This window comes from Budorcas taxicolor, chromosome 5 (genome assembly GCF_023091745.1).
Source record: "Budorcas taxicolor isolate Tak-1 chromosome 5, Takin1.1, whole genome shotgun sequence".
Lineage (NCBI taxonomy): Eukaryota > Metazoa > Chordata > Mammalia > Artiodactyla > Bovidae > Budorcas > Budorcas taxicolor.
The window spans coordinates 43,712,060-43,855,586 of NC_068914.1; the positions used below are offsets into that span (position 1 = coordinate 43,712,060).

At 44.0% G+C, this 143,527-nt stretch overlaps 3 protein-coding genes, 1 non-coding gene and 1 pseudogene across 4 annotated transcripts; 3 read left to right on the top strand and 2 right to left on the bottom strand.

Moving 5' to 3' along the window:
* Nucleotides 1–15,407: 15,407 nt before the first annotated feature.
* Nucleotides 15,408–49,336, top strand: ABCB10 (ATP binding cassette subfamily B member 10). Its single transcript, XM_052640171.1, has 13 exons — nt 15,408–15,891; nt 25,418–25,618; nt 26,571–26,773; nt 31,095–31,229; nt 31,985–32,131; nt 33,186–33,321; nt 35,774–35,869; nt 37,012–37,221; nt 38,939–39,018; nt 40,150–40,330; nt 44,758–44,801; nt 46,783–46,817; nt 47,276–49,336. The coding sequence occupies exons 1-13, from the start codon at nt 15,408–15,410 to the stop codon at nt 47,505–47,507; spliced, it is 2,184 nt and encodes a 727-aa protein (XP_052496131.1). The 3' UTR covers nt 47,508–49,336.
* Nucleotides 19,003–19,075, bottom strand: TRNAF-GAA (transfer RNA phenylalanine (anticodon GAA)). Its single transcript has one exon. It is a non-coding gene; the product is annotated as a tRNA-Phe (tRNA).
* A 5,367-nt stretch (nt 49,337–54,703) lies between the features above and the next one.
* On the top strand, nt 54,704–110,514 carry NUP133 (nucleoporin 133). Its single transcript, XM_052640169.1, has 26 exons — nt 54,704–54,955; nt 56,920–57,038; nt 61,613–61,716; nt 62,837–62,944; nt 64,811–64,945; nt 65,561–65,731; nt 67,527–67,682; nt 67,968–68,038; nt 71,143–71,290; nt 73,216–73,363; nt 74,217–74,374; nt 75,971–76,062; nt 80,082–80,245; nt 81,370–81,464; nt 83,831–84,055; nt 88,514–88,636; nt 89,248–89,347; nt 90,188–90,439; nt 91,085–91,218; nt 93,715–93,873; nt 94,355–94,490; nt 97,188–97,306; nt 98,716–98,796; nt 100,526–100,590; nt 102,243–102,331; nt 109,785–110,514. Exons 1-26 carry the CDS (start codon nt 54,774–54,776, stop codon nt 109,919–109,921), a joined length of 3,471 nt encoding a protein of 1,156 aa, XP_052496129.1. The 5' UTR covers nt 54,704–54,773; the 3' UTR covers nt 109,922–110,514.
* On the bottom strand, nt 58,256–59,079 carry LOC128047793 (sodium/potassium-transporting ATPase subunit beta-3-like; annotated as a pseudogene).
* A 6,636-nt stretch (nt 110,515–117,150) lies between the features above and the next one.
* On the top strand, nt 117,151–119,983 carry ACTA1 (actin alpha 1, skeletal muscle). Its single transcript, XM_052640420.1, has 7 exons — nt 117,151–117,308; nt 118,101–118,241; nt 118,347–118,671; nt 118,774–118,935; nt 119,037–119,228; nt 119,324–119,505; nt 119,591–119,983. The coding sequence occupies exons 2-7, from the start codon at nt 118,113–118,115 to the stop codon at nt 119,732–119,734; spliced, it is 1,134 nt and encodes a 377-aa protein (XP_052496380.1). The 5' UTR covers nt 117,151–117,308; nt 118,101–118,112; the 3' UTR covers nt 119,735–119,983.
* Nucleotides 119,984–143,527: the final 23,544 nt, after the last annotated feature.

The window sequence follows — 143,527 nt, forward strand, 5'->3', positions numbered from 1 at the left end:
GTATGGATGTGAGAGTTGGACTATAAAGAAAGCTGAGTGCCAAAGAATTGATGCTTTTGAACTGTGGTGTTGGAGAAGACTCTTGAGAGTCCCTTGGACAGCAAGGAGATCCAACCAGTCCATCCTAAAGGAGATCAGTCCTGGGTGTTCATTGGAAGGACTGATGCTGAAGCTGAAACTCCAATACTTTGGCCACCTGGTGCAAGGAACTGACTGGGAAAGATTGAGGGCAGGAGGAGAAGGGTATGACAGAGGATGAGATTGTTAGATGGCATCACTGACTCAATGGACATGGGTTTGAGTGGACTCTGGGAGTTGGTGATGGACAGGGAGGCCTGGCGTGCTGCAGTTCATGGGGTTGCAAAGAGTCGGACCCGACTGAGCAACTGAACTGAACTGAAACTGTTGAGTCCTACGCCACAGTACCTCAGAATGTTTGGAGATAGAGTTTTTAAAGAGGTGACAAATTAAAATGAGGTCTTTAGGGTGGGTCCTAATCCAATGTGCCTGGTTTCCGTACAAGAAGAGGAGATTTGGACCCAGACAGGCATACATATGGAAGAAAGGCCAGGCCGTGTATGGACTAAAGGAGAAGGTGGCTGTCTGCAAGGCAAGGAAGGGGCCTCAGAAGAAATCAGACTTGCTGTCCTCCAGGACTGTAAGAAAATAAATTTCTGTTGTATAAGCCACCTAGTCTGTAGTATTTTGTTCAGGCATCCCTAGCAAATAATAAAGTATCTTAGCCTTGATAATCATAAGTGACATCAATCTGTAATTATCTTTGCTATTATTTTAAGCAGAAACCAGTATAAATGCTATACTGGCTTTACAAAAGATTTCCCCAACATCTCTTTGTTGAAGTTAATCCTCTAATAGTCTCCTCAAAAGGAACTCATAAAGTCCATATTTCCCAAGCTTTTGTATACTGAAAACAATATTTCTATAGTTTTAAGACTTGGAGGACAACATAGTGGGTTGAATGGTGTCCCACAAAAAAAGATGTTCAAGTACTAACCTCTGATACCTGTACATCACCTTATTTGGAAAATGGATTTTTGCCAATCCATTGCCAAAAATGTGTGCATACTAAGTCACTTCAGTCGTGTCTGACTCTTTGCAACGCTATGGACTGTAGCCCACCAGGGTCCTCTGTCCATGGGATTCTCCACACAAGAATACTGGAATGGGTTGCCATGCCCTCCTTCAGGGGATCTTCTCAGCCCAGGGATCAAACGCATGATCTTCTGTCTCCTGCACTGGCACGTGGGTTCTTTACCACTAGCGCCACCTGGGAAGCCCTTTTGAAATAAATAAATAAATATCTGCAGCCTTGGGATCAGAGTATCCTGGGTTTAGTATGAACCTGAAATGCAATGACGGATGTCCTTCTAGAAAAAAGAGGGTGAGATTTTAAACACAGAGACACAGAGGGAAAGATGAAGTGAAGCCAGAGACAGACATTGCAGTCACACAGCTACAAGCCAAGAACGTGGAAAGCTGCTGGCACCTGCTGGAAACCAGGAAGGGAGCAGGAGCAGACCGTCCCTCAGGGCCACCGGAAGAAGCCGATGCGGTCACCACTTTGATCTCAGATTTCTGGCCTCCAGCACTCTGAGAGAATAAGTGTCCAGTGTTTTAAGCCATCCAGTTTGTAATTGACTATGACAGCTATAGGCGACTAACACAGACTGAAATCTTCACATTTTTTTCAGTGCTGTTCCACGATGGCCTGCCTTGTATGTTACTCGGGAGAAGTCTGAAGTCCGATGGCTAATTCTCCTGCCCTTGCAAGCTCTTTAACATTTTTGCCTGGAGGCTCTAAGAATTTTTTCTTTAAGGTATAATTTACTAGACTAGGTCTCAGAATTGACCATTCTGTGTCAATTTTCTCAAATAGTTGTGGGTTCTTTCTCATAGAGACTGATGGAGATTAGCATTTCATTTGTTTCTTTTTTGGCTGCATCATGGCCTGCAGGATCTCCATTACCCAACTAGGGACTGAACATGAGCCGCAATAGTGAAGGCCCAGAAACCTAACTGTGAGGTCATCAAGGAACTTCCATGTGGCTTCTTTATATAGTAGATTCAAGTTATTTTTATTTTGGAATTTTTCTTGGATTATAGGTTGAAATATTAGTTCTGGTCTATTGTTTTGATTTGCTTCTTTAATTATAGAAATTTTGGACCTTTATTACCTACCTTCCATTTCAGCCATTTATTCTCTGGCCCTTTATACTTCTTTTTCTCATTTTTACTCTTTGAGGCTTTTTGAACTTTTAATACTTCTCATCAGATTTTTAAAATTTAAACTGTTCTCCCTTGGGCTTGGGCACTTTGGCATTTTTTCTTTAATTTGACATGAGCTTTGAGTTCAATCAACTCATTTCCTACTTTTTGTGTATTTTGTTCTTAGTTCATTAATTTCTTATTCAAGATGTTCTTCATATCCCAAATGCTTATTTGGAGATAATTCATTTGCTTTTGTTTATTGTATTATAATTTTCTTATGTTTTGTGCTCATTTAGAGGGGAAGGAGGGCTTTCCTGGTGGCTCAGACAGTAAGGAATCTGCCTGCAATGTGGGAGACCCATGTTTGATCCCTGGGTCCAGAAGATCCCCTGGAGAAGGGAATGGCAACCCACTCCAGTATTCTGGCCTAGAGAATTCCATGGACAGAAGAGCCTGGCAGGCTATAGTTCATGGGTTCGCAGAATCAGACATGACTGAGCAACTAACAATTTCACTTTCAATTTTTATCAGTTGAAATGCTTTTATTTTCCTTATCTGTTTCCTACTTACAATAATTTTGTATTGATGAAAATTCTCCATTCCATGAATGGTGATTTAGGGTTATATCACAAGATCATTGCTCAGGACTGCCCTCTCTTGTCAGTATAATAAAGTTCAATTTCTTTAATGAATGACTTTCTTTTGGAAAGGAAGAGAAAAAAATTTTATGACCTTTGATTTCAGTTCTTATAATACCAAATTTCCTCCTCTTTCTTTTTTTCTCTCTGTACCACCAAATCTTCAAAGAACACTTTTCCTTTCCTTTTAAACTTTCTTTCCATATTCTCCTTTTCCCTTTTTGAGGCAATTACCTTGGTCCAGCTCACTTTTAGTTTCTTGCTTTGTAGTCAGTGTTTGATCCACTAGAACACTGTCTCTTTTTTGAAAACTTAGTTTCATACTTAGGTTCTCCTTTCTCTTCTGATCTTAGGTTGACTTTTTTTTAAAAAAAGATAGTTGGGAAAAAAAAAAAAAGATAGTTGGTGACCAGAATATTTTTCCACTTGTTTACTTTCATTTTTCGTTGTTCTGGATCACTGTTGCAATGCATGGGTTTAGTTGCCCCGTGGCATGTGTGGTCTTAGTTCCCCAACCAGGGACTGAACCCCAGTTCTCTGCACTGGAAGGTGGACTCACCACAGGATCTGGTACTTATCAAGAGACTAATTACATTCTAGTCATATCATCATTCAGCCTTTGCTTCAGGAAAATTTTTATTTCCTATTTCCTTTGCATCTTCTTGTTTTTCTCTCAGTAAAATTTTATTATCTTCACAATTATCTTGCCTGTTGCTTTTGACTCCTAGGTGTTTTATATTTTTCTTGCAATTCTTAACGATATTTTTTGCAGTGTATTTTTTACCTTCATAAAGGAACACTGTTGTTTTTGTCAATTTTGGATTCAACTGCCTTGTAGAATTCTCTTACTATTTTTTCACTTGACTCCCTTAGTTTTTGAAGGAGACACAACTATCATTTGCATGTAATGATATTTTATCTTTCTCTTGCTGATAATGACACCTCATTGACTGTCGTCTCTTCCAATGGCTGGGACCTCCAGCACACATGTAACAGTAGCAGGAATGACCAGCATCTTCGTCTTCCTTCTGTTTTCGATAAGAAGTGCCTCTAGTAGTTCACTACTAAGCATAACTGAAGCTGATGGTTTGATATGTTGTTGTTTCGTCACTGAGTCACGTCCAATTCTTTGACCCTGTGAACTGCAGCACATCAGGCTTCCTTGTCCTTTACTCTCTCCCTGAGTTTGCTCAAACTCATGTCCATTGAGTCAGTGATGTCATCTAACCATCTCATCCTCTGTCACCCCCTTCTTTTGCCCTTAGTCCTTCCCAGCATCAGGGTCTTTGCCAGTGAGTTGGCTCTTTGCATCAGGTGGCCAAAGTATTGGAGCTTCAGCTTCAGCATCAGTCCTTCCAATGAATACTCAAGACTGATTTCCTTTAGGATTGACTGGTTGGATCCCCTTGCAGTCCAGGGCACTCTCAAGAGTCTTCTCGAATACCACAGTTTGAAAGTATCAATTCTTCAGTGTTTTACCTTCTTTATGGTCCAACTCTCACATCCATCACTACTAAAACCACAGCTTTGACTATACAGACCTTTGTTGGCAAAGTGATGTCTCTGATTTTTAATAAACTGTCTAGGTTGGTCATAGCTTTTCTTCTAAGCAGCAAGCATCTTTTAATTTCATGGCTGCAGTCACCATCTGTAGTGATTTTGGAAACTAAGAAAATGAAATCTGATACTATTTCCACTTTTTCTCCATCTATTTGCCATGAAGTGATAGGACAGGATGCCATGACCTTTGCTTTTTGAATGTTCAATAGATCAACAGACTAGATCCATTGAATGCCAGAGTGCCTGAAGAACTATAGACAGAGGTTTGTAACATTGTACAAGAGGTAGTGACCAAAACCATCCCCAAGAAAAACAAACACAAGAAGACAAAGTGGTTGTCTGAGGAGGCCTTACAAATAGCTGAGAAAAAAAGAGATGCAAAAGGCAAAGGAGAAAGGGAATGATATACCCAACTGAATGCAGAGTTCCAGAGAACAGCAAGGAGAGATAAGAAAGCCTTCTTAAGTGAATAATGCAAAGAACTAGAGGAAAACAATAGAATCGGAAAGACTAGAGATCTCTTTAAGAAAATTGGAGATACCAAAGGAAAGATAGACATGATAAAAGACAAAAATGGCAAGAACCTAACAGAAGCAGAAGATATTAAGAAAAGGTGGCAAGAATACACAGAACTATACAAAAAAGCTCTAATGACCCAGATAACCACAATGGTGTGATCATTCACCTAGAGCCAGACATCCTTGGAGTGTGAACTAAAGCGGGCCTTGGGAAGCATTCAGTTCAGTTCAGTCAGTTCAGTCACTCAGTCGTGTCCAACTCTTTGTGATCCCATGAATTGCAGCATGCCAGGCCTCCCTGTCCATCACCAACTCCCGGAGTTCACTCAGACTCACGTCCATCAAGTCAGTGTTGCCATCCAGCCATCTCATCCTCTGTCGTCCCCCACTACTTTTTAATTTAAATTAAAATAAATAAATAAATAAATAAATTTTAATCATAAGTTGAAAAAATTTAAAAAGGAAGCATTACTATGAACAAAGCTAGTGGAGGTGACGGAATTCAGCTGAGTTATTTCAAATCCTAAAAGACGATGTTATTAAAGTACTGCACTCATGCCAGCAAATTTGGAAAACTCAGCAGTGGCCACAGCACTGGAAAAGGTCAGTTTTCATTCCAATCCCAAAGAAAGGCAATGCCAAAGAATGTTCAAATTACCATACAGTTGCACTCACTTCACATGCTAACAAGATTATGCTCAAAATCCTTTAAGCTAGGCTTCAGTAGTACGTGAACCGAGAACTTCCAGATGTACAAGCTGGATTTAGAAAATGCAGAGGAACCAGAGATCAAATTGCCAACATATACTGGTTTCACATAGTATTTTTTAAATCGGGTGTGTATTGTACAAAGTGGCAGTTCTATTTTTATTGTGCTAGTTTAATACTAATAACATTTTCTTAACATTGTACTGGATTTGATTTGCTGTTAAGAAATTTTCCATTTATATACTGATATTTGTCTGTGTTTTGATTTTGTGGATATCTTTAACAGCAATTATGAATAAAGGCTATTCATAATGGCTAATGTATTTCATAAATTGAATTAAGAAATCTATCTTTTTCTATGATTTGATACAATGAGGATTAATTACTCTCTAAAAATTTGGAAACAACTTGCCACATTGTCTTTTGTTCTTTTTTTTATTTTGCCATGCTGCCCAGCTTTCCGAATCTGTTTCCCAACCAGGGATTAAACCTGGGCCACAGCAATGAAAGCCCTGAATCCTAACCAGTAGACCACCAGGAACTCCTCCACATTTTTCTTTCAGGTAATCCTTAGTATCTTAAAAAATTTCTTCTCCCTTTATCTCTACATAGATTATCTTTAATTGTTTTCTTTGATTTTTGAATAATGGTGAAAAATCCAAAAGTTACAGAAGGACCTTTACCCTTGTATACTATTTACTTCTCCCCAGAAGCAATCACTGTATCTTGCGTATCCTTCCTAACATATTCTGTGAATGTGAGTATAAGTACCTGTCAGTGTATTTATATTTTTATTTTTTACACAAATATACTATACCACACATGCCGTTCTGCACCTTGCTGTTTCCATCGTACAGCTTAGGGTATGGGTTCAAACTGGTCCATGTAGAGCTGTCTCTACATGGTCTTCCATTGCCTGAATGTACCTCAATTTAATTCATTTAATTAATGTCCTGATGCTGGACTGAAATGTACAGTCTTGCTATTGTAAACAATACTGTAATAAATGTTTTTGTACACATCATTATTCTAAGTGACACACCTATTAGAATGGCTAAAATCCAAAACACTGACAATAGCAAATACTGACGAGGGTGTGGAGCAACAGGAACTCTCATTCATTGCTGGTGGGAATGCAAAATGTACAAACACTTTGGCAGGCAGTGTGATGGTTTCTTACAAAACTAAACATACTCTTATGATCCAACAATTGTTCTCCTTTATGTTTACTCCAAGAAGTAGAAAACTATGTGCATACAAAAACCTGCCCACAGACGTCTACAGCAGCTTTATTTATAACTGGCAAAACTGGGAGGCAACCGAGATATCTTTCACTAGGTGAGTGGATAAATAAACTGTGGTACAACCAGGCAATAAAGAGTTAGTGAATAATAAATATCAATGAACTATCAAGCCATGAAAAGACATGAATGAAACTTTAATGCATGTTATAAGTGAAAGAAGCTAATCTGAAAGGCTACATACTACATGGTTTCAGCTGTATTGTATTCTGGAAAAGGCAAAATTATGAAGACAGTAAAAAGATCAGTGGTTGTTGGAAGCTGCAGAGAGGGAGGGATGAATAGGCAAAAAGTAGAGGATTTTTAGGGCAATGAAAATACTCTCCATGATACTATAACAGTGGATACATGTCACTATACATTTGTCAAACTCACAAGATGTACAACACCGAGAATGAACTCCAATGTAAACTATGGGCTTTGGATTATAATGCTGTGTCAGTGCAGATTCATCCTTTGTAACAAATGTCCCATCTGGTGGGAATGTGGTGGTGGGGGAGGTTGGAAATGTATGTGGACAAAGGTGGTATATGGGAAATGTTTGTACTTGCCACTCAATTTTGCTGTGAACCTAAAACTTCTCTAGGAAAGAAAGCCCAATTTTAAAGTCATAGGGGAGATACTTCAGGGTTAAAGGACACATACATTTAAGTTTTTAATATATATAACGAGTTTTTCATAAATAGTGCAACAGTTTTCATCAGCATTGCCTATATTTCCACTCACCCTCATCAATACAATGTAACTGAACTTTCTGATCTTTGCTAAATTGGTAATGGACTAGGGGAACTACTTATCATTTTTTTAAATTTAAATTTACTTATTTTAATTGGAGGCTAATTACTTTACAATATTGTATTGATTTTGCCACACATCAACATGAATCCGCCACGGGTGTACACGTGTTCCCCATCCTGAACCCCCCTCCCACCTCTCTCCCCGTACCATCACTCTGGGTCATCCCAGTGCACCAGCCCCAAGCATCCTGTATCCTGCATCGAACCTGGACTGGCAATTCATTTTTTATATGATATTATACACGTTTCAATGCCATTCTCCCAAATCATCCCACCCTCTCCCTCTCCCACAGAGTCCAAAAGACTGTTCTATACATCTGTGTCTCTTTTGCTGTCTTGCATACAGGGTTATTGTTACCACCTTTCTAAATTCCATATATATGCTTTAGTATACTGTATTGGTGTTTTTGTTTCTGACTTACTTCACTCCGTATAATAGGCTCCAGTTTCATCCACCTCGTTAGAACCGATTCAAGTGTATTCTTTTTAATGGCTTATCATTTTAATTTTCATGTTTATTATAAATCAGATAGAACATCTTTTTTTTTCTTGTATTATGTCTGAGTCACTTGAATTTCCTTTGAGGGTGAAATGTCTGTTCATTTTCTTTCCATATTTTTCAATTAGGTCTGCATCTAATTTTAGAGTTAGAAATCCACAAATCGGAATGGGAGTGATGATATTGAGATCTTACATTTTGGATCAAAAAAATATAGTCATCATATACCCCACAGTCAACTTTGCATCTTTAAGCATGAGATGAAATTAGAACAGAATGAAAAAAGTCATAGGGTATGAGTACTTTTTCTATATATCTGGATACAATATCAGCCTCTTAACATAAGAAAAAATACTGTACCTAAATGTTACAAAGAGTATAGAATCAAGTGCACTGTCTACAGTCCTGACCTTTCCTTAGATCATGCAAGGTTCTTTGTGTAGCCTAAAATCTGGAGAGCTGCTGAACATACTGTTAGTAAAACAAAGTTAAGCACTGTAGCATATGGGATATGCAAACTGATGGTTTAAAGTAGCCTGAATAATTCAGTTGGGTTGTGGGGAGGCCAAAAATGAGGAAGTTGACAAATAGTGAGCATCTACTGCAGTATCAAATGAGACACTGACTTTGGTATTACTTTCCTAGAGCCGCTGCTGCTGCTAAGTCGCTTCAGTCGTCTCCGACTCTGTGCGACCCCACAGACGGCAGCCCATCAGGCTCCTCCATCCCTGGGATTCTCCAGGCAAGAACTCTGGAATGGGTTGCCATTTCCTTCTCCAATGCATGAAAGAGAAAAGTGAAAGTGAAGTTGCTCAATCATGTCCGACTCTTCTAGACCCCATGGACTGCAGCCCACCAGGCTCCTCCATCCATGGGACTTTCCAGGCAAGAGTACTGGAGTGGGTTGCCATTGCCTTCTCCATTCCTAGAGCTACCTTAATACAATTTTTAAAAAAAACAAAAACTTGATAGCTTAAAACAGATTTACTGTCTCATGGTTCTGGAGGCTAGAAGTCTGAAATCAGGTTTTTGAAGAGCTATGCTCCCTCTGAAATTTGTGAAAGAGTCCCTCCTTGCCTCTTGGCAGCGTCTAGTGACTTGCTGGCCATCTCTGGCATTCCCTGGTGTGCCGCCGTATAACTGCCATATCTGCTTTGTCTTCACAGGGCATCTTCCTTGTGGGTCTCTGTCTTTGCAGGGCCATCTTCTTATAAGGATACACCACTCCTAATCCAATATGACCTCATCGTTACATCCGCAACAACTCCATTTCCAAGTAAGCTCCCATTCTGAAGTCCTGGGGTTTAGGATTTCAACATACCTTTTATGAAGGGACACAATTTAATCCATAACAACCTTTCACTAGATTATTTTGGGATAGGTGAGAGAAGGTGAAAGTCAAGATTTTGACACCTTCTTTATCCATAGCATTCAGCCTACCTGAGCCATATGGGCGTTGGCTGTAAGCACACAATGCGGAGGAGTTACCAAAAGTTTAGATTTCAGAGGAACTTACAAAGCATTTCTGCCCCTGGTGGATCCTACCCCTTTCCTCATTTGTGATTCACTGAACTGCATGCTCCTCTTTCAATCATCACCTTGCCACCCTGTCCCTGACAGGATGAGCTGCAAACTGAAGAAAAAAAGAAATGAACTAAGAAAGGTGAAATGACCCCCCCCCCCACCCCCGCCTCCCCGCCGCCCCCACAATCAGATTACAGGTCAGACTGTAGGCCAGGGAGATTTGTCCACTTCCTGGGCTATTGGGCCTTGCGGGGGGCCCCCTCCTACTGTCCCCCTTGCCGCCTTTTTAAAAAGACAAAAACCCACAGGTGGAGCTGTCCCTGAACTAATCTCAACTGATCTCAAGTTTCGACCAAAACACGTCCTTTTTGAATCTGACACCTGTTGGCCACCTAACCTTTCAACATTCTATTCATTGAAGGCCAGATTTTGCTACTTGGTTCAGTTATCTCTCCACCAAGAGTCCTCTGTCTCACTGTGCATAGCATTTGAACTTTTGCTTGTTTTCTCAGAATTAATGTGCAGCCTTTCCTTGTTTTCCTGAGGAATTTTGTACTATTGATCCATTCACATCTAAGTGGTTTGTTTTCTTTTTTCCCGAACACATTTTAGAACATTTCTTGCTCTTTTCAGTGGCCAAGGGATTTTATGCTAATTTCTAAAAAGGTAATGAGAAGTTATTGTTATTTTTAGTTTATTCTGGTTGTGCTAGGTCTCTATTGCTCTGGTTGGGCTCTCTCTAGTTGTGGCTGTAGGCTTCTCATGCTGGCTTCTCTTGTTGTGGCCCATGGGCTCTAGAGTGCACAGGCTCAGTAGTTGTAGCACAAGGGCTCAGCAGTTGTGGTGCCTGGGACTGGCTGCTCTGAGGCATGTGGATTCTTCCAAAACCAAGGATCAAATCCAAGTCCCCAGCATTTGCAGGCAGATTCTCATCCACTAGACCACCAAGGAAGGCCTATCCTTATTTTAAAATGGGAAATGCATTATATATATGTGTGTATATATATATATTATTGTTGCCAATATATTGGATTGACAAAAACATCTGTTCAGGTTTCCTGTAATATCTTATTGAAACACCCAAACATTTTGGCCAAACCAATATATTGGATATATGTGTGTGTGTTTGTCTGTGTGTGTACTTAGAGTTGGCAAATCACTAGACCATTCAGTTCAGTTCAGTTCAGTCGCTCAGTCGTGTCCGACTCTTTGCAACCCCATGAATCGCAGCACGCCAGGCCTCCCTGTCCATCACCAACTCCCGGAGTTCACTCAGATTCATGTCCAGTGATGCCATCCAGCCATCTCATCCTCAGTCGTCCCCTTCTTCTCCTGCCCCCAATCCCTCCCAGCATCAAAATCTTTTCCAATGAGTCAACTCTTCGCATGAGGTGGCCAAAGTGCTGGAGTTTCACCTTTAGCATCATTCCTTCCAAAGAAATTCCAGGGTTGATCTCCTTCAGAATGGACTGGTTGGATCTCCATGCAGTCCAAGTGACTCTGAAGAGTCTTCTCCAACACCACAGTTCAAAAGCATCAATTCTTTGGTGCTCAGCCTGCTTCACAGTTCAACTCTCACATCCATACATGACTACTAGGAAAACCATAGCCTTGACTAGATGGACCCTAGTCAGGTATGACCTAAATCAAATCCCTTACAATTATACAATGGAAGTAAGAAATAGATTCAAGGGATTAGATCTGATAGACAGAGTGTCTGAAGAACTATGGATGGAGGTTAGTGACATCGTACAGGAGGCAGGGATCAAAACCATCCCCAAGAAAAAGAAATGCTAAAAGGCAAAATGGTTGTCTGAGAAGGGCTTACAAGTAGCTGAGAAAAGAACAGAAGTGAAAGCAAAGGAGAAAGGGGAAGATATACCCATTTGAATGCAGAGTTCCAAAGAATAGCAAGGAGAGATAAGAAAGCCTTCTTCAGCGATCAATGCAAAGAAATAGAGGAAAACAATAGAATGTGAAAGACTAGAGATCTCTTCAAGAAAATTAGAGATACCGAGGGAACATTTCATGCAAAGATGGACTCAATAAAGGACAGAAATGGCGGGGACCTAACAGAAGCAGAAGATATTAAGAAGAGGTGGCAAGAATACACAGAATTGTACAAAAGAAATCTTCACGACCCAGACAATGATGGTGTGATCACTCACCTAGAGCCAGACATCCAGGAATGTGAAATCAAGTGGGCCTTAGGAAGCATCATGACAAACAAAGCTAGTGGAGGTGATGGAATTCCAGTTGAGCTATTTCAAATCCTAAAAGATGATGCTGTGAAAGTGCTGCACTCAATATGCCAGCAAATTTGGAAAACTTAGCAGTGGCCACAGGACTGGAAAAGGTCAGTTTTCATTCCAATCCCAAAGAAGGGCAATGCCAAAGAATGCTCAAACTACTGCACAATTGCACTCATCTCACATTTTAGCAATGTTCAAAATTCTCCAAGTCAGGCTTCAACAGTACATGAACCGTGAACTTCCAGATGTTCAGGCTGGATTTAGAAAAGGCAGAGGAACCAGAGATCAAATTGCCAACATCTGTTTGATCACTGATAAAACAACAGAGTTCCAGAAAAACATCTACTTCTGCTTTACTGACTATGCCAAAGCGTTTGCCTGCGTGGATCACAATAAACTGTGGAAAATTCTTAAAGAGATGGGAATACCAGATCAACTGACCTGCCTCCTGAGAAATTTGTATGCAGGTCAAGAAGCAACAGTTAGAACTGGACATGGAACAACAGACTGGTTCCAAATCAGGAAAGGAGCGCATCAAGGCTATATATTGTCACCCTGCTTATTTAACTTATATGCAGAGTACATCATGAGAAATGCTGGGCTGGAAGAAGCACAAGTTGGAATCAAGATTGCCGGGAGAAATATCAATAACCTCAGATATGCAGATGACACCACCGTTATGGCAGAAAGTAAATAACTAAAGAGGCTCTTGATGAAAGTGAAAGAGGAGAGTGAAAAGTTGGCTTAAAGCTCAACATTCAGAAAACTAAGCTCATGGCATCTGGTCCCATCACTTCATGGCAAATAGATGGGGAAACAGTGGAAACAGTGGCAGACTTTATTTTGGGGGGCTCCAAAATCACTGCAGATGGTGATTGCAGCCATGAAATTAAAAGACGCTTACTCCTTGGAAGGAAAGTTATGACCAACTTAGACAGCATTTTAAAAAGCAGAGACATTACTTTGCCGACAAAGGTCCGTCTAGTCAAGGCTATGGTTTTTCCAGTAGTCATGTATGGATGTAAGAGTTGGACTATAAGGAAAGCTGAGCACCAAAGAATTGATGCTTTTGAACTGTGGTGTTGGAGAAGACTCTTGAGAGTCCCTTGGACTGCAAGGAGATTCAACCAGTCCATCCTAAAGGAAATCAGTCTTGAATGTTCATTGGAAAGACTGATGTTGAAGCTGAAACTCCAATACTTTGGCCATCTGATGCGAAGAGTTGACTCCTTGGAAAAGACCCTGATGCTGCGACCCTGGGAAAGATTGAAGGCAGGAGAAGGGGATGACAGAGGATGAGATGGTTGGATGGCATTACTGCCTCAATAGATATGAGTGTGAGTAAACTCCGGGAGTTGGTGATGGACAGGGAGGCGTGGCATGCTGCAGTCCATGGGGTTGCAGAGTGGAACATGACTGAGGGACTGAACACTTTTTTTTCTTTTTCTTTTTTTGGTGTGATGACCATATAAGTCCAGATGATCCTTTAGCCATATTTAGTCCCTGCTTCTTTCCCCCACTGTGTTTTTTTGAAAGAATCGTGGATGTTTTCTCTAGATTCTATGTTAGTAAATAAAAAAAATCTTGCTTGTATATCATATGATAGGTGGGTGGGGGTTTTTTCCAAGCATGACAATTTTGTCAGGGATAATTTTCAGATTATCATCTGACTGATTGTTAGAAGTGCAGGCAACACAGAGAGTTATGGTATCTTCATGAGCTACACTTCAGGTATTTTCTTTTTTGACTCCAGACCCCACAGAGTGCTGGCTGAAAATGTTGGACTTCATTCTGGAGAAGGCAGAAAGAAAAAGCCAGTCTCACCTTTCCCAGACAGTAGGAGCAACAGTTTTCTGGGAAGTAGAAAAGAGAAAAGAAGAGGAAGATTAGACTTGAATTAAAATTGTCACTTTTTCTCCCACTGGGAGGTCATTATTTGACTTGATGTGGGGTATTCGGCACTATATCTCCCTTGCTTTCATAAGTCATCTAACAAAACCTCAGGAGGACTTGCTTACTTATAAATCAGCAGTGTAAGCTTCAGTCACATTACACCTTGCATTCTAGAAGGTAGACGCCAGGGAGAGGCGGTGGGGGTGGAGTGGTGAACTATGGACTCCATGCCCCTCTATGTTCAAGAGGTTGGAATTTAGAGGATAGAATTTAGAGGATTCCTGTTGTCTTCACAGGATTTAGGGCGGGATTTAATCCTACATTACCTCTCCATTATGGGTACTTCATCTCAAAAGTCCTACACTCCTTACCTACCAGGGCCCCAGGTAGGTAAGTGAGGCACTCTCCTGGAGGCAAAATTTAGGGAAACTCTAAATAGCTCCAGTAATCAAGATAAATGGTATTCTAAAGAAAAATAAAATTGAAACAAATTGCAAACAAAGCTGCTAATTTCTTGATTTTGTAAACAAAACTCTGAGGGCTGGGATCAATGTGAGAGAGAGAGGTAGGCTTGCCCAAGTGCAGGGACAGATCCTTCATTTGAAATTTTGATACATTGTTCATTATGGATTTTTGCATTAATTTTGATTTTTTTAAAATTTGAACTAAAATATATTTATCTTGATTATTAACCATTTTTCCCCCCCGAATCCATAAATATTGCAACTGAAGCAATGTTTCACTTTCACTGGCCTCATCCGAGTCCCAGCCTTTAAAATACTGACAGATCAACAAAAAGCTATCCACTTTTCCTAAAACATTATTCTTAGATAAGGACCAGGCCCTAGAGTACGGATGTCAGGCCGTGAAGTCCCTGTGTCCGGGTGGGTTTTGACCCTAATCTGGGCTTTCCGCACTCGGGTATTACACAGCGCGCGTTCTGCCTGGCCTTACCGGGAAGCAGTCAGCCGGCGCACCCGGGCCACCTCCGCTCAATGCACGTCTGTCCACCTTATGAGAGGACCCCTCTCCTCACAGAGCTACCCGAGTTTCACCCTCCGCCAAGCCCGCGAACACCAGTAGCCCGCTGCGGTCAGAAGCCGGGCACGTGCGATCGCTCCTGCGCTCTCCCGCGCGCCGGCGTGACCAGAGGGCCGCGCCGCTCCCAGCTTCTTCCGAGCGGTCCAGGGGCGCGCATTGCGCCCCGCGGGGCAGCGCGCAAGCGCGGCGGTCCAAGGCGCTTTCTTCCGCCTCTTCCACCGCGGGTCGGGCGGCGCGCTGGGCTCTGGGCTGCCCGGTGGGGGGCGCTGCCGACAGGCGCCGGGGACGGGCGGGGGCCCCCGGGGTGGTCGGGGCCGGACTCGGCGCCCCGGGGCGGGGCTGCGCGGGCGGGGATGGGGCGGGCGCGGGGGCGGCTAACCGGGCGGGCGAGCGGCGGCGGCGCACGGAGGGGCCGGCGGAGCGAGGCGCACGGTCGGACGCGGCGCCATGCGCGGGCCCCCGGCTTGGCCGCTGCGACTGCTCCTGAGGCGCGGCGCAGCCGCTCGCTCCCCCGAGACCCGGACGCTGTCGACGTACCCGGCGTTTGCGAGGCCTGGGGGCGTGCACCCGGCCGTGCTCGCGGGGGGCTGGGCCGCGCGAGCCCCGCGGCGGTGGGCGGGCGGGGGTCCCGGCGGCCCCGCGGGCGGCGCGGGCCTGGCGCGGCTCCTGGCGCTCTGGGCGCGGCCCCCCGGGCTGTCTAGGTGCTGGGCGCTCGCCGGGCCCGTCGCCTCCAGGCTCCCGCGCTCAGCGCTCCCTGGCTGCTCGACCTTGGTCGCGCGGGCCGCGGGAGAGGCTTGGCGGCGCGGGCCGGCCTTGCCTGCGGCCGCGGCGACTCCCGGTCACGACCCGCTGCTGCGGCCCGCGGCGGCCAGGCGCTCGGAGGCGCAGAAGCTCCTGAGCCTGGCGCAGCCCGAGCGCCGGAGGCTGGCAGGTAGGGCCCTCCTCTCGGTCACCGGCGACCTTACGTGCGAGGTCCGAGGCCGGCGAGAGGGGCACTGAGGGGGCAGCAGGGGGCCTGGGGCCATTGGAATCGGTGAAGAGGACCTGGGCGTCCTCCCTGGAGGTACGGACGGAGTGCGCCTGCTGTAGCGGTGTGGGTCCGCAGGTGCGCGGACAATCTGTAGCATATTATGCAAGTGGAGAGGCATCTCCTTATTAGAGTCGGCAAGTCCGTTTCGCTTTTACTTTGTCAGCGTTCTCAAGTGACCTGGGTTGTTTGTTTGTTTTTACCCTGTCTGTAAAATTAATCGTAGACTCTAGAAAACCTATTTTGTAATATGCACTTGCACTAAAAAAAAAACACATACACGTTATTTGTTTCAGGTTAATTTCTTAAGCAGCTAACATTATTTTTACTCCGTGAAGCAAAACAATGTAAACCTTTCAGGTTTGTCCCGTTTTTGCCTCACTGTGTGGTAGGCAGGAAGTTATTAAGCTCTTCAGAAGAGTCAGCACTGGCTATGGTCAGTGATTGGTAAACTCTAGAAGGGTTGAGAAACTGCAGATCACAACCCAACTAAATCTTAACTGAGTAATTTTAGAAAGTAAAAATGAATATTTTTAGAAACAAAATTCAGATTTTGTATAGTCTCATTTTTAGCCATAAATGGAGAAATGTTTAAATGCAAAGTCCTTGTAAGATCTAAATGGTTTTGAGGTTTCTCCAAATCTTCATTTCTTTTAATAAACATTGAGTCTTGTGTCCTAGGCCCTTGGGTTTCATTGATGAGCAGAAGAAAACCTGGTTCCTGCTCCTGCTGGGGCTTGCAGTTTAGTCGGGGAGAGGCATTAATGAAAAGATCATGTGACTAGAGATAAAACTGCAGATTTGATGAGGGTTGCGAAAGAGGGTTTGTAATGTTCTTAGACTTGAAGCAGGTAAGAATCCCACATTTTTTGTTACAAATCTGTTGCTTTAGGAAGGATAGTCCTAGAGAACGATTTGTAATATAGGGCAGGCTGGTGTGGTAGAGGAGGGCAACAGAATGGAAACATTTTACCTCTCACTGACTTTTACAGCTTAGTGGGTTCTTGGTATCATGGTATAAAGAGAATAATCTTGTCACTTGGTTGTGTGTGTATTTTTGATGGAATTTTTTTTCCTTGTTTCTCTTTTAAAAGAAAAACTTGAGACTAGGAGTTCTCATTGGCCTATGAGCTTCTTGGGAAAAGAGCTGTGTCTGCTTCATCTTTCTGTGTCTAGTCCTTAGCGTGTGTGTGGCACAGAATAGAGCCTTCAAAGAGTGCCTTCAAAGAAGGAATAAGGGATGGCCCGACCAGGCCCAGGTGGAAACCTGAGTTTAGAAACCCTGAGCACTGCAGGGTGTGTCCATCATCTTCATATGTAATTAAAAATAAGTGTAGGAAACCCAGTTTTGTTTCCGAAATTTTAGATGTCAAGAAAGGTTTTAGGTATCAGGCTCAGGCCCTGTGGCGCCCATGCATCTGGCCATGATAGGTGGCCCAACCCTGCCTCTCCGCATGGTCACACTCCTGTACCTTTGTACCTGTTCCCACATGTCCTGTCTGTGAGCCTGCTCAGAAGACAGCCTTTAAGGAAGCAAGAGCTGTACCTCCTTTTATTTTAAGAAGGGGAGCTAGTTAGATTCGCTGCCTTGAAAAAGTGTGAATGTATAATTTGAGGGAGTAAGTCTTGGTTTGGTACACTAATTTATTCCCACCTTTCAAACAGATAATCTACCTGCAATGCAGGAGACCCCAGTTTGATCCCTGGGATGGGAAGATCCCTTGGAGAAGGGAAAGGCTACCCACTCCAGTATTCTGGCCTGGAGAATTCCAAGGACTGTATAGTCCATGGGGTCACAAAGAATCGGATACAACTGAGTGACTTTCAATTCACTTTTCAAACAAACAATATATACATATTGTATTTAATATGATGAAAGCTCCTTATGAGGACATAGGGTTGCCTCAAAAGACAATGTACTATTGTCTATATACTATGTTGCACCCACTCTGAATGTTGACATTTGTAAGATTAAGAGAATGTTGAGGGGGATCGCCATTAATTTGTAACTTATCCTTGTAGGAGCAGCCTTAGATGTTGGCCCATCTCTTTGTAATGCTGGAAATAACGAGCACGTGTGTGTGTGTACTTTAAATCAAGAGGCTGAAAAAAAAGCTGAATTGAAGAGAAGAAATTCCAATGTTTGTTAATTTTTAGAGAAAGGAATACAAAAATTCTTCTTCAGAAATTTAACTATATGATTGAATAGCAGTGTTTTCATCTGTGTTCAGCAGTTTGCTGAACATGCTGCCTTAACTGTGTGACCAGAAAGCTTTGATCTTACGTGATTTGTATCAGAAACTTTAAAAACAGGGTCTGCCGTCTGAGACGCCTGTGGGTATCTGCTGAAGACTGTCTCTCTTCTGAAGGAACCACAGTCCTTGATGCGCCCCTTGGCCCTTCCTCCTGTGTCTCACTTTGTGTTGGAATTTGTAGATATCTTCCAACAGCTGTGGCCTACAAGGTTGCTCTGCAGTCATCTTTCACTGATAACTTGTCTTATCGTCTTGGTCACAGGAGTCTTAAAAGATGAAGGAGCTCACTGCGGGGCCCCTGTGGCTGATGGGATAAGAGGTGACTGGTCTGAGCTGTGCTCCCGGTCTGGCAGATAGAAGAGGCTGCTGGGGCGTCCAGTGAGTGAGAGGGTGGGAGCACCATGCATGGAGTTGGGAGCTAGGAGTGAGCCCGGGGCCTGAGGGGGCAGTGGGATGACAGTGATAGAGGGTCTTGGTGCAGTGGGCACCATGGGGACTGTCTTGCTCATAATTCCCAGGTGGAAAGAAAGAAAGTGAAAGTCACTCAGTTGTGTCTGACTCTTTGTGACCCCATGGACTGTCCATGGAGTTCTTTTAGGCCAGAATACTGGAGTGGGTAGCCTTTCCCTTCTCCAGGGGATCTTCCCAACCCAGAGATCGAACCCAGGTCTCCCGGATTGCAGGCGGATTCTTTACCAGCTGAGCCACACGGGAAGCCCAAGAATACTGGAGTGGGTAGCCTATCCCTTCGCCAGCAGATCTTCCTGACCCAGGAATCGAACCAGGGTCTCCTGCATTTCAGGCAGATTCTTTACCAACTGAGCTATCAGGGAATATCAATATCCCAGGTGGGTCACTGGTCAAGTGTGGAAGTTGCATGTCCAGCCCTCCACCCTCAAGCTGTTCACTTAAACACAGATAAGGACTTGTGTGGTTTGAGATGAGGACAGTTCTTAGAACCTGATGCCCGCCAGGAGCTTTTGCTACATTCATAGTTGAATATTACAGAGCTAGACCGTTAAGTGACCAGAATGAAGAGACTGATGAAACCAGCGGGTGTAGTAAGCAAGGCGAGGGCAAGGCGTGCTTAGAACGGCTGCATCCTGTAGCTCAGGCCGGGAGTGAAAAGTTCTGACAAGGATAGTGCTGGTGGGGCAATGAGGCTGAACCTCGGAAACAAAATTGTTCCAGAAAGCCTTCAAGTGTAGTTGCTTCGGAAATACCACATTTCAGAGAAAACCTGAACATCCTGTAGCTGTGCTGTGAAACGTGCTAGTCGGAATTGATTCAAAAGTGAAATACCAGTATTGAAGGGACTTAGTATGGGGAAAAAAATGTGAATTTTCTTTATGATTTAATGTTCATTGATGACTAATACTTTGGATATATTGGATCAAATAAAATATGTTATTAAATTAATATTACCTGTTTCTTTTTAATGTGGCAACTAGAAGATTTTAAGTTCTGTGGGCAGCTCGCATGGCGTGTGTGCTGGACAGAAGTGCCAGTCATGGGCAGGCCCATTGTGGTTACTGTGGCACAGATGCCACGTCTGTCGCTTGCACTCTAGCCTTGCCCAGACCTTTGTCTCCAGGTCACTCCGCAGCCTCAGAGGCTTCCTTGGCGCTCCACTTCCTGCTGACTGTCGGCCCTTTCTACCTCTTGCCTTGTCCAGCTTAGCTACTTGCCACGCTGCTTCACTTCAGCCTCTCACCTGCCTGGGCCCTCTACTCCTGTGTTCTCTGTGGACACTGAACACTCCTTTCCTTCTCTGTCCCTCCTCTCGGAGAGTGGGACACAGCTGGCAGGGGCACCAGTCGGTCCTGACTGCTTGCTGTGCCAGCTGTAATATAGAGACTGTGTGTGCGCTCAGTCATGTCTGACTCTTTGCGACTCTATGGACGGTAGCCCACCAGGCTCCTCTGTCCATGGGATTTTCCAGGCAAGAATATTGCAGTGGGTTGCCATTTCCTTTGCCAGGGGATCTTCCAACCCAGGGATCTCCCAGTGGCAGGTAGAGTCATTACCACTAGTGCCAGCTAGAAAGCCCAGTATGTTAATAGTGGATACTTATCATTGATTTAGCTTCCCTGGTGGCTCAGATGGTAAAGCGTCTGCCTGCAATGCGGAAGACCCGGCTTTGATCCCTGGGTCGGGAAGATCCCCTGGAGAAGGAAATGGCAGCCCACTCCAGTACTCTTGCCTGGAAAATTCCATGGACTGAGGAGCCTGGTAGGCTACAATCCATGGGGTTGCAAAGAGTCGGACACGACTGAGCAACTTCACTTCACTTCATCGTTGATACTGACACTGGGCTGGAGACGTCATGTGTGTGTGTCATTTCTCACATTTCCTTGAGGGAAAGGTTATTTTTATTGCCACCTTCTAGATGCATAAACTGAGATGCAGAGAGTTTGAATGACTCAGTCGAGGTCAGACAGCTAGATGACAGAGCTAGGGCACTGATCCTGTCAGTCCCAACTTCAGAACTCCCCAGGTCTCCCCAAATCTCAGGTCCTGTGGAGTCTAGCTCTTAAAAAGGCCTGCATTCCTTGTCACCATCCTATCCCCGCTGCCCCTCCTCTCCACTTTACCTTAGTTCCCCTCTTGCCTGGAGCAGGGCAGCCTCAGGTCCTTTCATTTCATTCTGCAGCCTTTCTGCTCCCTGGCTGGCCTCACCCTCCCCAGCAGAGGTCCCTGGTGTTTTCTCAGCTTGGTTGTGGGAAGATGAAGAAGACAGATTTTTGTCTCGGAATGTGGTTCTGCAGTAGATGAACTGGGTGACCTTGTGCCAGCTCCCTCTAAGTGCTTGAGTTTCCTGTCTGGAAAATGAGGATGGTGAGAGCATTGTTGGAGGAGACAGTGTGTGTGGCAAATGCTTCAGATAGTGGTGGGTAGTTAATGCCTTAGTCAGTGAGTGACATGGGGCTTGCTGCACCTGCCTAGCTCAGTGGGCAGATGAGTCCTTAAAAGCGGTGTCCTGTGTCTAGTGGTGGTAGACAGGCTGTACAACCTTTGCTGCCCCCAGACCTGCCGGTCTAGGACCTGAGTACTGGCCACAGCCCTTCTCCGAGCAGCCTGCCTTTCAGGTTTTCCTTCTTTCTTTTCAAGGAGATTGTTCTCATTCTTTGAATGCCGTGACTGGATAGACTTAGGGTAACAGAAAAATGCTTGAAAATACCTGTCAAGAGACAGTAACAGTCAGGCAAGGAAGAGGAGTAAGCAAATGCTGAATGAACCATGGGAAAAAATGGAGAATATCCAGAAGGATTGTGGTTTACTTGGCTCATCAGGTCTGGGGAGGAATCAGAGAGGATAGTTGCGGTGCAAATACATGATTCATGAATGTCAGAGATGGTGTTGTGTAGTAAAATCTTAACAGAAATCCAGCTAACCCAAAGCATAATTTTTTTCTTTTTTTTACTTTGTATACATTTAACTTGTAGAAGATCCAACAAGTCCATCCTAAAGGAAATCAGTCCTGGGTGTTCATTGGAAGGACTGATGCTGAAGCTGAAACTCCAATACTTTGGCCACCTGATGCACAGAACTGACTCATTTGAAAAGACCCTGATGCTGGGAAAGATTGAAGGTGGGAGGAGAAGGGGATGACCGAGGGTGAGATGGTTGGATGGCATCACTGACTCAATGGACATGAGTTCAAGTAAACTCCACGAGTTGGTGATGGACAGGGAGGCCTGACATGCTGCAGTCCATGGGATTGCAAAGAGTCGGACACGACTTGAGTGACTGAACTAATCTGAACTTGTAGAAGAAAGAGGCAAATGGCAGTAATAATTTTTTTTAATTTAAAGGGGAGATCCTGAAACGATGTTTTTTTAGGATTGATTGTTTTGGCTTTGCTGGCTCTTCGTTACTGCGTGTGGGCTTTCCTAGTTTCAGCAAGTGGGGCTACCCTCTAGCTGTGGTGCGAGGACTTCTCACTGCAGTGGCCGCTTGCTGTGGAACACAGACTCTAGACTTCAGTAGTTGCGGCGCGGGGGTTCAGCTGCCCTGCTGCAAGTGGAGTTAGTGTCCTGACCAGGGGTCAAACCCATGTCAGCCGCATTGGCAGGTGGGTTCCTAACCACTGGACCACCAGGAAGCCCCTGGAACGAAGTTTAATTCAGCCAGATTCCCTTCTCTTTGTAATCATTATCATTAGTATGTAAGAACTAGTGTGTGTTCATGCTGAACAGGTTCTTGTTTTGGAATCATAACTGAATTTGAAGACTAGAGGTGGGAGGGAGATGAGCTCTGGTAGCACTTTGCATATACATTACACTTACGGAAGTATTTGCCGAAGGGAAGAAGCAGACTAGAGAAACTGCCTGCTGATGACAGATGAAACAGGTCTTCTGGGTTAATTCCCGGGTCGCCAGGCCACTGGCTTCCGTGGCCGTGCCCTGCAGAACCTGAGCTACACATGCTCCCAGGACCCTTGGGCTTTCAGTCCTCCTGAGCACAGTTATCAGGAACACAGAGTTTTGAAACAAGATCCTGAGTCTTACAGCAAACTAAAAGGGCACTTGGCCAGGTTTATATGATGCAGTCAGGTACGCGGGTTTCCTGGCTCCTGTAAAGGAGTCATTTCCACACAGACTTTCCGAGCTACCAGATCTTATATTTCTCTTTGGGCTGTTGTTGAACTTTGACATGCTTTTCTCCCTCCTTTGCCTAAGTTCAGTTTGTTCATTCATCCAGCCAGTATTTATTGAGCTTATACTATATGCCTGTCCCTGTAGGCAGTTAGGATATAACAGTGAACAAAATAGAAATCTTTTCTCCTAATGGAGAGAGACAGTAGATAAGTGAAACTTCCCAAAGGCTGGGAAATGCCGGAAAGAGAATGAAAGGTGTGTCGGGGTTTGTATTATAGATGGGGTTGCAGAGCAGGCCCCCTTTGAGGGGAGGTGTTAGAAGACCCCCAGGAGGGAGAGAGTCTGGGCAGTATTCCTGACTTAACAAGCTCATATTTCTCCTAGAGCTGTTTGCCAGCTGAGCTACCGATTGGCAGAGTTTGCTCTTAACTCTTTGTATTAAGGTTTTGTAAAAGTGAAGCCTTTCACTGAAGTGTTAGCTTTAGGCAAGACACAGAGAAGCTATTTGCAGGGTGTTGGGAGCACCCATCCCCCACACTGTGTCCACTTAGGGTCCTTGCCATTGACTGTTTAGTGATGGTGCTAGCAGTGGGGGCGGGGAGGGGGTGGGTCAGGAGGGACAGAGGGAGCCCCAGGAGGACTGAACTTGGAAGGTTCACAGTGGCATACATATGCACCCTGCCCCAGGCACCTGGTGCCACTCTGCAGAAGGAAACTGTTACTCGTTTGTTACTTCCTTGGAGATGTTTTGTGCACGCGTGCATGCTCAGCTGCTTCAGTCATGTCTGACTCTTTGCGACCCTGTGGACCCTAGTCCACTAGGCTCTTCTGCCCGTGGGATTCTGCAGGCAAGAATACTGGAGTGGGTGCCATGCCCTCCACCAGGGGACTTTTCTGATCCAGGGATCGAACCTGCATCTCTTGTCTCCTGCATTGGCAGGCGGATTCTTTACCACTAGTGCTGCCTGGGAAGTTCTTTGACCATGGCCCAGCTGTAAAGGTAAACATATGGATGTGTGTGTTTATTTTTGAAAGATCATTGGGTGTGTCAGTTTAGGGCCTCCAACAAGCACATGTCAGAACAGAATTAGATGTACAAGAGATCTGCTTGGCTGAACACATGTGAGAGATAAGGCCACAGGAAGTAGGAGGAGGTGGGCAGAGCCTTTGGTCACAATGCAGGTCTGAAACCATGATTCTCCTTGAAAGCTTCTATTTACTTTCTTAAACTGTGGATGCCAGTGGAGAGGTACCCGGTGTACATTCCAGACATTTAGACAACATATACAAACTGAGCCATTTGCCTGTTGGGTACACAGCTTCAGGTTGAATTAATTTCTGGGGTTGTTTTGTGCCTACATGAACTTAAGGACCAACTAGCAAAAAAGGCCCACAGACATTTGTGTTCTCGGCTTTTCTTAATAACAGTGTGTCTTAGTGGATTGCCTCATGTTGCTTTCCATAGAGTCACCTCATTGTTTTTAATGACTGCATAATATGTATAAAATACATGTTCCATAATTGATTTAACTTTTCTTCACTAAGAAATGCTTGGAGTATTTTGAATCTTTTGTTGGTATAAGCAATGCCTTAATGAACACACTTGAGTGTACCTTTTTTTGCATACACATATGGGAGTGTATCTACACGTTAGAGATAGAATTGGTGGACGAAAGGGAGTGTGCAGTTACATTTTGACTGGTAGGATCTCATCACCTTCCACTGCGACTGTACCAGTTTGCATAGCTGCTAACAGTGTAAATGCTGCTTCCTTGCAGCTTCCCTAACAGGGTGTTGTCAAACTCTGAGCTTTGCCAAACCAGTAGATGAAAAATGATACATCTTTGTGGTTAAATTTGCATTCCTTATTATGAATGTAGTTATCTGTGACACATGCTGTTCCTAATCAAATTTTCTCAATATTTTCTTTTCTGAAAGGATTCTGTGCCTTCATCTTTTTTTAAGGAGTGTGAACAGTTGTGTTCTTGCATATTTTTATAATTATGGTGATACTCTGGTACTTTATTTCCCAAAGCAGTCATATTAAGAAGGAAGGTATCACATATGTAGTGGATGCCCATACCTGCTTTCCATAGCCTACAGTCTTGTGAAATATTAGACATAATCAAGAGCTTTACCTGTGTAGTTTGATCTTCAAGCTAAGACGCAGTTAGATGCCAAGGAGTAACTACATACAGCATGAATGTAGGGAAAATGTCATTTGAGTTGAACCCCTCGATCAAGAGGCAGGAGGGAGACCAGAGTGGATTTTTGTGGTTAGCTCTCAGTTACTCCTGGGGAAAAAGAGAGGAACAGACCAGGGTGAAGCCAGGTCGTCTGGTCTGGATACTTGGGTAGGATCAGTGCCCCCTACTGACACCCTGCCTGATATGGCCCCAGAACCAGATCTGGCACTCCTCTTTAGTGAGGGGTCCAGGAGCTAAAGGGAGGAGACTCCCAGCATCTGAGCATCACACGCTCTGAAAAGTTTTTTCGGGAAAGAAGCTGATGAACTCAGTGCCCTGTTCCTTGGGCAAAGCACCGAAGAACCGGAGAGTTGCTTGTGTTTTCCAGCTGCAGTTGGGTTTCTGGCGGTGTCCAGTGTCATCACCATGTCCGCCCCCTTCTTCCTGGGGAAGATCATTGACGTCATCTACACAAACCCCTCTGCAGACTGCAGCTCCAGCCTCACCCGCCTCTGCCTGGCACTCGGAGGCGTGTTCCTGTGCGGTGCCGCCGCCAATGCCGTCCGTGTCTACCTCATGCAGACATCAGGTGCCGGGACCCTGCTCCTGGGCGGCCTGGGTGGGGCGGGGCGGGTCTCGTGGGCTCCCTGTGCTCTGGCACCCCCAGGCTGGGGACCGTGGTAGACAAGGGACTCTGTGCTCACCCCTCCTCTCCGGCATTAGAGCTCAGTTGCCTGTGTGTCTCCAGGAGGTTGGGTGGTGGTGCGCAGCCGCTGAGCTGCCCACCGGGGGCAGCCCCTGCAGGTGGCGTCGGGTGATGCTGCCCAGTATCGCTGTGTGTTACACCGTTTCTATCCCTCCCCTCTCCATCCCTGCTGAGCTGCCCACGCCGGTCAGCCCCTGCACGTGGTGTCGGGTGATGCTGCCCAGTATCGCTGTGTGTTCCCTTGACACCCTTTCTATCCCTCCCCTCTCTCCATCCCCCGCTGAGCTGCCCGCGCGGGCAGCCCCTGCATGTGGCCTCGGGTGATGCTGCCCAATATACCTGTGTGTTCCCTGGACACCCTTTCTGTCCCGCCCCTCTCCATCCCCGCTGAGCTGCCCGCGCGGGTCAGCCCCTGCACTTGTTTTTGGGTGATGCTGCTCAGTGTTGCTGTGAGGCCTGTTAGTTGATAGGCAGTGACACCACCATGGTGACGGAGCCTGGGACAGCCGACTCCACGTCGATTGCTGGCCCTTCAGCTGATAAAATGCTCTGTAGATAATTAGCCAGTTCTTGCCATTTGAAAGTTAAATCCAGGAAAGGATTGTGAGAGAGAAGCAGAATTAGCTTGTGAGAAGTCAGTGTGATAAAACTGTAAACTGCACTGCTGATCTCTGTACTCTGTCATCGGCCCCACGGGCTGTGGTCGCTACGGGGAGCCCTGCGCTGGCCAACAGCGCATGTGCGTGGCTGTGTCTGGTGTCCCACCAGGCCATGACCTGGGCAGCTGCGGGTGTACAGCTGAGCCCCCACTGATCCTGCTTCTTTTGCCTTGCAGGTCAGCGCATCGTGAATAGGTTGAGGGCTTCACTCTTCTCCTCAGTGCTGAAGCAGGAGGTGGCTTTCTTTGACAAGACACGCACAGGAGAGCTGATCAACCGTCTGTCCGCAGACGCAGCCCTCCTGGGGCGCTCAGTGACGGAGAACCTCTCAGACGGGCTCAGGGCTGGAGCGCAGGCCTCTGTTGGCATCGGCATGATGGTACGTCCCTCAGCTTCTGTGTCTGTCCGTGCACCCTGGCAGGGTGAGCCGCACTCCGGAGAGCTGTGCTCAGCACTGTGCAGAGGCCTTGGGGACCCAGGGCAGTTGCCTTGTTGTTGGCACCTGAACCTTCACTTCTTATCTGGAGAACAGAGTGTGGCTTTTACAAAAGCCTTGTTGCCTGGGTTCTAAGAACGTGTGAGGGTGGGAATGAGCCCACGTAGGAAGAGCCCTGGTGCCGAGTGCTGGACCGGGGCGGAGCACTAGCCTGTCAGTCTGTCCAGCCATCTGTCCTCAAAGGCAGGAAACTGCTACTGTCAGTCATCTCTACAGGACCTGAGGGTTGTTCCCTGTCCTCCTCCTGTCAGGAGCAGGATGGGCTCCCTCTGCACAGACAGGCAGCTCTGCAATCATTTACCCTCTCCACCCATCACATCTGTTCCTCCTTAGCTGGGGACTGGAGCCCCTCACATCTGCTTGCCTCCATTCATACCAGGTGTCTGAAGACACACCTTCTCCTGTGCTGCTGGCGGGGAGAAATGTAGTGCAGGCCACGTGTGCAACTTGAATTTTCTAGTTATTATTGTTGTTCAGTTGCCAAGCAGTGTCTGACTCTTTGTGACTCCAGTACGTGGACTGCAGTACACCAGGCCTCCCTGTCCCTCACCATCTGGAGTTTGCCCAAGTTCATATCCACTGAATCAGTGATACCATCCAACCATCTCATCCTCTGTCATCCCTTTCCCTCCTGCCTTCAATCTTTCCCAGCACCAGGGTCTTTTCCAGTGAGTTGACTCTTCACATCAGGTGGCCAAAGTATTGCAGCATCAGCTTCAACATCAGTCCTTCCAATGAATACTCAGAGTTGATTTCCTTTAGGATGGTTGGATCTCCTTGCAGTCCACAGGACTCTCAAGAGTCTTCTCCAGCACCACAGTTCGAAAGCATCAATTCTTCAGTGTTCTACCTTCTTTACGGTCCAGCTTTCACATCCATATATGACTACTGGGAGGACCATACATACCCTTGACTATGTGGACCTTTATATATAAAGTGATATCTATGCTTTTTAACATACTGTCTGGGTTTGTCATAACTTTCCTGCCAAGAAGCAGTTGTCTTCTAATTCCATGGCTGCAGCCACCATCCTCAGTGCTTTCAGAGCCCAGGAAGAGGAAATATGTCACTGCTTCCACCTTTCCCCCTTTTATTGGCCATGAAATGATGGGACCGGATGCCATGATCTTAGGGTTTTTTTTAATATGGAGTTTTAAGCCTCCTTTTTCACTCTCTTCTTTCACCCTCATCAAGAGGCTCTTTTAATTCCTCGCTTTCTGCCTTCAAAGTGGTATCATCTGCATATCTGAAGTTGTTGATATTTCTCTAGTAGCCACATTTCAAAAAGGAAACAGAGGAACTTCAATAGCAGTCTAGTGGTTAGGACTTCACCCTTTCACTGCTGAGGGCCTAGGGTCAATCCTGCAAGCTGTGTGGAGGAGCCAAAACAATTTTTTAATAAAACAGAAAGGTGAAATGAGATTAATTTTTGATAATAATTTTACTTAATATAAACAAAGTTTATCAATTCAACATGTATTTAATATAAAAATTATTAAATATTTTTCATATTAGGATTTTAAAATATTCTGTATATTTTATACTTACAGAACATCTAAGTCTGGAGGCTTTCATTGGAAATAATCAATATTTAGATTTTGTAAAATTTGTGGTTGAAAAGCACACACCAGAATCTCCAGACATACTTAAAACTTTATTAGTAACTGAACAGAAATGGAATATCAGCTTTTGAAATTTAATTTTAATTACAGCTAAAATTTAAAGTGTAGTTCCCTAACACACTGACCACCTCTCAGGTGACCAGTAGCCATCAATGCTGTCATCTTGGTGCAGTTCTAGACCCTAGAATGAGGACTGTGGCTGATTTTTTCTCATAGGTGGAAAAGCTGAAGTTTCTGACCAGTGTCCCAGAGAGCATTCAGTCCGGAGCAGAAGGCTATGTTGCCAGAGTGAGCCTGTAAGGTCTACCATACAGAATGGAAGACAGCTTTGAAATCTTGTGTACACTCAGCCAAGAGAGAAGCAAAGCTCTGGGAGAAGGCCCTTCTATACTAAATAAAGCACCGTTTCCAGATATTAATAGTCTGGGGCTCAGGAAGAGTAGCAGTTGAAGGGCAGGGCGTCAGAGGGGGCCTGTCTCAGTGCCTTGAGCAGCATAACAGTACCACGAGTTGGGGCTCAAACAGCAGAAGTGTAATTCCCACAGATCTGGACTCTGGGAGTCCAAGGTCGAGGTGCTGACAGAGTAGGTTCGTTCTGAGGCCTCTTCCCGTGGCTTGCGTGCAGCCACCCTCTCACTGCGAGCTCTGTTCACGTGGCCTTTCGCCTGTGCTTGTGGAGAGAGTTGGCTACTCTCTTAAAAAGACAAGATCAGGGCCCTCACCCTTATAACCACGTTTTACCTTAATTCCTTCCTTAGAGGCTCCATCCACATCCAGCCCCGTGGAGGTGTAAGGCCTGTGAGTTTGAGGGGGACACAGATGCTCAGCTGGAGAAGGCAATGGCAACCCACTCCAGTGTTCTTGCCTGGCAAATCCCATGGACAGAGGAGCCTGGTAGGCTGCAGTCCATGGGGTCGCTAGGAGTCGGACACGACTGAGCAAATTTGCTTTCGCTTTCCACTTTCATGCATTGGAGAAGGAAATGGCAACCCACTCCAGTGTTCTTGCCTGGAGAATCCCAGGGATGGGGGAGCCTGGTGGGCTGCCGTCTGTGGGGTCGCACAGAGTCGGACACGACTGCAGCGACTTAGCAGCAGCAGCAGCAACAGATGCTCAGCTTATAGCGGGGCCTCACGAGGAGGCACGCCCCGGGATCTGGCCTTTTGGTCTGGAGGGACTGACAGATTCATCCTTTCTCACGGGTCCCTGGACCTGACTATGGTAAGCCTGCTTCCAAGAACCTAATGATGTCTGTGCCATACTGTCAGTTTAGTAGTTTACATGTGGGTTCTTCCTCCCACCATTGAGCTGTGTGTTCCTTATTCTGCAGCACTCCTTTCCGTGACAGCACCTGCCTCATCCTTTAGAAGGTTATCTCTAAGCATGGAACTGGAGCACAGGGAGGGAGGGTCCTGAGACCATCCCCAAGCTCAGGGACAGCAAGGGGTGTTCCTGCCCTGCCGTGCAGACAGCTTGCCTGGGCTGTGTTGTGCTCAGACCTACTCGATTGCCTCGCTGCTCCACCTGTGTCCTGCAGGCCACTGATACCCCAGTGCCTGCTTGTCTGTTCAGGGTGGCCCATCCCCAGAGGTCAAGGTACTGAGCTCATTGCTGCCTCAGGGCCCTGCACATTCTCTTCCAAGACCACAGGGCACTCCAGGCTTTCTCTCTCTCTATCTCACCTGTTTTTTTCTCTGACTCCCACCTCACCTCTCCCCTTAGATGGAACTCCCCATGGGTCAGTTACCTCCCAGGTGCCTAGGATAGTGTCTGCTGTCTGTAGGCCTTAGGTACTCAGTTGTTGAATGAGTAAATAAGTGAATAATTGCTTGATCCATCCTTCACTTTACATTTCAGTCTGCAGCTTTCCCCCAGCATTTTAGGAGAGTCTTACACTGATGAGACTATTTGATAATGAATAATGATGCTAACAACATTTAAAATACAATCACCTAATTGCAGGGTTGGCTATAGGAAAACCCTATTGTGTTACTTACTCTTTGGGCAACTCCAGTTGTTAGGAGACTCCTTTTGTTGAGTCCAGATCCATTTGCCTGAGAGTCCAGTCCTCTAAGCCATGAAAACAGCTCTAACTTGGTTGTCACACCTCTGCAAGTCCGCCTTCAACTTTGTCACATGACGTGGGGATTTTTGGTCTTGCTGCCATCTGAGTCATTTCAGGGAGACATTGCTCTGGTTGTTCAGAACCCTTGATGCAGACTTGAATACAGAACTCCTGGTGTGGTCTGGCCGGTGTGGAGCAGAAGGGGTCTCCTTCCTCCATCCCCGCTGCTCTGTTGAGTAGTGTGGTCTGATTTGGATAGCACTGGCCAGCGTCGTGCCGGTAGTGGTACAGCATTGCAGGGCAAAGGGGCTCCACAGCCTCAGAGGCTGTCTGTCACGTTACTCCTGTGTGGCGGCTGAATATTCACGGGGCTTTGTGAAGACCGAGAATGTCTGAAAAGTTCTACCAAACAGCACCTTTAGGCCTACCTATTAATTTAAACATACACATGTTTACAGTGGACAGTGAGAGTATCTTGCTACTCTGTGTAACACGTATGTTTTGGGTTTTTTGACAGTTTTTTGTGTCCCCTAAACTGGCCACTTTTGTTTTGAGTGTGGTGCCTCCAGTGTCCATCATCGCTGTGCTTTATGGCCGGTACCTGCGGAAACTGACCAAAGTCACCCAGGACTCCCTGGCACAGGCCACTCAGGTAAAGGCCCCTCCCTGGTGTGGTCTCCGCTTGGATGAACTCAGAGCCAGGTTATTGGTGGGCAGACCCAAAGTAATGTGTTTAACCTTTCCAAAAAGTACATCCTTTGCCTCGTGTTAGCCCTGCAGATCCTAGAACCCAAAGTATTCTGCCTTCTAGACTCGATTTCTACCCACACCTCAGCACTGATCCCACTTGACCACATCATATGAGCTTAAGTCACTGTTTTATAGGGTGAGAAGGCTAATCATATTCTGAAAATAGTTGTTCTGGATGACACTCTATCCTTTATTAACTAATAAGTGTGGCTTTCTAGTGCTGTCCTTGTAATGCTGTCCAGTTCTGTCTTTTTTTAAAATTAAAAATAATCATTATATTTTCATTATAAAAGCCATGCATATTTATGAAAATAGAATTTTGAGAAATATAGTGAGAAAAAAATGCATAATCCTAGCTCTGAATGAATATTATTAACATTTTGGAGTCTATGATTTTATCTTATCTTTCTCACTGCATAAAAATATATTTATTTATCTACCAACCTTCTCACTTATTTTTCTATCTACCTATATATATGATGTGTGTATGTATAGATACATATTGGTTTCCAGAAGCAGGATTCTTCACATACTCTGCTTTGTAGTCTGTTTTTCACTTAGTTGCATATGACAAGCAGCTTTCTATTGATAGTATCTTAAACGTGAAAACCACATTTTAATTTTGCCTCCTGTGAAATGTTTGTATTATTCTCCCAGCTAGCTGAGGAACGTATTGGAAACATAAGAACTGTTCGAGCTTTTGGGAAAGAAACGACTGAAATAGAGAAATACACCAACAAAGTGGACCATGTGATGCAGTTAGCAAGGAAAGAGGCATTTGCTCGGGCTGGCTTCTTTGGAGCAGTAAGTTGATTATTTTGGAAAGAACGAAAAGTGTAGACGTCATGATCAGGAGAGATTTTTATTCTGTGACTCTTACCATACATAGAAAATACTTCCCTTCTCCCTCAAGACTAAGAATTACCATTCTTAAAAATATTTTTGTGAAGGAAGGGGAAAGCAAGTAAATGTAATTAAAGGAAAGGTGGTGAGACCAAAACTGTGGATCAGGCCCTGACATCCGCTTCACCTGGAAAGTGGTTAGACACACGGATCCTCAGCTCCACGAAACTCTTAGAATGGGGCTGGTGCTCTGTCCTTTAGCCCCAGGTCATTGTGGTGTAGGCAGTTTTAAACCCACTGAGAATTAGCCAGAATAACCTCAGTGTATTCAAGAAGAGGGTATAAGAAAGTTGACCACATTGATCACAGGGAACTCAGGTAGGACACCGAGCTAGAAAATCACCATGATGGCAGAGTCACAATACTTTCAAAGTGGAAAGATGGTAGCGGTGATTCAGTAATGGCCGTAGCTCAACAGACAGGAAGCCCTGAGGAGGCACGCTTACAGAGACGTCGTACCTAATGCACATCAGAGCAGATAGGCCCCATATCTTACCTGGCTTCTCAGTGCAGCCTGCCCAGCCCGCCATGGTAGAATACATCGGGGAGGCATCCTTAATATCATTTTTTTCCCTTTGCAAATAGATTAGATTGAGTAAAATAGGAATCTGATAGGTAGCTTAGTATCTAGGTTTCTATGTTGATGAGATTATTTCCTTCAGTATTATGATATTTCAGAAATATTTTTGAGGGACTTAACCTGACTTTCCAGCAGTTAAGATTTCATGCTTCCATCACAGGAGGCAGAGATTTGATCCCTGGTCAGAGAACTAAAATCCCATATGCTGTGCAGTATAGCTGAAAAAAAAAGAATTTTAAAGTTCAGATTGAAATGTATTTTGGGAAAATCTTGCTTGATGGTTAAATGCATAAAGGAAATTCTGCACAATGTGAATGCTTTTTGCATTTGGGGTCTTTTGTTCTCACTGACTTCGGTGTTTTCTTCCCTTAACAGACTGGGCTCTCTGGGAACCTGATCGTGCTTTCCGTCCTGTACAAAGGAGGGCTGCTGATGGGCAGTGCCCACATGACAGTGGGCGAACTCTCCTCCTTCCTAATGTATGCTTTCTGGGTTGGAGTAAGCGTTGGAGGTATATAATTTAAATAGGCTTGGGGAATTAATGAAAAATCAGGTGATAGTTTCTGAGATGAAAACTTAACTTTCCCATTACTCCACTACTCATCAATTAACTAACTGCAAAAACATTTCCTAGAATGTTACTCCAACCTGACTTTGAAGGACGGAATAAAGACGAGTGTGATCCTCCCTGGGTTGAGAAGTGTTAGATTTTTGCAGGCCCCCTGCCGCCCATAGCTCACAGAGCACAGGGTCTCACTGGATCTGTTCCCAGCCAGCACACAGGACAACCTGTTCCCTTTCACTGTAGCATGGATGTTGGGGAGGAAGGATGGTATGAACAGGCATGTGCAGGAATCTCATCCTCTGATGGTGATGCTTTCATGACGGGCAGGTTGCTGGCGGGGAGAAGCCAACCATGTTCAAAACTAGTGAACAATCCAAAACAGAAGTGATAAAGTACATGAGACACAGTTGCTTGCTTTTGTAAAGAGTCTCTCAGAGCCCAGCTTTCCTTGTCCGCCCCTGAGTGAAGGGAAGCAAGCTCCTTGGAGGCAGAACTGTGTGGAGTCTGCAAAGCCTCAGCCAACCTGGAGCAAACGATTCCCTGCTTTCTGTTTTCCTTCCTTCCTTTGAAAACCAAGACGGAAAGGTTAGAGCAACAGCCTCAGTCTGGCTAAAGGAGCTCAGGTATCCCACAGGGTCACCTCAACTTTTTGTTTTCAAGGTTCCAGAGTTTTCTCCTGGTTAAAAGAGAGGCTTTTCCTTAGACATCCGCAGGCAAATAAGGATATTTTCTGGACTGAGAGTTCCAGAGATCCATTTAAAATAACATTTTAGTTCTGCTGGCTGGTCTTAAAGAAAAATCTGATCCAAGATGTTTCTGGGTGCTGAGTGACTTGCGAGACAAGACCAGTTCAGGATGCTGGAGCGATGATGGTATTGTTTCTTTCTTTCCATCCCTGGGGTTGGGTCTGACGGGCTGTAGGGTCGCACACCGTGTGGTCATGTTCCCCGCTCCGAACAGATCTGCTGGCCACCACCTGCCCTCTCTGTGACCTTTCTGTGCACCTTTCACAGTTAGCCATCGTCAGCTTTCCTCCTGGCCCCCGTCTTGTGCTTTCTGCCACATTTGACTTGATCTTTCTTAGAAGTTTTCCATTTTAATGAACTTTAACTTAACAACATATTCTTTCATGGACTGTGCTTTTAATATACTTAAAAAGTCATCTCTGAACCCACGGTCATGTAAGTTTTTCTCCTATGTTGTCTTCTAGGAGCTTTATAGTTTTGCATTTTATGTTTAGATCATTTTGAGTTAATTTGTGAAAGAAGTAAGGCCTGTGTCCTGATTTGTTTTTTGCACATGGAAGTCTAGTTGTTGCAGCAACACTTGTTGAAAAGTCTACTCTTTCTCCATTGAATTGCGTTTGCTCAACTATTGAAGGTTGATTGACTGTAGTTATGTGGCTCTGTTTCTGCCCGATGCATCCTTAATTTAACCTGAAGGTTTTAGTCCACTCTATCTTCCACAAATATCAGTGTCCCCAGGATATTTGAATTGCATTTTTTCAGCACCCTTACTGAGGGAAAGTGTTACAAAGTATGTGTTCTGGCAGTTGACATGGACCAGTGGACTTGGGATTTTAAGTCATAGTTCAAAGGTGACTTTTAAGCAGAGGTTGTTAGTGTATCTAAAATTGCCAAGTTTCTTTTCAGTTTTTAGCTTAGTAAATGTTGTATTTGTTGAGTCTGAAAGATGGGTTGATTTTGTGGATGCGTCTTTTAAATGAATGTTGGGGTACCTTGTACTCCGTTTTAATATGAGATAAGCATTATATTTTATTTTTATTGCTATGCTTTTGACTAAGCAGACTTTTCTGTAACATTGTGATTTTAATTCAGGGGTTCACTAGTATGACTATATATATTTGTAAACCCCCTGATCAGACTGAAGCCTTATGAGAGATAATGAAATTGCAGGAGGAGAAGCTAAAGGAAAGCAAGGTATGAGACAGAGGGAATTCTGACGGATTTCCAGGAAGCTGCTTCAAACCCTTGTTTGAAAGTAACAGCTGCTGCTGCTAAGTCACTTCAGCCATGTCCGACTCTGTGCGACCCCATAGATGGCAGCCCACCAGGCTCCCCCATCCATGGGATTCTCCAGGCAAGAACACTGGAGTGGGTTGCCATTTCCTTCTCCAGTGCATGAAAGTGAAAAGTAAAAGTGAAGTCGCTCAGTCGTGTCTGACTCTTCACGACCCCATGGACTGCAGCCTACCAGGCTCCTCTGTCCATGGGATTTTCCAGGGAATAGTACTGGAGTGGGTCGCCATTGCCTTCTCCTGAAAGTAACAGATTTTATGTTAAAAGCAGGCTGTTGCCACTGTACCCAGAGGGCTTGGGGTAGCAGAGGGCCATTTATTGGCCGATGATAGATGTGTGCCTTTGCTTCTCATCCTCAGGTCTCAGCTCCTTCTACTCAGAGCTAATGAAGGGACTGGGTGCCGGAAGCCGCCTCTGGGAGCTCCTTGAGAGAGAACCTGAGCTTCCTTTCAATGGTGGGTCGGAACTGGGTTTGCTTTTCTTTACTGAGATTAAACATGTGTGGTTTAGGACAGTGAGACCAGCTTCCTGCCCTACCTGGGAAGGATGAGCATGAACTAGACACTGTCTTTACCACAACAGGGGTGGACGGGGCCATCAGAGGGTGGGCAGTGAGGACAGATTGCTGTTGGGTGCTGCTAGGGGCCCCAGGGCGTCCCTGGAGGTGGGGGCCTGACCACACAATGTGCCCCCACCATTTCCCTCCCTGCAGGTGACGTGTTACCACACACGGCAGGAGGAAGTGCGTGCCGCTCAGGAGTGCAGACAGGAAGGGCCTGGCCAGGCCGCCAGAATTGTCTTCCTCAATGATTTTGACATTTGGGGGCAGGGAGGAAAGGAAGAGGTTCATGCATAGAAAAGCCTCTGAGTTGCTTGGCTTTGGGGATTGAGTGGAGGATGCTGATGCTAATTGGCTTTGAACCATCTCCTTCGTGAGCTGCTTCACTGGAAGCCCGTGCTTGGGGCAGCTGTGGCCTGGGCCCAGCAGTCAGGCTCAGTGGAAGAAGCAGCGATCACTGTCAGCTACTCACTGGCTCCAGGGCAATAGTGAATGCCAGCGTTCTCCACTGTGATAGAGTGGCAGGAATGAGCCCAACTGGGAGAGATGGAGCCACTTCTCCCAGTCAAGAGCAGGGTCACCCCCGGATAGAACCGACCTCTGACCCCCTCGAGCTCTGAGGCTGTTGTGCAGCGCCTGCCTGTTCATCATCCTCTTAAAACAACTCTTTAGAGAAGGTGAGATAAACCCTGGATGGGGGGCCTGCAGAGGCAGCCCACAGGGAGAAGGCCACTGGATTCAGCCGGCAGCTCTTGGGTCGGACGCTTCATCAGCTGCTGCTCATATCAGTAGGACTGGGATGTGGACTTGGGCTTCTGAGGGCTGCGAGGCTCCAGCACAGTGGCCAGTGTGCTGTGCTGCTGGTGCAGAGCAGGCTCGGGAGTGCGGGACTCGGCTTCCTCTTGACTGCCTGAGAAGTGCCCAGACTCCAGAGCTCACTGTGCTGGGCCGAGGCCGTGGTCAGGCTGGTGGGGCCCTGGGCTCAGCTGTGCGCATGTGCTTGGCGCTGAGTGATTCGTGTCCCGTCTTACCTTTCAGAGGGGACTGTTTTGAATGAGAAAAGCTTCCAGGGTGCTTTGGAGTTCAAGAACGTGCATTTCGCCTATCCAGCTCGCCCAGAGGTGCCCATATTCCAGGATTTCAGCCTTTCTATCCCATCAGGATCTGTCACAGCACTGGTTGGCCCAAGTGGTGCTGGCAAATCCACAGTGATTTCCCTCCTGCTGAGATTGTACGACCCTGCTTCTGGTGAGTGGTTCAGCATGTTGTGGGACAGGGGCCTCTCTTGAGCCCTTCTACTCCCGAGCCTTGGGAGAGGGTCTGAGTGTGCAGAGGCTATGCATTGTATGAGTTCTGACTGCCAGAGGGCCTGTTCCCAGGGAGGAAGTCACTTAGACAGCGGTGTCACTTTCCGGGCTGTGAGCTCACCCAGGAGGCCTGTTGGGCATGTCGTATCCTTTGCATCCATCTCCTCGTCTTCTGTGCAGTGTCTTCTGCACCTGGAGTGGGGATCAGAAAGGTGCCTCCGTGGGGCGCTGATTGCAGCACGTGGAGAACACGCTGCCTGCACCGTCTGAGCTTGTGCAGGCGCCCGGGGCTCCTTGAAGCCCACCATCCCTCCCACACGGGGCCGGCGTGCAGACAGGGCACGTGGCTGTCAGTGAGCCACTCCTGTGCAGCTCCACTGACGCTCTCTTGAAGCAGTAGATATTTTCTCATTTTGATGTTTATTTTTAACTGCGTTATAGCATCTTTTAGAGCAAAGAACACATTCTGTTAATTGGTATTTAACAGTTTCAGGTGCACAACATAATGATTCACTATGTGTATATATTGTGAAATGATCACACAATCATTAGTGTGATGTTAGTGTGTCAAGTTAACATCCCTCACCACATGTAGTTGATATCCTTTATATCAGAGTTTAGAGAAGATATTCTGTATGTGTTGGTTTATTTTTGGATTAAGGAAACATTGTTTCTCCACAAGAAAAAAACCGTTGGTAAAATAAAAAATGAGTTTATTTATTTTTGGTCATGTGATTTGTGGGATTTTAGTTCCCCGACAAGGGATTGAACCTGGGCCCTCAGCAGTGAGAGATTGCAGTCCTAATTGCTGGACCACCAGGGAATTCCCTAAAATCATGAATTTAAAGAGTAGGTCTTACAGTCTTTTTGGTTAGAACACCATGAGAGCTGGTTGTATGCCAGGTATTGATCTGATGTGCAAAACCACCAAGTGTGTTAGTGGATGTCATTACACTGTCTGCCTCTGGAATCGCAGCCTGGACTTACCTTCTACTTGCTATAAAATTCTGAGCTTAGGAACTCCTAGCGAGAGGGATGCAAAACATTGAGTCTCTGGTTTCTTCATCACAGTGAACAGATCAGGGAGAAAAGGAACTGTGCTTATATTCCTGCCTTGTGGAGCCTGTACAGAGCGCTTAGGCTTTCCAAGTCAATACCTCGGGTTTTTTGTAGGTGTCTGAAAATTTATTTTGGGCTTGTGTAATTCCATATGCCTAACTGAGAAAGAATCGGATTTCTTGTGTTTACTGTCATCGTAATCAGGAGGCATGATTTCGTTCCCTCAGGGTGTAAAGGAAATTCTGTCAGCTGAGGTCAAAGAGTTACATCTGATGGTGAAACACTCTGCCATCGTGGCAGTCAGACAGCAGACCCTACTGCATCTGCACTAACACCGGAGGGAAGGCAAGCTGGCGGGACGAGTGAGGTGGGCTGGTCATCCCGCCATCGCAGGGAGAGAGTAGGTGCAGTTGATCCGAAGAGTCCCTTCCAGCTCTGAAAGTCACTGAAACCTGCTGGTTTTAGGTTCTGTTTGGAGATTTTGAGTATCTAATCTTGAAAAAACTGAGTCTGGAGTTTTGCCACCAGATCCTGTCTGTGTTTGTATCAGTCACTGGCCCCATGACGCCCACTGACCTCTTTCCCTTCTTCCCTGCAAGGAACAATCAGCCTTGATGGCCATGATATCCGAGAGCTAAACCCAGTCTGGCTGAGATCCAAGATTGGGACAGTGAGTCAGGTAAGAGGAGAAGGGTCTGTTTTTATTACTCTTTCTTTTAAAGTTGCTTTTGTCATTTGCTTTGCTTTTGGTCTTGAACCTTTCAAAAGAAAAGGAATGGATGTTTTCCAGATGTAGTAAACTAACCTCTTTGGGCCGGTTGTTTATGTTTGTAGTGCTGTTTCCTGAAGACCTTAAACATTTTAACCACTTGAAGCATTATCTTTTTCCAAAGGTAGAGACTGTCATTACTTGTAATGCAGGTAGTCTAGAAGATTGGGGAGAAAAAGATACAGCTTTTTAGCTTCTTTTGACTCTTTCTCAGTTCTCATTTTCATTAGTAGCCAGTCTACTGTTTTGCCTGAAGGGTTTCAGAGATAAGCAAGCAAAAACTATGCCAAGAGCCAGGTGCCCTTGCAAAGAGGTAGAGGATTTCAAGAACATTAATGTGGTCTCTTTGATGAAGCTGTTTTCACAAGACCACTTAGTGCAGGGGAATTTTGACAAGCTATTTATATTTCTATTACGAAGTTTTGTGCACAACAGACAAACCCAAGCCTTCCCCCACTCCTGGGCCTCTCTCTCCAGTGAACCTCCCCTCAGCCCCACTCCTCTGGGGACGGCTGGGGGACAGTGATGGGCTTGGCTCGGGAGGGCAAGGGTCACAGCAGTGCCATCCTCATTAAGGAGAGAGGAAGAAGCTGGGAGTTTATTAGCTTTTTAGGACAATTCCACAGACTAGTTCTCTGCAAATGCCACTTTCCCATCTGCTTTGTGTTTCAAGAAGTGACAGAAAGAGATGGATTCTCCCTTCATCCTTGGAAGGCAGGCAGCTGGAGAATGCAGACGGGGTTGAGGTCTTCCTCAGGAAAGGGGACTTGCATTTACAGAGCATCTGCTACGTGCAGGGTGAGGGCAGGATCCTGCAGGATCCTCCATCTTCAGATGGTAAAGTCATCCTACTCCTGCTAACATGTGAACTTGTTAGACACCTTGGGGTAAACGGATGGAGAATGAGAAAATAGAACCTCCCCAAAAAACCCAGTATATATTCTCTGGGAAAAGTTCTTAGATGTAAATATTGTACTAAGCTCCACTGTGTTACTGGCCTTTTGAAATATTCAGTAAGCGTGTTTTGTTTCCAATGTGTAGGAGCCAATTTTGTTTTCTTGCTCAATCGCGGAGAACATCGCATATGGTGCAGACGACCCCGCCTCGGTGACCGCTGAGCAGATAGAGCAGGCAGCCGCTGTAGCCAACGCAGCTGCTTTCGTCCGAAGTTTCCCTCAAGGGTTCAGCACTGTGGTCGGAGAAAAGGGCGTTCTCCTCTCAGGTGCGTTTTTTTACTCTTCGTCGCAAAACATCTCTGCTCCAAAAAACTCTACAAACATTTCCTATCGCAGTGTTATTTTTTAATTAGGCTTTTGTCCTTAGAGTTTATGAAATTAACATTTTTGTTTTCTCAGATCTCTTTTGTATGTGACAATTCCCCAGTTCCCTTCACTTTCCACCCCAGAGGTGTTTCCAGGCTCCCACTGGATGTCCCACTGGTCAGTATTCAGCCACAGCCACTTTTTCTCTTCTGAGAATAGATGTTTTACAATTCAAGATCCTTGCAAATGAGACGGATACTGGATGGCAGGATGACCTGTCCTGGGAGGCAGAGACTGAGTCAGAGCAGGCGCGCAGCTGGAGGAGATTGTGTGTAGACCCCGGGCTCACAGGCTTTTCTATAAAAGGCCAGAGAGTAGATGATTTAGGTTTGCAGGCTACATGTGGTCTCTGTCACATAGTCATCTTTTTTTTTTTAAAACAACTCTTTTAAAATGTAATAACCACAGCGAGGCCCTGGTCCAGACCTGACCCAGGCAGAGTCCGTCATGTCCTGTTCTGGACAGCGGGAGCTCTGGACGGCGGGAGCTCTGGACGGCGGGAGCTCTGGACAGTGGGAGCTCTGGACAGTGGGAGGTCTGGACGGTGGGAGCTCTGGACAGTGGAGGTCTGGACAGTGGGAGCTCTGGATGGTGGGAGTTCTGGACGGTGGGAGCTCTGGACAGTGGGAGCTCTGGACAGTGGGAGCTCGCAGGCCTGTGGCACCATGGGACTCCAGTGGTGGGACTCCCTGTGATGTCAGCTCAGGCAGTGAGTCAGATCGCATTATGGAGGCTGAGTTATGGCAGGGAAACAGAAACAGTTCTGTTGCTTTCAAGTGCAGAAGTGGGACCAATGAATAGAGAAGTAAGTTCAGTTCAGTTCAGTCACTCAGTCATGCCCTACTCTTTGCAGCCCCATGGACTGCAGCCCGCCAGGCCTCCCTGTCCATCACCGACTCCCAGAGCTTGCCCAAACTCATGTCCATAGAGTCAGTGATGCCATCCAACCCTCTCATCCTCTGTTGTCCCCTTATCCTGCCCTCAATCTTTCCCAGCATCAGGGTCTTTCCCAATGAGTCAGCTTTTCGCATCAGGTGGCCAAAGTGTTGGAGTTTCAGCTTCAGCATCAGTCCTTCCAATGAACAGATCTCTTTCAGAATGGACTGGTTGAATCTCTTTCAGAATGGACTGGTTGGATCTCCTTGCAGTCCATGGGACTCTCAAGAGTCTTCCAAATACCACAGTTCAAAAGCATCAATTCTCCAGCACTCAGCTTTCTTTATAGTCCAGCTCTCACATCCATACATGACTACTGGAAAAACCATAGTCTTGACTAGATGGACCTTTGTTGATGAAGTAATGTCTCTGCTTTTTAATATGCTGTCTAGGTTGGTCATAGCTTTTCTTCCAAGGAGCAAGCGTCTTTTAATTTCATGGCTGCAATCACCATCTGCAGTGATTTTGGAGCCCCCCTCAAAAAATAGAGAAGTAAAATTTTGTTTAAACACAGTTCTGTTTTATTTTTATTACAAATATTGAGAAGCGCTTCCTTTCATGATGATCTTTGTCACTGGATCTGCACGAGCAGGTGCAGGAGGCCTCCAAGTCAGAGTGAAGGCTGGAGCAGGAATCCTTTCCAACACTAACCTTTTTGCTTGAACTTAGGCTATGGATAGTTTAACACAAAAACGTTCTAAGATCATTGTGTATGATTTGTTAAAGCTATAGGCAGTAGATGAAAACCTGCTTTTGACGGATGTGGTGAGTTGTGGCCATAGAGCTGTTTCTGAGCCTCTGGGACAGCGTGTGCTCGGGCAGGATGCTGGGAACTGACAGAGACGCAGGCGCAGAACTGGGAGTGCCTGTGCTGTGCCTACTGGTGCATCGCCTGCTCCCTGGGGGCAGAGTCTGTGTGTCCTTCCCTTCACCAGGGTTCCCAGGCTCTGTCTCCCAGGGAAGTAACCGAAGGTTTCAGTCCACTGTGGAGGAAGGCGTGGGCTTCCAGCAACAGACGCCCTGTGTGCTCATTGGCACCTGGGATTTTCAGAGCTGACTAAAGCCCTCAGTGGCCACTCTGCCCACCCACACTGAGCACTGGGATCCCCACCAACCAGAGAGGTTCAGATAGAAAGGGTTTTTCCTCCCTCCCTCATTGTGAGGATGGGATTGCCTGGTTGAGGACAGCTTTCAGCAATACCATTCATTTCAGTTTGAATGATTAAACTCCTTTTAGATGAAATAAGAAGTATATTCAGCCAATAAAATTCATTACCAAGAATGGAACTGAGTCTTCTCACATGATGAACTAAGTTAGAAGGAGTGAGTTGTGTCCTGCTGTGAGACTCCCTCAGCTTTAAGCTAGTGGCCCTGGAGGAGAGGAGAGGGCCAGTGGAACAGAATTGAGGAGGGGAGTCACCACTTCCTGTCCTTCTGCATTTCCCCTGCTCACCCCACCCGCTTTGTTTGGTAGAGTTAGAGCTGACAGACAGAGCAGGGGGTGCTGGAGTGGCTGCTCTCTCTGCCGCCCGCAGTCTCACGCACGCACAGGCTGCCGCACGGGCAAGCTGCTCCCTGGGCTGGGAGAGAGAGCCGGCGAGAGTGGGAGCACAGGGCCAGGCTCCGGGCAAGCAGGAGCGTTACCATTCCAGCTGCCTCAGCTCTCATACAGTCCACGCACTGCTCTGAACCCCAGCTCTCCTGAGTTTCCTCTTCCTTTCCTACTGCAAGAGACACTCTACTGGGGGGAGGGGAGAGCAAACGTGTGTGGTGATAAGCACAGCCTGTGCACAGTCCAGCAATACGTGAACCAGGAACTTCCAGATGTTCAAGCTCGTTTTCGAAAAGGCAGAGGAACCAGAGATCAAATTGCCAGCATCCTCTGGATCATCAAAAAGGCAAGAGAGTTCCAGAAAAATATCTATTTCTGCTTTAATGACTATGTCAAAGCCTTTGACTGTGTGGATCACAATAAACTGTGGAAAATTCTGAAAGAGATGGGAATACCAGACCACCTGACCTGCCTCTTAAGAAACCTGTATGCAGGTCAGGAAGCAACAGTTAGAACTGGACATGGAATAACAGACTGGTTCCAAATAGGAAAAGGAGTCAAGGCTGTATATTGTCACCCTGCTTATTTAACTTATATGCAGAGTACATCATGAGAAACGCTGGGCTGGAAGAAGCACAAGCTGGAATCAAGACTGTCGGGAGAAATATCAATAACCTCAGATATGCAGATGACACCGCCCTTATGGCAGAAAGTGAAGAGGAACTAAAAAGCCTCTTGATGAAAGTGAAAGAGAAGAGTGAGAAAGTTGGCTTAAAGCTCAACATTTAGAAAACGAAGATCATGGCATCCGGTCCCATCACTTCATGGGAAATAGATGGGGAAACAGTGGCTGACTTTCTTTTTGGGGCTCCAAAATCACAGCAGGTAGTGATTGGAGCCATGAAATTAAAAGACGCTTACTCCTTGGAAGGAAAGTTATGACCAACCTAGACAGAATATTGAAAAGCAGAGACATTACTTTGCCAACAAAGGTCCGCCTAGTCAAGGCTATGGTTTTCCCAGTGGTCATGTATGGATGTGAGAGTTGGACTATAAAGAAAGCTGAGCCCCGAAGAATTGATGCTTTTGAACTATGGTGTTTAGAAGACTCTTGAGAGTCCTTTGGACTGCAAGGAGATCCAACCAGTCCATCCTAAAGGAGATCAGTCCTGGGTGTTCATTGGAAGGACTGATGTTTAAGCAGCTGAAACTGCAATACTTTGGCCACCTGATGCGAAGAGGTGACTCATTGGAAAAGACCCTGATGCTGGGAAAGATTGAGGGCAGGAGGAGAAGGGGACGACAGAGGATGAGATGGTTGGATGGCATCACCGACTCAATGGACATGAGTTTGGGTAATTTCCGGGAGTTGGTGATGGACAGGGAGGCCTGGCGTGCTGTGGTTCATGGGGTCGCAAAGAGTGAGACACGACTGAGCGACTGAACTGAACTGAATGCCCAGTGCAGACCTCGGCAGTGCAGTGACCAGCTGTGAGGCCTCCTGCAGAGTGTTCATGGCACAATCTTTCATCTGTGAAAAGGGAATCATTATAGAATCTACCTCACAGGCTTGTTTTTGAGATGAAATGAAATAATATGTGTAATGCATTTAGGAAATGCCTGGCACATAGGAATCCCTCAGTGTTAGCCATGATAATAATTCTTATTATTAATCTTTAGAGTGACGAGGAAATAATATGTTTCAAACATAGGTTTCTGTTCTCTCATCTATCTCAACTTGATACCTTCAAATTGCCACGTGGTGTATCAGTAAAGCCTGTTACCAAGAATTTTTGTTAAGACCGTCAGTTTAAAGTATATGTGTGTTGTCATTGTCAGGTGGGCAGAAGCAGCGAATTGCAATTGCCCGTGCTCTGCTTAAGGTAAGCCTGAAGCCACTTGGTTGGGGGTTTGGGGGATTGTTCTTAACTAGGGACCTTGTAATTAGTAATGCACAATTTTTCTCATTCTTTCTTTTTGGAGGAGGTGGGTAGGTATATTGCTGACAGCTCTGGTGAAAGATGAGTTGGGAATTCCACTGACTGTCTTCAGATTTAACAAGTATTTCTTGGGTATTAGGAGCTCAGTACAGTGCTGGAATTATCAGAGGGAGAAAAGTTTATCACATAGATCTTCCATCAAGTAGCATACTGTGTATTAAAACAGAATGCCTATATGTGTATAACTGAGTCACTTTGCTGTACAGCAGAGATTGAATCAACTATACTTCAATTAAAAAAAATAATCAAATTAAAGAAGCATACAGTCTCTAACTGGAGAAACAGTAATTATATCAAAATACCAAAACAGTACAAGTATACTTACTTTTATAGTGTTTAATAACCTGCTCCACTGAGTCTTGGGCTTCCCTGGTGGCTCAGTGGCAAAGAATCCACCTGCCAGTGCAGAAGATGCAAGAGACGCAGGTTCAGTCCCTGGGTCGGAAAGATGCCCTGGAGGAGGACGTGCTAACCCACTCCAGCATTCTTGCCTGGAGAATCGCAGGGACAGAGGAGCCTGGCGGGCTGCAGTCCATGGGATCACAAAGGACACGACTGAGAATGAGCACAGCAAACTGAGTGGTACAGACCTGAGATGCTTACACAAGACTCCTGAGAGGAACCGGAAAAGCTGACATTCATAGGCATTGGCATACTTTAGGAAATGATGACCTTCTCCTTTGTTAGATAAGTGCTGTCCTCAGATTTAAAAGTGATTAAAAAAAAAACAGCTTTACTGAAGCATGATTTGCATATCATAAAACTGAGTAGTTTTAAATGTACTTTTCAGTGACTTTTAGTAAATTTACAGAGTTGTGCAACCATCATAATCCAGTTTTAGAACATTTCTATCACCTTTATGCGCCTGAGCAACCTTTCTGCATTCCCAGCCCCACCTGCCAATAATCTGCTTTCACTTTGTCTCGATTTGCCTTTCTGGACGTTTCGGGTAAATGAAATCAGACAGTGGTCTTCTGCTTCTAGCCTCCTTTCCTAGTATAGCTTCTAAGAGTCCTCCATGTTGCAGCCATATCAGTGCTTTACTCCTTTCCAGCCCTTCGTATGGACAGACCACAATTTGTCTATCACTCATAGGTTAATGAACACTTGAGTTATTTCTGGTTTAGGGCTGTTAGAAATAGCACTGCTCTGAGTGGTGTACAAGTTTTTGTGTGGTTATGTTTTCATTTCTTGTGGATAGATTCCTAGGCAAGGCTAGAATTTACCTGCTATATACATTGGCCGACTCTTCTTTGTTTTCAGTTTTGTGTGTACTGCTCCCAGCTAAACTCCAAGAGGACCCTGAGAGTTAGACTGTCTGACTCACTTTAGAGCCTCATCTAATACTTTTAGTTGTTTCATCTGCAGAATAAAGCTGCACAGTTCATTGATCACTGTGATAATGGTTTAAAGTCATCTCTAACTCTTCCACTTACAAGCTCATCTCAAGCACATATGAACTATTTTTCATCCTTCGTAGATGCTGTATTGTGATAGAATTCACACGCTATGTAGTTCACTCATGCACAGCATATAGGTCAGTGTCCGTGTATTCAGAGTTGTGCATCCGTCACTGTAATCAATTTCAGAACCTTTTGTTCATTGCCCAAATAACATTCACACATACCCACCCAACTTATTTCCCCATTTACCCCAACCCCAGGTGACCACACATCTGCCCCTACAGATGTGCCTGTTCTGGACATTTCCTGTAAATGGACTTTTATGTCCAGCTTCTTTCGTTAGGGTGTTTTCAGGGGTCATCCATGTTGTATCATGTATCAGTACTTTATTTCTTTTTATTTCTGAGTTATTTTTTTCTAATAAAATTATCTTTCTTATCTTTTTAATGTTTTTCCTTCAGAATCCCAAAATTCTTCTCCTAGATGAAGCAACCAGGTGAGGATATCTTAATGTGTAATTATATTAAATCAAATTCTTTCTTTATCACAAACTTACTTCTGTATTTCAAGTGACGTGGCTGAGAATACCTTACACTTTAAAGGGATGGGATATGAATTAATCATGTCAGTTGGGAGGCAGGGAACAGGATGAATTGTGAGTTGAGGGTTCTAGGTCCAATTCAGACCTTTGTGATGAATCTTTCATCACTTATCAGCAGATGTGAAAAATCCTTTTTAACTTACATGGCAGTTCTCTGGAGATCAAGGCTTCAGAGCTTCTTTTTTTGATAGTAACTTTATAAAAGTTAGACAGTTGACCCAGGGAGTTGCAGTTTTGATCATAGTAGAGGTTAGCTGCTTGTGAGGGGCTCACGTATGTGTACCGGGAAACACACGCATGCACAGTGTACATGGCCCTGACACCTTTGCCTTCCTGTGGGCTCTCCTCTTTAGTGCACTGGATGCTGAGAATGAGCACCTCGTACAGCAAGCTCTAGACCGACTGATGGAAGGAAGGACAGTGTTCATCATTGCCCACCGTCTGTCCACGATTAAGAACGCCAACGTGGTAGCTGTCCTGGACCAGGGGAGAATCATCGAGTGTGGGAAACATGAAGAGCTGCTTTTGAAACCAGATGGGATGTACAGGAAATTAATGAACAAACAGAGTTTTATTTCAGCATAAAGAAGCAGTTACTGCTATGAGAGGTTTTAAAGCGAAGCTGCACTACAAGGGGAAAAAAAACTCAGACTGTATGAAATCTGGAAGTCAGACTTCAAGTCATTTGAAATCTGCCTATTTTTTCCAAAGGTTGTAAAATAGTTTTGAGATGGATCTGTTCTGAAGACCTTTTTATTCAGAATTTTAATAATTATAACTTTCTAAATGGTCTAGAGCACTGACATTATTTTCAGGTTTTGTATTTTCTTTTATCTTAGAATATTTTGATTAATAGAGCATGGCACCTCATTTTCTTTTATCTGCTGTCATAAATTGAAGCTGTTGTCATATGACAACTTTTAAAAGGGAGTTACAAATAAAAAGCCTAATTATTTTAGGCCAGTTCACCAATCACCGTGTAATCTCTTGGTAGTACTCTACCTACTTTGGGTCTCATCTTACCAGGTAGCATGAGAGATGGTGAAAAATCTAACCCTTTATTTTATCCTGCTAATCTCATAAAGCAAACTATATATATTGTTCAATTGCCAAGACTCTTTGCAACCCCATGAACTTCAGCACGCCAGGCTTCCCTGTCTTTCACCGTCTCCTGGAGTTTGCTCAAACTCACGTCCATTGAGTCAGTGATGCCATCCAACCATCTCATCCTCTGTTATCCCCTTCTCCTCCTGCCCTCTATCTTTCCCAGCATCAGGGTCTTTTCCAATGAGTCAGCTCTTCGCATCAGGTGGCCAAAGTATTGGAGCTTCAGCTTCAGCACTAGTCCTTCCAATGAATATTCAGGACTGATTTCTTTTAGGAAATATATATATACAGAAATAGGTAATGTCACATGGCAAGGAGGGGTCATTTATATTCCCTGTCTCCTCTGTCTTCAAAGGGATGAAAGTATAGGAATATGTGTTCCTTTGGGCTGAGACTGCATGTGTGCAGTTTTTCGCATTTTTGGCACTTGAGAGCCTGATGAATTTTAAAAAGGGAAGAAGCCCCATCCTTTGAATATGTGAACTCTGTTTTCATTATTCGTGTATTTGGGAAGTGAGGCATGAACTGCCAGGTATTATCAAAAAAGATGTAATTTTACACTTAGGTTGTCTGTAGGCATGTATCTTGACAATTATCTTTTAAGAGTTTATAATTCCTATTCAAATTTTACAGTGTTTTTTCAGTTAGTTATGAAATTTCATTCAATGAGGCTAAATTCCAAAATTATTAATATAGCTGTAATTTCAATCTTAAAACATTTGAAGGAAGCTTATACATTCTACAAAATGTCAAAAACCTTAAGAGCTTTTCACCCTCTGAAAAGAGGATATAATTAACCATCTTTCTTTTATTTGTTGTTACAGTTAAAGCTAAACTTCTCAAAAATTCCTCCAGCAATGTTTTGAGCATTGCTTTGGATTTGTTGTATTCATATCAGCACTGTTAAAGTTGCCGTTCCCTCAAGAAAAAGTACTTTTTCTGTAATGATAATGTCAGAACCTAAGAAGTAACAACGTTGATATGACTAAAAAGGAAGTTTTCTCACGTCCTAAGTAATGTGATCAGCTTCCTGATTATACTGGGAGAAACCACCATTTCCTGATAAGCATGGAGCATCACCTTTTATTCTACATAAGGGAATTCATTAATGAATTCAGTGAATAAATGAACTCTGCTTTTTGAGTTTAAACAGTACCTCTGTGACAGTCACCTTTAACCAGCTTTACTCATGTTCTTCATGGTTTACCACTGTGGTGGTATTCTCAAAAAGCAGACAAAACACAACTACAAGGTTGGATCTGAAGGAAAGCTCTTTGTGCCATAGAAGTATTTACAAATTGAATGTGATCATTATATTTTATTTTCTAATACAAGGTATTCCCTTTTATATCATGGATTAAAATTTATAGTGAACTTTATCTGTGTTTGTCATTTCTTGTAAAACTTTTTACTACATTCAGTTTCTTACTAGAATATATAAAGATTCAGGACTAAACAAACATTACACACCTAGGAAAGTGAGAGTAATTATAAGTTCCATTCCTTTCGTCCTGATCTTTTTTAAAATTTTTACTTACTTATTTTTGGCTGTGCTGGGCTTTCGTCGCTGTGCATGGGCTTTCTGTAGTTGAGACTAGCTGGGGGCTACTCTCTGGTTTGGCTCTGGGGCTTCTCAAGGGCTGACCCTGTGGGCTCAGTAGTTGTGGTACAGGGGCGTAGTTGCCCCTTGGCCTGTGGAATCTTCCCAGACCAGAGATCAAAAGTGTCCCATGCATTCGCAGGCAGATTCTTTAAGATTTTTAACGTCCTCACTTGTTATTTATAAACATTGGTTAGTTGCTTCAGCACAGTCAGGGAGCATCTCCTGCCATGTGTCAGACAAGGAACTGTGCTGTAGAACTGGTGACAGATGAGTGAGGTGTAGTGTCTGCCCTCTAGAAGCTTCCAGTGTAGAAGGAGCCGTCAGGTATATAAAAAAATTAATTTCGAGAAAACAGTCACAACACCTCTGTGACATTTAGCTAAGATAGAGTTTGGTGCCACTCTTTCTTTCCAGAGTGCACATGTGACCATATTGGTTACTTGGACAGCCCTGTAATTTAAATAAATACCTATCCCTATTCCCAGATGAGGATGGAAGCACAGGCAGGTTGTGCACTGATAACAGCCAGCCTTGCTGCTGCGTACAGGAAGATGCCAGGAAAATGGGCAGGGCTGGCACGGGGACCATCACCACCACATGGGAAACCCTTGTCACTGTGTGTGCACGAGGAGCCACTGGAGGCCATGCAACGCGTGCAGGCAATATAAAGATGAGCAGAAAGCAAGCTTGATCTGTGGGAAAACCTCCATGTGAAGATAAAATCTCACACTAATGAACCGAGTGCTTTGTTGTCCGCTCATCCAGGCTCCTCTCGCCGCAATGTCTCTAACCTTGGACCTTGCTGCTTCCCATGAAATAATCACAAATTAAACCATTATAGGCTATGCCCTATATTTGGACCTTTATAAAGTAGGGCTGTACTTAGGAACTCCACTTAAGCTCCATTTTTCCATAAAGTGCCAAAGCTGTTAGAAAATAAATGAAAACAAATGTAAATGTCACAAAACGTTAAGTATATTAGTGAAGGAAGTTTGTGGAAACTGCACTGTAAATGTTTGTTTGGGGATGTTTTTGTATGTTTTTACATCTGAGGCATCATCGGGCTTAGCTGGTAATCTCCATTCAACTCACTCAATAAACATTTACGGAGCATCTTCTGTTCTGTTAAGCTCTGTGCTAGTGGTGGCTGGGCCTTCCTCAGGAAGTTGGTGCTAGTGGTCTACAGCTGCCACCTCTTACCTGTTTTGTATGGCCTGCGAAGCTAACGAGGGTTTTTACAGTTTTAAATGGTTTTTAAAAGTTCATAACACTTGAAATTTACATGAAATTCAAATTTCAGTGTTCATAAGTTGTTTTATTGGGGCGCAGCCATACTTACTTGGCAAGAGGCTGCAAGCCAGGGACTCTTCCTCTCTGTCCCTTGACAGAAAGAGTTTGCAGCCCCCAGAACTGATGATAACAACACATGTTCTTCACTGCTTGAAGGATGTTTAAACTATGCTGAAATTTAGAGTTATTTCAAAAAATTCCCTTGCCACTAGATGAGACTAAAGGGAAGCGTTGGAAATGATTGCGTGTGTACATGCTCAATTGTGTCCGACTCTTTGTGACCCTATGGTCTGTAGTCCGCCAGGCTTCCGTGGGATTCTCCAGGCAAGAATACCGGGATGGGCTGTCATGTCCTCCTCCAGGGGATCTTTCCCACCCAGCGATCAAACCCATGGCTCTGTGTCTCCTGCATTGCCGGTGATTTTTACCGCTGAGCCCTGGATAATATCCACGATAAGTTCATCACTGTGCCCCTGCCTTCCCAGTTGAAGAGGATCATAATTATTGTGTTGCTGAAAACAGAATTCTGAAGTCATACCACATCTGCAGGAAATGATCCTGACTGCTTTCCTATTGATGGCTGCAGTAATGAGTTCTGCATCAATCAGTTTGGTCCTCATTGAAAGAGCTGCGTTTTAGGAAGCTGGACAGAGGGAGGCACATGTAGGTTGAGCATCTCATACACACACACATACTGCACTTGTGGGGGATTTTTCTTTTTATTTTAATAAAACAAAAAAGGACTTACATTGGACATATTAATTTTTAACCAACCTGTTTTTAAATTTGATGACAATATTTCCCTACATTTTTAAGTATTCATTACACACAGCCACGTGTTCTTTTTAACCTACAGCATTCTATAATGTTAGTATATTATAAATCTATTGTTAGATTTATCTTTCTATATTCTCTGCTGTCCTAAACAATGCTGCCTATATATCTTTGTTATGATTTATTTTTTTCAAATTTCTAAAAGTGTACACTATTTGATTTTGCAGTTTTTTTGACATCTTCAAATGTAGTGATATTTCTATTCTCTAATTCTCACAAGTGGGCACTAATAGCAACTTAACAGAGACTCAAAAAGGTGACACAGATAGTAGAGAGAAAAGGTGGGAATTTGAAACAAGTCTTTTTTAATTCCAGAGTCTATACATTCTCTCAATTACTGTTTTCCTTGTTTAGTCGCTAAACTGTATCCAACTCTTTTGTGACCCCATGGACTGTAGCCGGCCAGGCTCATCTGTCCATGGGATTTCCCAGGCTGGAGTGGGTTGCCATTTACTTCTCCAGGGGATCTTCCCAACCCAGGGATCAACCCAGGGATCAAACCAGAGTCTCCTGCATTGACAGGTAGGTGGATTCTTTACCACTGGGCAACCAGGGAAAGCCCTCTTAATTACCACACAGTAGTTACCCAAATGTCCTAAGACAAAAAAAAAAAAAAAAAAAGTCCCAAGACAGACGTCTCCATAACACCTGGGAATGCAAATGTTAGAAATGCAGATTCTCAGCCCTCAGCCCAGTGAGTCAGACACCGAGGTGGGGCTCAGCTGTCCAGCTTAACCAGCCCTCTAGGTGGTGCTTAGGCTGGAGAGGCCTTTGCACTACACCATTCTTCCTCTGGACTTCTAAAGTGGCTACACTAGATAAAGTTAGGTGAAAAGATAAATAGGGAAATGGCAGCGCTAGGGAGGGAGAAACAAGCACCTCGCTGGCTGCCCCAAGGTATGTGTGCTGCACATCTGTTCCACTCGCCTTCTCCACTATTTCCCCTAGGAGGTGGGCCCTCCCACCAAGATGACTGTCCTAGTGTTCTCCTTCACATTCTGGCCTCCTCACACTGAGGTCAGGGCACTTCCATTCCCAGCTGTTCCCTCCTTCTGGGTGGCCTTGAGTTGGTTGTGTCTCCTGATCCACAGACATGGCCTAGTGACCCCTTCTTTTCTTGGCCCATTTGTTCTTAGCAGCCTCAGGGCTCTATAGAATCTCTAACAATCCTTTATTAAACTCTACCCAGCTTGAGAGTGCTATCTGTTTCCTTTAGGATCCTGTTTGATAGTCTGCAAGGCCCTTCCCGGGCCCTCATTTCTCCAGATACCTCCACTTTTAGTCACTTGTCATTGGTTGGTTTGTCTAAAGACCCTGGAATATACCAGGCTCTTTGCTGCTTCTGGTCCTTTGCCAGAGGATCCAGTGCTTCAAATACTCTTCCTCTTTTTTAGCCTGGCTGAGGGCACGTCTCAGCAGAGATGTCCTTTTCTCCCAGAGGCCTTTGTAGATCTTCCTCTAAAGTCAGATACCCAGTCATTCTCTGTCAAACACCCTCCTCTTTTCTTTCATACACAGTTGTACACATATCAACTCGTGGTTGAGTAAATAAATTTGTGTTCATTTGTTCAGGACCTGTCTTTCTCAATGGCCTGTGATCTCCATGAGGGCAGGGCCCACGTCTGCTTTGTTTACAGTTATAAAACTTAGCATTTAGCATACAGGCTGGCACATGGAAGGCAGTCAATAAGAATGAATGAATAACTGTCTATTCCTCATACTCCAACAGTCATACATCTGGACTCCATGTCAAGTCACATAGTATGGGACAATGCAAAAGCCTGGGCTTTTGTAATTATCGTTCAATATGCACCTCAGCTAGCTGGGGGTCAGTATCCTGTGTTTTCATAGCCTGAGTTTCCTCAGGGCTCACCAGCTCTCATGGTGGCGGCAATCACTGATGACTATGACATCCTTTGTTTACTTATATGGCAGGCAATATTCCACTTAGCAGCCGTAGTGTGGAAGGACAGTGTTGAAGACCATCCAGAGGCGAGAAGACCCAAAAAAAGGTAAAAGGATAAAAAAGAGGGAAGTGTGAGCACTTTAACCAGGGCAAAGGCAATGCAGATGTGGTTTCTACTAGAGATGCTCAGGAGTACAGTATCCCAGGTCCTACAGTGGAGGAAAGTGTGAAGGATGAATCTAGGATAGAGCTCTTTTTGCACTGGCCAACTAACCGATTTTATCTATCGGGCCAGAGGTGGTAGTGAAACAGGAGTCCTAAAGAAAACCTGAATTCAGCTTTTAATGAGTAGATTGTGAGGCATGCGCAGGACATCCAGGTGAAAGCGGTCCACTAGGGCTGTCAGAAGCCTATGGTTTTTTATCAGGACCTGCTAGAGACACAGCCTTGTTATGTCACTAGCATGAAGGAGAAATGACAAATCTAGGGAATAACATCTATAACACTAAATGTGAAACCAGTGTCAGCTTTACAGTTTTTCTCCCTTATTTTGGACAAGGGAATGAACTCTTTTCATTTCCCAAGAGGTTCAGGAAGGACCAGCGTGCCGGGGCTCTGCGTTTCAGCTACTAGAGGGGCAGCCCCGCCCTCCAGACCAGGGAAGAGCCCATGCTTTTCCAGTTTCACTTCCCTGGAAACTCTGGACTCTATCCCCTCCACTGTTCCGCTCCAGGGCTTCTCGCTCAGGTTCCCTCTCAACTTCGAGGGTCCGCAGCTTCCACCACGTCCCACGGCTCGGCGGTCTCCTTTACATCATCAAAGCGCGCCCCATTCCGGTTTCTCCTGCTGGCCCGGCCAAGCCGCGATAGTCAGCGCTGCACCTCCATGTCACCACAGCGCACCCTACCTCTCAATTTTTCCTGAGGTCTCGACCACGCCCCGAGGCTCGCGCAGAGCTGGACGTCATCACAGCGCACCACACAGCCTGGCGCTGCTCTTTGACGTCTTAATCGCGCGCCCTCCCGCCCATCAGGTGTTCGAGCTCCGCGCGCGGGCTGCGCTTTAGCCCCACGGCTTGAACGTGCGCTGTTTGTTGCCTGTCCTTTCGGTCATGTTCCCGACAGTCTCCTCTCCGCGGACCCCGGGGACGGGAACTCGAAGAGGCCCCCTGGGCGGAGTCGGGCCGGGCTCCACGCCCCGGGCGACCAGCAGGAAGGGTCTGACCCTGGCGTCTTCTGTCAGCTCACCCGTGCTCTTCTCTCCGGCCGGCCGTCGGAGCTCCCTGAGCTCGCGGTGAGTGGTCATCCTGGGTTGGGTTTGGCGACTCACAGGCTCACGGGCCTCCAGAAGCCACGGAACCAGGGACGGGGAGGGACGCCAGAGTGTTGGAAAAATAGACATCCGTCACCCTTGCGTGTGATTTATTTCAGCCTCGCTTTGATTAATTCGTCAATTGAGTCTTTGCTTCACACACTTTGCATGGATTTACCTTTGTGTAGAGGTGGAGTAAGCTCCGGGAGTTGGTGATAGTCAGGGAAGCCTGGCGTGCTGCAGTCCATGGGGTGGCAAAGAGTCGGATACGACTGACTGAGCGACTGAACTGAATTGAACTGAGAGGTGGAGAGGGCCTTCCCAGGTGGCTCAGTGGTAGAGAGTCTGCCTGACAAGCAGGAGACGAGAGTTCGATCCCTGAGTCAGGAAGATCCCCTGGAGAAGGAAATGACAACCCACTCCAGTTTTCTTGCCTGGAAAATTCCATGGACCGAGGAGCCTGGGGGGCTACAGTCCGTGGGGTTTCAGAGTCCAGCACGACTTAGCAACTAAACAACAACAGAGGTGTTGAATTAGAATCTGGTGATTAGAATCAGGTGGTTACCTGCCTTGTTCTTATTACCCCTGTGATCTGGTGTAGGTCACACATGATCTCTTCATCTGCGAAATAGCAGTAATGAACCTAATCTGAGCCTGCCAAAGGAGTCGAAATAAAACGCCACAATGCAGATGTAAAGTGATGGTGGCAATGAAGGGCTCAAACCCTGTAGAATCATATTTGCCTAACATACTAACTTCCTGTTAACATCTGCTGATTGGTAATTAAAGGGATTTTAGCTACAGAAGTTAACTCTGCAGCGAAATTAATAGGGGAAAGACTTTCCATAAGCAACGAAATAAGAATAGTTGTTATGTTACCAAATAAAAGTGTGGCGCACCAATGCACATCACTTGTGAGACCATGCTCTGCATCTCCCCTTTCATAGTTAATCTAGAAGCACGTATGTTTCTTGAGTGGTTCCCTTTGAATTCGTCTATCAAAAATGAATTTGCCTCTGTAAGAAAATGGTAATTTTGAGTCTTGAACTAATATTTAAAATTTATGTATAGAAAATTGCAATATTTTAAAGGAGAAATGATTTTTAAAAAATAATACCTTATATTCCTTGACATTTGTAAAGTGCTCTTCAAATTGTTTTCTACTCCTTTTGACAAAAGTCAGTGAATAAAAGTCATACTTTGTTTTCATCTTTTTATTTTAATTTCTTAACTTTTGGTGATCAACTCAAAGAAGAACCATTGTTATATTCAGTCAGAAATAATGCTGTCACCCACTCTGTATGTGAACTCATTTAATGATGAGATCCTACGATAAGAGAATAACTTTTATATTGATATATTTATACTTTTTCTGAATGTTAAGAAGGTGAGAAGGAAATATAATCTCTACTGCTGTATCTGTTATTGAAGAAGAGGTAACAGCAGATAACTCATGACCCCACTTAATTTCTTGATTTTGGTGGTATATCTGGTAAAATCTTATATTTCTAGATTTGATGAGAGCTTAAAGATAATGTAACCCAATGTTTGTAAAACTTTTTTGACCATAGAATATAATAAACTGGACTCTATATTCTATTTTGTTTTTCAGAAATGTTGAATGAAACCCTCAAAATGAGCTATAATTTGAAAAATACTGATTTAGTCCAACTGTCTTATTTCACAATTAAGGAAGCATAATTATAAAGAGTTTAATGCATCTAATTACTGAAGCATGAGAATTGAAGCCAGATTCTGTTAGGTTTTTTTTTTTTTAATGAAAAATACATTTACACAGTATACATGAGCCAGAGTTTTTCACTATTAAGCTTCATCTTCGTTTATCAAAGATTTTCTCTTCATTGTGAAAATATATACATAACATTATAATGAATAATGGAAAAATTTTAAGTTATGAGTAAAATAATATGGTCTCATTTCTTTAGAGGAACACCTACGCGAATATTCCCACACCACTCCATAACTGAGTCTGTGAACTATGATGTGAAAACATTTGGATCTTCTCTCCCTGTTAAAGTCATTGAAGCCTTAACGTTGACTGAAGGTGGGTGTCATTTTCCATTTGTCTCTATTAGCAATTCAAATGAAGCCTAGGTCTGGCATGAAGATAGAAATCTGTGCTTTCTCTGGTCACCTGGTAAAGAGTGACGATGCAGAAGACCCCGGTTCGATTCCTGAGTTGGGAATATCTGCTGGTGAAGGGATAGGCTACCCACTCCAGTATTCTTGGGCTTCCCTTGTGGCTTTGCTGGTAAAGAATCTGCCTGCAATGCAGAAAACATGGGTTCAATCCCTGGGTTGGAAAGATTCCCTGGAGAAATGAATGGCTACCCTCTCCAGTATTCTGGCCTGGAGAATTCCATGCACTGTATAGTCTATGGAGTCACAAAGATTGAGACATGACTGAGCAACTTTCACTTTACTTCACTGGTGTACCTTCACTTCCCTGGGGAGAAATAGGTGACTTATTTGGTTTTTCATTGTGTTTGAGAAATATAACAAATTTGGGTAGCAGAATGAGCTCATTTTAGCACAATCAAAATAAGTATTTATGGTTGTACATACTGTGTATGCAAAACTCAGTCCAATTTCAAAAGTTGTTTGAGTATATGAAGTTTAGCTTTCTAAAAATAGCCAAAAACTACTGTCCTGCTGCCTCCCGTTATTGGGTTTAATAATGCAATAGAATGAAGTCTTACCTCCATTTTGGATCTGTGTAGTACCCCAGAAGCTGTATGCATAATTTTTTTTTTTACCTTTCATGCTCACTTTTATTTTCCTTTTTCCTTCTCACCTAAGAACTTTTCCACCCACCAATTTTCTTATAGCTATAAAGTCATTTGATGTTGGTCAGGTACCATTTTATCCCCTAAAATTTTGGTGGCATCAAAATATGACAGTTAACCAGTGTTAAATCTATAAAATATTTATATAGCACAGAACTTAAAGCATTAGACACTGGGCAATTAAACCACATAAACATTGGACAAGACCCTTGTCCTACATGTTCAGAATCAGGTGTTCACAGCCCCTATCTGGTGGTTGTAACATGATTCAAAAGGCAGCATAGGCAACAGCCAAGTTACTTTGAAGGACATGGAATACTATGATCCAGAAGGACATTATGTTGTTACTCCAGTGTCATGTACCACTCCACCTTTCTCCAAAGGTGGTCTCAATAATTCTGAAATGGCAGGTCTGGCTGATATAGGATAAAGACAACAACACAACATTTACCCTGTGGAGATATCCTCACTCCTACTATGCATGTATGGTGATCTTGAATGCAACTCGTCTTGAAATCTTATCATGATAATTCTGGGTTTTTAGGTTGGGTGATCCATCAATCTTGCACTCAACTGTTAACTTCTTTTATGTCATCCTTATTAACAAAGATGAACTAGAGGTAGCTCACCTAGTGGCTTAGATAGCTCCCATGCAGTTTTTTCCTGTAACGTGAAAAGTATTTTAAATCTCTTTCCACTGGGAAGTTAAGTTGATAGAACTGCTGGGCGTTCATTCTTTGCAATACATTCTATCCTTTAATCCAATCATTCTATTCATTTTCACGAGAATACAAAGGTTTCCTGTGTTGTAGCCAAGCTTGGCATCATCCACACCTCTGCATGCTTCAAGGAAGGCAAGAGGAAACTGACAGGCAGTATAATCTGGACCTTTCTGCTCAGAAGAGTTTCCATTGTTACATTCTGTGAGATTCTGTTCTTCTAAGGCATATGGCTTTAGAAATTTCTTAAGCTCATCAGTGTACCTTTTATAGGACTCTGGATTAGACATGCCAAATGAAAAATCCAATACCATCACTAGTTTTGGAAAAACCATTTAAGTCCTGAACTTGGAATCTGGTCATGATATTTTGGAATCTCATTGTTCAGAGTCTGAAGTATAGCCCACATTGTGAATGAAAAGAGTGCAGCCAGGAACCCATAAAAGAGTAGGTGGAAGAGCAGGATCAAACCCCAGCTCTTAGCAGTGCACCCCAGGAGCTCTCTGGTGGTCACGTTTTAGATGAAGAGCTTCCACTTGGCCAGGCTCTGTTTGAAGGACTTTTTGTCTGTCTTTGTCATGGTGTGTGCTGACCGCATGGGGAGTGGTGGCACGGTGGTACAGGAGGCGAGAAGGGCGGAGGCTTGTCCTGGTTTGAGCAGCAGCAGAAGGCAGTATGTCCAAGGGACCCTCCTCACTATGGTGAGCACTCAAGGCGACTGCTCTGCACCATGCCAGGCTGGGCTGCCACTCTGGCCAAATTTATGTTATCAGTTTTGTGCACCATTAGAAGATTCTCTTGGCAGAAAATTATTATTTTTATTTATTTTTAAATATTTGTTTATTTTTGGCTGTGCTGGGTCTTCATTGCTGCTCCCAGGCTTTCTTTAGCAGCGAGCAGAGGCTACTCTCTAGCTGAAGTGCATGGGCTTCTCATTGCAGTGTCCTCTCTCATTGCAGAGCACAAGCTCTAGGGCATGCCAGCTTCAGTAGGTGTGGGGTATGGGCTCCAGAGTGCAGCCAAAGAGGTGACCCATGGGCTCAGTCACTCTGCAGCATGTGGGATCTTCCAGAACCAGGGGCGGGACCTGTGTCCTTTGCATTGCAAGGCAGATTCTTAACCATTGAACCACCAGAGATGCCCCCCTGGTAGAGAATTAGAGTGGAAGTGTGGAAGGTGTGGTCAACACGAGCTTCAGAAAGAGGCCATTAAGGCTGAGAAGTTGGGGTGACTCTAAGAGCAAAGTGCAGAGCATCCTTTGATTTCTTGGAACAGTGTTTTTCAAACTGCAGGTAGTGACTGAAATCACTTTGGTGGCTCATGACCAGCATTTTTTTTAAAAATGAAGTGGAGTAGATTGCAGAATGTCAGAGTGCATCTCATTTTGTTTTATTTAAATTGTGTATGACTACATCATGCTGTGAGATGTATTTCATACTGTGAATGACAGTCAAAACAGTTTAAAGTACTCCATTCCATAAAAGGGAACATTTCTCATCAACTTGAACTAGCACATCTTACCAATAAGTCCATGGGAGCTTCAGGTACAATTATTTTCAGACAACTAAACTTCTACTAACCTCTGTCATGCATTGTTCCTGGTTTAAATATATATATTTTCTTTTCCCTTCTAAAAATTTCAGCTTAAATTGCATTTAAGCCTTTGACACACTCCTGGTTCATGCCATCAGATCATGTTAATAACAAATAGTACACAGGCTCAGAGGAGAGAGTTTCTAGAAATCAGGATGTGAAAACTGAAGACTATGTAAACTTGAGAAGATCTCATCCTCACATGGAAATTTCCAAGCCCTAGTCAGTTGGTGTACTGAGTCAGGGTTCTCAAGTGTTCACCAGTGGAGGATTTGGAGCTGCCACGGTGCTTTTAGGGAAAGAAAATACCAATCAGGTATCCCAGTTCAGCAAAAAGCCCACACTCAACCTAAGTATGATTTGATATTTATATTTTAGCTTATACCTTATTGGTGCATCCCAGTTCAGCAAAAAGCCCACACTCAACCTAGGTATGATTTGATATTTATATTTTAGCTTGTACCTTATTGGTGCCTTTTATTTTGCTCCTCTACCCTGTCTTCAGATGAAGAGCAAAGCTCACATTGATTAAATTTCTAGGACTGTTAATGCATTTACACAGGTTTAGCACCAGAACTTACAGCAGCAATAGAGAAGTCTTCCCTTAGCCACAGGCATAAGTTCCAAGACCCCCAGGGGTTGCCTGAAACAGAATGGCACTGAACCCTGTATATACTGTGTTTTCCTATACATACATGCCTATGATGAAGTTTAATTTATCAGTTAGGCACAGTAGGAGAATATCCAAATTGCCGCATCACTTCTCTGTGCTTTGTGGCCACGTTTTAGTAAAACACAAAGTTACTTGAACACAAGGACTGCAACACCAAGACGGTGACTCTGATAACAGACTACTCCTAAGTGGCTAATGGATGAGTGGTGGGTACAGCGTCCATCCACTGGACAAAGGAGTGATTCACGACCCCATCAGGACAGCGGGACACTGCAGGATTTCGTCACAAACTTAGAAGTGTTATTTCTAGAATTTTCCATTTAATATCTTAGGCCCCATTTGACTACAAATAACTGAAACAACAGTTGAAACTGAGGAAACCTAACCCCTTTAGGTTAGCATATAACAATCTATCATACATTCAAAGAGCTCTTATTTGAAAATCTTGTTCTTTTGCAGGAACATGATTTTTCCTTGAAATGTTTTATGTATTTAATGAGGGGGTTTATTATTTGTGTTGCTTTATCGAAAGAAAATTATGAATTTTACTAAATATTATAAAAAGTGAGATAAACTTATAACAAAAAAGAAATATTAAACCTAAGACCAGAACATAGTTTTTACCTTTCAATATATTTATAACAGTGGTTGTCAAACCACTCTTACTTTGGATATTAATAACTCTTGAATTATTCAAGAGTATTTTTTGTTGTGAGTTAATCTTGTGTGTGTGGTGGTTACTCTTTTGAGTAAAGAGTATGGCAGTAAGGAAGATTTTGGTATAAGAAATTTTTGCAGTTTTAATTCATACTGTAAGATTAATTACGTACTTTGTTTTTTTCTTCAGTTGATGATCAGCTGACTGTTCACATAGATGAAGGTGGATGGGCTTGTCTGGTCTGCAAAGAGAAACTCATTATTTGGAAGATTGCTCTGTCACCTATCACTAAGGTAATGATTCTTTAAAGAGCTGGAGGGAGAGAGAAGAGAAAATTCCTAATTGGCTCTGAATTTTTACCCTAACTTTTTAGAGTTGTTGGAAATCTGTAATTTGAATCGACTCAAGCATTACAGATTTGCATTTTTATAGTAATATGAAATACCGAGCATGCATACACATTTGTGTATTGGGAAAAAAGTTTCTCTCCTTATCATGATTTTAAACAAGATATATTTTATTTACATTTAATAAAGTTAAAGACATTGACATTTTTAATGAGTGTCATGCTAGTTGCTCTGTGCAGTGAGGTCTAAGACTAAATGCCATCCACAGAAACTAATGAACTGAGCTTCTAAGAGGACAGGAGCGTGTTGCACTGAGTCTACTGAATCACGTGTAAGAAATAGGAAAAAATTGTGCCAGTTTTTATAATGCTATTTAACGCTTCATTGTCTCCTTTTCACACGGGGGCTCTCATTTGTATGTTCACTGCTGGACTCTCAGCAGCCTCTTTCTGTCCACTTCAGATCAGGCATACTCTCTTGCAGTACTCATGCTCATGGGGCCTTTGTTCCACTGGGACTCAGGCTCCAACTTACCTAAACTCTTCATGTCTACTGGTCTCTGTACACCTGCTGTCTAGAAAACCATGTTTGTAGTTAGGAGCATAGGTGAGGGAGAGGTCCTGTGGTGGCATCCTGAGTTAGAGGAAGCCTGATATTGGCTGAATCTCAGAAATATTTTCTAGGCAACTTTGAATACTTACTCTAGTCATGCCAATTTTAAATGTCAACTCAACAAATCAAGATTAGACTGGGAAAATTCCATAGGAATCTACACGGTTCTTTCAACAGTGGACTTTTTTTTGGTCTGGGAAGAGATTGGAGTAGTTTCTGTTAAGGGTCTGGTCTAGCTATTAAGTTTTCTTGACTCTATATCTCTTAAAATATTTTGTTTTAAAATTAGTGAAAATGACGATGGAAGCCTGATCAAAAAGATGTAAGAAGTATTTCTAGAATAGTATTTCTAGCAGTGAATTAGAATCTAACGTATGCAGAGAAAGTGAAGTCAGGTGCATGTTCAAAAATTGGATTTGAAATGAAAAATTTTTTGTTTGGATTTGTTTTATAGTTATCTGTTTGCAAAGAGCTTCAGCTGCCACCTAGTGATTTCCACTGGAGTGCCAACTTGGTGGCTCTCTCTTATTCTGCTGCCTCAGGCGAAGCACATTCTACTCAGGTGGGTGACTTAAATGCTTACTGAAGTAGATTTTTTTTAAGATAAGGGAGTTCTGAAGTTGGGGGAATCACCCAGTTGGGTTTTGAAACATAGCTGTAAAGCCGCAGAAATCAAGACAGAATGGTCATGGCAGAGGTAGACACACGGGGGAATGGACCAGAACAGTGTACACATACGACCCACACAGAGATGGTGCACTGATCTTTGACAGGGGTGCAGAAGAAATTCAGTGAAGTGAGGATGGTCTTCTCAATAAATGGTGTTGGAATCATTGACCATCTTTAGGAAGAAAAAAAAAATTCCTCCTAAACCTCATGTAAAGATGAACCCCAAATGGATCATAAGTCTAAATGTAAATTGTAAAACTAAAAACTTTTAGAAGAAAACAGGAAAAAAATCATCATGACATGGGGTTAGTTGAAGAGTTCTTAGAAATCACCAAAAATGTGACTCATAAAAGAAGAAAAATCGATAAATTGGACTTAATCAAAATTTGAAACTTGGCTTTGCCAAAGACCCTGAGAAGAAAATGAAGAGAGAGCTACAGATTGGTAGGAAATACTATAAATCAAATGTCCAATAAAGGACTTGTACCCAGAACATAAAATGAACTCTCAAAACTTAGTAAGAAAACAAACAACCCAGTTTAAAAAGTAAGGCATAGGACTTGAACACTTTACCAAAGAGAATATAAGGATGTCAAATAAGCGGTGAAGAGACATTCACATCGTTAGCCATTAGGGGAATGCAAATAAAACAAGTGAGATACCAGTTCACTCTTACCACAATGGCTGCAGTTAAAAGCACTGACACTGCCAACGGCTGGTAAGGATGTGGAGCAACTGGAACCTCATACGTTGCTGATAGGCATGCAGAATGGTGCAGCCACTGATTTTCACTTTCTCAGAAAGTTAAAGTGCCCTTGCCATATGACCCAACAGTTCCATTCCTGGCTGTTTATTTTAGAGAAACTAAAGCTTATGTTCACACACACACAAAACAATACACTAATGTCATAGCACCTTTATTTCTGATAGCCAAAGGTGAAAATAATCTGAATATCCTTTAGCAAGTGAATGGATAAATAAACTGATTCTTTCATAGGATGAGATACTGCTCAGCAGTAAAAAAGACATGAGCTGTTGATCCATGAAACAGCATCGGTGAATCTCAGAGGCATTGTGCTAAATGAGATAAACCATTGTCAAAAGGTTCTGTTCTATATGATTTCGTTTGTTTGGCGTTCTCAGAAAGACAGAACTATAATGATGGAAATGGGGATTTCCAGGGGTGAGGGAAGGGGAGGATGTGACCAAAGGGAAAGTGTTATGGAGCTTTGGTGCTGATGGACTCTCCTATATCCTGTTTGTGGTGGAACATACAGGAGTCTAAAAGTGAAAGTTTTAGTCACTTAGTCATGTCTGACTCTCTGTGACCCCATGGACTGTAGCCACCGGGCTCCTCTGTCCGTGGAATTCTCCAAGCAAGAATACTGCAGTGGGTTGCCATTCCCTTCTCCAGGGGATCTTCCCAACCCAGGGATTGAACTTGGGTCTCCCACATTGCAGGGAGATCCTTTACCATCTGACCCACCATGCATTTTAAAATTCATAGGACTGTAAAAAGCGAAACATTTTATACGACCTGAAGAGAAGCCAGAGTATAAAGATTCATAGAATTATAAAACAGGAGGAGAAAATATCAGTTTTACTGTATGATAATTCTTTAAATATGGAAAAAAAGAATTTTTCCCCTGATTTCTGTTCATGAGTAATGCATTGCCCTGGTTTCTTTATGTCAGTGTTGTCAGACTACCGCTCTGGGCTCCTTTTCTTGTGTTTGCTGAGTGTTACGATCTTGTTTCAGGCTGTTACTGTCATGGTTGCCACCAGAGAAGGATCCATCCGCTATTGGCCAAGCCTTGCGAGTGAAGATACCTACACAGAGACGTTCGTAGATCTGGGAGGTGATAAGACCTACAGTTTCCTAACAGCAGTACAGGTATACGATGGATATTCTTTTATATTTATTGGGAAACTGTCATTTGGCTTGGAATTCAGGTTTGGCTGACTAAAAATTTGTGATTTTGAGCAGATCATACAGGTAGGGGTGGGAGAAGATCAAAAAAGAGGCAAGGAAAGAACGTAAGGATCTAGGATTTGAGCACTTAGACCCAGGGAAGCCCTTCTCGTGGGACTCTGACATGTCAGTGGAGCATAGTAGCCAGTGGTATTCGTTTCTGTCAGAAACATCTTTAGAGAGTGACTCAGAAACTCTTAGAGGAAGACTTGTTTGCTAATACATATTCTGCTGGTTTACCAAAGAAATAAAATCTGATTCTTGATTTGTTGAACCTATGTAATGTGAACCTATAACTTAAAAATCAGAATTTAAAAAAAGTAATTAAAAAAATGGCTCTGAAGTTTTTCTGTGTAGTATTAAGTGAATGGATTCATAAATAAATTATTTTTTTAAAATAGCACTGTTCTTTTTTTATTCTTTAGATTTATGTTGAGGTACAGATAATTTCCCTCGAAGCATATCAAAGTGATTTGTGTTCATTTTCTTTTCTTAGCCTTAAATACTTAACTGAACTAATTTCACATTTGTTCACAGGGAGGAAGTTTTATTTTATCCTCATCGGGGGGCCAACTAATCCGCCTGATACCTGAAAGTATAGGAAAAATCCATCAGCATGTCCTGCCTCAAGGACAAGGCGTGCTGTCAGGAATTGGTCGGAAGGTTTCTTCTCTTTTGGGAATTTTATCTCCTAGTAGTGATCTCATTGTAAGTTGGTAAAATAACTTTGTTTTACTAGCTTGTTTCTTAATGAAATCAGTAAGTTGGCAGTCTCCTATGAAGTTAGTGTTGCCACTGTATGAACAGTGGTGTATGTGAGATGAAAACTTTGATCTTTCAGTGAAGCATTTTTATTATGATGATTAGATGAGTTCATACTAACCCTCTTGCATCCTCTGTAACATTAATTATTCTTAAGTTTTATAGATTATCTGATAAGTTCATTTTTTGAATTAAAACTATGATGTAAAGTTATAAATGTGTTTAAGGATTAGTTTTGCTTTCTAGACGTAACCAAAAGTGTGCTTTCCACCCCCGAGCCTCCAGCTGTCTGTGTGGATGATGTCTGCTGGGCTGTGCCTCAGACTCTGGAGTAGTGAGTGAAGATGCTGGGAACTAACATCTTCAACTAACTGCACTAACAGAGCAGTGGGGCATCTGCTCTGCCAGGAGCCCTGTGTGTGTTAACAGAGCAGTGGGGGCATCTGCTCTGCCAGGTGCCCTGTGTGTGTTAACAGAGCAGTGGGGGCATCTGCTCTGCCAGGAGCCCTGTGTGTGTTATCTCCTGTAATTATTGTGATCTGTAATATATAGAGCTTCATGTCCCATTTGTGTTAAATAACTGAGGAAATGGCCTCAGTGAGGCTACCAAAATTGCCCAAAGTTCAAAACTGCTCAGCGACAGATGCGTGCCCACATGTGTGTGAACTAAGAGCACATTCCCCCGCCCCCGACTTTTTTAAACATTTTATTTTATAGGAGTATAGCTGAGTAGCAATGCTGTGGCAGTTTCAGGTGGACACTAAAGGAACTCAGCCATACATACGCATGTAGCCGCTCTCCCCCAGACTCCCCCTGCACCCAGGCTGCCACATAACACTGAGCAGAGTTCCCTGTGCCATGCAGCAGGTTCCTTTGCATTAGCCCTGTTAAATACTGCAGTACCACATCCTTTATTAAATGGTGCTTTTCCCTCTGATTTCAGGTTGCTGTCATTATCTGCTTCCTTAAATGGTCTTTGAACCTAAGCTTTAACATGTCTAGAAAAAAAATTGCTCATGTTCTCTTCTCTCCTATTGACTTACAAAACTCATTTTTCTTTTGACCCCTATTTCTAATGGCACTGTCACCTTTTTCACAGACCCAGGTATAAAATCCTGGTTGTGTGTGTATGTGTGTCTCCCTCTCTTTATGGGGCAGAATATTTACCAGCTTCTCTAGATTTGAGTCATAGTGACAGGAAAAGTGGAGACAAATAGGGTTTTAGTTCAGCAGTCATATATACGCAATTTTTAAGTTGGGTTAGATGTGTTCTTCAGAAGCAAGGAAGATGAAGTAATATAAACGTGTGGAACTACACACACCCCTCCAGATTCCTTCTGCTGTAACACATCTCTTGTGCTCACAAGCTATGGATATTATCTCCTTAGCTTACTTGGTTTACAAACTGACATTCAAGACTGTGCTGTGTGTGAACTTTAGTTTTGCTTCTTTCCTAGCTATAATCCACATTCTAGTTTAGCAGGACTGTGTTTTGTTCTTTAAAGAGCCTCTGACTTTCCTGCCTCCCTACTCTGCTCTTCCTGGGCCTTCTGCCTGTGAAAATCCTCCTTACTTTCAAGGTCTATTTCAGGATCACTTCTTCCCTTGAATCCTAAATGAAGAATTCTGCTAGGATTACTAATCAAATAGCTATAAAATATACGATTTTTTAATTTCAGGAAAATCATCATTGACACTAGAATTTAATAATCTATAAACTTTTTTTCTCCTCTCCATACAGCTTTCAAGCGTCCTCTGGGATAGAGAGCGAGCGAGCTTTTATAGCCTGACAAGTTCAAACATCAGTAAATGGGAATTAGATGATTCTTCAGAAAAACAAGCACATAGTTGGGATATAAATAGAGTCCTGAAGGAAAACATTATTGATGCTATCTGGGTAAGGAACAGTAACATTCATCTCTGTCATTTTTATTTATATAAAATTGCTAGATCCTTTAGTTGTATTTAGTAGAACACATTTCAGTCATCAGATAAGCAGAGTATTCAATCTTTAGAAGTATTGGGACTCACTGGTTTACTTAATTTTTTAAATGCATACATTATTCATTCAATAAGTTTGACTTACTGTGGATGAGGCAGTTTAGTAGGTGCTGGGGATATAAAGGTGAAAAGAAATGATTTCTATACTGAAGGAGCTTACATTGTTGATATTTTCATGTAGGGATCTGAAAGTAACTATGAAGCTATTAAAGAAGGGGTCAACATTCGGTATTTGGATTTGAAGCAAAACTGGTAAGCAATTCATTTGTCATGCAGAACATAGGTAGTTGTTTGGAAAAACAGATTGGTGTTTGTTATAGAATAATAAGCACCCTTGCTGTCTGTTCTTCTGATGTGTCTAACCCTAATCTTATATTATTCCACCTTATTGAATCGCTTTGTTCTGTCTGGCAGTGCTAATTCGTTTCAGAAGTGTCGGCAGTTTTCGGCCTTCCACTGAGTGTCCCATTAGCTGTCTGCCCTTGTTAGGGATCATCTGTTGTGCTCGAATAGCTGGAGCTTCTGAGAGCTGCCTGCCCCGCTGCTGGTTGTGTTCCATGCTGTCGTCTTTGCTGACTCAGTGGAGATTCTGGGGGCTCTTCTCCAGTCCTTTTTTTGTTGCTGAAGGAGCTTTAGCCTGAGTTTGTGGCTGTATTGAATAAAGGAAGGATGGATGAGGTTTTGTCCTGGCGGTACAAGTCAGAACTCAGTCATGGTTTATAACTGAGTCACTCAGAGTGAATTTCCTCTGAGAACCAATGCTCTTGATGGTGCTTAAGATCTCAAGTTAGTCTGATAAAACTACTTAATCCCATGTTGTTGTTTAGCTTTAATATTATGGTCATATAGAACTGAAAAGCCATTTACAATAGAGCTTCTGGGATATAGTTTATAATGAGTGCAAACATATGATTTGTAATTCTTTAAAACACAGCTTACTGGAAGTTAGGATAATTTTTATGTGTTTTAGAGTAATTTAGTAGAACAAATTCTGCTTGTTTCTTGGCTTACAGTTCTGCTGTTTAATTTTTCTCTCATGGGCTGTTGAGACTTGTCAGGATCCTTCTTTCTAATTTCTGAAAAACTTATGTGTAAACTATTATGTGTAAACTATCAAAGAAGTAAAAATAATGTATATGCTTAATTTCCAAAAACATTTTAATTAAATACAGTTTATCTTGTTTTAATTTATCTTTACTGGACCTCCATCATAAGTTTAGAACTGGTGCCAGGATGCAGCCAACTGTGGGGAAGAGGATGTGAACATTTTTTCACATGTAATTTTCAGAATGGAAACATAGGTTGAGCACAGAGAAGCATGCTTAGGACTTGCTGTGCTGAGGCAGCCACAGAATGCTGCCGTGCCGGCGTGACTTGATTCTTGTGCGGCCTGGGAGATGCAGTTCTCATTCTCCTCCTTGGCCCCTCCCACCGTTGCTCCAAGAGATCCAGTCGTCACCCTCTGTATCCTCAGTTCCACTGATGCTTGTAGACTGTTCCACGTCTGAGTAGGTGTCTTCTGTGTAAGAAGCATGTGTCTCCCTGATGCTTGTTGCTCTTCCTTGATCAGTTGTTGAAGTTTTTACTGATTTGCAAATTAATTATCTTTCTATCATCTTTACTACCCAAAATAGCTTCATGTTATTTTAATCATGAAGATTTTTTTTTTTTGGTAAAGATGTGAAATGAAGCTGATCTAAGCACCACTTCCCGAGGAATTCTTTATTAGCCGTGTCTCTGGGCCTCATTGGCACCTCTCACCAGAGGGAGCAGAGGATGGCTCTCAGGACTGAGTTCTCTGTGGCCTTGCTCACCACCCTCATCCAGGAGCTGTTTAGGTCACTGCCAGTATGTTTCAGTTTGGACCAGTGTCCTTGAAGTTTTTGAGGGAATTCAGGTAGAAATGATAAGAGTTGGGGAGCTGGGAAAAGGGAACAGTGGAGAAGGAAAATGAAGCTGTGTCGGGACTGCTTGATTTGAAGTGCATGTCATCTAGTCAGTAGCTTGCTTTGTTATTTTTAGTTGTCAGTAGAGAGTGCTTGCCATCCTGTTAATATTTCTGAAACTTGAATGAAAGTTGTTAAAAATGCTCCTAAATGTTTTAGGAGTTGAGATTAGAGACCATTTGATTTTTTTTATGTTGGTGGCAACAATTTTGCTAGACTTAAGAGGACCACATACATTTTTAAGATGGAAAAAAGTTTGTTTTCACCTATACAGCAGCTTGAATATACAGTAGCAGTTCTATGATTGGTTATTAAAGGTAAAACCAAAATGCTTTTCTTCTGTACAAAAGTAAACTTTAAAAAGCAGGTTAGATCGGGGTTGGCAACCTTTTCTGTAAAGGGTCCAAAACTATATTCTTAGGCTGTAGGGACCATGTGGTCTTCGTTGCAGCTATTCCACTCTACCAGTGGTAGCAGTAGAGCATCCGTAGACAGCACACAGGCAAGTGGGCATAGCCGTCTTGCAGGACAGACTCACAGAAACTCACCTGCGCAGTTTGACTTGAGAGCTGCACTCTGCTGATCCCTGTGTTTGGTGATTTGTTGGTCTTTTTTAGTCAGATTTATTGAGTTACATTTCACATACAGTAAATATTTTGTACCCTTTTAAAAAAAAAAGTGTATAATTTGGTGAGTTTTGAGCAGTGCATAGTCAGTTAACGACAACCATAATCAAGATACACAACAATTCTATCACTCCAAAAATTACTTTGTACTCCTTTGTCAGGGGCTTTCTGGGTGGCTCAGTGGTTAAAAAAAAAAAAAACAACCTGCCTGCCAGTGCAGGAGATGCAGGAGACACGAGTTTGATCCCTGAGTTGGGAAGATCTCCTAGAGGAGGAAATGGCAACCCACTGCAGTATTCTTGCCTGGAAAATCCCGTGAACAGAGGAACCTGATGGGCTATAGTCTGAGTATGCATGCACACACTCCTTTTTCAACCCCTTCCTTCACTTCCAGCTCCTGGCAGCCATTGATGTCTTTTCTGTCCCTATAGTGTAGATGGCATCATACAGTATAAAGCCTTTGGAGTCTGGTTTCTTTCACTTAGCATGATGAATTTGGTATTCATTCAGTGTTTCCTTCCTTTTTACTGCTGAGTAGCTTTACCAGGATTTGTTTATTCAGCAGTTAAAGGATATTGAGTTGTTTTCATTTTTAGCAATTATGAGTAAAGTCACTATAAACATTTGTACACAGGTTTTTGTGTGAAGATAAGTTTTTATTTCTCTTAGGTAAATATCTAGGACTGGGCTTGCTAGGTCATATGGTAAATGCATGTTTATCTCTTTAAGAAATTGCCAAACTGTTTTCCAAAGAGACAGTATATCTTTCTTTTTCATTGATTAGCGATGGGCTCCTAATTTTGGCAGCAGCATGGCACCTGGCAGACAGCCCCTGCCTTGTCTATTACTCTCTGATAACAGTAGAAGATAATGGCTACCAAATGTCAGATTCAGTGACTGTGGAAGTCACTCAGTATAACCCACCTTTTCAGGTAAGATTTCTGTTAACAAGCTAAATGACCAAGTGGCAGTAACTTGCTGAGTTTTTTCTCCCTAACCGTTGCAAGGTCAGATTCTTTGAGATATTCACCTGTAAGGCTTAGAAATATGTTTAATTTTTTAAAAAATCTCTTTATTGGGGGACTTTCCTGGTGGTGCAGTGGCTAAGACTCTGTGCTCCCAATGCAGGGGGCCCAGGTTCAATCCCTGGTCAGGGAACTAGATCCCTCATCCCGCAACTAAGAGTTTGCACGCTGTAATAAAAGATCCCACACGCCCCAACTAAAACCTGGTGCAGTCACATGTAAATACATTTTTTAAAGTAAAATCCCTTTGTTTATTTATTGTCGTTAGCCACGCCGTGCAGCTTGCAGGGTTTTAATCCCCTGACCGTAGATTGAACTCAGGCCCTCAGCAGCTAAAGCAGAGTCCTAGTCCACATTGGACCACCAGGGAATTCCCAGAAATACATTTTAAGTAGCTAGTGTTTAGGCACTGCATTCGGTTTGCCATCTCATACTCACCCTCTTTTCAGCCTCAGCTAAAGAGAAGTGAGAGTGGGAGCCCTGGAGTGAGCAGTGTGCTTCTCCTGCAGCTCTGTGAAGGGATTTTCATTTCTGTGTTACTGAGTAGAAAGAAAATATTGACGATGAACTGGAGAGTGAAAAATAGGAAGAAACTTGATGGGAATTGGACTGTGGTTTCGAGTGCTATATATTACAGAAAAATCCTCTTTTTGCTCAAATAGGATTATATTTGTAGGTAACTGTATTATATATTTATTAAAATTCATGTGAATAGTTAAAAGGCAAGAGTTGTGGACGTGAGGGGATGGGGCGGGCGGGGAGGGGGAGTAATGAATTGAAAGAATAGCATTAAAGCATATACATTACCATATGTAAAATCAGGTAGTCAGTGGGAATTTGCTGTATGACACCGAGGACGCAAATGCTCTGAGACAGCCTAGAGGGCTGGGATTGGCTGAGAGGTGGGAGGGAGGTTCAGGAGGGAGGGGGCATATGTACACCTGTGGCTGATTCATGTTGCTGTATGGCAGAATCCAATACAATATCATAAAGCGTTTATCCTCCAATTAAAGATAAGTAAATTTTTAAAAAAGACAAGCTGTATAATTTTAAGTTTCTTGATGGCAATTTAACATTGTTTAATAACTGCTGCTATTTAGGAGAGGCCCACACAAGTAGTATCTAATTCTATTGAACTTATTCTTAATACAATTTGCATAACTGACTACTGTAAGGAAATCTTAATTTGATCTTTTATTTCAAACAGAAATAAACCTTAATGTGTTCTGATTATACAAGAAAAATACATTCAGTGTTAAAATTTTTCACAGACAATGCAAAAGGGATAAAGAAGACAATTTGAGAATTAAAAAATTATGGGATTCCACTTTTACGTTTTAAAATTCTTTTAATAAACAAAGTATCCTTTTGAGCTTTTGCTAATTTTATGACTTACTAAGCCTTATTTCTATTTGTCTAATTTCATATATGAACAAATTAACTCAGTTTTCTTATGCTTGATATCTGGACAGTGAAGAAAGAAACAGTATTTATCAGGGGTTGTTTTAAAAGTATATCTAAATTCTAAAATACTGAACTAATTTTGTCTTCTTTCTCACGTTTGTTAATAGGCTTTTTAGTTGAAATCTTACCACCATGGAAATATTTTCAAACTTTGCTAATTATTTGCAACTCAGGAAATGATTTCTCTGATTGATGTTTATAAACTTATTTCTGTCATGTTTTGTAAATCATCTCAGGTAATTTTAACAAGGATAATCAGTGAATTATTTTGTCATTTTTATGAGGTAGTGTACAAAAGTGTGAATTATGAAGTCATACAAAGGTATTTTTTGTTTCAATTCTTATTAAATATAATCTTTAATTTTCAGTCTGAAGACTTGACTGTGTGTCGGCTGATGGTCCCAAACTTTTCAAGCCAGACTGCCTGTCTGTACACTGAAAGTGCTGTCTACATGTGCTCCACAGGGACTGGGAAGCTTTCTCTTCCTCAGGAGAAAATTGTTTTTAATACACAAGGTGGGTAATCGGTTTTGGAAAGCAGGATCAGGAACTCATTAGTCATTCTGAGAAGTTTTTGTTCTCTTTGCAGAAGCTTGGCTTCAAGTGTGCTACCTGTGATAACTCAGTGCCATACCTATAGTTGCCGAGAAACTGGGAGGGTGGGAGAGCCCAGTTTTACTATAGACAGAAAATAGTAACATCTTCCCCAGAAGAGGCCAAGAAAGAAAGAACTGATGCTCAGAGAAGTAATTGTTTGTTCCTGGTCAGTAAGAATGACTTATTCTGAGTTGATATTCTTTAAACAAGTTTGTTCAGACCCCTGGGTGAGAAGAGTCCCAGGCACTGGACTCATGCAAGGGGGCTGTGGTGGGGGCGGGGGTGGTGGTGTTGGGGGAAGCCAACCAGGAGTAGGAAAAACAAGCAGATAGTATTTATCTGTAGGGGCAAAGGGCAAAATCCAGGTGAGCAGCAGCATGGCACCTTGATTGTCTGGTCCCAGCCCCAGAGCCTTGACTGGTTGGGTGAGATGCTGTTAAGGCTGCAGGCAAGCTTAGACCTTTTCCTTGCCCTCCCGTTGGCTTACTCAGTAAGTCAGAGTAGGATTGACGAGCTGTTGCTCTGCGTCTTGCAGAAGGGACGATTTTCTTGTTTGGTTCACTGTACTCACTGCTTTTGCACACCACCATGGAGGACTCAGCCTGCCTCTGCAGATAGCGAGGAGCCTTGACTTGATGCAGGGCTATAACTGGGTTCAGAGTAGGAGTAACACAGTAAAGGGCTGTCAGCAGGATCGTCTGCTTAGGGAAGTAGATTTAGGAGGGTATTGTTTGGTAATATGTATTTGATTGCGTATTTTTCTTTCTCTTAGGAGACAGTATTTTAGGAGCTGGTTCCTGCGGGGGTATACCTATCCTTTTCTCTAGAAACAGTGGATTGGTGTCTATTACTTCAAGAGAAAATGTGTCCATATTAGCAGAAGATCTTGAAGATTCCCTAGCATCTTCAGTTGCTGGACCAGGCAATGAGGTAACATGGTTTCATAATTTGTTTTTTTTAAATACAATTGATTTTGTTGTAGTTGTGTAGTTGCTAAGTCATGTCAGACTCTTTGCGACCCTATGAACTGTAACCTTCCAGGCTCCTCTGTTCATGGGATTTCCTAGGCAAGAATACTGGAGTGGGTTGCCATTTCCTTCTCCAGAGGATCTTCTCCACCCAGGGATCAAACCCACGTCTCCCACATTGCAGGCAGATTCTTTACCACTGAGCTACCACGGAAACCTGTTAACAAAGGATTTAAACATTTTTATTGGACTATTTCCCACAAATGTTTGAAAGTCATACAGTTTTAAAAGAGTTATGATGAAGATGTTAGTTCTTTTCTCTCTCTCATTTCCTTTGTCCTCTTATTCAGAAGCAACTACTTTTAAGTCTCAGGTGTTTTTTTATTTTTTTGGTGTTTTCCTCCATATTTCTAAGTAATAGGTGTATATTGCTGTCTCTCATTCATTATTTTTCATCATCTGTAGACCTCCTGTTATTGAAGACGAGGACTTGGGGTAACTTACACTCCTCTGCCTTGCCTTTATCATTCCAATATACATTTTTTCCAATCTAATGGCAATGTGAATGTTGTTTTACAGTCCAGAGTGAAGCAGTATGCTGATTATATTTCTTTAATGTAGTGTACAACTTCATGTGATGCTTGGAGTGGACCAACTGTATATTTGCTTACTTTTGTCTGATACCGGGTTTAATCTCCCATCATGTTCCAGCAGCTCTGTAGATGTCTTTCTCTCTAGCTTTGCCCAGTCACATGTAGAAACCCTGTGCCTGCTGTCTGCTCCTTGTCCTCGGGATCTGTCACCACACCACTCGAGTTTGCCTGGTCTCCTCCCCACTCTTTCCTCTGCTTTCCATCTTTGTGTAGCTGGAACCACAGATGTGTGGGGGGTTGAGTCTCTTTTTCTTCTTGGTATTCCGGGATGATTTTTGAGGGGAAAGTGGGGTAAAAACTGTCATTTTTTTCGCTGTCATCTTGAAGCTCATAATCTATGAGATTTTTATCGTTCTTTTAAGCATTACCACTTTTGAGTAATTTCTGTTTGAAGAATATGTAAAGTATATAGACTTTTTGTGCAATTCAAAATGAAAATGATTTAGTAACAGTTTCAACAGAAAGTAACTTTTTAAAAAACTTTCATTCTTTTGTAATCATGTAGTTTTCACAATCCTGCTATATGTTCTGAAGCTATCTTAATAGTATTCCATTTCTTTTAAATTTCTCTGAGGTTTTTCTTTAAGCTTGAAATCAACCATTATGATTAGAAATATACTCTCTGATGTAAGGGTAAGCCTATCCAAAGGCTGTGTTGTGATGAAATCCCCAGATAATTTTACTCACAATATAATTCCTGAATTACATGTACATTTTCTGTAGGACTTTAATTAATCATTTGATGTTCCCATAAATGTCTTAAGTATATAAGTCACTGATATAGAGAGTATGGCAAACAGCTTGTATGTCTGTGTTGTTTTCCTCATAGCTTGGTCTAATTTTTTTGCAGTAACTAAGAATATTCTTATACCTTCAACTCTAAACTATAGTTTATTATTTTACAGAGTGTGGTTTTTGATACTTCTACCAAGAATGAAACTATTCCCCAGGAAGATAAAACCAAATTGCTCAAAGCTGCTTTTCTGCAATTCTGCAGGTATAACAAGTTTTTAAGATTATGGCTCTCTTGATGTCCAAGGACACTTTACTGACATTTGCTCCTTATCTGTTGACTAGTGGGAGTGAGTTGAAGGAATGATGCCATCACGGAGGTGTTTTTCTGAGCTTAGTACTTTAGCAACCTCTTGTTCTGATTTTGGCAGCTGGGGGAGGGTTCCAGCCAGGCTGGGAAGAGCATGGTGTGACACAGCCCTTGCCCTTGTTGCGACACTGTAGCACTAGAAATGGCAGTTGTAGAGGTAGCTTGTGAGCGTCTCTTATGTAGGATGTGAAGGCAGTGAGATTCCATACCAAGGTTATCCTAGCTGTTGTAAAGTGTTGGCCTGGTGGTTGAGTTTTGTACTGTTGCAGTCACCACAGAACTCTCTGGCTTACTTAATACAGCTCCTGGTCCTGCAGTTCAGCTGTTCGGGGTTACGCTGGGGGTGGCAGTTTTCCTGGTCCTGCCTGAGCTCGTGCGTGGTCTGAGGTCAGTAGCCAGCTGTCTGGCTACACTTGCCCGCGTTGGGCCCTAGCTGGTCGGTTCCGTCTGCCTCACATGGTGTCTCTTCATCTAGCAGGCTGCCCTGGCCTCTCTCAAGCCTCAGGGTTCCGGGAGCAGGAGAGAGCAAGCGTTGCTACATGAGCGCTCCTCAAGTCTCTATCTGGTCATGGTTACTAATATCCCAGGGACCCTGGTGAGGTCCGGGGGGGGGACGCTCACAAGAGGGTGTGCACAGGGTGGAGCAGACAGCTGCACTCGCTCCGTCACACTTGCTGACTGGGTACAGTCATCTCTGCTTGTCCCCCACACACATTCTGCATAGTATGTGCCTGGTACCTTCCTTAAATGTTGTGCATTCCATTTATGTTGGAATTAACACTCAGGAAAATTGTGATCCAGCCTTTGCTCTGCCCCTAGTTAGCTGTGTGAGACTGGACAGACCGCTTATCGTTTCTGGAGTTCTGGTTCAGCAGATCTTTGTTTTTAAGAGACATTCATACTGTACCGCCTCCATTCCCCTCACTCTCAGCTCATGGTCCCGTAACTCCACTCCTCGTGGTCTGGTGCACGGAGGCGCCCTCTCAGCTTGAAAGGGGAGGTGCGCTCATGTCTGGAAAGTTCTGGGCTGTTGTAGTGATGGTCTGTTAAGCTTAGTTTCTTGTCCAGAGGAGGGCACCATCAGGTCAGTTTTTGGTTTCTGTTTTTATATAATATTCTTTTAATCTTGTTTTATTGCATAGTGTTCAATCTGACTGCCAAGATTTGGATTAATACTATGAGTTTATCTTGTATAATTTTATCCTTTGTACAGCTCTGACAGTCTTGTCTCATCTCAACGTTTATCTGGTCATAGAGTCATTGTACTAGTTTCCTATGCCTGCTGTAATAAGTTGCCACAAACTGGGTGGCTTAAAGCAATAGAAATGTATTCTGTCACAGATCTGGAGGCCTGGTGTCCAAGATGGAGGTGCCAGCAGGGCCAGCTCCCTCTGAGACTCTGGGCCAGGACCACTGCTTGCCCCTCGCTGGCTCCTGTGGCTGCGGCCACTGGCTCTCTGGGCCACATCTGCACCCCTCGGTTGTCTCCACTGTCACCCGTGGCTGTCTTCCCTGAGCACCTGTCCTCACACATCCTGGTAGTGACACCAGTCATTGGATTTAGGGCCCACCCCAGTCCAGGACAACCTCATCGTAACTCAGCTGATCATATCTTCGGAAACCTCATATCCCAGTAAGGTTACATGCGGAGTTTCTGAGTGTACTTGGTTTTGGGGGAAACACCATTCAGCCCAGCATAGTCATTTCTAAATGTTTTACTGGAGAAGATGATTAAGTACAAAAGGGGTCCCTGACTTTAAGTGCTGATAAGTATAGTAACCTTAGGACTGGTGTTATTGGGCTTCTAACACAACTGTGCCTTCTACTTATACTGTTTAGCATGAAGTACCATGAGATTAACAAGTAATCATTTCTGGGATGGTATCAGCCAATAGTCTTTAAAAAATTAAGACTTTTCACAAATGGAATTATACCTTTAAAGCAGCATTTCTCAGTCTTCTCACTGCTGACCTTTGAGGCCAGATAGTTTTTGCTGGGGGGCTGTCCTGTGAATTGTAGAGCGTTTAGCAGCATCTCTGGCCTCTTCCCTTTTGATGCTGGTAGCATCCTTTTTCCCCCAGCCTGTGACAACCGGGATTATTTCCATGGGGCCCAAACTGGTGGGTAGTTTAAATATTTAGTGTTTTGTAAAGCTAACATTACTGTTTTTTAGTATGGTTTCTTTGAAATTAATTTTCTTTTGATTTTCATTTTGCTGAACTCAGTATAAATATAAAATCTTGTTCGTGAGAATTTTGAGAAACTTCGTCTTTTGAGTAAAATAGTTCATTATCGAGCGCTCTTGCCGTAGTATACTTTGTATTCCCATAACCTCTAGCACAACTAGGTTTCCAGCTTCAGCCTTGCCTTTAACACTTTTTGGCAGTTCCTCTGTGTGTCTCTGATCAGCTCTGTCTCCTGTACTGCCCAGAGACCATTTCAACCCTCTCTTCACGTCCTGTGTCCCCATTTCTCCTCTACCCTTCCACCCCCGCGCCCCCCAGCAGTTGATTCAGTCCCCTGTTCCACAGAGAGAACAGAAGCCATGAGGCCAGCTCCCTGTACTCACCACGCACAGGCTTACCTGCATCCCGGCTCCTCTTTCTCCTTACCTCCCTGGAGAGCAGGAAGAAGAGTTCTTCCCGAGACCCGTCTCTGTCTTTGTTCCGAGTGCCACTGGGTCCTGCTTCCCTTGAGACTGCACTTTGTTAGTTACCCTGTCCTAGATCTCTGACATGCCGTTCTTAAAAAAGACCAGTCTTTGTGTCCCCTTTGAGCTAGAATCTCTTTTGCTTGTTCCTGGTCATAGCTAAACTGCCTGGAAAGTGGTCTCCAGTTGTTACTGTCTTCCAGATTTTCCTCTCTCTACTCCCAATCTCTTCTCCTTCCCAGGCTTCACTTGCTGAAGAAATACAAATCTACCTTGCCCTGGGCCAGTACGTATGACGACCAATGTCCAAAAGCAGTTGTGTGTTCCACAGGCAGCTGATTGTAACACATCTGAAACTGGGCTTGTCTTCTCCAAATATTATTCTTTCTTTCCTAGCCTATGTTCCAGCCACATTCAGTTGTTTAGACTCGTCTTTACATATCAGATCCAACCAATGGCCAGAATTTCCCTCTTGTATCTCTTTCTCTAGTATCTCTTTATCTACTTGTCTCCTTCTCTGCTGCAGCTACTGCTAGTGGAAACTCTATCCTCTCTTGCCTGGATAAATTTCTGCAGGAACTTCCTCACTGTATTTTTATCCCTCATGTCTGATCTCCCATCTCCATAGCATAGTTAGAATGATCTTTTAAAACTAGAACAAATCACGTTTCCTTCTAGGCTCACACTCTGTCACATGTTCTCTGAGACCTTCTGCACGCTGTCCTTCAGTTGCTGGTGTTGCTGAGAGGTCTGCCCTGGACCCTTCTTCCCTCTCTCCTCTCTGGGTGATCGCCATCCCCCAGGCCTTCCCTTCTCTTGACGCAGGGGTGCCGGGTCCTGTCTCTGCCGCTGTGTCTCCCTCCTGCAGTCACCCCAGCCTTCCTGCACCTTCTCCTCCAGGAAGGCTCCCTGCCCCGCCGGTGGCTTGCTTTTCTCCTCCGCGTGCCCTGTGGCCCTCTGTTAGTTTCCGAGTGTGTGTGTGCCACCGCCGGTTTGCCTTATTCCTCCTTTCTCCTGTAGACTTTGTGAAGTCTTGCCGGTGTTCTGATGTTTTGTTTATTGTTCTGTCTCCAGAGCCTGCATATCGTAAATGTTTAGCATATATTTGTTGAATTAAGGAATGGATAATTGTCTCCATTTTAAGTAAATGTTATTAAAAGTGATAAACTTTGGGCTAACATATGGGATTTTAACTTCACGATTAACTTTCATGGTGAATTTAGTACTTTGAGTTGTAATACTTTTTTTTCTAATTTTATTTCAGAAAAGATTTAGGTCATGCTCAAATGATAGTTGATGAGCTGTTTTCCTCTCACTCTGATTTGGACTCCGATTGTGAGCTAGACAAAGCTGTCACCCAAATCAGCGTGGACCTGCTGGACGACTACCCAGCTTCTGACCCGCGCTGGGCTGAGTCTGTGCCTGAGGGTAAGAGCATCTGAAGAGTAATGTTGCAGGGAGGTCTGTTTCGAGAAGAATATTCTGGTTCTTTTGTTCAGGCATTTCTTGGTGCATATTTTTTTTTTTTTATTTTCTGAAATAACTTAGTATTAATTCAGTATTTTGTAAAAGTTTGTAACTTTCCTTATAGCAGATTTTAAAAAGGGCTCAGTGCAGGTAGTTCCCTGGTGGTCTAGTGGTTAGGATTCAAGAGTGTTCACTGCCATGGCCTCATTCAGTCCCTGGTCAGGGAACTGAGATCCTGCCAGCCATGCAGCACACCCAAAGTAAGGAACAGCAACAACAGAAACCCTGCCTCATCTATTTTACTTACACACACACACACACACGCACGCACGCACACACACAGGCATGCATGCACACGCACACACACACACAGAAAGGGCTCAGAATAGATCTGCCTAGTAGAACAGAAACGGAGGAAACATTGGAGCAAATCCTACATGTTGTCTGAAGTAGATTAATTAGCTCTACTTAGCTTTGTCAGCATTTTATTTCTAAAAGGAAATTGGTGGCATAGGTAAACATTTGGCACTTACCGGCCCCAAATTAAATGATAATTTTAGCATAACTCCTGAATTTGGCCAATAGAAATTACATGTTTTTCTAACAGCAGCAGTGATCAAACCTTGGCCTGTAGAAGTGGGCACATGTTCTGCCCTGGGTCTTCTCCAGATTGTTCCTCTTACCCTCCAGGCAGCATTGGGCTACCTGGTGGTTCCCAAGGACCATGGAACGGTCTCAAGAATCCTTTCTCTCCCTAATTTCCTACCTAGTAAGTAGCAATAGGCTCCTTGGAGACTTGGGAAGGAAACAGCAGTGCTCACCTTCTTTGTTTTGAACTGTCAGGCTTAGAATAATACAAAGTGATGAAGCTAATAGTAATATATTTGTGTTTTGAATAACTGTGGTATGAATTTTATCAAAGCCCCAAAGGTTTCCTATAAATTTTAAACCTCTTGGGTAATGTAATTAATAATTGCATTGAAAGGTCATTTCTTTCCTTTTGTATAGATTTTTCTCAACCTTTAGTAGCAGTAGTTGTTGTCAAGCCAGCGTGTCATGTGTTTGTCTTGTTATTGTTTCACCAGAAGCACCTGGGTTCAGCAACACATCCTTGATTATTCTCCACCAGCTAGAAGACAAGATGAAAGCCCACTCTTTCCTTATGGACTTCATCCACCAAGTAAGCACCCCGTTGCTGTGAGCCCCGAATGGCTGGACTCCTGACTTTGCTGTGCCTTCTGTGGCTCTCCCATGACAGCAGGAGACCCTTTCTTGCTGATTCTGGGATGTTTCACTGGGTGGGACGTGACTGCTGTTGTCCATTTTCTTTGCTGACTTACGTAAACAATTCCAGGGCTGGTAGGGACCTGTTACTGCAAGAATCAAAGCTGCATTGAAAATAAGATGAAAAGGAGAAAAATAGTATACTTCAGCAAAAATGTTATTTTAACTTTTCTTGTTACATTTTATGACACCTTGCTTTTCATTCAGATGTACTGTGTACTTTTATGTAAAGTTTAGGTTTTCCTGAGTTGATTTTGTATCATTAGACAGTGAAGAATCTGAAGGTGATGACAGGTTTTTCTAATACATAGATGTTTAATTTAGAGGTGCCATTAGCATCAAGTACTCATTTAAAGTATTCCTCTTTTTTTAAGGGAGAGGGAAATTGCCATTTATATTGTGCCCAAAATTAGACAATGTTTTTGTTGCTAGACAGAGTTGTTACATAAAATCACCTATCCTTGCCTTGTTGATCAATTGTGTCTCCCAGGCATAATCCAGAAAAGTTAGATTATTCCCATTTTTCTGTGTTTTTCTCCCACATTAGAAATGTCTCTGTTGAAAAAACTGCAGTCAGCTCCGTAACAGAGCACTCTGTAGCGGTGGGCTGGCCTGAGTCTGGCCCAGCATGGCAGCCTCAGTCCCCAGCAACTGCTGAGTAATCAGAATTGCTGCTGCAGCTGAGGAACTGAAGGGTTTTTTTTTGTAATTGACTAACATTTCAGTCACTACTTTGTTGGATAATGGCTACCTTATTGGACAGCGTGGTTCTAGAGGATTCCAGAAATGTCTTGGTTGTTTCTAATCCTGCATACCGCTTCACTTTTAATACACGGTTTGGCTCCTGTGTACTCTTCTTGTCGTGACAAGACAACTTTATTTATTCATTGAGTTCTTCCTTTTCTTAGTATTTTAGGTGGGCTACAGATCAATGGGGAAAAAACACATTTTCTCCTGATGTAATTGTCAAGTGTATCAGTTAACTATTAATACATAACAAACACCCCAGGATGTACTCAGTTGAAACAACTCAGTGGGTTTGACAGGTAGTCCTGCTGACTTCCCATGGGCCCCCTCCTTGAACCACATTTGGGGTTGACTGAGCTGGCACATCCCCAGGTATCTTACCTGACGGGCAGGCGGTGCTATTCAATCTGCTGGGGCCTCTTGGTTCCTACCTACCTAGTCTCATCCTCCTCTAGACTGGACTGGCCTCCTATGCCAGTGCTCTCCTCCAGGGAGCACTCTGAGGAGGTGAACTTAAGGCTGTAGGCTTCAGGCATCACATATTGTCATTTCCACCAAAGTGTCATTGGTCAAAATAAGTCACAAGGCTAGGCCAGATCAAAGGGATTGAGAAATTGATTCTGCTTTTAGATGGGAGAAGTGGCAAGGTCACATTGCCAGAGGGTGGGCTTGTTGGCATGGGAGGAGTCCGTGGCCCTAACATGCCACACTAAGGGAACGCTTAGTTCTTGGAGGGCAGGAGCAGTGGAGCTGGAGCTGGTGCGGCATCTCTTGTCACAGTCTCCCTGGGCTCAGACCCTCGTGGAGTCGCACAGCTGCTGGCAGCAGTGTCTGTTGCAAAGGAATGTCTGTCCAGATCTAAAAATCCCACTTTGCCTGCGCCTTTATATTTCCTTTAATATTTAGAGCTTATTTCATTGAAAGATTTGCATTAATAATCAGGGAAAATGTGCAACTACATACTTGTATCTACAGAAATAGTTTTAAATATAAACTCTCCTTCTTGAGGCAGAAATAGGCATCAAGTAAAGAGGCAGCTGATGCAGAGGGTTAGAGACCCCATCCTACCCCTGGCTTTAGGGTTCTGGAACAGGAAGACTGCTGAGTTTCTAGTTCCAAAGGTCTGGAGTTGAGAGGAGTTGATTAATGTAGGTAGAAAAGAACGATTTTACAATTCTTTGATAACCATAAGCAATAATTTGAGGAGTAAGGTAGGGAGAGACAACAGTAGTTGACAGAATCTCTGGGGTCACTGTAATCTTAGAAAAGAAACACCTGTACTTTCTTATAGGTGTAAATTGCCCTGGCTGGGTGCGTGGGTGCGTGCGTGCATGCGTGCGTGTGTGTGTGTGTGTGTGTGTGTAACAGCCCCAAAGACAGACAGTGGGAGATCTTTCTGGGGGAGACTGGGGCCAGCCTCTCTGTGCCCACTGTGCTTCTGGTGGAATTACGACCACATCCTCCTGTGTTTTACTTTGAATGCTCTCTAAGAACACATGTTGGTTTTTCCACAAGGTCGGCCTTTTTAGACGTCTCGGCACTTTTCCAGTGAGAGGGATGCCGATGGCCACACGGCTACTGCTCTGTGAGCATGCCGAGAAGCTGGCTGCTGCCATCATCCTTAAGAACCACCACTCAAGGCTTCCTGACCTCATGAACACAGTGATCCTGATGGCTTTGAACAAGAGGGACTGTGATGTCCCGTCCAACCTGACGCCTGCAGATGTCTTCTTCAGAGAGGTGAGATGAGCCCCCTCCTCCCCTTAGCACGACTCTGGAGCACTGCCATTTACTGAATGGACCCCCAGCAAGGAGAGGGTTGAGGACAGAAGATCTCATTGAGTTTTGAATTGAACTCCATGTTTTCTGGTTAAATTATCGCTCAGAAGCATCACTCACGGATCACTTTCCCTGTAAATGAGAGCTTGGGAAGTTGACGACAAAGTCCTCTCTGTCATGTCTGATGTTTTCTCTGTGCTTCCCCACACCCCTCTTGACTCTGCCCTGGAGGGCATCTCCACAGTGGGCTCTCCTGCCCCTGCATTGCTGTTGGCTTTGATGGAGCGGCAGCGCCGTCGGGTCAGAGCTTGGAGCATCGTCCCCACCTTCTTTCCCTGCTGCTTCTGCCTGTTGGCTGCGCCTGCTGTTGGACCAGCCTCCTCTTCGGCTGCCCTCTTTGTGTGTCCAGCAACTGCTCCATCCCCGTGCCCCTTCAGGCCTGGAGCGAGTCGTGTCTCCCTGCCTCTTGTAGCCCAAGGCTACACTGTCCTGTCTGAGTGCCCTTACTCTTACCCGTTGCTTTGTAGATAGTCCCTTCTCTAAACTCTTCTCAGCTGCCTGCTAGGATCCTGCTCTGCATCTTTTTTTTTTTTTTGACTGTGCTGAGTCTTCACTGCTGTGTGTGAGCTTTTTCTTGTTGTGGAGCACAGGTGCTACTTGCAAGGGCTTCAGTAGTTGCCCTATGGCAGGTAGAATCCTCCCGGACCAGGGGTCAACCTTGTCCCTTCCATTGGCAGGCGAATACTTAACCACTGGACCACCTGGGAATTCCTTCCACTTCACTTTTAAAGTCAGATTTATTTTCAGAGAAAAGGAAAACCTCCTGTAAACTTGGGAGGGAGAAGAGATGAAGGTGCTGGAAGTCAGCCCACAGCTCTGGTACCTGAGTGAGTGCTCCCAGCCTTGTGAAGGACAGGGCTGCCTCCCGTCTCCATGAGTGAGCACTGATACCACGGCCCAGGGCCACTGTCTCAGTGGGGACCACAGGGCCTGCTCTGAGCCACCTGCAGCAGTGTTTTGGGCACGCTGATAGGCTGCTTCTGGAGTTCATAGTCCTTCCTGGAATTCTCCCTCCTACCTTTGTGGCATTATCTGAATTTAGAAACAGTGCTAGCCTTCCCTCAATTCTGTGGAATCGTTTTTTGCATTTGGGAAACTTCTCTGTTTGGTGCCTCTAATTTTGTTTCCTTCCTCCTACAATTTAGCTATAATCTAGCAACTAGTAGCCTCTGCCAAGAGTCTCTTTTATTCTGAGTATTTCATGTACTGTAACCTGAAAATAATTTGACACTGAACTATGTTCAGATCTGTTGACTCCATAAATGTATCTAGTTTGACAAAGACATCATTTTTATACGTTTGGGTTTGTTTTCTAGGGAATGTAAGGCAAAACATTTTTCTGTTTTATTTTCTTTTTTAATCAAGGAAGTATGCCTGAAATCTGAATTAAAGAAAGACACTCACCTCAGGTTTTTTTATCTAACCAAACTATTGTCATTCTTTTGTTTCCCTTTTTGTCTTTTTTTCCCCATGTTCACCTTTTTATTTGAATATTGGATTTAATAAGGAAAAAGATGCACTGAAAATACGTTGTAGAAAAAAATACACAAAACAGGATCACTTTTTAGAAGTATAATCACCATAAAGAGAAGGGTAGTTCAGGTCCTGTGGCATCACAGGACATCACATGTCCCATAACTGTTCCTCATACCCCACTGAGGATGGGACAGGAGAAGGTTGATTTGTCCTCCAGATACAATGTCTTAATTGTCCTTTCCTGCCTTAGCCACGTGGCAGGGTTGGTGCATTTGCACAGATCTCCAGTTGTGAGTGGAGGGAGAGTGGATCGTGAGCACAGTTCAGCTCAGGTCAGGCAGAAACTGTGCTCCTGACCAGTTTCTTTTTTATTGGGAAGGTGCACTCAGTAATTTAACAAATTACCACATCACTTATGTTCACAGTACTCTGCAGGGACAGCACTATTTAGGTGCACTTGGATAAGATAAGATAACAGTGGTAAATTAGCCAGAATTGTGCGTTGTCCTGTTTAAGGCATGACGGAATTGTCACCAGAGAAAGTAAACAGAAATAAGATAATTTAATTACTCATCCCCTGGATTTTAAGATTTTGAGCTATGGAAAACGGAAATTAAGTTTTGGTAATCAGTGCTAGCATCTAGGATGTGCTATGTGTTAAGTTGCTTCAGTCATGTCCGACCCACCAGGTCATGTCCGACCCACCCACTGTAGCCCACCAGGTTCCTCTGTCCATGGGATTCTCCAGGCAAGAATACTAGAGTGGGTTGCCATTTCCTTCTCCACCTTTTTGTCTTTATTCATACATAATTTTACATGATAAAGGTTTTTTTTTTTAATTATTGATGACAGATTGAATTGAGCAAGAGCCTGATTCCTTTTTTTGACTTTTAGATCAAAGTACTAAGCATATAGGTTAATTGAGTATGTGTACATTTTCTAGTTAACTGGGGAAAAAAAGGAAGAGTCTGAAACTTATCAGTTAGAAGGATACATAATTGATGAGTAGTACCATAGGATATGACAGGAGAAAAAAATTTAAACTATGATTGGTTCCTCAAAAGAACACTCCATATAGAAAATGATAATGTTTAAGATTGTTTACATCACCATTTATCTTCACTTCTTTTTACATTTACTGGTCTTTGGGTAAAGTTCTAAAGGTCCTTCCATATAGCATAATCATAATAAAAAAAGAGAATTCAAGAAAAACGAAATCAAGAGAACTGAAGAAGGAATACATAAGTTTAATATGGATCAATTTTTTTTCTTTTTACCTATCCATCCACTTGGAAGTAGTAAATTACATTATAAACAGGTATTAGCATTTTAAGAGATGAATTGGTTAACCAAAGTTAGGCTCTGATTGCTGGGCAAGGTGATCTTGCAGTCCAGGTAAAAGATAAAGTAATACAGGCTCTGCTTGAAGGGGCACCCTCCGCCTTGCCTCCAGTCTGGGAAGGGGCCCCACAGCTGCTGGGGCTTTAAAAAGCAAGTTCACAGCTTCAGAACTGTGTTGGTTCAGCTTCCAACTGTGTTGGTACAGCTTATGAGCCATGTTTGAAACCACTGAACACGTAACATATGTGATAGCAAATGTTTGTATTTAGCAAATGTTTTGGCATTTTATTTGCTCTTATGTTATTTTCTGCCTCTATGTCACATTTGCTTTCGTTATCTTTTTCACATTAACAGTGTAAAAAACTTACAAATTCCATGTGCCAGAGGTTTCTTGCTCGGGCTGTTAGGATGCCTTTGAGGGACACCAGAAATACTAAAGGAAGAACAAGATTTGAAAGACAGTTGACTTTATTTGGGCTGCATTGTGTGTGTGTTTATGTCTTGTTCCTTCAGCTGGTTTGTAAGCTCCTTGAGGGCAGCAAATCTGATTTCCATTTCTTTTTATCTTTGCGTGCCCAATGCTATGCCAACTCTAACTACCAAGTAAATATCCACCTGATAAGTTAAGGGGGGTGAAAGCTTAACTGTGAGCTGAAACTGGAAGCAAATGTTTCAGTGCTTAACATTTTTCCTCACTTACCTTTATGTGTTAATAATTAATGATAAAAGAACAGTTATAAGTTATATATTTAGTTTCTATGTAGCTACTGTTGCTGCTGCTAAGTCACTTCAGTCGTGTCCGACTCTGTGCGACCCTATAGACAGCAGCCTACCAGGCTCCCCCGTCCCTGGGATTCTCCAGGCAAGAACACTGGAGTGGGTTGCCATTTCCTTCTCCAATGCATGAAAGTGAAAAGTGAAAGTGAATTCGCTCACCCGTGTCTCTTAGCGACCCCATGGTCTGCAGCCCACCAGGCTCCTCCGTCCATGGGATTTTCCAGGCAAGAGTACTGGAGTGGGTTGCCACCGCCCTCTCCAATGTAGCTACTACTGTTCTACAAACATTTCTATTATGTCTAAAGAAAATAAATTCCTCAAAGAAAGAAATTAGCCTGTTCATTAGCCAGTTGAATCACTATTTTTATCCATTGCTTCATTTGTTTAATTCATTAGTTTAGGGTCTTACATTGTAATGTGACATTATTTGTAACCTAATACTATTTAAAGGTGGCATTGAGCCTTTATAACTCTAATAAACAAATATTTCAGTTACTTGATATTTAAATAAAAACTCTACCTGCTAACAGTTCAGAATTTGTTTATTTATCAGACTGTTATTTGGGCTCGCTACCTTTTAAAAGTTAGGAGATTCTAGCTTTCCTTGGTTTTTAAATTTGTTTTTGTCACTAACTATCCCCCTGACTACTAAGCAGAGGATGTAACTTAGTGAGAAAAGCCTGCTGGGTCGATTCTAGGCAGTTGTGATTGTCACCTGTCAGCATGGTTCCTCTTACTAGTGGGTGCTGTCTCTGTCCTCCGCAGGCATCCCAGGTAGATACCATCTGTGAATGTTTACTGGAGCACGAGGAACAAGTCTTGAAGGACACGTCCATGGAATCAGTTGAATGGGCGGAGGTGGTGATCAATGTGAACAGTATTCTCAAGGTACAAGCATATGAAGATTCTAGCAAATCAAAGCCCAGACCGTGGACAGAAGAGAAAGTGGTTTCCGTATTCCTAGTCTGCATCACCAGCAATCCATAATGGGTTAGCCATTTGTTAATTCCAAAAAGTTAGGAAAGCATCAGTAATTTTATCAGTCAGTTAGCAGACATTTTGAGTGTGTGCCTTATGCATATTAAAAGTTTCTGCTTGGTAGAATAAACCTTTTATTTTGGAGAAGGACATATATATCATTGTAAATGTATTAATTTTATTGTAATTATCTAAATAATTGTCAGACACCACTTAGCAACTGAGAAACAACAAATAAGTTTCTCTTTTTTAATTACTCAAAAGCTCACTTAAAACATTCCATTTAATTTTACCTCATGGATATTATAGTGATGATTTTCCTACTTCGGTTACCGTAATTTTATAAAATTGAAGTTAGATTATGGGGTAAAACAAATTTCAAATGCAGAAAGAATCAAAAAGTAGTCCTACAGGCCTGTGCTGAGTAATTTTTTGTAATAATAGAACTTGATGTTTCAGATAGTCTCAGAGATCCTGGGATCCCTAATTCCCGGCATGTGATAACACATTTCATTTTCCAGGACATGCTGCAAGCTGCTAGTCACTATCGACAAAATAGGAACTCCTTGTATAGAAGAGAAGAGCCAGGAGAAAAAGAACCTGAGTATATTCCATGGACAGGTGAGACTGCAGGCACTGATCCCAATTTTCGGATCGTTAGCAATTCCTCAAATTATATATATTTTTCTTTTTTTTGGTTGTGCTGGTTCTTTGTTGTGCACAAGGCCACAAGGGCTTTTCTCTGGTTGTGGCTAGCAGGGTTTGCTCTCCACTGCCATTGACTGGCTTCTCATTGCAGTGGCTTCTCTGTTGTGGAGCACGGGCTCTAGGCACACAAGCTCCAGTAGCTGCGGCACATGGGCTATTGCTCTGTGGCATGTGGAATCTTCCTAGACCAGGGAGTGAACCTGTGTCCCTGCGTTAGCAGGTGAATTCTTAACCACTAGGATGTCCCAAAATGTGTTTCTAATGGTCTGTTATTTTGGGGAGTCATATTATTCTGCTAGTACAAGTTTGTAAATGAAATAAAAAATGATATAAGTGACATCTCCAAGATGAGCAGATCTTATGAAAAATCACTTTATTCCCTTGAAATAATTTGCAGCTGTCTCTATAGCTTAATTTTTTAACTGATATTTGTGCATCTACTAGGTTTTAGTATGTATGCATAGAAGCAGGCCCTGAAAGTAGCGACTATATTTTATGTTGATTTAACACACAGAAGTAAGTGGAATAGCATTAAAGGAATTTAGAAGGAAGAAGAGTCAGGTTTACTTGACTTTGCCAAGGCCATCTCCATAGAGAAGATGCTTTTGAGCAGTACATAGACAAGTTTCTACTGACCCCTTGTTTGATTTCTTTTTCCATCAAAGGTGACAGGATGTAATTTTTAGGCAGTTGGTCTTCCCTGTAGCCATTATGGAACCCTTACTTGTGCTGTTATTTTGTGTGATTTCACAGCAACCAGCGGTCCTGCTGGCATCCGAACAGCAATAGTGCGCCAGCATAGGACTGTCCTGAAGATGGTTTATCCTCAGGCAGACAGCAATCTCCGAAACGTTCTAACGGAGCAACTAGTAGCACTGATTGATGGCTTCTTGGATGGTTATGTTTCTCAGCTCAAGTCTGTGGACAAATCCAATGATCAAGAAAGATATAGCAATCTGGAAATGGAATACCTACAGAAAAGATCAGATCTCTTATCTCCGCTTCGTAAGTACATATTTAATAGTGAGGGCTATGGGTCTTTGAGTCTACAGAACAAATGGAGGAGTCAGATCATTCAGGCAGAAGTATTCAGTACAACATTGTTAACCCAGTTGTAGTTCAGAACTTAAGCAACGCTTCATATGTATGTCTTTCTGTGTTCATCTGTTCGGCCTTATTGTCATTACTTAACCTGGTATCCTAGAGAATGCTGAAGATGATTTACAAAGGAATAAATTATCAGCGTGTGGAGACGACCCTCAAAGAACTTGAGACCGTCTGAGACCTTCATAGGAATGGCTAGCCCACTGGCAGAGCAGATAAGGGCCATTCGAGGGTGTGGATGGGTGATGAGACTGCAGCAGAGGACATAGCCAGACGGTCATAGCCAAGACTGAGAAGGAGCTTGTCTTGCTACGTGAAGGAGGGGAGTAGCATCTTAGGTGGGCAGTGATGAAGGAAGGGCTGAATATACATCTTTAATGAGTTTATATGGATTATGAAACTAAATGCCAATAAATAGAAAGTTTTCCATTAATTACTTTTAGTATGTAATAGGAATAAAGACAGATTTTCAAGTAATATTATTTTTTATTATGTATTAAGTTTTCACTAATAGGATTTTTTTCTCATCTGTTCTCATTCCCACAGTCACACTAGGCCAGTACCCATGGGCTGCTTCATTGGCAGAAAAATACTGTGACTTTGATATCTTGGTACAAATGTGCGAGCAGACTGACAACCAGACCAGACTACAGCGCTACATGACCCAGTTTGCTGATCAGGTAATGAACACAGGGCTGTAGGCAGTGGATCCTGTAAGAAGGCTTTACCATTTTACATCTTACGTATGTTTTTTTTAATGTGTGTAATTTTATTTATTTATTTATTTTTGGTTGCACTGGGTCTTCGTTGCTGCATGCAGGCTTTCTCCAGCTGCAGTGAGTGGGAGCTACTCTTGGTTGCAGGCTGTGGTGTCTCCTTGCAGTGGCTTCTCTTGTAGCAGAGCGTAGACCCTAGGCACCTGCGCTTCAGGAGTTGCAGGTTTTGGGCCTAGAGCACAGGCTCAGTTGTGACGCTTGGGCTTAGTTGATTCATGGCATGTGGAATCTTCTCAAGTGCGGGATCGAACCCACATCCCCTGTATTGGCAGGCAGATTCTCATCCATAGTACCATCAGGGAAGTTCCTACTTGGAGTTTTAGGAAGACAGTGCAGTCTTTTTGCAATTTACTGGATATTATTCTGTACATTATGTTTCTTTGTAAATTGTCAGACAATTTTTTATATATAAATATTACAGAAGGATTCTTTGCCCTTTGAAAAATATGTCAAGACTTTTATTTATATTTTTATATTTTCAAAGTACTTAGATGTAGTAATATTGGTAGAGTTCCACAGTTTGAATGGAAGATCTTGGGAGCATAGAATGCTAATGTTAAGAGAGCTCAGATTCCCATTTACCTAAGAGTCTTGTTTTCCTTCTTTGATATCATGCTTCCTTTTTTTTTTAATGCCTAATTTTTTTTTTAAGTTCCCATTATGACACTATCTATGTAAATTTAAATTGTTCCTTAAAGCCAGTTTATTTAGCCAGTTGATCTTTATATAAAATCTGATTTTTTATAAACATAACATTGTATAAAATTCAGGAGACCACCATAAAAAAACAGATTAAAAAATCATTCATAATTCTACCACCAGAGAGAATTCTTTTTTAAACATTTGGTTTAGTCTTTTTAATCTATGAAGCATGTTTTATTAACTGCTTATTTCACTTAATACATGACAGACATTTGTCCATATCATTGAATGTCACACAACCACATTTTTAATGGTGTTATGGTATTTCATGGACTGGATATAACTTATTTGATCAGTACCTGATTTCTGGACCTGACTTATCTTGTATTTCATAATAGTGCTAAAATAAGTACTTTGTGCTTATTGTAATTTTTATTCTTTTTAAGGATTCTTATTCTCTGTTGACCTTTTCCATGCATTCTACTTTGTTTCTTTTACTTAAAAAAAAAAATTTGTTTATTAGTTGAAGTTCTTTTGTGCTAATTCCAAAATGATCGTTCTTAAGTCTGCTTCTGTTATCTACATATTCATAGTTTTCTGCTTCCTAAGTTGTGTTTTGGACTTTGTGTGTGTTAACCATAAAGATGGAAATCAGCACTGGTTTTTCTCCCCTGCTGCTGCTGCTGCTAAGTTGCTTCAGTCGTGTCTGACTCTGTGCGACCCCATAGACGGCAGCCCACCAGGCTCCTCCGTCCCTGGGATTCTCCAGGCAAGAACACTGAAGTGGGTTGCCATTGCCTTCTCCAATGCATGAAAGTGAAAAGTGAAAGTGACGTCTCTCAGTCGTGTCCGACTCTTAGCAACCCCATGGACTGCAGCCTACCAGGCTCCTCTGTCCATGGATTTTCCAGGCAAGAGTACTGAAGTGGGGTGCCATTGCCTTCTCCCCTGGAAGGCAGATAAAATGAAAGGCAGATCACTCAATTCATCAAGAATAGAGGTAGGCCAGGGCTTGATTGCTGCTTCTGTTACATTCATTCATTCCAATGAACATTCCATTGGAACAAAGGTTCCAATGAATTAATTGGTTTCAAATATCTAATGGGACTAGTGGTTCTTTGCAGAATTCCCCTTTTTGTGGAAACATCTGGTAAGTAATGTGTGAGCCTGCAGGACGCTTGTCTTCCTTCCAGCCCAACCTCTTACTCTACTGCAGGATCCAGCAAATGTCCTGGACATTTGGAGCCTCGGTAAATTCTGATTTATCATGCCAGCCACATGAATGCATGGCACACGGTTCTACCCTGAAATCTTTCACCCTGGAAGGATGGAGTCCCAGTAGTGTCCAGTAGACCTTCCTGTAATGAGATCTTGCTCATATGTGCTGTCCAAAATGGGAGTCTCCAGCCACAGATGGCCTTTTGAGTACTTGAAATGTGACTGATGTCTCTGAGGAATTGATTTTTACATTTTAGATTGTTTAAACAGCTACATGTGAGCAGTGATGACCATATTGGACAGAGCACATCCAGATTCCGGGTGACATTGAGCAAGATCCCCATTCTGAATCTGAAGGTCCTCCTTTGTCAAATGAAGTCATATGAGGACCCTACGATTAGGAACTTGGTGTTTAAAAACAGGATTTCCTTGCTGGAGTCTAAGACCTTTGGAAAAAATACATAATGCTTTTTCATCAGAAATGTATTTTTTGAAACTGTATTACTAAATATTATTGGATTCTTGCTTTGTTCTTTACAGAATTTTTCAGACTTTCTCTTTCGTTGGTATCTGGAGAAAGGAAAGCGAGGCAAATTATTATCTCAGCCCATTTCTCAGCATGGACAGTTGGCGAACTTTTTACAAGCTCATGAACATCTCAGCTGGTTACATGAAATTAACAGCCAAGAATTAGAAAAGGTAAGGTTTCAGCTGTATGGATCAGATTTAGGCAGTTTTCAATTTAGTTTTTAGCTAGTTTGTTTTTTTATAGTTAAATATTACAGATTTTTAAAAAATGTCTATCTTTCTCTCACATAATTTGAGCAGTCATTGGCCATTTTTTGTAATGAGTATTTTCTTAAAATAGAAATGTTCAAATTATCAGTAGAAACATTAAATAAACAAGTTTCTCCTTGACAAGGTGTTGTAGTGAATATTATAGAGCAAACGTTTTATACATGTCTCTTCTCCCAGTGACTAGTGTGAGTGGCTGATATTTTATTGTGTGATTACTCTCAAAGTATGCTGCTGATCTGTTTTAAGTTTTCCTGATAGTGACTTGATCTTTCATTGATAGAGCTTGAGGAGAGGAAAGCAGGTTTGGGTTTTATTTAATCATTATTTTAACTTGACTTAATACTGAGAATTTTACCACAGCTTTCATATTTTGTTATTTTAGGCTCATGCAACACTTCTGGGTTTGGCAAATAGGGAAACTCGTTACTTTGCAAAGAAAAAAACCCTTCTTGGCTTGAGTAAATTGGCTGCATTAGCATCAGACTTTTCAGAAGATACACTGCAAGAAAAAATTGAAGGTAAAAGGCAGTATTTGAACAAGAAGATGTATAAGTCAGTCATGCTGTCAGTGTAATCTTAGAATGCATTCCTGTTATCAGTTAATGGGATCCTTTAGAGACAGGAGCCATCCCCTTTCTATTCGGTGTTCTTAGACAATTACTCAGTTATATAATCAGGGTTCTCTTTTTATAGAAAAGTAATTTGTGCTTTAAATAAGAATTCCTAAAGAATAAATTCAAATGATTTGGACAGAGTACTCTGATTACACCCTTAGCAAATCATATGCTAAGAACAAACTGCCATGCCAAGAAACATGACATTTATTCAGTGGGTTTGCTGTAGGTGGTGGTAATTCTGAAGCTCTTGATTTCAGAATTCAAAAATTGTTGTTGTCATAGTAGTGAAACTGTTCTGTTTCACATTCTGTATATTGTAGACTGAGAAAATGAGAATATTATTTTTGAGAACCAAAGGGAATGGAGGTGTAAATATAGAAGGAAGGTGAGGAAGAACCCTATATTATTGCATTTGAATTGCATGTATCACATGGAGTCATGGTTGTTTTCTTAAATGTATTTCTTGGCTGTCTTCCTGAAAAGTCCTAAGAGCAGTGTCACCCCTGATAGCATGAATATACCTAATCCCATACTTTGGGGAGGTGTCTCAGCCATGTGGTTCAGGGTGAAGTATATGTAAATAGGGGTATTGGCGACAGGAGTAGTCTATCTGGGGTCTAGATTCACATTCCACTGCTGTCGCTTTCTTCCTCCAAGGCGTAGATGTAGTGGAAGGAATCCGGACAGAAATTAGACCAATCTTGTTTCACGTGTTTTTTTCCAACTGACTAGCTTTGTGACCCAGAAAGGAAATGAAAGTTGCTAAGTTGTGTCAACTCTTTGTGACCCCATGGACTATACAGTCCATGGAATTCACCAGGCCAGAATACTGGAGTGGATTCCCTTCTCCAGGGGATCTTCCCAACCCAGGGATTGAACCCAGGTCTCCCGCATTGCAGGGAGATTCTTTACCAACTGAGCTATGAAGGAAGCCCATAGTAGTGACCCAGGGTACACTACAAAATGCATAGTTCTAACAATCAGAGACACTGGGTGTTCCTTGAGAAAAATGTTTTACTTTTTGTAAAACTGAGTACTCAAATCATAGGATTAATATTTAACTTTTATTATTGAAATTATTTTTCACTGTGGGAAGAAATTATTTTTCACTGTGGGAAGAAATTATTTTTCACTCTTTTATTTTTAAATGCTTATGGTGCCTGTTGTTCTAGAGAAGTGTGTATATGTTTTGCAAGGCTGGTTGGCAGTCTGCAGGGGGGGCCATATTCTTACCTGGCCGTCAGGGAGAGAGCATATTAATAAAAATATTTTAAAAAAATTTTTTTAATTTATTTTTATTATTTTTGGCTGTGCTGGGTCTTTGTTGCTGCATGCAAGCTTCCTCTAGTTGCAGTGAGTGGGAGCTACTCTCTTAATTGCAGTGCCCAGGCTCCTCACTATGGAAGCTTCTTTTGTTGTGGAGCACGGACTCGAGGGTATGCACGTTCTAGCAGTCATGGTGCATGGGCCCAGCTGCCCTGCAGCATGTGGAATCCTGGACCAAGGGTCAAACCCATGTCCCCTGCATTAACAGGTGGACTCCCAACCCTTGGACCAGCAGGGAAGTCCCCAGTCAAAACGTTTTAACACGAGGTTTTGCTTCTAGTTTTCCCCCTTACATCTGGTTATTGTTTTGCATTTGATCAGTTCTTCTTAGTTTTCGCTTTCTTAGTACAATGAGAATATTTTCAGGCGTCAGTAATTTCCTACAATTACCACATTATGTCTAATTGAAGGGAATAGATATTTAAAAGGTAACTTTATATTGGTTATATAAAAATTTCCTTATGGAAATCTGTAAAGTATAGAAAAATACCAATAAGAAAATAATATAATCCCACTACCCTAGAGATGACGACTGTTACTTTTTTCTGTATCCTTCCAGTGTGTTTTCTTAGGTATGGAAATTGCACAAAACAATTCCATTTAGTTTTTACAAGATTGGGATCATGTGGAATGATGCCAATATTTAAATGAGCATATCTGTGCTTTAGTCATTCCATTTTGCTGTAACTGCTGTTAGCAAACAGTTCTCAGCCCTTTTTCCCTGCAACCCAGCTTGTTCTCATGGGTGAAGCCAGGTCATGATGGTTTATGCAGACCCAGAGCCTCTGTCAGCTCATCATATGGAGATAAATAACCATTGCTGGGTAATAGAATTGGTGCACAGTCCTCTGGGTGTTGTTCTCCTGGAAAGTTCTCATCGTGTCCTTTAGTGAACGAGATTATATGAGACACTCCCATAAGGTAAAAAGAAGTACTTTACAGAGTAACCTTAAAACAGACTGAGACACTTCAGATTTGGGGGACTTCTGCCTCTGAAATTGCCATCTGCTCTACAGTCGCTTCCATCAGGTTTGTTTTCTTAGCTCTTCTCTCCCTGATATTTCTGGTTGCTGGGACAATCCATATGACGGATAAGACCATGAGTATTTGTAACATAGTTAGGAATCAAGAATAGGCAGAATTAATAACATTCTCAGATCACTGAATAGTGATGGGATTACCTTCAGAGCTGTTCCTTTCCCTTCTAAATTTATATTTGTTGATGACAGAGCAAAAGTGAATGTTCATACTGCTCCCTGCGTTGTCTTCTAGAAATGGCTGAGCAAGAGCGCTTTCTGCTGCACCAGGAGACCCTGCCTGAACAGCTGCTCGCTGAGAAACAGCTGAGTCTCAGTGCCATGCCTGTACTGACAGCATCGCAACTCATTGGTGTATGTGCTTTTCACATCCCTACACCGTCTTAGTCTCAGAACAACCTGTGTTTCCTTGGCCCCTTAGTGCAGTTTCTCAGAGTAGACATCTTTCCATTTCCTATTTTCCTGGTCACTATCCTCGGGAGTCAGGTGTCAGAGCTGCTTAGGAGCAGGATGCCAGTTAGCAGAAAGTGGAGGATCAGCCTCTGCCCCAGTAACTCTCTGTCTGTTCCTCAAGATGCTTATCCAGGTGACCAGAAGAAATTACTTCCATTGTGCTTTTCTAGTACAAGACAGATATGTATGAAGAGATAGAGTTCAGGTTCTTTAAAAAGAAAGATGGTTTTAGGAACTGGATTTGCACAGCCTGTAAGTGCCATCCTCCTCATTCCTCTGCAACAGAGCAGGTTCCTGAGGACATAGCTAGATTAGGAGCTGCAGCCCAGAATAAGGCAGTTTTGTTGCGTACAGTTACACCCTTAATTCTGCTGCTCTCTTTTCCTTTCAAGAAGGTATTTCAAATATAAGAGCAATGTCTTACAGGCACCTTGAGTTTACCCTAATTATGTTACTAAGAAAGCAAGCAATTCAAAAACTTTGGTATTTTAGCCATTATTAGTATTAATAACAGATTGCCTATTGAGCTCACATTGAGCTCACAGCAGCTTCTCCTGATAGAGCATATCTAATTTAAAAACCTGAGGAACTGTTGCCTGTAAGACCATTGTTTTATATACTGGTAAGATGGAAAAAGTTTCACCAACTTTACTCTGATACATTATCAATTTTAATACTGCATTCCCATTTCAAAGATGTTGACATTGGGGAAGAAAGGTTCAGAGACAAATAAAATATTGTTGTCAAGTGTTGTAACACAGTGACAACAAGTGGATAGCTTTTTTTCTGAAATGGTTTGAATATTGTCTTTGCTGTTAAAGGATTTTATGCAGTATTTTAAAAAGAGGTGTTATTAATAGGACATTTATGATGTATTATGGGACATTTATGATTATATAGTTAGCCGTGATCTAACCAACCAGGGATAACCGTTGGTAACATACTGGTGTGTTTTCTTGTCTTTTAAGTAAACTGTAGACCAACTGCATGCTTTCTCATCAGTCTCAATGTTTAAAAAACTATTGAATGAGAACATTTCAAAAGCATTATAGCCAAGTTTAAAAATGTAAGAGCCATTTACTGATATTTTAAAGCTATATATACACAACTTATAAGAGTTAATTACTGAATGAACATAGGTGTAGTTTAAAAGACAGTTTGTTGTGAGGTAGATGGAGTTTAATTTCCAAATGTGCCACTGTTCTTTGCTATAAAGATACCTCTAAATGTGGTAACTTCTCTGTAAATCTCTCTAGTCTTGTTTATAGGATGACTTACAATAATTCTCCCTTTGTTTTAACTTGCTACAGCTGTATATCTGTGAAGAAAACAGAAGAGCTAATGAGTATGATTTCAAGAAGGCTTTGGACTTGTTGGAATATATTGATGAGGTATGTAAAGTCACTTGATAATCTCAGGTGAGGATCACAATTTGTGTATAGTTTTCTGAAGAACTGAGTACATCGTGAAAATGTCTTAATTTTAAAAGACTACCTGGTTCAGCTACCTGTAACTCTTGGAGTATATAACAGTCTTTAGAAAAGCTGTCAAAAGAGCTCACCTCCTGATAATTCTCACACATTTCCAAGTATCTTTTTGTCTGCAAAAATAAAAATTGCTTTTAAAGGTCCTGACATAGTTTTTCTCTTTCATTTAATGAGTCATTGTTAGTTTGTCAGACTGATAGGCTGCTTTGTCAATTTATTCTTCATGGTGCTCACCCTAAGAGAAGCTGTTTCTCAGCCTGCTTTGAAAAAAAAGATTGTATTGATAATTGTGTAGGGTAAATAGTCAACCCTGCAACTGAGAGTAGTTTGGAAGATTATAAAGACATAATATGTTAATTTTTATGTTCAGTTCAGTTGCTCAGTTGTGTCCGACTCTTTGCGACGCCATGAATTGCACCATGCCAGGCCTCCCTGTCCATCACCAACTCCTGGAGTTCACCCAAACTCATGTCCTATGAGTTGGCGATGCCATCCAGCCATCTCATCCTCTGTCATCTCCTTCTCCTCCTGCCCCCAATCCCTCACAGCATCAGAGTCTTTTACAATGAGTCATCTCTTCACATGAGTTGGCCAAAGTATTGGAGTTTCAGCTTCACCATCAGTCCTTCCAAAGAACACCCAGAACTGATCTCCTTTAGAATGGACTGGTTGGATCTCCTTGTAGTCCAAGGGACTCTCAAGAGTCTTCTCCAACACCACAGTTCAAAAGCATCAATTCTTCAGCACTCAGCTTTCTTCACAGTCCAACTTTCACATCCATACATGACCACTGGAAAAACCATAGCCTTGACTGGATGTACCTTTGTTGGCAAAGTAATGTCTCTGCTTTTGAATATGCTGTCTAGGTTGGTCATAACTTTTCCTCCAAGGAGTAAGCGTCTTTTAATTTCATGGCTGCAATAACCAGCTGCAGTGATTTTGGAGCCCCAAAAAATAAAGTCTGCCCCTGTTTCCACTGTTTCCCCATCTACTTCCCATCACTATGAAGTGATGGGACCAGATGCCATAATCTTCGTTTTCTGAGTGTTGAACTTTAAGCCAACTTTTTCACTCTCCCCTTTGACTCATCAAGAGGCTTTTTAGTTCCTTCTCACTTTCTGCCATAAGGGTGGTGTCATCTGCATATCTGAGGTTCTTGATATTTCTCCCGGCAATCTTGATTCCAGCTTGTGCTTCTTCCATTTCTCTGTTTAAAATCTTGACTCTCTCGTGCTTCCTGATAAAATCAGGTTATCAGAATAATCGGATACAATTTCACATGAAATTATTGATAGTCTTACTCTCCTGAGTCAACTTTAACATCTTACAGAAAGGGAAATTTGCCAGGCTCCTCTGTCCATGAAATTTTTCAGGCAAGAATAGTGGAGTGAGTAGTCGTTCCCTTCTCCCAGGAATCTTCCTGACCCAGGAATCTTCCTGACCCAGGAATCAAACTGGGGTCTCCTGAATTACAGGTAATTCTTTACCAGCTGAGCTACCAGGGAAACTCTTAAAATTTTAAAATAAAGCTTAATAATATTTATATAATATTAGGAGCTGACATAAATAAAATTTAAACATGTATTTTTTAAAATCAGGACTTAATGAAGATTTTTTTTGTTTTGCTGTGAAGGAGGAAGATGTAAATATAAATGATCTAAAACTGGAAATCCTTTGCAAAGCTCTTCAGAGAGATAAGTAAGTTCCCATAGAGTGAATCTAAGACATGATTTGGGGAAAGGATTGTTAGGAAGATTATGAGATCATGCATCAATTCATTTTGTAACCTAATTGTATTGTAATATATATTATAAAAATGTTAATAGTTTCATTAGCAATCCTAATTTTTTTATTCAGTAATTAAGGAATTGTTTAAGGACTTAGGACCACTGGAGTAATGATTCTCTACTTTTGATTTTAAATTTTGTATTGTCAATTTGCACAGAAATATATATGTTCCTTATTTTCTCAGAAGTTGAGCTAGTTTTTCATAGGAAGACTTGAGGCTACTTTTCTTTTTTAATAAGAAATTAGTACAGTTTGAGAATCAGTATTGTCTCCTAAGTTACTGAGACCTCTTTTTAACTGTAATCTCCCTGCAGAGAAGGATTTCTGTCCACTGGAATGGTGGTGTTAAGATTCATTGGCCAAGAGAGACTGAGAATAATCAGTTGTAGAGATGGATTTTTCCCAGGGAAAGAATTTTTTTTTTAATTCTGGCTGGACTGCATAGGATACAGCATGTTAGTTCCCCAAGCAGGACTCAAACCCATGCTCCCTGCAGTGAAAGTGCGGAATTTTACTATTGGACAGCCAGGGGAAGTCCATACTTTTTAAAAAAAAATTTTGGCCCAGAAAATAGTTTTGAAGAGAACATGACTTGAGTGCTAAAGGCCTTCTCTACTCAATTTTCCTTAATGTGGCTTTGAGAAATTGCAGTGAAACTATTTTTACTAAAGCATTTCTTCCAGTGATCACTCATAGATAGTTTAAATTGTTGTCAGATATGGTCTTGGAGGTCATCCTCTGAAGTATCTAGCTCTGCCTGTTGGGTTCTCCATAGTATGTAAGAAGCATACTATGTCATTTGACTGGAATTCCTTGTCTTGGCTTCAAAGTATGAGGGATGTAGCCACTGATTACTACAGAGCATGGTTCTGTGGGTTTGTATTTCAGTAGCAGATAATCTCAACCAGATAAAGAAAATTTAGGTTACATCAGACACTGGTTGCCATTTTATGAAAAACAGAATATATTATAATATATTTAAACTATGTTTAAACTATTGTCTGTGCTCTGAAAGGTCATAGTTTAGGGTCATTACTAGTTTTGTTACTTATTTAGAAAATTTTCTTAGGAAAAATACCTTACTACTTGATTTAGACATTAAATACATGCTACCTGGCTGTAGCATCTTATATCTAATATAGAGACTCTGGGTATATCTAGAGACTCTGGGTATATCTAATTTGAAGCTCTTTTATTTAAGCAATTTTCAATAGTGTCACAAAATTCAAGATTCTTTACCCCCTGTTGTTACTGTTGTTGTTTAGTCGCTAAGTTGTGTCTGACTCTTTTGCAACCCCATGGACTGTAGCTCACCAAGCTCCTCTGTCCATGGGATTTCCCAAGCAAGAATACTAGAGTGGGTAGCCATTTCCTTCTCCAGGGCATCTTACCAACCCAGGGACTGAACCAAAGTATCCTGCACTAGAGGCAGATTCTTTACCTCTAAGCCACCAGGGAAGCACACTACAAACATCCAAACAAATCCACAACAGAAAACAAGTCATTTATTTCAGATTATGGCCATGGTTTCATTTTCTGCTCACGGTGATTTTGTTTTTCAGCTGGTCCAGTTCAGATGGTAAGGATGATCCAATTGAAGTATCTAAAGACAGTATATTTGTGAAAATCTTACAGAAACTTTTAAAAGATGGTAAGTGGTTGGTTAATATTGGAAATTACAGTGTCACTTCTAGGTTTGAAGTCTTAGAATAATGAGATTTGCCTAGGTATCAAATACCAGAAGGTTAAAATTAAATGGTATTGTACTTAGATTTGTTTAAAATAAAGGGAGGGAGCTGTGTCATGGTGGAGTTGCCATCTGCTTGGCCAGTTAACTCTTGTGAAGGTTGAAAATCTGAAATGCAGTTTTTTTGGTGTGTCCCATACTAAACTGGCCATACCATGCTTGAGAACAAACCGCAAAATATTCTACCAGTTCATTTTTGATATTAAAATTAGTTTTAATGACAAAATAAAAGGAAACAAGGGAGTATGTTTTGTACCTGAGACAGAAAACAAACTTCTGTTTCCTGATCAAGATCCAAATAAGTAAAGAGGCTTTTATGGTTAAATGTTTGTTATGAAGGGAGATGAGGTAGAGGATACTTAACTTTTACTTCCTTTCATATAACTAATATATGGAGAATGTTAGACTAGAGGTGAGAGATTTTATGCATTTTATACACGAAGTTGTGATCACTCACACTCACCTAGAGTTGGACATCCTGGAGTGTGAAGTCAGATGGGCCTTAGGAAGCATCACTACAAACAAAGCTAGTGGAGGCAATGGAATTCCAGTTGAGCTGTTTCAAATCCTGAAAGATGATGCTGTGAAAGTGCTGCATTCAATATGTCAGCAAATTTGGCAAACTCAGCAGTGGCCACAGGACTAGAAAAGGTCAGTTTTCATTCCAATACCAAAGAAAGATAATGCCAAAGATTGTTCAAACTACCACACAATTGCACTCATCTCACACGCTAGTAAAGTAATGCTCAAAATCCTCAAGCTAGGCTTCAGCAATAACCAGACCGCCTGACCTGCCTCTTGAGAAACCTGTATACAGGTCAGGAAGCAACAGTTACAACTGGACATGGAACAACAGACTGGTTCAAATAGGAAAAGGAGTACATCAAGGCTGTATATTGTCACCCTGCTTATTTAACTTCTATGCAGAGTACATCATGAGAAACGCTGGGCTGAAGGAAGCACCAGCTGGAATCAAGATTGCTGGAAGATATATCAATAACCTCAGATAGCAGATGACACCACCCTTATGGCAGAAAGTGAAGAAGAACTAAAGAGCCTCTTGATGAAAGTGAAAGAAGAGAGTGAAAAAGTGGGCTTAAAGCTCAACATTCAGAAAACGAAGATCATGGCATCTGGTCCCATCACTTCACGGGAAATAGATGGGGAAACAGTGTCAGACTTTATTTTTGGGGGCTCCAAAATCACTGCAGATGGTGATTGCAGCCATGAAATTAAAAGACGCTTGCTCCATGGAAGGAAAGTTGTGACCAACCTAGACAGCATATTAAAAAGTAGAGACATTACTTTGTCAAGAAAGGTCTGTCTAGCCAAGGCTATGGTTTTTCCAGTAGTCATGTATGGATGTGAGAGTTGGACTATAAAGAAAGCTAAGCGCCAAAGAATTGATGCTTTTGAACTGTGGTGTTGGAGAAAACTCTTGAGAGTCCTTTGGACTGCAAGGAGATCCAACCAGTCCATCCTAAAGGAGATCCGTCCTGGGTATTCATTGGAGGGACTGATGCTGAAGCTAAAACTCCAATACTCTGGCCACCTGATGCAAAGAGCTGACTCATTTGAAACGACCCTGATGCTGGGAAAGATTGACGACAGGAGGAGAAGGGGACAACAGAGGATGAGATGGTTAAATGGCATCACTGACTCAATGGACATGGGTTTTGGTGGACTCCGGGAGTTGGTGATGGACAGGGAGGTCTGGTGTGCTGCAGTTCATGGGGTCGCAAAGAGTCAGACACGACTGAGTGACTGAACTGAACTGAATACACGAAGACAAGTATAGCTCATTTATTATAGAATTATTAAAACAGATGATGTTAAATCCAGGCAGTGTGCAAAATAGGCTAACCTAGTATTTACCAATCTTTTAAGATATAAGGACACTCTCTTTAAAACTACCTGGAATAAAGTACACAATGACAGAAACTGTTGTAAACTCAGCAGCCCTTCTAGATGGATGTGGATTTTATTCATGATGCTGACATTTCCATACAGTTGGAAATGTTCCATACCTACATCTGCAGGACACATTATTTGATCTGTATAAGACATGCCCAGCCCAGTGCCTGGTACATAGTAGTCACTCATTAACTTTTGTTCTTTGAAAGGCTAGAATTATTTTACAGATTCACATTCACAGTTCTTCTGTAGTAGATTCCACTCTGCGGTCCTCTGCTTGAGAATCCCTGAAATGACAAGGGCCTCAGAGGAGAACCATGGAGCTCACCATACCAGCCAACATGTGAGTGAGGTGAAAGAGCAGCGACCTCTTGGTGCTTACATGCCACAAGTTTCACCCTGGACAGAACTGTTGACCTCAGTACTGACCTGGAGGTTTATTTATGACAAATAGACTCTTGATTACCCCACATTGACAGTAGGTTTAGTGAACACTTTTATTTTCAATGGAGAAGGAAATGGCAATCCACTCCAGCACTCTTGCCTGGAAAATCCCATGGATGGAGGAGCCTGATAAGCTACAGTCCATGGGGTCGCAAAGAGTCGGACATGACTGAGCGACTTCACTTTCACTTCACTTTATTTTCAAAGATGAATAAAGAACACAAAGGCAGGTAAGCCATTTCATTGTCAAAATATAAAAATTTTAAATTAAATAATGGAGATAACAAAAGAAATTATCTTTTGCTTAAAAATCCTTGAAATTCAGACAGTTAAAATATATCTCCTAGGCTTTCTGTTTTCTATATTTGGAATTGAAGAAATAACTGGATATGGTTGATTTCTTTGTGCTGTTGAAGAGATTCATTTGGATCCAAATCTGATGCTTTCCATGAAGTTAGTTCTTGTAAAGGTGCCGCTGAACTGAATTGTGGCTAATTAAGTATATGGTACTATTTAAAGTTCACCTTGCAGTTTTTGCTATCTTTAGATTATATATCGTAGATGGAAAATGAATAGAAACCTATAATTTTCCAAAAACGATTATTAAGGTTTGACTGAAGGACAAAAACAAGTGGAAACATATGTATTATATAATGATATATATCAATAATATATATTTATAATGTTATATATATATAAAACAATACCAAGCCAAAGGCATTTATCTTTGGAATCTTTTTAATAATATGACTTCCATATTGTTTACATTTACAAGAGTAAATGTTTTTAAACGGCAGATTCTGGAGGTAAATATAGATAGCTTCCATTATATTTCATAGACTTGGGCAGCCTAACAATTACTTCAGCTTGTGGGATAAATTTAGCCTGTAGATATATTTAAGTTACCCACCTGGAGCTTTTCAGTTTTTATGTTTTGTTTTTAATATTTATATGCTTCTTTAATATGCTTTTCAGTTTTAAAGTATATTATAATGAGTGAAGTCACTCAGTCGTGTCCAACTCTTTGCCACCCCATTGACCCTGCCAGGCTGTTCCGTCCATGGGATTTTCCAGGCAAGAGTACTGGAGTAGGTTGCCATAGAGGGAAAAAAAATTGTGTATCATTGCATGGAATTTAACATTTTTCCTAATTAGTCTCTGGAATTTAATAATTGAGAAGAGCTCTTACAAAAGTCTTGTTTTCTATGAGAGAACAGAAAGAGAAATTAAGGAAACATTTCCATTCACCATTGCAACAAAAAGAATAAAATACTTAAGAATAAATCTACCTAAAAAAACAAAAGACCTATATATAGAAAACTATAAAACACTGATGAAAGAAATCAAAGATGATACAAATAGATGGAGAAATATACCATTTCATGGATTAGAAGAATCAATATAGTGAAAATGAGTATACTACCCAAAGCAATCTATAGATTCACTGCAACCCCTATCAAGCTACCAACGGTATTTTTCAGAGAACTAGAACAAATAATTTCACAATTTGTATAGAAATACAAAAAACCTTGAACAGTCAAAGCAGTCTTGAGAAAGAGGAGTGGAACTGGAGGAATCAACCTACCTGACTGCAGGCTATACTACAAAGCTACAGTCATCAAGACAGTATGGTACTGACACAAAGACAGAAAAATAGATCAATGGAACAAAATAGAAAGCCCAGAGATAAAACCATGCACCTCTGGACCCTTTGTCTTTGACAAAGGAGGCAAGAATATACAATGGAGAAAAGACAATCTCTTTAACAAGTGGTGCTGGGAAAACTGGTCAACCACTTGTAAAACAATGAAACTAGAACACTTTCTAACACCATACACAAAAATAAACTCTAAATGGATTAAAAATCTAAATGTAAGACCAGAAACTATAAAACTCCTAGAGGAAAACATAGGCAAAACACTCTCCAACATACATCACAGCAGGATCCTCTATGTTCCACCTCCCAGAGTAATGGAAATAAAAGCAAAAATAAACAAATGGGACCTAATCAAAATTAAAAGCTTCTGCACAACAAAGGAAACTATAAGCAAGGGGAAAAGACAGCCTTCAGAATGGGAGAAGATAATAGCAAACAAAGCAATGGACAAAGAATTAATCTCAAAAATATATAAGCAACTCCTGCAGCTCAATACCAGAAAAATAAATGATCCAATCAAAAAACGGGCCAAAGAACCAAGACGTTTCTCCAAAGACATACAGATGTTTAACAAACACATGAAAAGATGCTCAACATCACTCATTATCAGAGAAACGCAAATCAAAACCACAATGAGTGGTACCATTTCACATCAGTCAGAATGGCTGCTATCCAAAAGTCTACAAACAATAAATGCTGGAGAGGGTGTGGAGAAAAGGGAACCCTCTTACACTGTTGGTGGGAATGCAAACTAGTACAACCACTATGGAGAACAGTGTGGAGATTCCTTAAAAAACTGGAAATAGAACTGCCATATGACCCAGCAGTCCCACTGCTGGGCATACACACTGAGGAAACCAGAATTGAAAGAGACATGTGTACCCCAATGTTCATTGCAGCACTGTTTATAATAGCCAGGACATGGAAGCAACCTAGATGTCCATCAGCAGACGAATGGATAAGAAAGCTGTGGTACATACACACAATGGAGTATTACTCAGCCATTAAAAAGAACACATTTGAATCAGTTCTAATGAGGTGGATGAAACTGGAGCCTATTATACAGAGTGAAGTAAGCCAGAAAGAAAAACACCAGTACAGTATATTAATGCGTATATATGGAATTTAGAGAGATGGTAACAGTGACCCTATTGCAAGACAGCAAAAGAGACACAGATGTAAAGAGCAGAGTTTTGGACTTTGGGAGAAGGCAAGGGTGGGACGATTTGTGAGAATAGCAGTGAAACATGTATATTATCATATGTGAAATAGATCGCCAGTCCAGTTCAGTGCATGAGACAGGGTGCTCAGGGCTGGTGCCCTGGGATGACCCTGAGGGATAGGATGGGGAGGGAGGTGGGAAAGAGTTTCAGGATGGGGAACACATGTACACCCATGGCTGATTCATATCAATGTATGGCAAAAACCACTACAGTATTGTGAAGTATTTCAGTTCAGTTCAGTCGCTCAGTCATGTCCGACTCTTTGTGACCCCATGAATTGCAGCACGCCAGGGCTCCCTGTCCATCACCAACTTCCGGAGTTCACTCAAACTCAGGTCTGTCGAGTCTGTGATGCCATCCAGCCATCTCATCCTCTGTCGTCCCCTTCTCCTCCTGCCCCCAGTCCCTCCCAGCATCAGAGTCTTTTTCCAATGAGTCAACTCTTCGCACGAGGTGGCCAGAGTACTGGAGTTTCGGCTTTAGCATCAGTCCTTCCAGGGAAATCCCAGGACTGATCTCCTTTAGAATGGACTGGTTGGATCTCCTTGCAGTCCAAGGGACTCTCAAGGGTCTTCTCCAACACCACAATTGAAAAGCATCAATTCTTCGGCGCTCAGCTTTCTTCACAGTCCAATTAGCCTCCAATTAAACAAATTTTAAAAAATGTTTTCTGACTTCTCTTAAAAATTGAAAGATTTGCTACACTAGACTGAACTATTAACCTGGTGGCCATCACCTAGAGCCAATGAACACTGCCCGCTTAGAATGGGGTCGTAAGTTTTTAAGAGAATTGATGTTTAGGAAATTGATATTTTCACAAGTGTAATACTGTTTCGCAGATAAAAAGTCTTTATTGAAAGTGTGTTGATTGTAATGAATGATATATAAATATTGCAGATTAATTCTCATAGCATTTATTATAAGATTTTTATTGTATAGTAACTAAGTACCAACAGTGGTGCTAGGCACTTAGATGATGTTAAAAATAAACAGTATTTGATTTTGAGAAGCTTGTGGTAATGTGACAGGTTATAAAATGTTACCTTATTAATTTAAAATGTTTCTTCCAATTTTCTTTATTTATCAAATGAGAAAATTGTATATGCTGTTCTGTAACTACACAGATGCTTATTGGCTTTCCAGGTCCATAGGGGACTGACAAAGGCATGGTTTCCCTCCTTCTAGTCTCAGAGAGAAACTGCCAGTATGTTAGATACTGCAGATAGCTTTCATGGCAGTGTTCCACTAAATTATTTCCTGAATAGGAGAATATAGAATTGTTGGAAATACTTGTTTTCTTTTTAATTTTTAAAGAATTGTATATGTCTTTTCAAAAATAAACTTGAAATACAAAAGAAAGTTGATCAAAATCAAGGAAAATATATATTACCAAAGTTGGCTCTGGAAATTAATTTTTAAAAAATTAAGCGAACCAATTACCCTAGGAAAAAAACATTAAAAACCAGTTCTCAAATAAGCACCTCTGCAGTCAGGCATTTCTGGAGTGTGGGGAGACCACCCATCCAGGTGAAACAGTGGCTCTTTGATCTGGGGGACAGATAAATGTCTGAAAGTCTTTTAAGAAGGTATAGTATAACTTTGTCTTCCTTGATAACTCAGGATTCCTGTTTTAACAGATTTTACAACTGGTTTATAAGCAATCTTTCACTGATACCTTCTACTTCTTTTACTGTATAGCTGCTTAGAATGCTGTTTGGTTGGCCTTGAAATACTTGTTTTCAAGTGATTATTAACTTAAAACTTCCACACAGAAGGAATGGCTTGAGCTATGGAGAAAAAGGAAAATGTTGCAGATTGTTTTAAAGACTTTAAATGGAATGGCTGTTTTGACGGCTCTTTTGACCACTAGAGTCAAACACGTAGCCCAGATATATAGAACAGTCATGTAGCCCCTACTAAGTGAAGAATGTCATATTGTCAGGCCTGTAAGTATGCTTGGCAGATGGAAGGAATTTAGAACAGAGTATTTTCCAATAGCAGAGTGATGTTATATTTTAAATAGAAGCACAGGTGTTTCTATCATCTGTCATCTTAATTCATTTGAGAATTATGTGAAAATTAAAAAAAAAAAAACAACTTTCTGTGTTTGTATTTTTAGGCATTCAGCTCAGTGAGTACCTACCCGAGGTGAAGGAGCTGCTGCAGGCCGACCAGCTGGGAAGTTTGAAGTCCAACCCTTACTTTGAGTTTGTTTTGAAAGCCAATTATGAATACTATGTCCAGGGACAAATGTGACTTTTTCTAAAAATGATTATTTTTCCTGAAAATTTGTATAAGTGTGTCCTTCTAAAAACTTTAGACCTTAAACATCTAGGAGTTTGTACAGTTTTATAACATATATTTCTGAGTTTTTTATACTTTATTTGTAAGCTACTACAAAATAGTTGTATGACTGTAGTTTTGGTTTTCAGTTACATGATATTGTTTTTTCTTCCTCTTTTCCACTGAAGTTTATCAGTTGTTTTCATATCTACTACTGTTCCTTTTTCTGTCACTCCATCCAGAGTCCTGGTTCCAGCTTCTTGTATACAAAGACCACTTCTAGGCTTTAGCTTCTATAACTCTAAAAACAGCAAGATTTCACTAAGTCGTCTCTGAAATTGCTGTGACTCTTAGATGTTATGTACTGCAAAGTGTCTGGAATATTTGTTTTGATTTTGATTAGGGCTGGGAGCAGAATATCTAGTGGGATAACTGTCACAATTTGCTAACTTATAAAATAGACAAAACAAAAAGTGGGGCAATTCAGTGTGAGCTTGATAACTGTTTACTTCATTGGGAAAGATGTCAAATTTTTCTACATAAATAATAGTATTAATAAAAATATCTTGGTGAATAAAGCATATTTATGTTTTCTAGTATTCTTGCCTGGGAAATCCCATGGACAGAGGAGCCTGGCGGGCTACAGTCCATAAGGTCGCAAAGCATCCGACATGGCTTAGCAATTAAACCACCACCACCACAACCTATTCAGTCAGCGTCATGCATTTCAGAATGATTTACACTGAATTCCAGCTTCTCCTCAGTCTGTCTGGCTAATGTAAGGTGTGAAACCTTTATAGAAACCTTTATCGGTTTTCTTAGTATGGCAACTGATTTAACTGAAAAGTAGTTGTTCTCAAAGCTTCTTTGTCTTGGCCAATGTCATTGTGCAGTTTTTAATCTGTCTTTAAATAAAGACGGAGTTGCTGGCATATTCAGGCTTTGGCCCAGTTGAATACTCACTAAACAACTTGCTTCCAACAGCCGAAAAGGTCAGGAGTTAAATGTGGTGAAGAGTCCGGTTCCTGGCTTCGCAGAGCTCAGCCCTCGTGCCGGCTCCACTGCAGGCTGCAGATGCTGCCTCTGATCTGCTCCCAGTGGTAACCAGAGGGCAAGAAGGGGCCGCCCGGCCTCTGGCCTCTGTCTGCATTGCCATGGAGAGGCAGCGTGAGATCAGGGTGAGGAGTGTCCTAACGCTTCTAGGGGAGTTAGGGAGAGAGAGTTGTCAGATGGCATAAGAAATGGTTGGATTCTTGTGTTAAAGGATGTCAGTTTTAGAGGGACTTTGTTCTTATCCATACGATCCTGTCCTGTGACGCTGTGCTCTAGGGACACAGGGCCATGCCGCCTCCTTGAGTGCCACAAGCCCGGTTACCCCCTGTGAGGAGAGGCGGTGACGGTGGCCCAGGCCCGCTGACCACAGGGGCAAAGTGCTGCTCTCAGCACAATGGCTGATGTCTCATTTTGACAGAGAAAAAGGCTCTGCTACCTCTGTCTGTTAAGGATGGCCATAGCTCTAAGATGGTTGGGGCTTTTAAAAGAGAAACATTTTAATGGTAATAGTGTAATTAAAGCCTAAAGATATTGAGTACTTTTTTTCTTCTAAATTTTAAAACTTTCCACAACATAGTCTTCATCAAAAAATAACCGGTTCTTTTACAAACTAAATAGTTGATAAATTACAAAGGTACTATAAAGGTGAGCATGTATATTAAGGAGACAGAAATGGTTCTGACTTGGAAAAGGTTTTCTTTGCTCCTGTCTTTGAACGCTGCTCAGAAAGTCACAGCTTTTGGCCCCAGTCAAACAATAAGGTTGTGGGTTTGATTGTGAGGAGTGGTCCTTGTGTGCTCTCCTGTTTTAGGGATTTGTGACTGTTGTCAAGGATTGAGGCAGAATCTGAGAATCACAGCAAGAGATGTGCTGGAGTTCTTGGTGAGGGAGAAGGCAACTGACACTGATGCCCTTTGTTTTGGCATTTTGTTTTTGAAGAAAATTTTTTAGAAATTGAATTTTGCTTCTTTTTATCTTTGGGGTCTGAATGATACTTTTCTTGAAGCATCCATCACCCTCCACGTACTGGGGGACTGTCTGGGGGAATCAGGGTGTGTGGCATAGTCCTCCACGTAACTAGACCTGGAGGAGAGCCACACTGATGACCTTAGCTTCTCCCCATGCATGGGTGTATTTGATAACTACAGAAGTATCAGTGTAGTCCACCTACCTTTTCCTGGACAGTTTATTCAAGGAATCCTTCGAGAGAAAACAGCTGTCTATATTCTTATGTAAAGTTAACTCATTGAATACCAAAGTGTATTTTTTACATAGAATCTTATGTAATTCTATAAGTTAAAAAATACTGTAGGAAATGTGAAACCTCTCAAAAATATATGGAGGAAAATAAACCCCTGTAATCCCACTAGCCAGAAATAGCTTCAGTTACCATTTTGAAATATATCCTAGATTGTGCATGTATCACATTTTATAACCTGTGTATTTTGATGTGAGGTATTATGAGCAACCTAGACAGCATATTAAAAAGCAGAGACATTACTCTGCCAACAAAGGTCTGTCTCATCAAAGCTATGGTTTTTCCAGTAGTCATGCATGGATGTGAGAGTTGGACTATAAAGAAAGCTGAGTGCCAAAAAATTGATGCTTTTGAACTGTGGTGTTGGAGAAGACTCTTCAGAGTCCCTTGGACTGCAAGGAGATCCAACCAGTCCATTCTAAAGGAAATCAGTCCTAAGTATTCATTGGAAGGACTGATGGTGAAGCTGAAACTCCAATACTTTGGCCACCTGATGCAAAGAGCTGACAAATTTGGAAAAGACTCTGATGCTGGGAAAGATTGAAGGCAGGAGAAGAAGTGGGTGACAGAGGATGAGATGGTTGGATGGCATCACCAACTCCATGGAGATGAGTTTGAGTAAACTCTGGGAGTTGGTGATGGACAGGGAGGCCTGGCGTGCTGTGGTCCATGGGGTTGCAGAGTCAGACCCGACTGAGCGACTAAACTGACTGACTGATTATGAGCATTTCTATGTATCTTTAGTCCAGTATTTCCCAACCTTCTTTTTCATTATCATTCCTCCTAAGGAGACTTTTTAAGACAATATTCTTTAGTCACTCTGTTCCCTTCACCCCCACCTCCATGAAAATTTATACCACAGGTATATTGTATATCTTTTTTATGTACCACAGCCTTTGGAGACACAAATCATTGTAATATCTAAGATTCTTTTAACCTCCTAAGAACTAACTTTCCCCCCTTCAAGAATGTATGTCTTCAATATTCCTCAAGATACATTTTTTTTTAATGACTGCCTGACACTTTACCATATGGCTGTATTATAATTTATTTAACAGATCTCTGTCTCTCTTCTCAACAGTCTTAGAACACTTGGGTTATTGGTCTTGGGTTGGGTTGGGTTGGTTTATTTATTTTTCACCATGTTAAATAAATACTGGAATAAATCTCTGTACAAAAATCTTTGTGCACTCCAGATATATTTAAAATACATACATTGACTTTTTCTGTCCAAGTGCTCAGTGAGCAGTTGTAATGGTTTTTAGTGTCCTTTGCTCACCCTTACCACCTCATCCCTCTCACCGCCTCCAAACCCTTTTAGAAGAAAGATAGTGTATTCCATGCACTTGCCTAGTTTCAACCTTCAAATCAGTCTTAAAGAGTGGCAGCCTCAGTTAAGAAGCCTGATTGCCTCTGGAAGCCACCTGCCCGAGGTCACATAGCCCATCAGAGGGACAGGTACACTCAAATGAGCTTTACTGAAGGGCAACCTTTTAACTGATTCACTACGGCTGGCAAGTGGGAAGCGCAAGCGGAGATGCAGTAGCGGGAAAGGGGAGGAAAGGCTCCAGTGGAGTCTTCAGTCCCTTAGAGATGACAAAGCAGAGCAAGTCTCGGCCTGAGAAAACCATCAGTAGAAGATCGAAGTCCTCTCTTCCTGATTGCCACAGTTGACTGCACATTTTTAGATGTGTGGCTTAGGAGGACAGCGAATTTGGGTGTTTTCCTTTACCCACTTGGTTGCTGGACTGTTTCTGACTGTGTTGCCAGGCAGCCCCCCTCACTATTTTTATTTTTATTTTTTTCTGAGATGACAGAGGATGGCCGCATGTGAAGCTGTGACTTCAAGATGTCTTTGGCCCTTCATTGGAGAAGATCCCTTGAGGATCTGTTAAAGTTCCAGAACATACCAAGTGTTGGACAAGTTTAGAGGGAGACAGAAGGTAGCCCAACCACTCCTAGGGAAGGGAGAGTCTTCCAAGTGCCTGCGTGTCCCCAGCAGTATGGTACCCAGGACATGTCTGGCTCTTTGGACCTTGGTTTTCTTATGTTTAAAGCTAGTGTAACTAGTACCTGTCTCATGTACCTCCAGATAGTTACAGGATTAACGGAACAATATGAAAACAAGCCTTTTAAAAGTTCACGTCTAAATAGGTCAGAAACCGACAGCACAAGGCTGGGATCCACAAACGGGAGGAGGTGAGGGACGTGGCTGAGGGCATGGGAGGGAGCACATGGGCTGGGCTGTGGCAGATGGGCCTGCCAGATGATCAAGCTGCAGCTGCCCCTGCAAACCTGGAAGCAGGAGTTCTCCTCCGAGCATAGCTTGCATGGCTGACCTTTCCAGGGTCACTCTCAAAAGGCTGTGCAGGCAGTGACCTGCTTACTCAGACGCAAGGCACTGGGTTGATCCCCAGAGCATACATGTATGGAGACTGCCTTCCACCTGCTCCTCGGGCCATTCCTCAGCCAATGAGAGTTCAACCACCCCACAGTGGCCCTCCAGGACTATTTCAACCAGCCTGACCCAGGGCGGAGAACAGACATGCCAACTGGTGTTCTTAGGGCCCACCTCCCCAGGGTTTGCTGTACCATCAGGTCTCTGCTAGCTTGTGAGTGCTTGATTCATAGCTTTTCATGTGTGTTCAAATCTAACAGACCCTGAGCTTACAAAAGCCTGATTCATAGCTTTGCATGTGTGTTTGAATCTAATAGAGCCTGAGCTTACAAAAACTTGCACTGAGAAGAGTTGCACTGAGCAAGAATTTTGAAAAATACAACCTCCTTGCCCTTTAAGAGGTCAACAAGTTCTTAGGTATTCAGTGAATGACAGCATACTTCTACCTTCAAGACCAGAATTGAAGCTATTTCCCCTACACTGTACACAGAGTGCGTTTGCCACGTTATTTTTCCCTAGTGTCTCCATGTCACACTGCCACAGCAGAACACAAGGTGTTGAAATGTAGTTCTGTCCATTATTCATTCATTCTCTAATTTAAGAAGCTGCATATGAAGGCACAATGGCTTTATACATACTAAAGAGGCCCTGTACTAACTCCCTAGTTTGTTATTGACTTTGGTCATTTTTAGGAAGGCCTGCAGTAGTGTGCCAGAGAAGGCAATGGCAACCCACTCAGTACTCTTGCTGGGAAAATCCCATGGACGGTGGAGGCTGGTAGGCTGCAGTCCGTGGGGTTGCTAAGAGTTGGACACGACCAAGCAACTTCACTTTCACTTTTCACTTTCATGCATTGGAGAAGGAAATGGCAACCCACTCCAGTGTTCTTGCCTGGAGAATCCCTGGGATGGGGGAGCCTGGTGGGCTGCCATCTATGGGGTCGCACAGAGTCAGACACGACTGAAGCGACTTAGCAGCAGCAGCAGCAGCAGTAGTGTGTGGCTGGGGACGAGGGTTTTGCATGTGTTTTTATATCCCTCTTCGAGGACCCACACCTGTCCCAGTTGCTGAGTTCCACCACCGAGTTCCTATTCTGGGAACACTTGAGCACGTCAGAAAAATGAGTGGTTCCATTCTGGCTCACACCACATCACTGATGTACCCCTTAAAGCATGTCCCTGAGTTCATTGCAGAAAATTGTTCCTCCTTGTACCTTCCACAGCAAGGTTAGAACTGTTCCCCCCAGAGGAAAAAACAGTGAGGAGCACCAACTTAATAACCTCCTCTGACCCCTACTCCACCTTTACCATAAGTAGATCCAAATCCTTCTAGAAAATCAGAAAGACAGATCCCCCGTGTATCAGCGGTATAAATAGAATCGCTCAGCAGGCTCTGGTGGACGGTGACTCTCCAAGGTGGATTGGGAATCAGCTGGCCTTGGCTGGGCATCACCCTCTAAATATAACGATGAGTTTGTTCAGCCTTTGCAGAAGGGAAAGGTTTTGCCCATCCTAGAGCGCGATGCCCTTGTCCTCTTTACAGGGAGGAGAGACGGGTGAGGCTTCATCTAGTAAGAGCACCTCTCAGTTCCCACCCTAGGGCTGTGACACTTGCCTTTCCTCCCCAGGACTGGGGCGTCGGTGAGCCCCGCCAAGGATGCGGGAGTGGGGTGCTCAGCTCAGCCTGCCATACTCCGGAGCCGGGCAGTTAGTCACTCAACTTCACTCCCTTCATGAGCTCCCGAGCCCACAGCGCGTCCCCGAGGCGGGCAGCGCTGGGGGTCCTGGCTCAGTGCCAGAGACTGCGAGAGCCCAGAGCCGCTGCGGGGCCTGTGCCGGGAGCCCAGCGCCTCCTCCCTGACTCTCCACAGTTGTCCTCGCGACAGCTGCGCGCCCGCCGGCCGCTGGTGGCCCTCTCCGGTGGGGGTGGGGGCCGACGGCGTCAGCCCTCTGGACTGGGGAGCTCGGGGTTGGGGGAGAGACCGAGTTCGCTGGGAATCTGGGGGAAGGGATCGCCTGCCTCCCCTGCCTGGGACTCCGGGATTGACTGCATCTCCGGTCCTCTTGGCCCCACCACTAGGATATAGGGTCCTCCTCGGTGGAGTCACACTTGAGTTGGGGGGTAAAGAACCCGAACGAAGAAGAGGTGAAATGTGGGCGCACCTTCCCGAGGCTCCGAGAGCACCGAATGGCCGGGGGCGGGGCGGCTGCGGACAGGTGCAGCCCGGGCGCAGGCTCACGGCGCACCCCGCAAACTCGGTGACCCTCGCCGCACCCCAGCCCCTCCGCCAGGCAACGGGGCGGGGTCGGGAGGGGCCGACCGGCGGGCAGACACTCCATATACGGCCCGGCCCGTGTTACCTGGGCTCAGGCCAGACCTCTCCTTCTTTGGTCAGCGCAGGGGACCCGGGCGGGGACCCAGGCCTTGAACTGGTCGGGGGAGGGGGCTCTAGTGCCCGACACCCAAATATGGCTTGAGAAGGGGAGAGACATTCCTGCGGGGCGGCGCGAGGGGAGCGCCCGAGGGCTATATAAAACCTGAGCAGGGGGACGAGCGGCCACCGCAGCGGACAGCGCCGAGAGAAGTCTCGCTTCCTTCCCACGGTGACCGGGACCGGAGCCGGAGAGCCGCAGGTGTAGCCACCCGCCCAGGTAGGCAGGGGCGGGGTGGGGACAGGAGGACAGGCCCCACCGCGGCAGCCTGGAGAACTCCGGGTAGAGTGCGGCCCACTCACTGCATCAGCCCCAGCCCCGCGTCCTGTGAGCCGCGCCTCTGGCCCCAGAGTCACGTGTGCTTTAAAGAAGAGACAGGAGGCCGGGTCCTTTGGAAAGATCTCCAAATTTATTCCCAGCCCTTTGGGGGCAGCTCTCCTTGACACTTCGTGCGTGCCGAGGCAGATGAAAGGTTTTGCTGTAGTCCTCCCCAGGGCAGTTCCTTCCCAACAGAACCAAAGGACAGTAGAAGAGACAGTATCCCCTGGCTCGCCATCAGTCCCAAGGGCGTTTCGGCTGTGAGTCTGAAGTGCCATGGAGGTCCAAAATAAGCCATTCGTGCCCTGGTGGAGTACCCACGCCCTTTCCACGGCGTCTCCTTCCACCCTCACAGTGGCCCAGCAATCAGGGTTCGCGGACCTTGACCCCCATGCGACGCCAGGGATGGGGGGAGAGGGCGGTGCCTGCAGCGAAGGCAGAGAGCTCTCGGGTCCGGGTCCGTGTGTCCTGAGTTCCCAGGTGGAGAAACGCTCTCTGCGGTCTCCTCGCAGTAGAGCTCCCAGCAGCGAAGCTCCGCCCGCGCGGCTGTGACTGCTTCCCCGGCAGGATGGCGCCGGGCTGGGGGCTGGAGGCTGGAGGTGTCCATAGGTCCCCCGGGAGGGAGGGCGCTCCAGCCAGCGGGGCCTCGTGCCTGAAACACTGAGCATCTCCATGGCATTCCTGTCCTTGCAGAAACCAGACACCATGTGTGACGAAGACGAGACCACCGCCCTCGTGTGCGACAATGGCTCTGGCCTGGTGAAAGCCGGCTTCGCCGGCGACGACGCCCCTAGGGCCGTGTTCCCGTCCATCGTGGGCCGCCCTCGTCACCAGGTCAGGCTGCCGGTTCCCGGAGGGAGCCAGGCCGGGTCCCCACGCGGCCTAGCCCCGCTCCACTGGGAACCTCGGTAATGAGAGCTTGGTATATCCGCTCCGCAGGGCGTCATGGTGGGCATGGGGCAGAAAGATTCCTACGTGGGAGACGAGGCGCAGAGCAAGAGGGGTATCTTGACTCTCAAGTACCCCATTGAGCACGGCATCATCACCAACTGGGACGACATGGAGAAGATCTGGCACCACACCTTCTACAACGAGCTCCGCGTGGCCCCCGAGGAGCACCCCACCCTGCTCACCGAGGCCCCCCTCAACCCCAAGGCTAACCGCGAGAAGATGACCCAGATCATGTTTGAGACCTTCAACGTTCCGGCCATGTACGTGGCCATCCAGGCAGTGCTGTCCCTTTACGCCTCCGGCCGTACCACCGGTGAGAGCCCGGGAGCCCCCGCCCCCTCTTCCCGAGCGCCTCGCCCCTCCCCGAGCGCCTAGCAGAGCGCAGCCGCTCATCTCCGACTCTACCCTCGCGCAGGTATTGTGCTCGACTCCGGCGACGGCGTCACCCACAATGTGCCCATCTATGAGGGCTACGCGCTGCCGCACGCCATCATGCGTCTGGACCTGGCTGGCCGCGATCTCACCGACTACCTTATGAAGATCCTCACCGAGCGTGGCTACTCCTTCGTGACCACAGGTGCGCGGCGCCCCGGGCTCCTCAGGCGGGTGGGCCGGCAGACTGTGCGCTGTCCCCGGGACCCCGCGCTGAGGGCTCCTCTCCCGCCCCGCTCCCCGCAGCTGAGCGCGAGATCGTGCGCGACATCAAGGAGAAGCTGTGCTACGTGGCCTTGGACTTTGAGAACGAAATGGCCACCGCCGCCTCCTCCTCCTCCCTGGAGAAGAGCTACGAGTTGCCCGACGGTCAGGTCATCACCATCGGCAACGAGCGCTTCCGCTGCCCGGAGACGCTCTTCCAGCCCTCATTCATTGGTGAGCCCCGCGCAGCCGCCATCCGGCCCGTGCCAGCCCCGCGGGCCCCCCGGGCCTCCCGCCCTCTGTCTCACGTTCCCCTTCGTGGCCCCCAGGCATGGAATCGGCGGGCATCCACGAGACCACCTACAACAGCATCATGAAGTGCGACATCGACATCCGGAAGGACCTGTACGCCAACAACGTCATGTCTGGGGGCACCACCATGTACCCGGGCATCGCCGACCGCATGCAGAAGGAGATCACCGCCCTGGCCCCCAGCACCATGAAGATCAAGGTGGGTGGCGCCCTCGCCCAAGCCGCGGCCTGTGAGGGGCCCCCGGCCGCGACCGCGCACCTGACAGGTCCTCACTGTCTTACAGATCATCGCCCCACCTGAGCGCAAGTATTCCGTGTGGATCGGTGGCTCCATCCTGGCTTCGCTGTCCACCTTCCAGCAGATGTGGATCACCAAGCAGGAGTACGACGAGGCCGGCCCCTCCATCGTCCACCGCAAATGCTTCTAGACGCCTCTCCGACAGCCGCGACTTCTCCCCAGGACGACGAATCTGCTCGCGGCGCAGGCGGCTGACCTCGAGCCACCGCACGGCAGCTGCTCTCCAACCATCAGCGTTGCCGCTGCCGCAAACTGACACACTGTTTATAATGTGTACATACATTGTTTACCTCATTTTGTTATTTTTAAAACGAAGCCCTGTGGAAGGAAATGGAAAACTTGAAGCATTAAACTCAGCCGTTCTGTTTTGCTGCGTAAAGTTGTCTGTTGTGTTTATTTGCGGGGGCGGGGAGCTGTGGGGGTAGGGGAGTAAAAGGGACTCCGTCTTCCTCCGTCACTTTTCACAATACTCTAAATGAGTGCAGGCCTTACAAGGCCTTGAGTTAAGTCTTCCGCAGCTCACGGCCCGCCCCTCTGGCTCAGATCTATTCCTCAGACTGGCACCCGCGCCGTGGCCCGACTTGACCTCCGGCGTGTCCCCTGTGCAGGGCTATCTGCCGGAGGCGCCGGGGCGGCGCTCGGGTGGCCAGGGCGCGCCTCAGGCAGGGCGCTGACCGTGGTGCTGGCCCGGGGTCCCGAGCGAAAAGCGCACTCCCGCTCCACCCGCGGCGGGCGTGGCCTTACTGAAGCCGGGTTCCCTCCTGCATCTGAGATCTAAACTGAAAGGTGTGCGTTCTGCATTTGAGGAACCAGTTCTCCTTTGTTAAGCGAAGATAATCACTTCTCGGGAAGGCCTTTGCTTCGTCTGGGTGACGAAGCGCCCTTCCCAGAGTGGGGAGGGGAAGGAGCCGCGCCCATAGGTGGGAGGAGGCGAGAAAGGACCAAGTGAACGCTCCAAAAGAAGGACAGCGCGGCCTCGGCGGGGACAGGCGCTGGGGGCGGGCCAGCGAGGAAATGCCTTCAGGGAAGGGAGCGGAGACAGTGCTGAGCAAAGGCGAGCAACGGAGAGGAAGCAACCCTACTCCCCTCCGGCAAAGTCTGAAAGACACAACACAAAGGACCAGCTTGTATTTCTATGAGAGAACAGAGCATCTCTACATTTTAAAGTAGTCTAATGTTTCCTAGTCAAAATTCCCGGGAAAAGTGTTTCCTAAATGAAATAGATTTTGACTCAAAGAAGGTGATACACTCATTCAGAAATATGTTTATAAGAATTAACAATACAGCTATATCATATGCCACCTTTCCACGTTTATTCTCTCCTTTTATGGCCCACTGAGAAGCTTCAGGAATCACTGAAGCTTCCAAGGTAGGAATACTGCCAAACCCAGATATCAAGAGAACCAGTCATTCAGTAGAACTTAGGATTTTAATAAAACAAGTATATGATACCAAATCCATTGAAAACCATCTATCTACCCGGGGTGGACAAAGGTTTAAAAATGGGCTAAATTCTAGTCTTTCATTGGAAACCAACTTGTACTGAAAAATATCAGAATTACATGAGTCAGCTAACTGGCAGTTTAAATCTTTTTTTTTTTTTTAAAGCCAAAACCCAGGTCTCTTAATTAGAATTTTAGTAAGAAATTTAAGGCAGTAATGACCCATTTCTGCTCTGATCATAATCATCAAGCGACTGACAGAAGTTTTCCTCCTGCCTCATCTTTGACAGTTTTCTTCTGAAATGATGTACAAAATTTAGAAATTGTGTGGTTTCACTGGAAGTGTGCCAGATGACCTTTCCTTTTCTGGTACTTCTTTAAAAAGAAATAAGCATCACATATTTCATTAGTGTTCTGTATCTTTCCTTCTCTCAAGTAGTTCGTGATTATAGTTATTTGGTAAATTGTGTTACCTATATTAGACCTGAGCGAAGATTTCTGGTGTGGAGTAGTAAATACTTTATATATATGCCCTGGGTGGGATAGCCTTCCCTTGTGGTTCAGGAGTAAAGAATCTGCCTGTAATTCAGGAGACAAGGGTTGGCGCCCTGGGTCAAGAAGAAGATCCCCTGGAGAAGGAAATGACAACCCACCCCAGTATTCTTGCCTGGAAAATACTATGGACAGAGTTGCCTGGCGGGCTACAGTCCCGTGGGGCCCCAGAAAGAGTCAGACACAACTTATCCACTAAACATCTATATATATATATATGTATAACACTACACATGTGAAATGCACATGCCTACTGTGAATAGAACACATACACATCTCTGTGCTGGGAGAGGAGAGAAATAACTATTTCCAGCAGCACGAAGTGTGTTTGCAGTAGGAAGCGGGGAGAAGCCGCTGTGCAGCAACAGTGTACTCAGACTAGAGAAAATAGTGTTGTGGCTGATTTCCCACTGAGAAGCCATCTCAGAGCTCCAAGTTTTGGACCTGTGAGAGAATTGAAAGCAACAAAAAAACTTTCCGATGATCACGTATGGTGTGTCTCCTTAGACTTGGTAAGTCTTATCAGGGATCTAACTGCAGTCATTTTCCTCTATCAAAATAAATTGCCACAATTTTTATTCACACCAAATCTATTTTACTGGCGCTCAGTTGAAGAAACAAGAGACAAAGAAGAAAATGCGAAGAGAGGGTCAGGATTGAAAAGAAGAATTAGACTGAGTGGGAAAAAATAGAAGAATCTGGGATTGGAGTACACCTAGGCTTCATAACTTAAACCATTGGAAGTGATTAATATAACTAGACCGTGGACTGTCAGGGTACCTCCTAGATGCATTAATTCCTGAATTGCCCCCAGATATGACAGAACCCATAAGGGGATTCATGCAATATTTTATTGCCCATCTACTATGTGCAAGGTGTGGTTCCCTCCTGCTAAGATGTGGTTCCCTCCTGGAGTTTGCTGTCACTGCCGCACCACCACAGGGCACCGATGCCTTGCCTTGGATCACCGTAAGACTTGCTGGAGGAGCTGGCAGGAAACAGGGAGGCTACCCTGGAGCATGACCACTGGACGCGGTGGACTTCTGACTGCTTTGCTCTCACCACCAGCAGGCTGGCTTCCCTCCCATGCAGCACTGTCCTCTGACAGGCAGGATGGTTCCAAATATAGATTCTTGTGGGGAAACATCACTCATTGTACTGGAGAAGGACATAGAGTACGGCCACCTCTCAACCAGCAGTACCTCTGCCCTGAGGACAGAAGGCAGAGAGGGCTCAGGCCATAGACCAGCCCTGCCTCTGAGGGCACTCATGTGGCCAGCCCACCTGCATGCTTTTCTCCTTTTCTGTCTTGCCTCATTTGTCATTTCTATTTTCTCTCTGCCTGGTACTGTCCTTGGAAGTTATCCCCTTTAGCACTGTTGATATGTCACTGTTCATTTGGGGAGTTTCCACAAGCCGATGCTCTGTGTCTGGGCTGCAACTCAGAGAGAAGCTGAAAAGATTTGCTTTGCTGGCACTCTGTTGAGGTGAGCAGCATGGTGATTCCCAGGGCTCTGGGTCCACTTGCATCCTTGTCACCTGCAATCAGAGCCACTCCTCCAAACAGGCCCAGGGCTGCAACTCTGGAATTGGCATAGGGTGGCAAAAGCAGCTAGAGGTTAGCCAACATGAATGGGCAGCAAAGGCCCCTCATTTCGGGTGGCTCTGTTGCTGGGTGCAGAGTCCTGAGTCTCTTGCTTGACCCAGCCTCTGCTGGTCAGTTTCTTAATGGCTTATCCTGATGAAACATAGCAGGACCCTATGGAGTCTTCCTAGAACAGACACCGCCCTCTCCACCACATGTTATCTGCCTGCCTCTTGTCTGTAGAAAAAACTTCAGCCAAAGAATAAATTTAATCAGAGAAGTGAGAAATTGCAGAAGCAAAGAAGGTAGTGAAACAGGATGGTATAATAATAATCATTCAGATCAGTTCGGTCACTCAGTTGTGTCCGACTCTTTGCGACCCCATGAATTGCAGCACACCAGGCCTCTCTGTCCATCACCAACTCCTGGAATTCACTCAAACTCATGTCCATTGAGTCAGTGATGCCATCCAGCCATCTCATCCTCTTTCGTCCCCTTCTCTGCCTGCCCCCAATCCCTCACAACATCAGAGTCTTTTCCAATGAGTCAACTCTTCACATGAGGTGGCCAAAGTACTGGAGCTTCAGCTTTAGCATCATTCCTTCCAATGAACACCCAGGACTGATCTCCTTTAGGATGAACTGGTTGGATCTCCTTGCAGTCCAAAGAACTCTCAAGAGTCTTCTCTAACACCATAGTTCAAAAGCATCAATTCTTCGGCACTCAGCTTTCTTCATAGTCCAACTCTCACATCCATACATGACCACTGGAAAAACCATAGCCTTGACTAGATGGACGTTTGTTGGCAAAGTAATGTCTCTGCTTTTGAATATGCTGTCTAGGTTGCTCATAACTTTCCTTCCAAGGAGTAAGCATCTTAATTTCATGGCTGCAGTCACCATCTGCAGTGATTTTGGAGCCCCAAAAAATAAAGTCTGACACTGTTTCCACTGTTTCCCCATCTATTTCCCATGAAGTGATGGGACCTGATGCCATGATCTTCGTTTTCTGAATGCTGAGCTTTAAGCCAACTTTTTTACTCTCCTCTTTCACTTTCATCAGGAGGCTTTTTAGTTCCTCTTCACTTTCTGTCATAAGGGTGGTGTCATCTGCATATCTGAGGTTACTGATATTTCTCCTGGCAATCTTGATTCCAGCTTGTGTTTCTTCCAGCCCAGCATTTCTCACGATGTACTCTGCATATAAGTTAAATAAAGCAGGGTGACAATATACAGCCTTGATGTACTCCTTTCCCTATTTGGAACCAGTCTGTTGTTCCATGTCCAGTTCTAACTGTTGCTTCCTGACCTGCATATAGGTTTCTCAAGAAGCAGGTCAGGTGGTCTGGTATTCCCATCTCTTTAGGAATTTTCCACAGTTTATTGTGATCCTCACAGTCAAGGGCTTTAGTCAATAAAGCAGAAATAGATGTTTTTCTGGAATCATTAAACAAAGTCAAAGACTGTAGGTCCTCCTTAGGATTATAGGTAATATTCTGACCCATGTTCTGTGAGCTGTCTTATAGATACTGAAACTCCCAGAAGGTGGAAGAAGTTAACTACGTGATGACCAGACTGTAGCTATGACATAAGCTGCCACAATTCCAAGAATCGGGTACAAATCGACCCTGGAACCAAAGATGAACTGTACTGAAAACAAGATGACACTGATCAGACCACTGCGTGACTGATTTCAAGATGACTATCTGACCCTGTCGCGCTGTTTCTGCATGTATTAGATTGGTGCAAAAGTAATTGCAGTTTGGCATTGTTGAAATTGGCTATCTAATATTGGAATACATCCTTAAATAAATGCAGTTATGTTACATACCATCTTAATGTGCATTTCTTGCTCTACGTTTTTTGCTAACGACTTACTACTTTCTCTTATCTTATATGTATTTTAGACTATGGAAGTGATGTTAGACAAAAAGAAAATTTGAATGATTTTCTTATTTGAGTTCAAAATGGATCATAAAGCAGGAGAGCTGACTTGCAATATCAACAGTGTGTTTGGCCCAGGAACTACTAACAAATGTACAGTGGTTCAAGAAGTTTTGCAAGGATGAGAGCCTTGAAGATGAGCACAATGGCCAGCCATTGGAAGTTGACAAACAACAGTTGAGAGCCATCGTTGAAGCTGATCCTCTAACAATGACATGAGAAGGTGCCAAAAAACTCAACATTGACCATTTGACCATTTGGCATTTGAAGCAAATTGGAAAGGTGAAAAAGTTCAATAAGTGGGTGCCTCAGGAGCTGATTATAAATTAAAAAAAAAAAAACCATCATTTTGAAGTGTCATCTTCTCTTATCCTGCACAACAACAATGAACCATTTCTCAATTGGACTGTGATGTGCAATGAAAAGTGGATTTTATATGACAACCAGCAATGGCTAGCTCAGTGACTGGACTGAGAAGAAGTTTCAAAGCACTTCCCAAAGCCAAACCCTTTTTGCACCATAAAAGTGATCATTATCACTGTTTGGTTATCTGCTGATCCACTAGAGCTGACCCACTGTGACACTGGATCAGCAGACCAGTATCAGTAGCGGATCAGCTGGTCTACTACTGCTGATCTGACCCACTACAGCTTTCTGAATCCCGGTGAAACCACTACAGCTGAGAAGTATGCTCAGGAAATCAATGAGATGCACTGAAAACTGCAATGCCTGCAGCCAGCATTGTTAAACAGAAAGGGCCCGATTCTTTTCCACCCAACCGTACATTTTACAACCAACGCTTCAAAAGTTGAACAAATTGGGCTAAAAAGTCTTGCCTCATCTGCCATATTCACTGACTTCTCACCAGCCAACTACTTACGTCTTCAAGCATCTCAGAAACTTTTTGCAGGGAAAACACTTCCACAACCAGAAGGAGGCAGAAAATGCTTTCTAAGAGTTCATGGAATCCCAAGGCTCAGATTTTTATGCTACAGGAATAAACAAATGTTTCTTGTTGGAAAAAATGTGTTGATTGTAATGGTTTTGATTAATAAAGATGTGTTTGAGCCTAGTTATAATGATTTAAAATTCAAGGTCCAAAACTGCAATTGCTTTTGCACCAACCTAATAACCTCTCTCTCTGCCTGTGCATCCCTGAAGCTCCCCTTTCAAAGCTCTTGCCATCTGATTGGCAGGGGGGAACTGGCCTTTGGATATGAGTGTGCTTTCTCTGCAGGTCGCAGGCCTCCAGGATAAAGCAAGCTTTCCTTTCTACTAACACTTGCCTCTGAAATATTAGCTTTCGATGATGAGCGTCAGACTGCAGTTCAGTAGCACTGATACTAAACAGTTTCTGGGGGTGGTGACCACGTGAAAGAAAGACTGTGAAATGTGCCAAAGAGATGTATTTCTCAGAGGTGCCCGTGGAATCAGGATTGCCTTTCGCATGACAATCACTGGGGTTTCCTGAGCATTATTCCCATGTAGAGAGTTCTGGTCCCTGAACCAGAGGAGCTGGGGGGCCACAGTAACCCTGGATCCTTGTCCACCCCATCCTTCCTAATTTCCTTTACAGGACCTGTACTAAGTTACCAAACACTAGGTGGTTTAAAACAACAGGAATTATTATGCTTTCCCCAGAGTTCTGAGTGCTAGAACCCCAAATCTAAGCCGAGCTTTCTCCTTTTGAGGTCTCTCTCCTTGGCTTCCAGAAGCCTCTTCCCTCTCACCATGGGGGTGTCCACACTTCCTCATAATATAAGATTCTGAAAAAACTAAAATACCCTGTCTCCAAATACAGTCACATTCTGAGATCCTGGGGGTTAGGACTTCAGCATATGAATTTGGGGTGGTGATGACACAGTCCAGCCCACAATAGGGGCAACACTATAGACGAGGTTACCATTAACATTTCATTTCATTAGTCTATGCGTCACTTATGTTAATATTGTATCTGGTGCTGCATGAAGAACTTTCAAACACATTAGCTCATTTTATCTTTTAAGGTAGCTAGGACAGGGATTATTATTCTTCTTTTATAAATGGCAACAGTAAGGTTTCAAGACTCAGTGACTTGCCCAAATTTATAAGCAGTTTATAAATTAAGTTTATAGATTAGTAAAAGTAGCAGAGCAAAGACTTTTGTAACTCCCGACTCTATTATTTTCTTTTTTAAAACTATTCATTTTCAATTTTGATGTACCCTCATATTTTATTATCCTTTTATTTTATATATATTTCTTATAAATAGCATAAGGTTGAATAGTTTTTCTAGACTGCAATTTTGTCTTTTAATTCAGACACTTTGTTCATTTATCTTTAATGTGATTACTGGCATATTTAGGGTTAAAGCTATCATTTTACATTAGCCCACCCTGTTAAAAATCTAAAAATTAATCAATATCTTTACCCTCTTTGTGAGGGTGAGAAAGTTGCTCAGTCATGTCTGACTCTTTGCAACCCCATGGGATAGTCCATGGAATTTTCTAGGACAGAATTCTGGAGTGAGTAGCCATTCCCTTCTCCAGCAGATCTTCCCAACCCAGGGATTGAACCAAGGTGTCCCGTATTGCAGGCAGATTCTTTACCAGCTGAGCCACCAGGGAAGCCCAAGAATACTGGAGTGGGTAGCCTATCCCTTTTCCAGGGGATTTTCCTAACTTAGGAATCGAACCAGAGTCTCCTTGATTGAAGGTGGATTCTTTACCAGCTGAACTACCAGAGAAGCCACACAGGGCTGCTAATTCATCTATTTGCTTTCTTTCTGACTTGTCACATATTTTATTCTATGTTTATAAACCCCTATGTATGATTATTTATCATACATCAGTCATGGTTTTAACCTTCTCAAAGACTGTAATTGTTTTATAAAGTTGAGGTTCCCTTGTATATCAATGATTTTTTCTACTCATTTCTTCTTCCTATGGGTCCCTCCCAAGGGAGATTATTTCCCTTATGACTGAAACACAGTCTTTGGAATTTCCTTTCATGATAAAGTGTTGGTTGCAAAATATTTCAGTTTTTGTTTGCTTGTTTACTTATGTTCTTATTTCACCCTCATTTTTAAAAGACACTTTTTTCCTAATATAGAATTTCAGGATAATGGTTGTGTCTTTGTTGTAATGAAGATGACATTTCTCTGCCCTCCAAGTGCCATCATTTTGGTGAAAAGTCAGCAGTTAGTCTAGACCTTCCTTGAGGGAATCTGCATTTCCCTTGCCTCACATTCCAGCTTAATTTTTTTTCTCTTTGTCTTTGATATTCTGCAGTTTCTCTATGTTGTACCTAAAGGCAGGTTTCTTTTTACTTATCCTGAGCTTTTGAATATGTGGATTCCTGTCTTTCAACAGGTTTGGGAAATTATCAGCCTGTGTTTCTTCAAATATTGCCTCAATTCCATTTTTTCTCTCCTCTCACTCTGAAGAATTGACAGATTGGGCTTCACCAAAATTAAAATAGTTATTCACCAAATAACACCACTAAGAAAATGAACATTCAAACCACTCACTAGGAAAACATGTATCTGACAAAGGATTGGTGTCCAGCCTATATAAAAATCTAAAATTCAATAACAAAGACTAAAATGCAGTAAAACGGGCAAAATATTTTTAACAGACACTTCACAAAAGAACATATAAATGGATGATAAAATAAGCATATAATCATGCTCATTACAATGGCTATTGTAACAAATAGAACAAAATAACAAGTACTGGCAAGAATATGGAGAAATTAGAATTCTCATGCATTGCTAATGATAATGTAAAATGGTATGGCCACTATGGAAAATGTTATAGCAATTTTTAAAAAAATTAATGTTAGAATTACCATCAGACATGGCAATTCTACTTCTGAATATATACTCCAAAGAAATAAAAGCCAGGGATTCAGAGTTATTTACACACCCATATTCATTGCAGCATTATTCCCAATAGGCAAAAGGTAGAAGTGGCCCGTGTCTGTTAACAGAAGACTAGGTGAACAAAATGTGGTGTATATGTACAATGGGATATTGTTTACTCTTAAAAGGGAAAGAGATTCTGACCCTACAGCATGGATGAGCCTGAAGACATTATGTTAAGAGCAGTAGGCCAGTCACAAAAGAACAAATACTGTACTATTCTGCTTATAGGATGTCCCTAGAGGAGTCAAACTCATAGAATGTAGAATGGTCACTGTCCGGGACTGGGGAGAGGGGAATGGAGAATTATCATTTAATAGGAACAGAATTTCAGCTTGGGGAGATGATAAGTTTCTGTGGATGGATGGTGGTGATGGTTACACAACAATGTGAATGTATATAATGTGCAGAACTGTACACTTACAGATATTTAAAACACTAAATTTAATGTTATATGTTTTTACCACAATTGGAAAAAATGATAAGCATATGAAAAAGTGCTCAATGTTTTTAGTCATTGGATAGATGCAAAATAAAAGAACAATCAGATACTACTCTATACTCATCATTGTGGCTAAAATGAAAACGATTGGCACTAAAATTTTGTCAAGTATGTGGAGCAACTGGAATTCATACTCTAGGAATTGTAAACTGGTACAGCCATTTGGGGGAACATTTGGTAATTTCCTATAAAACTAAACATGCTGCTGCTGCTGCTGAGTTGCTTCAGTCCTGTCCGACTCTGTGACCCCGTAGATGGCAGCCCACCAGGCTCCCCCATCCCTGGGATTCTCCAGGCAAGAACACTGGAGTGGGTTGCCATTTCCTTCTCCAATGCATGAAAGTGAAAAGTGAAAGTGAAGTCGCTCAGTCGTGTCCAACCCTCAGTGACCCCAAGGACTGCAGCCCACCAGGCTCCTCCATCCGTGGGATTTGCCAGGCAAGAGTACTAAACATACACCTGCTCTATACCTGATAGTGCTATTCCTAAGAATTTACTCAGTAAGATTGAAAATATAGTCACAAAAGGACTTGTACAAGAATGCTATTAGCAACTTGATTCATAGCAATAAAATCTGGAAATAGACCAGGTGTCCATCAGTAGACATATGGATAAACAATCATGTACAGCTATATAATGGAATATTATTTAGCAATAAAGAGGAACAGACTACAGACGCATGTAACAACATGAATGGGTTTCTAAAACGTCCTAAGTGAAAAAGAAATTTACACAGAAACATGTGTACTGTTGAACATAACTTAGCAACTGCACATTAAATATGTACTGTGATATTCCACTTATATAATATTCTAGAAAAGGTAAAGCTAGTCTATGGTATAGCAAAATATCAGAGCAATGGTTGCCTCTGGGAGTGGCATGGAAATTGAAAAGTGGCATGAGGAGATTTTTTGGAATAATGGAAATGTTCTATATCTTGATACAGGTTGGGATTACCAAGGTCAAATACAGTGACTGTATGATTAAGATCCGTCCATTTCATTTTATGTACATTTTAACCAAAAAGAACAATTGCAAGCAAAAAATAGAATGTCAGAAATTCTGATACTTTCTACATTAATTTTCTTTTGTATTTTTCTTTTTAGGATGTATATCTGAATTACATCTGAGTTACATAGGATAATTTCCTCTTATTGATCTTTCCATCTTCTTCTCACTTACTTAATCTATTGTTAAATCCTTTTGTTCAGTTTTAAATTTCTGGTATTGAATTTTTAACTTTTAGAAAAATTTTTTAAAATTTATATATTTTTAATTAAATGACACTTGCTTTATAATATTGTGTTGGCTTCTGCCATATGTCATCATGAATCAGCCATAGAACTTTTAGAAAATGTTAAAAATGACTTTACTACTTTTCAAATTAACTAAGTCATATTTTCACAGTTTTCTGCTTCCTGTGGATATTTGTTACCTCTCTTCTTACTTCTCTAATAGAGCAAGCATGTGAATCTACCAGTCCCAGTGGCTGAAGTCTTGGAGTCTGTCTGCTACTTACTGTTTTGGTTCTTACCCATACTACCCTTTTCTGTGTATACTTGACAGTGCTGTGTTCAGTGTCTTTGAAGAAACCCAGAACAAAGATGATTGTCTTCGGGAAGGATTGTATTTGCTTCTGCCAGGGATCTCCTCAGTTCAGTTCAGTTCAGTCGCTCAGTTGTGTCCGACTCTTTGCGACCCCATGAATCACAGCACGCCAGGCCTCCCTGTCCATCACCAACTCCCGGAGTTCACTCAGACTCACGTCCATTGAGTCAGTGATGCCATCCAGCCATCTCATCCTCTGTCGTCCCCTTCTCCTCCTGCCCCCAATCCCTCCCAGAATCAGAGTCTTCTCCAATGAGTCAACTCTTCACATGAGGTGCCCGAAGTATTGGAGTTTCAGCTTTAGCATCATTCCTTCCAAAGAAATCCCAGGGCTGATCTCCTTCAGAATGGACTGATTGGATCTCCTTGTAGTCCAAGGGACTCTCAAGAGTCTTCTCCAACACCACAGTTCAAAAGCATCAATTCTTCGGCACTTGGCTTTCTTCACAGTCCAACTCTCATATCCATACATGACCAGTGGAAAAACCATAGCCTTAACTAGACGGACCTTAGTCGGCAAAGTAATGTCTCTGCTCCTAGGATACTACTAATCTGAGATGATGTGAAACTAAATCCATAGGTCTCTTGGCCCCTGTAGACGACATGGGCTGCAAATATATGAGACAGCTCAGCCTGATATCACAGTTTCCCAGGAATCTGCCCCCATGCCACTAGCATGCACTCAGCACTAAGGCCACTGGCTTTTCAGATCCTTGAGTTCCATATGGGTAGGGCTTACTCCTGGCTTACTCCATCACGCTTACCCATGGTGTAGGCTTCAGGGTCCCAGCTTCATGAGGGAGGTACCAAGTTTTGGCAAACTTTTAGCCCTCAAGTGCAAAGTAAATGAGATAAGCAAACATTCTTGGGGCAAGAGCTCTCTCTAGAATCACTGGCCTTGCTGGCTCCTGTCAGATTCTGGACTAATTTTTTGCTTCCTTGTCAACTCTTCAGTGCCTGTAAGATGTTCAAAATACTTGATCTGACTTTTTAGTTGCTTTCCACAGGAGCGTTGCTCTAAGAACTCAGCCTGTAATATTCCCTAAAAATAGAACTTAACATCTCTCACTGCGCAAGCCTGGCTTTGGCCACCCCTGAAATACAGCTCAAATCTCACACATAGGCTTAAGAAATTTTGCCCCAAATTCTGTTGCCTTATTTTTAAAGCTGTTATTTATTTTTCCCCTGGCCTAAAAATGCACTGGGTCTGAAAACTGCCAAGGATGACAGGGCACCAACTGGGAGGCAGAGCTGCCTGGAGCCCTGAACCCCAGCACTAATGTGCCATGTGTCAGCAGGGACCCACGGGGCCAGGGGAAAATGAAGGGCAAAGGATCAAAGCAACTCGCTCAAAGTGATAAATCACCATGATGCTTTCTGTAGAGGGGATGACAGGTGATTTTTTCCTGCTTTTTATACTTCATTATTTTTTAAACTTTTTTTCAAAATATATGTGCTATGTTAATATTAAACATACGTAAGTGAAAAATGAAAAAAATTAATAGAGAAAAGGCCCTTCCATACTCACAGCCCTGAATGGTATTTCCAGCAGCAGATATAGGTTTGGGCAGATCCATTTGCAGCCAAAGGAGTGATGGGAAGCAGAGAAACTGAGCCCAATGGAGGAGCTTAGGACTTTGGGCTGGGCCAGGAGTCAGAGGATGGCTGTGTCCAGCCGGATCCCAAGGCAGCCTCTGCTAAAGGGACTAAACCTGTTTCCTCCATGTCTTCGGTCTAAGCTCCTGAGTGAGCCAGGCAGATAGCACTGGGAAAAGCGTCTCTGAGTTCCAGCCCCGGCTCAGTGGATGACTCTGGTTTCCATGGGTCACAGCAGTGGGGAGCTCTGCTCAAGGTGGTCCCCATTCCTCTGATAGCCTGCAATCCTGCTCCCTTCCAACTCCTCCTGCCTGGGACCCCTGGGACAGGAAGGGAAGGCTGTTCTGAAGCCCTCAGGATGAAGGAGAAGGGGATGAACCAAGAAGATGAGACTCCAGTGCTCTAAAGAGTTTCTTCACCTCCAAGTTCTCTGTGAAGTTCTGAAAAGTCTCCATTTGCACTTTGCCCTTCTGAAGCCAGAGCACTCACAATTCTGCTCCCTCATCTCCATTCATCCACACATATTTATTGAGTGTCTCTTCTATTGAGTCACTGAGAGGTACTGTGTGGGGTAACTACATTGCACTTGAACTTCTCCAGTAAATGCTTTAAAAGGATGCCTTAGATGCTTCCCAGCTCTGAAAGGTTCTCTGGAGTCTAGGTTTTCCTCTGAGCTTTGTTTCTGGCCTCTAGTGTGGGTGCAGGGCAGGCAGGTGGAAAGCTAGACCCCAGGGAGCCCACATGCTGGGATCACCAGGGGCGCCCAGAACTTGCCTCCTCCCAGAGAAACTATTTATTTCTTCCTACACTGCCCTGATAGCATTTTGAAAAGCAGAGACATCACTTTGCCAAAAAAGGTCCATCTAGTCAAGGCTATGGTTTTTCCAGTGGTCATGTATGGATGTGAGAGTTGGACTGTGAAGAAAGCTGAGCATTGAAGAATTGATGCTTTTGAACTGTGGTGTTGGAGAAGACTCTTGAGAGTCCCTTGGACTGCAAGGAGATCCAATCAGTCCATTCTGAAGGAGATCAGCCCTGGGATTTCTTTGGAAGGAATGATGCTAAAGCTGAAACTCCAATACTTCGGGCACCTCATGTGAAGAGTTGACTCATTGGAGAAGACTCTGATTCTGGGAGGGATTGGGGGCAGGAGGAGAAGGAGATGACAGAGGATGAGATGGCTGGATGGCATCACTGACTCAATGGACATGAGTTTGAGTGAACTCCGGGAGTTGGTGATGGACAGGGAGGCCTGGCGTGCTGTGATTCATGGGGTCGCAAAGAGTCAGACATGACTGAGCGACTGAACTGAACTGAACTGACACTGCCCTGGCTGTGGAGGCCAGGAATTTGAAAGCTGGGGATCTAGCAGCCCTGAAATTATAGGGCATATCTTGCTGCCAAGGGAGGACACACAGTGCTCCAGCGGGGCTGGAGGTGCCCTCACAGCCGAACCTCCTCGAGTCTCTGTGCCCCCTCCCCAGCACCTCCCTGGCTGCTTCCTAGTCCCAGCCCTCCACTGGGTGGTCAGATTTTTTCCAAAGGGCAATCCAGGCACTGTGAGGCAAACAGATTTGTTCCCGGCCACAGGAGAGCACAGGATCACGGTTCATTCATAGCCAGGGAAGTGTCCTTTTTCTCCACTTGTCTTACTGGTTATCCAAGGACAAAGGCGTGGGGCTGTTGGTCCCTCAGCTGGGGGAGCTAAGACATCTAACATCAAGTCTTGATTATTCTTTAGCTCATTTTCCAAAAGCACTCTGTCACTCCCCTCTGGCACACCCTGCAGCTATCAATCAATTTGCTGGTTTACTCAGCAAACATTTGCTGAACTTCTACTATGTGCAAGCACTGTGCTGGGAGACAAGGAGGCCAACTGGACAGTCTTGGCCTTAGCTTCAGGGAGCCCGTGTAGGAGACCAAATTTATCAGTTGTTCAGTCGCTCAGTCATGTCTGACTCTTTTCTACCCCAAGGACTGCAGCACATCAGGCTTCCCTGTCCTTTAATATCTTCTGGAGCTTGCTCAAACTCATGTCCATAGAGTTGGTGATGCTATCCAACCATTTCAGTCTCTGTCGCCCCCTTCTCCTCTTGCCTTCAGTCTTTCCCAGCATCAGGGTCTTTTCCAGAGAGTTGGCTCTTCGCATCAGGGGGCCAAAGTATTGGAGTTTCAGCTTCAGCATCAGTCCTTCCAATGAATATTCAGGGTTGATTCCCAGGTCAGAATTCATCAGACTATGATACAAATGGATATGAGTCTGTCCGTGTGGCACAGGCTACAAGAGGCATGGCATGTGACGATGTAGACGCCAAGGGGATGGGTTCTTGAGCAAGCATCTGTGAGGCACTTTGTTTGTTTGTTTGTTTGTTTTAATTTTATTTTTGTACTTTACAATACTGTATTGGTTTTGCCATACATTGACATGAATCCACCACAGGTGTACATGACTTCCCAACCCTGAACCCGCCTCCCATCACCCTCGCCATATCATCTCTCTGGGTCTGTGAGGCACTTTGAAGGTGAGGAGGAGGTGGCAGGTGAACTGGGGAGGCTGGAGATTCTCCACCAGCAGAGAGGTGGCTGTGGCTGGGGTAGGGGTGGGGAAGAGTGGTGGGCAGCAAGGATACAGAGGAAGTAGACACAGCTTGAAGATCCACCATCTCTGAGTGTATATTTTCTCTTTATTCTAAGAATGATGGAAAACCATGAAACTGTTTCAAGCAGAGAGAGAAGGGGAAGCTGCATTGCTAGGGCAGAAAGGGGTTCCAGGACGCCTCTTGGGCCTCTGACTTACCCGTGGATGCCCACTGAAGCAATGGCTCCTGGAGTTTGTGAGCTGTGGCTCGTGTGGGAGCCACGTAGATTGGTGGTCCCAGGCAGGAGGGGTCCTGGCCTTGAGGGGATGCAGCCTAGACCCTGAGGGGAGGTGCAGCCCCGGCCTTGAGACGGGGTACACGCTGGGTCCCAGGATGGGGTTGCAGCCTGGACCTTGAGAAGGGGGTATATAGTCTGAGTCCTGAGGCGGGAGTGTGCTATGGGCTGCCCCTTCGCACTTTCTCTCATTCCATTCTGAAACGTTCTCTATAGAAAATTCAGAAAAACCACAGAATGAGGGTTTGTGCTGTTTTCCTCCCATCGCCAGGCACTGAAGCAAGGAAATTGTAAATGATAAATGAGCCTCGGAGAAACCTGCCTCAAATAGCTTTATCCAGGGTTTGTTCAGAGGGGCCTGGGGGGCGGGGTGGAGGAGGGAAGGAGGGGGAGGGGAGGGACGGCAGCTGTCCGCCCTGCCCGCCGGCCGCAAGGAACCAACCCCCACCACCTGCCTCTAGTTTTATATCAGTGCCTGTTCGTATCTAGTGGGTTGAAACAGCTTCCCAGTGGTGGAGGGAATTATGAAGCCATCCCTCTCTCTTGCGAGATCTTCATCTTTTCCCTGGTCTGCGGTGACCCTGCCAGGCCATCAGAGCTGTGGGGACAGAACGGAGAGTCACCCCGGACACCAGCCTGGGTTTGGCAGCGAACGAATCCAGCACGGTGGCAGCTGCACGGGGGCTGGGTGGAAATTGTGCCGCCCGGCGGCGTGACAGCGTCAGTAAACAGCGGTGGATAACAAACTCTAGCCTGGGTCGGCAGTCAGATGCCCGAGGAGCCTCCCTCCTCTGGGCAGTGCCACCTCCTTCAAACCCAGGGTGTCTGTGAACCCCCTTCTGGTCTGTGCGAGGGAGCAGCGAGCCCAGCCCTGCAGGGTGGGAGGATCTCAGCAAATCACTAGTTCTTCCTCTTTGCTGTGTCTTGAGAAGAGCTCTGCACACTAGCCTAGCTCTGTGACGGGTACAGGAGCCTTTCTGAGGTCACTGGCAGGGGTCAAGGGCTAAAGGTGCTCTGCCATGTCCCTTTGGGCCCCTCTGGGGCTCAAGCCTCGGAGAAGGCAATGGCACCCCACTCCAGTACTCTTGCCAGGAAAATCCCATGGATGGAGGAGCCTGGTGGTCTGCAGTCCATGGAGTCGCTAAGAGTCGGACACGACCTGGCAACTTCACTTTCACTTTTCACTTTCATGCATTGGAGAAGGAAATGGCAACCCACTCCAGTGTTCTCGGCTGGAGAATCCCAGGGACGGGAGAGCCTGGTGGGCTGCCGTCTATGGGATTGCACAGAGTCGGACACGACTGAAGCGACTTAGCAGCAGCAGCAGGGGCTCAGCCTGCACTCAGGTAGAACAAGATCATCTCTTCGAGGTCATAGCTTCTGTGAGGCCCTGTACTTTCAATCTCTTGTTTATTTGGTGCATCCAATCAGAGGCTGCTGCTGGTTCCTGGCTCCTGAAGTTAGGTGTTTGCATCAAATCACGGGATGAATATTGCTAGCCTGGGGTCTAGAGGCCCTTGGAAGATGGAGTCAGGGTTGACTCTCATTGGCAGCGAAGGGGTGGGCTGGGAACGATGCTCCCTCTCGCTTGCTCTGTGGGCTGGGCGCCAGCCCCACCAGCCCCCCAGCTTCCAGGCCTGGTGAACAGCCATGAGTCTCTGGTCTCCCCTCTGATGTTCCAAGTGCGAACCTGGTGGCCCAGGCCCTGGGCCTGCCTGTGCCCTGAGGCTGGGGCTAGCCAGGCCGACCCTGACCGGGAGCAGCACAGAGCCCTAAAGGTCACGGCCGCAGAGCAGGCACCTGGCCACTGGCACAGCCTCACCTTTTGGGGACTCTGGGGCAGGCAGCTGTCCTCCCCTTCACACACTCCACCTGACCCTAGAAGGAAGCAGAGGGACAGCGACAAGTGGCCAGTTTTTTTCCCTTTCTCCTTGGGCACTGTGTGCCCTCCCCTTCCTGTTGGGTGTCTGGAAAGCTTGTTCTGTCCATGGCCCCAGTCAGTGGGCAAGGCATGGCCCCCAGGGAGAGGCGGTCAGGTCTTGAGCTCCTTGGAGGCTGTCCTTGGCTTCAGATGCCTGGCCACGGTCTCGTTAATCTCAGGCACTCCTCGGGAGTGGGGGCCAAGCCCTCAGAGCCCTGCCACTCCTCCTAGGGGGCTGGCTCTGGGGGCGCCGCTGGCCCGGAGCTGGGTCTCTTCCCATGGTGACCTGGGGTTGGGAGGTCTTCCCTGCCCCCTGCCCCTGTGTCAAGGAGCTGCCAGCCCCAGAGGAAAGCTAGAAGTTTTCCCATTTTGCAGATTGGAAAGTCAAGGCCAAGAGGTGATGATACAGTCCCAGGCTGCTGTTGTGTATAGAAGCTGGTTATTTCTCCTAGGATGCATGGGGGAATGTGGTGGTGAGGATGGTGGGCAAGCCTGGGGCAGCCCTGGAAACAGTCAGGGTCCTTATGCGGAAAGACTAAAGGGGCACGACCCTCCTGCATCCCCTCAGTCAGAGTTAGCTTTGAGGACAAAGCTACCACCTCCTTTAATGGGTTTGCTGTTTTTCCCTCTTCTAAGTGGCCTCTCTGCACTCTGTGCTCCTGCTTTGCCATTTCACAGGTTCATTACCGTTCAGTCTGGGCCACAGACTGGGGACAGGAAGGAGGGTGTCAGGGAAGCTGGCTTTCTGGGCCGCCTCAGCGACAGCTGGGCCGCATGCCTGCCATTCCCCTCGGCGGGCTCATTCTCTCGATATAGGGGCTGCTGGCACAGCCGGGGGCCTGCTTCCAAGGCTGGGCGCCCTGCTGCTTTAGGGCAAGGCCAGCGGGCCGGGCTGGGCGTCAGCTTTCCCTCTGTCCTTGCATGGCCAGGGCCCGCAGCCCGTGTTCTGATTTGTGTGTATTATTAGGTCTCAGGACTCCTGCAGTCCTGAGCGATCCTCAGAGGGTGGGGCCCAGCCTGTCTGTGAAGGGAATGTGTCGCGGAACTTGGACTTTGTCGGGGGTCCTCCAGCCCACTTGAGAGGACAGGCAGACCAGCTCCTGCTGGCAGATTGAGAAGGGGCCTCGGGAGCTATCAATGCCTTTTCTTGCTGTTCTGCCACCTGTCTCTGAGCTCCCGATGCTCAGCCATCCCCACCTGCACCCACTGCCTCCCAGAGGCCGGTTTCTGTTCTATAAACTAGTTCATGGCTGATGGAGGCTTCACTGTTTTCTTTCCCTGGTAACACTGGGGCATGTTTATGTTTACTGGGGCAATTGATGTCGTGACTCTACAAGGAGAGTTAGTTTTGGAAATTGGGACCACACTGCCCTGGTGGGCACGGAGGCACCCCCGTGCCCAGGCCTGGCCTGGCTGCTGAGTCCTGAGAAGGGACGGGTGCCTGGACACTATTCCACAGTGACTATGAGAGGGGAGAAGCTGAGCAGCTTTGCCATCAAGGGGATGGAGTGACAGGCCCCTCACTCTTTGCTTTCAACAAGGAAAACTCACTGCCTGCTGCCTTGGGGGCTCAGAGCCAACCAAGGCCAGGCCTAGTGGGCAAGTTTAGTTTGATTTGATTATCATTATTATTATTAATCTTTTGTTTACAGGCAAAGAACTTCATTAACATTTGTTTCAAGGTTTATTCCCAGGCTTCTTCAGCTTAGTGAGCTGTGGAGAATGAATTGTTTAAGCAAAGGGTGAAAAGAACTGCAGTGTCCAGGAGGCTTGGACTTAAAACTACCAGAGATCTAGATTTTATCAGATTCATGAACAAAAGTTTTAAAAGCGGCCGTAACAGAATGGCAGCTCCCAGTTACATCCTCAGGTTTTGTCTCCTTCTGATGTTGACTCAGTTCAGTTTGCTTGGCTCTTGGAATTCTCCAGGAGATCTGATCCTCATCTTCACTCCTCACCTGGGTTTGAGCGCAGCTGAGAAGCTGGTCCGGGGAGGCCGGGCTTGAGGCGGGAGCTGCAGAAGGAGCCACGGCTCAGGGGGGGCGCCTCACGCCCATGCCTTGCCTGAGCCCGTGGTGAGACCCCTTCCCAGGGGGTGGCTCGGGGTGAGAACTGCAGTCTTTCTTCAGAGGCACCTCCCCCACAGCAGGCAGCTCAGGGGCCAGTCTCCCCTGGGGAGAGACGCATGGCCCCGGAGGCCCCACCTCCTCCAAGGACCCTCCACCGCAGATGTGGCCACTGGCCCCAGGGAGGCCTGGACACATAAGTGGGCTCTGCCCCTTGCTCCTGGGGACAGTCCCTCCTGACTCTGAGCCCCTGAGTCTTATCTTCAGGGTCTGTAAACAAGGGGCACCGCAGTCACTCCCTGGGGCCTCTCAGCCCAGCCCTGAAATCCTGCCTGCTCTTCGACTCCAAGCCCAGGACTGGGTGGGCTCCTGAGGCCCTCTCGACTATGGCAGTCCTGGTGGGCCCTCTGCCCTTAAGGAGGAGATCTTCCCCGCTCCCTGCTCGCAGCACCAGGGCCAGGGGCCTTTTTGTGTCCTCTGTCCTCTGCCTGCCAGCGTGGGCCACCATGGCCACCACGTGTCAGAGGGAGAGGTGGTGTTTGGGCCGCCCAGAGAAAAGCATCCTGGAGGGGGTAAGTGCAACATACATCGTTGCTGAATGCATTAGGGATTTATCAATTAGAGACTTTTCAAAAAGGAACTTCTATTCTGGAAACAGTTTAGCTCTGAAGGGAAGTTTCCCTGGGAGGACATAGACTCCCATGCATCATGTCTCCCTCCTCCCCCCGGTTACGGTTCTGTTTCCTGGAACATTTGTCAGTCTTGGCAACCAGCGTTAGTGCGACACTGTCACCCTCTCCAGGCTTTCTTTGGGTTTCTCCTGTTCTCCTCTTGCTGCCCTCATTTTGCTCCAGGACGGACAGTGCGTTGCACAGGGTTGTCACACTCATTTCCTCTGGTCTGTTTACGGTTCCTCTGTCTTTTCTTGTTTCTTGTGACCTCAACAGTTTTGAGGAGTTGTGGTCAAGTGTTTGGTAGAAGGTGCTTCAATTTGGGTTATGCCGGTGTTTTCCTCATGATTAGGCTTGGGTTATGGGTTTAGGAAAAAGCGTAGCACATGGCTGAGGGCTGCCCGACAGCGTTCTCCACCCCGGGGACTGTTCCAAATGTCCCCACAATATTCCTTGGCTCCCAGGCGTAAAGGAGAGGGGTGAAGCACCAGCCCCTTGGAGTGGGCACTGTATCCATATACTGTAAGAAACCCTTTGTAAAGAGAAGCGGCCCCTTCTCACCCATTTATATACTTATTCAATCATGATTTTCATTAGTATGGGTTTTATATATATATATATATATATATATATATATATATATATATATGTATATATAGTTATTTTGTACTTTGGGTTATAATCTAATACTATATTTTTTATTCTGTTGTTCAAATCCTTCTGGATTTGGCAATAGAAACTCTTTCAGGTTGGATAAGATAGTAGGAAATACATGTATTTTTGGTCCCTGCCATAGGTTCCTGGCACAGAGCTCCTAAGATCCTTGTGATTTCCTGAGTGATAGGAGTGTCTTCTGTTCTAGTGAGGTGACTTTGGGTCCTGGGTAAGGGCGAGTCACCAGCAAGATCCAGGCAGGATGAGAATCCTGGGATTGTCAGCCCCATCCCCCACTGAGAAGAGCTGAAAGTGGAGTTGATGACCCATCAGAAATGGCAGCCTGCTCCAGTGTTCTTGCCTGGAGAATCCCATGGACTGAGGAGCCTGGCAGGCTATAGTCCACAGGGTCAGAAAGAGTCGGCCATGACTGAAGCGACTTAGCACATAGACACATGACTTGTGATGAAGTTTCCATAAATCTCAGGAGGCTGGGTCATTAGAGGGCACAGGGAGGGGCCCACAAGGTGCTGTCTTGACCCCAGGATCCTAAAAAGTGTGGTCTTCACTTCTGTAGGAGAAGCCTAGCCCAGGCTCTCGCCCAGCACAGTCCTGTCCATCTCTGCCATTGTAGTGGACCTGTGCCTTCACCTCTTGGGACATTGGCAATGCCCAGTCACCAGCCACATGGCCAGTCTGCTGCCAGCCCCCTCCTCTGCATGGGCACAGAAGGGCTGCACCGCCTGGGCCTGAGGTCCCCTCTGTAAGTCGGGACAGAGGGCCCATCTGAAGTTTACGCGGGATGCAGAGATCTTGGGAGCACCAAGACTGAAGGGAGAGCAAGCAACACGGCTGTTGTACAATGGATTGTAACTCCCTCTGCTTCAGACCTGCTGCAGGTGGGGCTGGCGGAAGGCACTCCCGGCTGGGGCTGCATCAGTGCTGATCCCAGAGGGAACAGAGCTCCCAGGGAGGGAACCAGGATGTGAATCAGATGCAGGCAAGGCAAGGTGGAAGACACTTATTGGGCACCCACTGTGTACCTGGCACTGTGACCAGGTGGGGAGACGGCAGAGGGAGAAGAGACATCCTTCCTGCCCAAAGAGCCCACTGTTTCTGAAAGAAAGAGGCGCAGGAAACCACTGTGTTAGTAGGGGTGCTGGCCAGGGACATCTCCATGGGCCCACCTCCTAGAGACCGAGTCCAAGGTCCCCTGCCTGCCACTCTCATTGCAAGCTCCCAGGGAATCTTCAGAGAGGCATGAAGGGAGGAGCACATGCCCTGTGCTGGGCCCTCCTGCTTTTGCCTCAAATAGCGGCAGGCCAGGCAAATGGGACTCCTTACCTGTTCCCTTGGAAGCAGAAAAGCCTACAGTAGGGTGATACTGAGGACAAATTGCCCCCAAAGATGTGCTAATCCCCAGGACCTGTGATCCTGGTACTGTATACGTCCAAGGAGACCACAGTTGTGACTAAGGAAAGGGCCTTGAGAAGGGAAAGTTATCCTGGATTGTCTGACTGGGCCCAGTGTAGTCATAGGAGTACTTATGGGAGGGAGGCAGGGATTCAGAGTCAGACGAGTGAAAATGGGGGTGATGCAATTCCAGCAGGGGACCAGGACCCAAGGAAGACAGGCAGCCTCTAGGGAAACGGCCGGTCCTGCCAGGAGGAGCGCAGCCCTGCTGACAGCCTTCTCAGACTTCTGGCCTCCAGAAATGCCAAACGGTATTTGTTACAGCAGTGATAGGAAACTAACATAAGTGCTTTATGAAAAATGACCCTTTCTAGGGCTGACTTCCTTCTCAGCCTGGACCACAGGTTGTACAGAAGTGATGGAGATGGTGTTGTGAAGCGGACTGATTTCTTTGGGGTCTGTGTTAGGGATTGACACTGAGCTCCCACCACCTCCACATCAAAAGCACATTGATAATGTGCATCCACTTTACTCAGATGGAAGCAGACTTGCTTTCTGTTCTCTTTTTGAAGGTAGTAATTATCTGCCTTTGCTATTTAGAGCCTCTTCGTTTCCTGACTATCAGGATGACAACAATACCCCGCAGGCAGAGCCTCTGCTGCCTGAGGATTTATTTTCACACATTGCTTTTCCCTTCTCAATAACGAAGTGTCTCAAGGGAGTATGGCTCGCTGGAGCCGGGCACGCAGAATGGTGACATTTCTGTGTGCACGTGTATGTGAGGATGTGGGTGTCATATGCTCTTACCTCTCCAGAAATAGATGGACTGAATTTCCCACGAGATTTGAGGAAGCCTTGAAACAACAAATCCACTACTCTCTGTGTACTCTAGCTGATTTCACACTTAACGAAGAGTACATCCCTTTGGGGAGGGCTCCCTGCAGGCAGAACCTTCCACAGATGGAGGACCCTGGGCATGTCACAGACAAGCCATGAGGAAACCAGCAAAGCCCATGCCCCATGCCCTGCCATTCATGATGGCGCTCAGACAGCAGCCCTGCACATCATACAGCATCTTAAACCTATTCTCAGTTCACAACTGAGAGCTGCTTCTTCATCTCTGAGAGATATGGCAGGGACTGAACTGGGCTCCTTGTCTAATGTGGTGGTGAGGCAGGTTTCTGGTCGAAAGCCA

Coding starts and splice junctions, on each gene's coding strand:
- ABCB10 (XM_052640171.1), top strand. CDS start 15,408: ATGCGCGGGCCCCCGGCTTGGCCGCTGCGACTGCTCCTGAGGCGCGGC. Junction 31,230..31,984: donor CCCTGGCACAGGCCACTCAG/GTAAAGGCCCCT, acceptor TTATTCTCCCAG/CTAGCTGAGGAACGTATTGG. Junction 46,818..47,275: donor CTCCTAGATGAAGCAACCAG/GTGAGGATATCT, acceptor TCTCCTCTTTAG/TGCACTGGATGCTGAGAATG.
- NUP133 (XM_052640169.1), top strand. CDS start 54,774: ATGTTCCCGACAGTCTCCTCTCCGCGGACCCCGGGGACGGGAACTCGA. Junction 80,246..81,369: donor GGCTGAGTCTGTGCCTGAGG/GTAAGAGCATCT, acceptor TTGTTTCACCAG/AAGCACCTGGGTTCAGCAAC. Junction 102,332..109,784: donor ACAGAAACTTTTAAAAGATG/GTAAGTGGTTGG, acceptor TTGTATTTTTAG/GCATTCAGCTCAGTGAGTAC.
- ACTA1 (XM_052640420.1), top strand. CDS start 118,113: ATGTGTGACGAAGACGAGACCACCGCCCTCGTGTGCGACAATGGCTCT. Junction 118,242..118,346: donor TGGGCCGCCCTCGTCACCAG/GTCAGGCTGCCG, acceptor TCCGCTCCGCAG/GGCGTCATGGTGGGCATGGG. Junction 119,229..119,323: donor CTTCCAGCCCTCATTCATTG/GTGAGCCCCGCG, acceptor CGTGGCCCCCAG/GCATGGAATCGGCGGGCATC.